This window comes from Sciurus vulgaris, assembly GCF_902686455.1.
Source record: "Sciurus vulgaris genome assembly, chromosome: 3".
Taxonomy (NCBI): domain Eukaryota; kingdom Metazoa; phylum Chordata; class Mammalia; order Rodentia; family Sciuridae; genus Sciurus; species Sciurus vulgaris.
The window spans coordinates 136,472,845-136,603,352 of record NC_136463.1 but is presented as its reverse complement, the minus strand read 5'-3'; the positions used below and the strand labels follow the sequence as shown (position 1 = coordinate 136,603,352).

Here is a 130,508-nt window from a genome sequence, read left to right as displayed (position 1 = left end):
TAGGGATTGAGAAAGAAATTCATCAAAGATAACAGCTCCTAGTTAGGGAAACTTGGACACTGTTATGGGGTGCAACTTAAGAACAGACCAATCACTAAAAAGTCCAAATTTGAGAGTCCTTATTAGCCAGTCAGCTGACTGTCTCACACAATGCCCCAAAAATGACTATTGGGAGAACAGCCCCAACCAAAGGGTTTCAAGGGTTTTTATACTACAAGTTAGTACTTCACTCATAAGTGTCTGTTGCTATGATTCAAAACTATAAACTAACATTATGAGATCTAAAGTCATAAGCAGAAGGGGAAGTGGGTCAAAATGACCTTACTTAGGTACAAATTAAAGAGTGGTTACTAACATCTAGACAATCACTGTTGATATCACTGTTGACATGGTACATCATGTAGAAAAAATAAGAATCAAAGACAGAACAATTTTTCATTATATAAGAATTTGGTGTTGCCAAACATGTCATGCTAAGTAATTGATGATGGGTACAGAGGCAGGGTGTTTTCACGGGAGACGCTAAGCAACTGTTGATGGGTACAGAGGCAGGGTGTTTCCATGGGAGAAGTATTTTCTACTTAACATGGAGTCTGAAGGTAAAATGGAGTCTGTTTAGTTATTGCCCATATAGCCTGGCCTACAACATTTCCATGGAGTCAATATGTCAACCCATCAAAGACACTAGTGTTACAAGAGTTATGAGTTGTATTTTTTTAGGGAGGATCCCTATGTATTTATTGAGTGACTGACATATCGTAAGCATCCAGTGAATATTTCATGGGTGGATGTATGAGTGAGTGAAGCCAGGACATTTAAGATGAGTTGAAGTCATTCATATGGAAGTAGTGGTTGAATGAGAAGACAGGAATTTCTCAAATGAGATAGTGTGGAGAAAGCCCAGCAAAGGAAAACACCCCAGGAGACAAATGTTGGAGACCTGAAAACAGAGAACATGTAAAAATACCACGCTACACAAACCAGTAGAAAATTTGGACCATGTTATCAAAGATAAAATAGAGTGAGCAGAAAAAAGTTGTCCAATGGTAGAAGTTAGAGAAAGGCCACTAAAAGAGAGAACCAAGAAAAGGTAACTTGATAGGATAAAACAAAGTCACCTGATCATTTTTTATAGGATAGCTTAGAAGAGTAGTAGGAATGACTGTCAAATTAGGGAGGTTGAAGGGATTTGATGGATTGGAAGTAGAAACAGATGTAGGCCATGTTCAGATGCACTATATTGTCCACGACAGAAAATCCACTGCCATAGTGTTTTCCTCAAGGAATGTTGACCTTCTCATCTCCAGGAATTTGGCTTTATCTAAACACCTTTAATTCTATTAATTATTTAATAATATTTATATAACATTTTAATTTAAAATAAAAAGCAGAGAATAAATATGCTCAAATTATTTAAAAGAATCAGGAATAATATGGACAAAATGAACAAACGATAAAATCTTTCTTTTTTTTTTTCACGTGGTGCTGGGGCTCAAACCCAGGGCCCTGTGCTTGCAAGGCAAGCACTTTACCAACTGAGCTATCTCCCCAGCCCAAAATGATGAAATCCTATGGTAGGAAAACTACTAGAGAATGTAACTTGAAATTTAAAATTACTTTTAGGTCAACTAAAAGGACATGCAGGTAGTAGGATTAACTGAGTATGTTGTCTTACCTGGTCTGGGCAACAACATATTAATGATCAAGAAGCTTAGGAAATGTTGGGGCCATGCCTAATTGATTCAGTTCAATTAGGAAACCATCCATATTTCTGAATTTTTGACTGCTGAATTAGAAAGCTATAATATGTTCTTTTTGCAGGGAGGGGTACTGGGGATTGAACCCAGGAACATTTCATCACTGAGCAACATCCCCAGCCCTTTTTATTTTTTATTGTGAGACAGGGTCTTGCTAAATTACTAAAGCTGGCCTTCAGTTTGCAATCCTCCTGCCTCAGCCTGTGAAGCCACTGGGATTACTGGCATGTGTGGCCATGGCTATCAACAAATGAGTGCTTAACATGAGAGTTGTAAAACATATAAGATTGACAAATCTGGGCAAAAAATAAAAATTTCACAAAATTTTTAGTGCTAAAATTCTAGAAAACAGTTACAACAGTACTGAAGTGGAAGAGAACAAAGCTTTTTGCTGACATAGTTTTATATTTTGTTGATCTGCTGCTGAGGAGTTTATCCCAGATCTAATACTGCAATGGTGTATCAGTTTGAAAATGGCAGCAAACATTTAAGAACCTAAACAACTTTTTTTTTAAGTGAAAAAGACTGTGAAAGATGTGTTGTTTTATAGTTTTACTTTTTATGTACTCTAACAATTGTAGGGTGTTTGTGTGCTCATCGCATATTAAAATAGCTATCTTTAAAAATATGCAAAAACATAATTGTTTTGTTTATTTGGTGTGCCTTTCTTATGATTCTATAAAATAAGTCAAGTTGCTTGGCTTCCTTTATGTATACTTTCAAATATGTATGCATAAATTAATCTTGCAAAACCATTGGTGTATTAAATTGCTTGCAGTTTGCAGGTATTATTATTATTACTATAGTTTCTAGTTATTATTATTTTACTGAATTTAGTACTTCATGCTGCACCCTATATGCAATGAAGCCTTTAAGTTTTATGAGAGTGTATAAAAAACTCTATAGAGAAAAAATATTTCTTATTGGCTATTGTAATTATTCAAGTGGATATTTACCATGATATTTTCTATTTGATTTAAAATAATGGGAAGGAGAGTTATAAATCAAACAAAATCAGCCCTATGTTGGTAAGTATTCAAGTTAGATGGTGGATACATGGGGAGTTAATTTTACTATCCTTTGTCTTTTTGTTAGAAAATATGAAAATGTCAACTATAAAAAGTAAACAAAAAAGTCAAAATAAATGAATGTAAATCAGCTTTTATCAGAATATTTGCATTTGTGATCTCCTGAAAGTGGCTAGTCTCTTGGAGCGTTATGTATCTTTTTTAAATGATTTATTTTACCAACCATATTCTTCACAGAACTCAAAAAAATAATCCAAGGATTCATATGAAAGAACAAAAGACCCTGGATAGCCAAAAAAAAAAAAAATCTGAGAAAGAACAATTCTGCAAGATATTGCAATACCTGATTTCAAAATATTACAGAGCCGTAGTAACAAAAACAGCATGGTGTGGGCATAAAAACAGACATAGACCAATAGAATATAATAGAGGACACAGAGGCAAACTCATGGAGCTACAGCCAGCCATCTGATTCTTCACAGAGGTGCCAAAAAAATGAAGAAGAAAACAGCCTCTTTAACAAATGGTGCTGGGAAGTCTGGATATCCATATGTGGAAGATTAATACAAGATCTCAATCTTTCATCCTGTATAAAATCAGCTCAAAATGGATCAATGACCTAAATGTAAGACCTGAAACTTTGAAACTGCTAGAAAACATAGGGGAAATATTTCATGACTTGAGCATAGGAAACAACTTCCTGAACAGGACTCCAGTATCTCAGGAAATAAGTCAAGTGTTGACAAATAGGACCATATCAAGTTAAAAAGTTTCTGCACAGTAAAAGAAACTATTAATAGAGTGAAGAGACAGAGTACAGAATAGGGGAAAAGCTTTACCAGCTACTCTTCCAAAAGAGGATTAATATCCAGAATACATAAAGAACTCAAAAAACTTAACACCTAAAAAACCCCAAGTAACCCAATCAAAAATGTTAAAAATTAACAGATACTTCTGAACAGATACTTCTCAAAAGAAGCACGAGAGGCCACTAATTATATGAGAATATTTCACATCTGTAGTCATCAGGGAAAATGCAAATCAAACCATATAACACGCTATTTTACCTGTCAGAATGGCTATCAAAAATCAAAAAAACCATAATGCTGGTTAAGATTTGGGAGAAAAGGAACCATTATACACTATTAGTGGGAATGTAAATTAGTGCAGTACCTATGAAAATCAGTATGGAGTTTTCTCAAATAAATTAAAAATAGAATTATCATATGATCCAGTATACCACTCCTTAATATATAGCTGAAGGAATTACTGTCAGTGTACTATAGGCGTACTTTGTATGTACATGTTTATCATGGCACAATTCCCAATAGCCAAACTATAAAATGCTGCGAACTGTAGGATGTTAATTCAGGTTCCTGGACCTGACCATGAGGGGATGGAGAAAAAGATAAACACACAAAGAGAAAAAGCTGGGTCTCAGTGCTTGACTACAACCCTGGTAGGGAAGTAGTGACACACAGCTCAGTTTGTTTATTATGTACGTATAACATCAAAAGGATTTATTGGGAGGAAGTTTCTTCAAACTAAGCAGAACCAAGGTCATGAGTATGAGCAGCCCAGATGTGATTATCGGTTTGCACCCGTAACTTTCTACTCCTCGATCTGGCATCTGAACCTCAAGGTCAAGAAGTGAATAGCTCTGTGACTTGGACAGAACCTTCTATTGAATAGGGTGTCACCATAGAAACTGGGCAGTCTCAAATTGAAGCTTTCACACTGAGAGAAACCAAGAGAGGCATCACCTCTGTCACAGGGCAGTTTAAGACCTGTAATTCAGTTGCTGCTCCTGACAATGGAATAAGCCTTGGTGCCTGTCAATATCAATGGATGAATGGATAAAGAAATGTGGAGTATACATACAGGTGAATATATTCAGCCATTAAAAAAAAAAAGAAATCTCTTCATTTGCAGTAAAATAGATGGAGCTAGAGATAATTATGTTAAACAAATCAGATTCAGAAAAACAAGTAATACGTGTTTTCCCTCATATGTGGAATCTGTGGGGAAGACAACATGAATATGGAAAGGAGACTACTAGAGAAGAGGAAAAGGAGCTGGACGCAGTGGTACCCGGCTATAATCCAAGCAACTTGGGAGGCTGAAGCAGAAGGATCACAAGTTTGAGGCAAGTCTTAGCAACTTAGTGAAACCCTATATCAAAATAAAACATAAAAATAAAAAGGACTGGGGATGTGCACCCCTAGGTTCAATTCCCCCCCCCCCAAAAGAAAGGAAGATGATGATCAGGGAAAGTAGGAGAGAAGAGTACAGAGTACAGAGGGTAATGGAAGGGTTGGTATGATCTAAGTATATGTATATAAGAATATGCTGCAATGAGGCCTACTATTTTTATAATTAAGATGTTACTACAAAAATTTATTGAAGGAAAATAAAGGCAATGCACAGGAAGGAAATAAAATTACAAAGAAATGAATTAACTGGCTAGATGAATATATGCAGAGAGGGAGAAAAGAGAGAAAGCAAATAGCAGTATTTAATATTATGAATGCTGGGGGAAAATAACTGAAGTTTTAGTAATATTTTTTGAGTTTGTTTTTTGCATCTTATTTTTATATTTGTACTTTAAATAGAAATGATGTCTAAAAGGTATGTTCTCATTTATTTTACATATTAAGTTATCCTTTTAAGTTGATGCAGACTGATGATGTTTTTTAAAAGGGGTTTTGATATCATTGTAAAGTAATATACTTTAAAATGTCTAGAGTTTGCAGGCCCTTCCACCACCAGAGGTCAGCTCTGGATGAAATTTTATTATTATTATTATATTACAAAAAGACAACAAAACTTGAGTGAGCATGTGTGCATGGGACCTTGTGCATCTGGTGCATATATAGTTATTTATGTCTAAGTAGCATAGATGACTCTAACTTGCCAGCTGTAGAGTCACACAACAATGTGCTCATCTCCATGGTAACCATTTCTAAGATAAATGCACTCCTGAACAATGGTCCCAAAATAGTCTAGTACCCATTTTTGTAGATTTCCATTGTGGCAGCAAAGAACTATTGTGAAAAACATTGATCCATTCCTTAATAAATGAAAATAGAGACAATAAACATATCCAAACCTGCAGAGAAACTAAGTTTAAATATAATGACATTTTCTGAAATAAACTCAAAATTTCACGGGTTCTGATTTCATCTTATAGATTATCTAGATCTTTGCAACTTTTTGGCTTCCTACATTTACCTATTTACCTTTCTGTGCTTTCTCATCCATAAATAAAAGGGGAAGAAATTATCACCCAGGCCTCTTTTAGTCTAGATTTGTATTATATTATGATTTCTCCTCTCATGTGAACCATTTTGAGAGGGTGAGCAGGGGAAATAAACATAACTGATAACTTAGGCCAATCTTTCCCTCTTGCTAGGTTGGATATTGAGAGTTTAAACTACTATAACAACTGATAGTGTTCTTATAAGTTCCAAATATTTTAGTTTTTTCCAACTAAAGTTGGTTACATTTCCTTAAAGTTTAGGACATCTTAATTTTCCTAAATGGGGCAACCTGTGCCTGTAGCTTAAAAGATGCTCATTCAACACATACCCTTCCACATCCTTCTTCTGGTGTTTCAATGTCAGACTCCTAGGTGCAGGAAATTCTTTGTGACTCTTAAAGGGCCCTGGCCTGATAAACATCAGTGGAGAGAATGGTGAAAAGCAGGGCTGAATCCACCCAACCCTTTCAGCTCCTAGGAATCAGAAAGCTGACTCCTTGCCTTTGGTTGCTCTACCATTCCCTCTCACACCACGACTTCCAGTACTCTGTGCGCTAAGATTTAGAGAGAGGAGGTAGATCTTTTATTTATATAAAAGTAAACTAGAACAGCCTTTGACATAATCTTGATGTTATCATGTTTTCTTTGAGGGCAATCCTTCCTTCAGGCCCAACTATGAGTAAATTCCTTTTGAGCAGTTTCCAGCCCTGGGAATCAGGTCTCTCATAGCATTCCTGAATGCTGCCAGCTTCTCCCTCTCCTCAGTGGAGGAAAACCTCCCCCATCTCTTCTTAGGGCATAGGGACTCCTTATAGCATACCTTGGCCAGACTAAGACCATCGCTGAATTCTTTTCCCAATTCTGACCCACTCTAAATATATTTACACCCTCTGTATCTTCTTGCTCAGTACAAGGCTGCAACTGACCTCATCTATGCTAACAAAGGAAAAGGAGGCTAAATACCAAGGAGTGGCATGGCTGGGTCATATGGTCTTCTATTTCTAGACTTTCAGGAAGCTCCATACAGAGTTCAATAGTGATTGTATTAACTTACATCCCACCAGCAGTGTAAAAGTGTCCCTTTTTTCTCCACATCTTCTTCAGCATTTATTATTGTTTGTATTCCTTTTTTTCACAGTAATGATTGTAAGTTCAAGGGCAAGGGCTGGTGGCCAAACAAAAGCGGATAGAAACGAACTTTATTGGAATTTGGCTCTTGGTGGAAATTCCTAGGTCCCCAGGGTACAGGTCAGGATGGAGAGCCAAGAAAATCGCAGGTGGCTGGGGCTCCCAGGGTCTTTATAGGTCAGAATAGGCAGGGAGTCCTGCTGAGTGATAGGTGGACAGTGAGGTTTATCTGTCCGTGTTTGATTGGTCACTCTTTGGCACCCTACCTGTTCCCTCAGTCATTTTGCTCCCTCCCACGTAGCCACTCAAGTCCCGACCTAACAATGATAATATAAGTTTTAATCCAAAGATCACATGAAAATGAGTTAGCATGATAGCAAACATGGTACTTTCCCTTATGTCAAAATTCAGTATACAGCACAGAATGATATGCACATTATTCTTCACAATAGTTGATATATTTGCAAATAATAAAATAACATGGAAGGACTTGCTCCTCAGATGTATTATAACTATAAAAGATATAGATATTAAGTGATATTAATGGATCAATGGAAATCACAGGAAAAAATTAAGACAATTAGAAAGTGTACTTGGTTAAGGTTAAAGGAGGAAACTGCAGAGTGGTAGATAAAGAGTGGTCCTTTGAATAAGGTAAACAAATTATCAGAATAATTGTATATTCTTGTAATGGTAAGTTTCTTTCTTTATTTGTTCTTTCTAGATATACATGACAGTAAACTATATTTTGATATATTATACATACATAGAATAAGCATAACTTGTTCCAATTATGATCACATTATTGTGGTTCTATATGATGTGGGGTTACATTGGTCGTGTATTTATATATATGGATAAGAGAGATATATCCAATTCATTCTACTGTCTTTTCTATTCCCCTCTCTTCCCCTTCCCTTCCCTTTGTTCCCCTTTGTCTAGTCTAATGAACTTCTGATCTTCCCTTCCCTTGCTGTGGATTAGGATCTATATATGAGAAAGAACATTCTGCTTTTGATTTTTGGGGGATTGGCTTGTTTCATTTAGCATGATATTATCCAGTTCCATCCATTTACTGGCAAATGCCATAATTTCATTCTTCTTTATGGCTCAGTAATAGTCCATTGCGTATATATTTCTTTATCCATTCATCTGTTGTAGGATACCTAGATTGGTTCCACAGCTTGGCTATTGTCATTTGAGCTGCTATAAACATTGAAGTGGATTAGAGGTCACTTTTCTTGTTGGTCCAAGGTGTGAAACCAAGAATTCAGATGCATAGATTTTCAGCAAGGTGAGAGAGGGAAACTTTAATTGTTTGTATTCTGTGTTTTTTGTTTGTTTGTTTGTTTGTTTGTTTGGTACTGGGGATTGAACCCAGGGGCGCTTAACCACTGAGCCACATCCCAACACTTTGTTATATTTTATTTAGAGACAGGGTCTTTCTGAGTTGCTTAGGGTCTTGCTTAGTTGCTGAAGTTGGCTCTAATTTCATGATCCTCCTGCCTCAGCCTCCCAAGTTGCTGACATTACGGGTGTGTGCCACCATGTCTGGCTATTGTTTGTATTCTAGATGACTGCCATTCTGACTTGTGTGAGATGAAATCTAGTGAAGTTTTGATTTGCTTTTCCCTAATTGCTAATGATGTCGAATGTATTTTTTTTTTTTTTTTTTTTGGCTATTTGTATTTCTTCTTTTTGAGAAGTGTCTGTTTAATTCATTTGCCCATTACTAATTGAGTTGGGGGGGAGGGTTTGGTGTTAAAGGAGGGCCTAGAGAATTCAGATCTACCTTTTAGATACAGCTACATTTAAAAAGCAGCTCCTTGCAGTCAGGTGCCATTACACATTTTGGCTAAAGGATATTGGGGACTTTAAAAGGGTGGAGCAGCCACCATTCAATGCCTATGAAAGAAATGGTTTGGCCCTTAGGATCCATGGTTTCTGTTAAGGTGCCACAGAGGACATAAAGTCATCCAAGTATAAAACTTAATTTTGGTGCCTATTAGTTATTTTAGATTTTGTTGGACCTTTGGCTAGAAACGTTTGTTAGAAATCAGGCTGGATTCAGTTGGACCTTAGAAGTCCAACTGAGTCATTGTCTGTAGGCTAAGTAGAGCTTGAGATAACTGTTTCTGCCTGGTTCTGACCCCTTGACAGACCACCAAGCACAGGCACTCCTCTTGGAAGGACCATTGGTCTGAATTACTGAATCTTTGGTTATGACGTCAGAACCTTTATTAATGAAAATATGTATCAGTTTTTTTGTAAGGCAGGGTATCCATGTTTTCTTTCATCCACATGGAATTGCTTAGAAACGTCTTGGTGTGGGTGTACTATAACTCCTGTAACTATTCCCTACTGTGAGAATTTAGATGTGTCTGTTATTATAAATAGTATAATTTTTTTTTATTTAGGATTTTTTTCTTAGGAACTTTTTCAAAGACTGGAATTATTCAAATGTATAAGTGTATACTTATATTTAGAAGTGATGAATAACTTGAATGCTTTTGATAAGTATGTCCAGATTGACTCCCAAAAGGTTACAATATTGCATAGAAGCTCTGTTTTTACTCAAAAGCAGTTTGTTTTTAAATTTAATTTTTCCTCTTTTCTAGATTGTTGCTGTTCTGAAATTTTAAGACCTCTTTTTTAAACATGCTGTAAACAAATGAAGAAAATAAAATTGGGATATAGAGAAGAAAAGGCAGATGATTTCATGAACAATACAAAATTATGAAGGTTCGTATTTATCTATTTTATAAAGCTCTTACAATGACTCTTAGGCTTATCTTAAAATTCACTATAAAAATTGAATGAGCATATTAACAAAGAAAAACAGAAAAGATATAAGCTTTTAGATAAATAAGTTCCAAGAGATATGGTCAATATTTCCAGCAAAAATGCTGTTTGATGAGTCTTGATGGAGGATGGAGGGGGTGGCGATGTCAAATAAAATGATTTTGCAAAATTTTTTTTGTTACTTGATATAAATAACTAGCACATGTTTAATACTTAGAAAAAATTTTAGTCAATAAAATACTTCCCTATGATTTTGAATATTATCTGAGTTTCCAAAATTGTTTTTGCCTACACCTACATAGCAGCCAGAGAGCTTTTTACATAATCAAATTCCCTGTTCACCAAGTAGTTGCCTAACATCAAAATCAATGGAACAAGCAGTGGGTGAGAATTATTGTAGACAGGACGGGTAGCACAATTTTTGATGGTTTTCATGTCTGTGAGACCCTAGAAGAAAAGAATGTGATTATTTGGGCTGTGGTTTATCTGTCTCTCTTTCAATTCAGTGACTCAGCACAAGCGAAGCACTTCATCTGCTTCTCAAAACAACCAAGATTTAGGAAGCTATTTATCACAAGCCCTTGGGTTCTGTTTGACAGAGAGGTACGTATTTAACTGGTCTTGATGAGTTGTACCCCTTGGTTTTACTGTTGCCAATATTGATATTCATTCTTAGTCTCCTCTTTCAAAAATGTTAAAAATTACCAAATGTGAAAATAAAATTAAGCCCTCGTTGAGAATACTGTATAACTCCAATGCCTTTCTGAGCAAACTAAAAATAGTGGGCTTTGAAAAAATAATTCAGAAATTACTGTCAAGAATTTCTGATAATAACATTACATTATTTATGCTACTATTAGGACAGCATAAATAAAGAATTCTGGGTTTGATTATAGACTAGCTAAAACCCTTTATGTTCAAGTTTGGGAAAAGATCATTAAGATTCAAAGTTGGGTGATAGTTGTCATACTCTTCTTTTGACTTTTTCATGTCTAAAATTTTTGTAATAAAAAATTTTTAAAAACTCACAACCTCACCACGCACAGTGGTGCACACCTGTAATCCCAGCACCTCTGGAGGCTGAGGCAGGAGAATCACAAGTTCAAAGGCAGTCTCAGCAACTTAGTGAGGCCCTAAGTAACTCAGCAAAAGCCTGCCTCTAAATAAAATATAAAAAGAGCTGGAGATGTGGCTTAGGGTTAAGCACTCCTAGGTTCAATCCTCTGTACAAAGCAGTCAATAAATGGGCTAAGGAACAGAACAGGCAATTCACAGAAGAAGAAATACGAATGGTCAAAAAATATATATATATAAAAAGTCCAACCTCTCTAGCAATTAGAGAATGCAAATCAAAACTATACTAGATTCCATCATTCTAGTCAGAATGGCAATTATCAAGAATAGAAGTAATAATAAATGTTAGCAAGGATGTGGGGGAAAAGGTTCATTTATACATTGCCAGTAGGACTGCAAATTGGTGCAACCACTCTGGAAAGGCAGTATGGAGATTCCTTAGAAAACTTGGAATGGAACCATTCCTGGGTATATACCCAAAGGACTTAAAATCAGCACACTACAGTGATGTAGCTGCATCAATGTTTATAGCAACTCAATTCACAATAGTCAAGCTATGGAACCAGTGTAGGTGCCCTACAACAATGAATGGATAAAGAAATGTGGTATATATACACAATAGACTATTACTCAGCCATAAAGAAGAATGAAATTATGGCATATGATGGTAAACTGATGGAACTGGAGAATTTCATGTGAAATGAAATAAGCCAGTCCCAAAAACCAAGGCATAATGTTCTTTCTGATATGTGGATGCTAATCCACCACACGGGAGAGGAAGATTTAGAAGTTCATTAGACTAGACAAAGGGGAGCAAAGGGAAGGGAGGGAGATGGGAATAGAAAAACAGGAGAATGAATCAGAACATAACTTTTCTATGCTCATATATGAATACATGACCAGTGTAGCACCACATCATGTTACAACCACAATAATGAGATCCTAATTGAACAAGTTATACTTATTCTATGTATGTATAATATGTCAAAATATACTCTATTGTCATGTGTATCTAGAAATAACAAATAAAAAATAAATGGATGGGTTTGATATGAGGATTTAAATGACATACACTTAGCATTTAGGTGAACAATATGAAATTACTTTTTCTTGATAGGTTAAAAATGGTAGATCATCAGCAATTTTATGTGTTCAACCTAATACTAAGTCTTTAAAATATTAGTAGTAATAACTATTATTATTCATCCGTATGACCTTGTGGGAATTACTTTATTTCAGAGAGTTTCAGTTTCTCCATTCATGCAGTGAAAACATAAAGATTCTGCCTTCAGGTGTGATACTGTATCACATACCTACAGGCCTGCTCCAGGGAGGCTCGGGAATCACTTGAGTCCATGAAGGAATTTCAGACCAGCCTGGGCAACATAGCAAGACCCCATCTCAAAAAAATAAAATAAAATAAAGATTCTGCTTCTTCATCTAATTGCTGTAAGATTTACATGAAATGATGTTTACGTAATCACTTTGAAGATGACAAAATATGAAGAAATCAGAAAATATTCTTAGAACTGGGCATCTCATGTACTTAAAGATGAATACTTAAAAATCTGGAAAAATTAGAGAGGTATGCCTGCATAGTTTGAAACTTGGGAAGGGAGTTGCAATTCATAGAGTTTTCGGAATTCAGACAGGAAGTCACTTTTTAAGCCTGTTGTTGAGTTCAGTATCACTCAAAATCACAGAAAACAGAAGAGTGAAACCTGTGGACTCCTGCCAGATACAAATTTATGTCATGATTGAGAGGATGGTTTGCACTATCTGCATGGAAGATAATAACTAACACTTGTATAATGCTTGTCACCAGCTGGCCTCTGTTGACATTCCCTACATGTATATTTCTTTCAATCCTCAAAAAAGTTCTATCACAGTTCTAGATTTTCACAGGTGAGGAAACTGAGGGGAGGTTAAATAATGTGTCCACACCCACCAATAAGAGGCATTCAAGAACCAATACCTATGAAAAGGGCTTGTGTTAAATGAGTAGGTTCAAAATTACAGGAAAGTAAAATAAATAACAAAATATTTTACTGAGAAAAACAAAAAAAACAAAAAACCAAAATCCTTACAACCTTTCCATTAAAAGTAGGATACCTCTTGAAATGAGGACATACAAGAAAAAGAATCCTCACATGAATTAAGCTAATATGTCTCCTATGAAGAAAAGAAAAATAATAAACCCTTATTCCTAGTATTTAATGATCTTTCTACATGACCTTGTTCTGCAAGGAATTGAGGTAGCTTACCTAACACTGATAATGATGGTCAAGTCCTATTGTGTCAAGCTTATTTAATGTTAAATGATGATGGGGTGGTGATATTTACTTTTCCCTGCCTGAAAAAGCAATCACAGTATGAGACAAAGAACTGATTGTGTATTGGTAGAGTGGGAGTTTGCCACCTGGCATGGAAATCAAGAGAGGAGGTATTTTGCTAACAAGAAAATAACATCAACATTCTAAACATATGAACATCTAAGTTAAGGTTGAAAACCTAACTGATGGTAAATTTGCTTAGAATTCCTTCTTCCATTTTAGTGATCCTTTCATCTATTTTATGTCTCCCTGGTGTTAAATTTTACTTCTTAGGAATAGGATATGAAGAGAGTGTACCAGCAACAGATTTCCAAATGTGCTGCTTTACACAGAGCAGCTTTGAAAGTTGAAGAGCTGGCTGGGTCTACTTTAGCAGCAGGTTTCTGAGACTACATTTACAATAATTCTGCAATCATTCTGAGGCAGACTAACTATGGCTTATGTAATGTGTAGGAGCCACCGGCTTTCTTTAAAACACTGTAAGTTTCATTAAGGAAGCAGCCAACCCTGTGTTACCTATAACAAAAAGAGAAAGAGACAGGGAAACAAGTGATAATTTGCAGTCCATCCAAATACTTTGTGTTAAACAGCAGTTTCCATTTCTTCCTTTCCACCAAACTGTTTAGACAAGGTGTTCAATTGAGAGCAAAAACAAAACAACTTGAGTTTCATGTTTTCAGTCCTCCTTCAAACCTTCTGTTGGAGGTGCCAAAGGTCTGGCAGCCAGAGAGAGGCACATAAGAGTGAACTTGAGTAACTGAAGTAGGGGTTATTAATCCTGATAAAATGTCAATTTTAGAGGCTAACCTGTTACCATAGGCTAATGCACTGAACTTATCAGGGAAGAGGCACTTTTTACAGCTCTGGATGGTGTTTAAAACAGTTTGTTTTCTAACTTCTATGTCAGTTTAAACCTGGAGACTTGGCGTGTGATTACTTGGGTATAAAATTGTTTCCCATTATGTTTCTTTTGATAGACATTACGATGCAGAACTGCATCTAGCTTTGGAGTTTTATACAGACTTAGTGAACCCAGGAACTCTTTAAAACTGTGCTAAAAATCGTACTTTTGCTGCAGTGTTGGAGATCAAACCCAGAGCCTTGCATGTGGGTAGGCCAGTGCTCTACCACTGAGCTATCCTCTCATCCTTGCTCATTATGGGTAAAATGCATCATTTCATTGAATTTACATAGGGTGGGGGAGGGGTTTATGGTCCATATCTTATCAGAAATCTTAGAACCAAAAATTAATTTGTCCTATAAACCTGTACCAGAATGTTAAAAAAAAAAAAAATGATTACAGTTTTGTTCATTTCTGCTTTGACTTATTGGGAAAAATAAGTAAAGTTGAACTATTCATTTCATTCCCTTCTTCTGATTCAATTCATAAGCTTTAAATCTATCTCACCCTCTCTTTTTTTTTATTGTAAACAAATGGGATACATGTTGTTTCTCTGTACATGGCATAAGGCATACCATTTGTGTAATCATAAATTTACATAGGGTAATGTTGTTTGATTCATTCTGTTATTTTTTCCCTTCCCCCCACCCCTCCCACCCCTCTTTTCCCACTATACAGTCCTTCCTTCCTCCATTCTTGCCCCCCTCCCTAACCCTAACTCTAACCCTAACAGTAACCCCTCCCTCCCCCCCATTATGTGTCATCATCAACTTATTAGAGATGTCATTCGACCTTTGATTTTTTGAGATTGGCTTATCTCACTTAGCATGATATTCTCCAATTTCATCCATTTGCCTGCAAATTGCCATAATTTTATCATTCTTTATGGCTGAGTAATATTCCATTGTATATATATACCACTGTTTCTTTATCCATTCATCAATTGAAGAACATCTAGGTTGGTTCCACAATCTGGCTATAGTGAATTGAGCAACTATGAACATTGATGTGGCTGTAGCCCTGTAGTATGCTTGATTTTAAGTCCTTTGGGTATAGGCCCAGGAGTGGGATAGCTGGGTCAATGGTGGTTCCATTCCAAGTTTACTAAGGAATCTCCATACTGCATTCCAGAGTGGCTGCACTAATTTGCAACCCACCAGCAATGTATGAGTGTACCTTTTTCCCCACATCCTCGCCAACACCTGTTGTTGCTTGTATTCTTGATAATCGCCATTCTAATTGGGGTGAGATGGAATCTTAGGGTGGTTTGATTTGCATTTCTCTTATTACTAGAGATGTTGAACATTTTTCCATATGTTGTTGATTGCTTGTAGATCTTCTTCTATGAAGTGTCTATTCATTTCCTTAGCCATTTGTTGACTGGATTATTTGCATTCTTGGTGTAGAGTTTTTTGAGTTCTTTATAGATTCTGGAGATTAGTGCTCTATCTGAAGTATGATTGGCAAAGATATTCTCCCACTCTGTAGGCTCTTTCTTCGCATTGCTCATAGTTTTCTTTGCTGAGAGAAAGCTTTTTAGTTTTAATCTATCCCAGTTATTGATTCTTGCTTTTATTTCTTGTGCTATGGGAGTCCTGTTGAGGAAGTCTGGTCCTAAGCTGACATGTTGAAGATCTAGAACTACTTTTTTTGCTATAATTTGCAGGGTCTCTGGTCTGATTCCGAGGGTTCTTAATCCATTTTGACTTTAGTTTCGTGCATGGGTGAGAGATATGGGTTTAGTTTCATTCTGTTGCTTATGGATTTCCAATTCTCCCAGCACCATTTGTTGAAGAGGGCTATCTTTTCTCCATTGCATATTTTTGGCACCTTTGTCTAGTATGAGAAAATTGTATTTATTTGGGTTTGTGTCCTTGTCCTCTATTCTGTACCATTGATCTACCTTTCTATTTTGGTATCAATATCATGCCGTTTTTGTTACTATTGCTTTGTAGTATAGTTGAAGATCTGGTGCGATACCCCATGTTTCACTCTTCCTGCTAAGGATTGCTTTAGCTATTCTGAGTTTCTTATTCTTCCAGATGAATTTCATAATTGCTTGCTCTATTTCTGTAAAGTACGTCATTGGGATTTTAATTGGAATTGCATTGAATCTGTATAGCACTTTAGGTAATATGGCCATTTTGACAATATTAATTCTTCCCTATCAAGAACATGGGAGATCTTTCCATCTTCTAAGGTTTTCTCTAATTTCTTTCTTTAGTGTTCTGTAGTTCTCATTGTAGAGGTCTTTCACCTCTTTTGTGAGAATGATTCCCAAGTATTTTATTTTTTTTGAGGCTATTGTGAATGGGGTAGTTTTCCTGATTATTCTTTCCAAAGATTCATCACTTATGTATAAAAATGCATTCGATTTATGTGCATTGATCTTATATCCCGCTACTTTACTGAATGCACTTATGAGTTCCTAAAGTTTTCTGGTGGAATTTCCTGGTTCCTCTAAGTATATAATCATATCATCAGCAAATAGAGATAGTTTGAGTTCTTCTTTTCCTATTCGTATCCCTTTAATTTCTTTGGTCTGTCTAATTGCTCTGGCTAGAGTTTCAAGGACAATATTGAATAGAAGTGGTGAAAGAGGGCATCCCTGCCTTGTTCCAGTTTTTAGGGGGAATGCTTTCAGTTTTTCACCATTTAGAATGATATTGGCCATGGGCTTAGCATAGATGGCCTTTACAATGTTAAGGAATAATCCCACTATCCCTATTTTATCTAGTGTTTTGAGCATGAAGGGATGCTGTATTTTATCAAATGCTTTTTCTGCATCTATTGAAATAATCATGTGATTCTTGACTTTAAGTCTATTGATATGGTGAATTACATTTATTGATTTCCTGATGTTGAACCAACCTTGCATCCCTGGGATGAAACCCACTTGATCATGGTGCACTATCTTTTTAATATGTTTTTGTATGCGATTTGCTAAAATTTTGTTGAGAATTTTTGCGTCGATGTTCATTAAGGATATTGGTCTGAAATTTTCTTTCCTCGATGTGTCTTGTTTGGTTTAGGTATCAGGGTGATATTGGCTTCATAGAATGAGTTTGGCAGGGTTCCCTCCTCTTCTATTTTATGGAATACTTTGAGAAGTATTGGAATGAGCTCTTCTTTAAAGGTTTTATAGAACTGGGCTGAGAACCCATCTGGTCCCGGACTTTTCTTTGTTGGTAGGCTTTTGATGACCTCTTCTATTTCATTAGTTGAAATTGCTCTATTTAAATTGTGTATGTCCTCCTCGTTCAGTTTAGGCAATTCATATGTCTCTAGAAACCTGTTGATGTCTTTGAAATTTTCTATTTTGTTGGAGTATAGATTTTCAAAATAGCTTCCAATTATGTTTTGTATTTCAATTGTGTCTGTTGTGATATTTCCTGTTCATTCCGAATTTTAGTGATTTGGGTTTTCTCTCGTCTTCTCTTTGTTAGTGTGGCTAAAGGTTTATCAATTTTGTTTATTTTTTCAAAGAACCAACTATTTATTTTGTCAATTTTTCGTATTGTTTCTTTTGTTTCAATTTCGTTGATTTCGGCTCTGAGTTATTTCCTGTGTTCTACTACTTTTGGTGCTGGTCTGTTCTTCTTTTTCTAGGGCTTTGAGCTGTAGTGTTAGGTCGTTTATTTGTTGAGTTTTACTTCTTTTATTAAATGCGCTCCATGAAATAAACTTCCCTCTAAGTACTGCTTTCATAGTGTCCCAGAGATTTTGATATGATGTTTCTTTGTTCTCATTTACCTCTAAGAATTTTTTTCATTTCCTTCCTAATATCTTCTGTTATCCATTCATCATATAATAGCATATTGTTTAATCTCCAGGTGTTGGAATAGTTTCTGTTTTTTACTCTTTCATTTATTTCTAACTTCAATCCATTGTTATCTGATAGACTACAAGGTAGTGTCTCTATCCTCTTGTATTTGCTAACATTAGCTTTGTGGCATAATATATGGTCTATTTTAGAGAAGGATTCATGTGCTGCTGAGAAGAAAGTGTATTCGCTCTTGGTTGGATGGTATATTCTATAAATGTCCGTTAAGTCTAAATTATTGATTGTGTTATTGAGATCTATGGTTTCTTTGTTCAATTTTTGTTTGAAAGATCTGTCCATCACCTAGTATTATTGTGTTATGGTCTATTTGGTTTCTGAAATTGAGAAGGATTTGTTTGACATACATGGATGAGCCACTGTTTGGTTCATAGATGTTTATGATTGTTATATCTTGCTGATTTATGCTTCCCTTAAGCAGTATGAAATGCCCTTTCTTTATCCCTTCTGACTAACTTTGGCTTGAAGTCCACACTATCTGAAATGAGGATGGATACTCCAGCTTTTTTGCTGAGTCCATGTGCATGGTATGTTTTTCCCCATCCTTTCACCTTTAGTCTTTGAGTATCTTTTTCTATGAGGTGAGTCTCTTTCAGGCAACATATTGTTGGATCTTTCTTTTTAATCCAATCTGCCAGTCTATGTCTTTTGATTGATGAATTCAGGCCATTAACATTCAGGGTTATTATTGAGATATGATTTGGTTTCCTAGTCATTTGGTTCATTTTTCAAATTTTATTTATTTATTTATTTATTTGACATGACTTGGTTCCTCTTTATTTGACAATTCCTTTAGGATAATTCCTCCCTTTGCTGATTTGCTTCTTTGTTTTTATCTCTTCCTCATGGAATATTTTGCTGAGAATGTTCTGTAATGCTGGATTTCTTTTTGTAAGTTCTTTTGGCTTTTGTTTATCATGGAAGGATTTTATTTCATCGTCAAATTTGAAGGTAAGTTTTTCTGGGTATAAGATTCTTGGTTGGCATCCATTTTCTTTCAGAGCTTGAAAAATGTTGTTCCAGGCCCTTCTAGCTTTTAGGGTCTGGATTGAAAAATCTGCTGATATCCATATTGGTTTCCCCCTGAATGTAATTTGGTTCTTTTCTCTCACAGCCTTTAAAATTCTGTCTTTATTTTGTATGTTAGATATTTTCATTATAATGTGCCTTGGTGTGGGTCTGTTGTAATTTTGTGTATTTGGAGTCCTATAAGTCTCTTATACTTGGTTTTCCATTTCATTCTTCAGATTTGGGAAATTTTCTGATATTATTTCATTGACTAGATTGTTCATTCCTTTGTTTTGTTTCTCTAAGCCTTCCTCAATCCCAATAATTCTTAAATTTGGCCTTTTCATGATATCCCATAGTTCTTGGAGATTCTGTTCATGATTTCTTACCATCTTCTCTGTTTGTTCAACTTTGTTTTCAAGGTTAAATATTTTGTCTTCAATGTCTGAGGTTCTGTCTTCCAGGTGTTCTATCCTACTGGATATGCTTCCTATGGAGTTTTTAATTTGGTTTATTGTTTCCTTCATTTCAAGGATTTCTGTTTGGTTTTTTTTCAATATCTCTAACTCTTTATTGAAATGATCTTTTGCTTCCTGTATTTGCGCTTTTAACTGTCGATTGGTGTGATCATTCATTGCCTACATTTGCTCTTTCATCTCATTGTTTGCTTCCCTGATCATTTTAATTATGTACATTCTGAAGTCCTTTTCTGTCATTTCTTCTGCCATGCTGTCATTGAGTTTTATTGATGTAACATCTAGATTTGTTTGGGGCATATTCTTCCCTTGTTTTCTCATGTCGTTCAGGTATCAGTGGACCACTGAGATATTGCAGATTTCCTCTATTGACTTATAATGTCCCTGAAGATTTCTAGTATATCCCCTCTTAGCCTTCAGTAGGCTGAAGTCTTGGAGGAAGTTGATAGTGCGGTGCTCCTCAAGGAAGCTGCCTCTCTAGGGGTGGTGACCTTCAGGTGGAGTATATTCCCTGCTAGTGGCAGAGATGTCTCCACTTGTTGACCAATGGTCATCCAAAGGGGAACTAGGCTGCGGGCTGAGGCAAGGCCTCTTTGGGCCTGTGTCTCTGGTTTTACCGTCCTTGTGGGAAAACCTCACTCAGCAGGGAAGACTCACCTGGTGGGGAGGTCTTGCTGGTCAGTTCCCCTCCTAGAGGTTCCCCTCAATCTACAACAACTGCCTGGGCTGAGCTGCCTTCCTCTGCAACGTTTCCATTGGCCCGGCCCTACCTCCTGGGCCTGGGAGCCTCACCCTTCGCAGATGAATCTCCTTAGGCTGCCTCTCCTCAGAGAATCTGCCCGCAGTCCTGGAACCTTTGCTCCGCCCCTAAGCGTGTCTCTGTGCGGCTCTTCCACCAAAAAGCCTCCTAGGTCCTGGGACCCTGCTCTGCACCTAATCGCCTGGGTATGCGGCCCCTCCTCTGAGCAGCCACCTGGAGCCCCGTACAATCGCTCCGAGTCCCAGATACCCGCAGCACGCCTCTTCCTCCAGACAGCCGCCCGGTGTTCCGGTGCGGTCACTAGGAGTCCAAGCAACTCACTGCGTGCCTCCTCCTCCCGCCAACCGCCCGTAGCCCTGGGCAGTCACTCTGAGTCCAAGTGACCTGCCCCGTTCCTCCTCCTCCTCCAGGTAGCCCCCTGGGTGTTCAGGAGCGGTCACTGTGAGTCGCTCTGAGTCACTCGGAGTCCACGTGACCTGCTGCACGCCTCCTCTGGGCAGCCGCCCAGAGCTCTGGTGCGGCCACTCGAGACCAAGCAACCCACCACGCTACTCCTCCAGGCAGCCCCCTGGTGTTCAGGAGCGGTCACTTTGAATCCAAACAACTCACCACTTGCCGCCTCCTCTGAGCAGCCGCCTGGAGCTCCAACGCAGTCACTGTGAGTGCAAGAGACCCGCCGCGCTACTCCTCCTCCTCCGGGCAGGCCCTGGTGTTCAGGAACGGTCGCTTTGAGTCCAAACAGCTCACCGAGCAGCTCCTCCTCTGGCAGCCACCTGTAGCTCTGGTGCAGTTCCTCCAAGTCCAGGCGCCTGGCCACGCTGCTCCTCCTCCTCCTCCTCCTCCTCCTCCTCCGGGCAGGCCCCAGTGTTTAGAAGTGGTCGCTCTGAGTCCAAACAGCTCTCCTTCGCAGCCCCTCCTCTGGGCTGCCGCCCGGAGCCCCAGTGGTGGCTCCAAGTCCCATCGCTGTGCTGAGCGGCCTCCTCCACGATGCTCCCAGTTGTCTGAGTTCACTGCTCCAGTGGGGGAAGGGGCGTCTCACCGGGCAGCTCTACTTCACAAAGTTCCCTGTGTTCCGGGACTACCGCCCCATCCGGGACACCTCCCCAACTGGAGAGACCCACCCGGCTGCTTTGAGTTGGTCCCAAGTCTCTCAATATCTCCTTTTTTGAATCCTGAGTCCTGGAGCAACATGAAATGCAGCCACCCTCTAGTCCGCCATCTTGAAACCCCCTCACCCTCTTTTAAAACAAGAAGAGTTAGCTACACTAACTTCGTTATTTCTATTATCAGTTGCATAGTTAAAATTTTCTTCTAATTTTTGGAATTTCTATAGTTTGTAATCTGGTAGTTGCATTTTCAGCTAACAGTAGATAACAAAACTACTAGCTTTTTGAAATCAAATATGCTATTTTCCACTTAAATCGTCTTAACATGTTTACTGCTCAAGTCAAATAATTTTATAATTTAAATCTGACACAAAGTATTTATGCATACATATGTATGCTAAAGTTTGTTTTAATAGTTCCTGATATTTTAATTCTAGAATCAACTGTATGAAATAAACAAATAAATTGAATAGTAGTCGAGGAAATGTTACTTTGCTCTCTTCAAAAGCTAAAAATAAGTTGTTCATGTTTTCATTTCAAATGTAGCACAAATGAAGACCATGAAATAGGATAAATGCATAGAGTAATTGTAGAAAATGTGACTAAATTCTGATTCTAAATGTCCATGAAAGATCAATGAGCTGACACAATTAAAAATAATGGAAGAAATGGTAAAACTTTAATATACAAACAATCTAGGTGGGCATGTAAATGATCATGGAGTTTTAATGGGGAAAGTCATAGTGAGTTTATAATATTTTAGCACAGTATGCATTTTATTTTTAAATTTTTTTTGTAGTTGTAGAAGGACAGCATGCCTTTATCTGTTTATATGTGGTGCTGAGGATCAAACCCAGTGACTGACACATGCTATGCAGACGCTCTGTCACTGAGCTACAGCCCCAGCCCCAGTGTGCTTTTTATAATAAAGAAAAATTTAGTGTTCTTAACAATTGTATGTAATCAACACTTAGAAGTATAATGCTTATGGTGTGTGGCTAACATAAAAGTGAAAATGTCACTTTCAGAAATTATTACTTGGAAGTAGGAGTTTGTCAAGAAAAACAATTTAATACAATCAGGTAGGTTTTAATTTTTTTAATTGAATGTTGGAACACAATGAGCTAACTATCTAAAGGAGGCTACTATTCCATAACCAGTATGCTACTCCTTTTCTGTTCTCTTTCTCCATCGCCCTCACCTAAAGAAAAAAATCTCACAACCTCCTTTTTTTTTTTTTGCTTCTGAAGCAACTGAGCAATATAGGCGATCACAACTGGGCAGCCAGGGGCAACCACCACCACAATAATAATAATAGTAATAGAATAGTAACAACAGGCAACACTTATAGCTCATGTAACTGTATGAGATATAAGTGCTGTAAATGATTTCATGCTTTCCTCACAACAATCTAGTAAGTTACTTTAGGTATAATTATCTCCATTCAAGATTAAAAAATGGAGAGGATTAGAGAACTTTAGCCACATGTCCCAGGTCACACTGCTGTAAGAAGCAAAGCCAGAATTCCAACTCTGAATCTGATCTCAGAGCTTAGGCTTTTTTCTGCTAACCTAAATACATGACATAAAGCTCAAGTGAACATTTTAATATTTTTGACACCAGCTTTCCCTTGTAGGATGATGAAATATTTCTATTTCATTGAGAAATTAGAAAAGATAAGAAAGCTTTCTCATCTCCAAATCAATTCTGTGTGACCTACATCAGTGCACAAAGCAAGTGGTTAAGGGTGGGAGCATCATCCCATACTAATTGTCATGTTAGGGACAACATCCTCGTCTGTTTAATAGGAATGATAAAGTATAGCTATTTTAAGAGTTTGTTTTGAATTTGAAACATTAATACATGTAAAACAGCTGGAATAGGGCATGATACCTTGCAAGTGCTCAATGGGAACTAATATCATCTTGTTTTCCTCTACCCCCATCCTACCTTGAACGCTATAAAAAATTAATCTGGTCCTATACCATTTGCTTCCTCTCCATCTCTCTCTTGTTCTGTCCACACCTCTGCTCCTTTAATTATCTCTTCATTATCTACTTAATCATAGTTTTCTCTCCCTGATAGATAACCTAGGAACTCCTGTTGAAAATAAAACCCTTCCCTTAGCTTTTTAGGAACTGGCACAAACTCACTTAATTTTAGTTTTAACAAACCAAAACCAATCACATACTTAAACTGTTCATTCAATTCAACATTTTCCATGGAGAAAACTGAAGTTCTTTAAATGACTTTAAAAGGAAAGCTGAATCCACTGTTAGTTTTGTGGGGCAGAAGCAAATAAAAATGTGTGAGTTGTATTACCAAAGATCTGTCAGGCTACCATATGAATCTAATTGGATATGAATGCTCAAGATCCAGGCTACATTAATTTTTCATTGTTTTCTTTGTCAGCTTTTTGGATCAGTTCTATTTCTGGCATCTTTTTCTGCTGACTATTGATTACTCTTACATTTCATTTAGGCCTGTCTTGGTTATTCTTCTGCCATACCAAGTTGCAGTCTCTGATTATCTTTATTTCTTCCTTCATTTCCTACAGATACTGGGATACTGTTGCTCCATCTTTTCCCTATTTTCTTTTTCAGTCATTTTTAGTGGATCAAATTTCATACCTTACAGTCCTTGCCATGTAGGAGGATAGAGCTTGAGGTACTGAGTTAGTATATACCTTACTATGTAGCTTTTCTATAACCACTGCTAAACTACAATGAAATCAATCATCCTTTCCCACAGATCTTCACCCAGAGTTAGTTTCTCTATTTACATAACATTCTGACTTCACAGTCTTTTAAATAATTTAAAAATGATCCCTTGAAAAACTCCATTAATTTGTTATTTATTGATACCTGTCTCTTCCCACAATTTGACCCTCCTTTTACTTTCTGCAGTCTATTTTGTCAGAATGTAGGGAGAAAGGGAGGACAGATGAGTCCAATATATGTCCACTCTCCTATTCTTAGACTGTTTTGAAGATAAATTTGTTCATATATTTCTAGTCACAACTAACTACAAATATCTGATTTGAAATCTGATGGGGGCGGAATGTTGCATTTGTCTTGAAGAACACAGGAACATTATCTTTGACAGAGACATCCTAATAATAGGGTTTTAACCTAAGAACCCATGGAAAGGCCCTTCATCAATTTTCCTTTGTTCTTTCCTTACATAGGGGACAGTCAGCTAATTGATTTTCTTAAAAAGCAAACTAGAACATTCCTTACAATTTGCAAAAAGCATTTCAGAAATAATTCTCTTTCTAGTTACTAGAGAAAGCAAAGCTAAAGAAAGCCATTTGAAAGAGCTGGTGAATCATCATTGAAGGAAAATATGGCAGACTTGAGCTGCAAAAGAAAGTGAAGGGATTATTTATGAAGAATTGATCAGGTTTAAGTAATTCTAGAGGAAAGAGTAGAACTAGGCCATGCCAGATGCATAGCAAATGTAGTGCCATCTAACTAGTCATCAGTGGCTTCACAGTAAAGAGCATACATGACCTTTGTAGTCCAACCAATAAGGGATCCAATACCAGCTTTTCCACTTTCTATAGGTGTGTCTGTTGGTAATTTAAGACACCTTTCTGCATTTCAGTTTCCTTATCTGTAAAATGAAAGATAATATCTTGAAGGATTTTTGAGAAAAGTAGATGAGGAAATACAACTCAAATGGGAGCAGCTGACACATTGCAAAAACACTTAATACATATTAATTCCTATTGCTTATTTTATGCCTGATAGAGATAATGTTGGCTTCAGAAACTGTTATCATTTAGAATCCAGTTAGGCTGTAATAGATCTTCCTCTCATCCCCCACCAAAAGGAGCTGAAATAAGTTTATTTCCCTTTCACTTAAAATTCAGATCTAGATGGGCCAGGTTTGATATGGCAGTTCTGGGAAGCACACACATACCTTCCATCTCCAAGTTCTGCTATTCTTATGAAGTGGCTGTTATTCTTATGGTCTAAGAGAGTAGATGATGCATCCTTGACACAGGTGTCCAAATGAAGTGGCCAAAAGGAGAGCAGTCACAATCTCTTAAGGAAGGTTCTTGAAAGCATATTTTCTACTAACCAGAACGTTAGTCATATGGTTACACTAAGCTGCAAGGAAGGTTGGGAGATGTAGTCTTTATTCTGATTTTAAGGAGGAAAGAGACTACATACGCATGTGCCTGATCTTAATATCAAAATTCTTGATGCAAAATGTAGAGAAATGCAAAAATTGTGAATAGTTCATTAATATCTAATCTCCTTTATTCAAAAATGAGATAAAGTACACTGGGGCTAGTATGTCTAAAAGCCAGTTACAATGCAAATTGAATAAAATTAGGATCTACAGCCAGGTGTGTGGAGTACCCTTGGAATTCCAGAGACTCAGGCAGCTGAAGCAGGAGGGTAGCAAGTTTGAGGCCTGTCTGGGCAACTTGGTGGAAACCCTGTTTTAACATAACAATAAATAAATAAAAAGGGATGGGGATATAGCTTAGTGGTAGAGTGCCCCTGGATTCAATTCTCAGTGCCTCAGTAAAATAAAATTAAATTTAAAAAAATAGGATCTACATGGGGGTCCTTCTTTTGGATACTCAGTTTCAAGCATCCACAAATATTCAAGTTCTTGAGTAAGAATTGTGTTCAAATGTATACTATAGTGTCATGTCATTTTCTTGTTCTGGCTATGTAGCAGTTTCTAAAAAGTACAAAAGGAGATAAATTTTCATTGGTAAGATTCTGTAATTTGACCTCTAAAATTGACGTATTTGTGATTTCCACAAAAGAGCACACATTTTCCTTTATGCCCAGCACCTTCAAAGTTTCTTACCTGGGTGCTGCAAACCTTTACCTGGGTGCCTTTCCTTCCCAGGTTCCAGACCCTTTGCCTCCTCTAAATTGAGATGTTAGCCGTCAGCTCGGAAAGTAACTGGATACATTAAATTCCTCAACTAGTTAATGACTAATAGTAAATAAGTAAATAGGTGATTGCATTAAACAAACAAGACTATGTACAAAGTATTCATTGAAGGTAATGCAACTCTTATGCATAAACTTTGAAGAACAATGGCAGTTATGCTTTCGACTGTTTTTTTTTTTTTTTTTTTTTTGCGGTGGGGAGGGAATGGGAACAGGGTTCTTTTTAATATCCCTTGAATTAAATCCATTTAGTCTACTTTTTCTTTCCGGGACACTAAAATGAAGATTTCCGTACAAATCTATATGTTACAATTGCCTTTTCCTAAGTGTTTTTTATCAATACATTGATGGTTTATTTACTCTTGAGAATGTCTCATTGAAGGTGGGCAAGACATTTAGTCATTGACTTAAAATTAATGAATGTAATATGAAAGGTTAACATAGTGAAAGAAGGTAAAGCCCAAAGTTCTCTTGCCTGGAATTTGTCACCCCTATCAATCGCATTAAGTCCTTGATTCATTTACTTTAGAACCATGTCTAATGTATTTGATCAGGGCGGGTAGAGTTGGAGTGTCGACGAGAAGAAATTGATGAAAAGTTTCCAAGAAAAAGTGGGATTCCGGGTGGAGGCTGGAAAAAAAAAAATGGGAGCATTCCCTCATTCACTGAACAAACATTTATTTGTTGACTACCACATGCCTGAGCCTGCTAGTGTCCCCTCCGGATGGCTGCTCCTCGTCGACAAATTTCAGATTCTACTTATCTCAGGAACTTGAGTAGTCTTCACTTCCGACCTCCTTCCTCGCGAACAGGCTTGAGGCGCGGGAGTGAGGATGGGTCGGGAGGCGGGCTGCGGCGATGCCGGTCTTGCTGAGCACAACAGCTGCTGTGTTCCGCGGGGAGCGTCTGTTCAGCCGTGGGAGGAAGAGCGCTCGGATCCACCAGCCCACTCTTCGGCGAAAATCGCCCGCAAAACCTCCCTTCTTCCCAGTGTTGCTGCTGGCTTCTTTAGGGGGGTGGTGAGGAAAAGCAACTTCGGGGAACTAGAAGCAGAAGGTTGCGGGGGGGCAGTGGGAGGCGCAGAGGACGCGACCCCAGTGCGTCCTGCTCGGGGCGTTCGTATCCCGGCAGCGGGTGCAGTGGGCCAGCCCAGCCAGGGCCGGGCAGGCCGGGGCGGGCGAGGGCCAGCGGGCGCAGTTCCCTGATGGGCCTCGCGGGGGCGCCAGCGGGACAGATCAGGTGACCGAGCGCTCGTCCGGGGCTGCGGGAAGCGGCCTCGTTCTCAGCCGCCGGAGACGCCGCCGCCGCCGCTGCCGCCGCCGCCGCCACACCTAGTGGAGGAGCCGGGGAAGGCGGCTCGGTGGGGGCTGGGGCGGAGAGCGCCGGGGGTGGGGACGGAAGGGCGGCGGGCGGAAGGCAGGAGGCTGCCGGGGCGCTGGCTGCTGCCCGGGAAGGGGCCGCGAGGCGTCCGCCGCGGCTTGCTCTGTCACCGGCGCCGGCTTGGGGCGCGAGGGCTATGGGCGCGCTTCCCTGAGGCAGAGGTCGCGGGCGGGAGGGCCGGAGGCCGGAGAGAGGTTGCTGCGGAGGCCGCGGGCCGGTGACTGGGCGCTCGGCGGCCGGCGGCGGCACCACCATGTCGCGCTCCGTGCTGCAGCCCAGTCAGCAGAAGCTGGCAGAGAAGCTCACCATCCTCAACGACCGGGGCGTCGGCATGCTCACCCGCCTCTACAACATCAAGAAGGTGCGCACGGGCCGGCGAGGCCGCGGCGGGGGCGGCGGGCCGGGGCGGGATGGAGGCCCGGGGAGGCCGGGAGGGTGGGGGCGGCGGGCGGCGCAGGGGGCAGAAATCTCGGCCTTGTCGCATCAGGCCCGACCCCGGGTCGCCGGGATGCGCCGCGGCCTATTGCGGAGTCCCCGGCGCCTCCCCCGTTGGCTCGAGGGCCGGCCAGATGCAGGGAGAAGCCATTTCCCGGCTCCCGGCGGCCGATGGGAATCGGCCGGGCCCCGCGCCGGGTGCGGGGCGCCGCGGCCACCGCGTTCGCCCCTGGGCGTCCTCGTCGCCCTAGTCTCGGGACCGCGTCCTCGGGAAGGTGGGGGGGAGGGACTCTAGGAGGCCTGGGAAAACTTGGCGCTCCGGGACTGAGGTCTGGGGCTCCGGCGGAGACGGCGGCAGCGAACAGGCTTAGGGCCCTCTGCATTTCTGGTGTGCGAGTGTGGGAATGAGGGCAGGAATGGCTAATCGGATGGACCCCGCATCCTCTCCACTTGGCACTTTATTGTAGGTTGCTAAGTAAAAGCCCTTTGAGAGAGTGTTGAGGGTTTGAGATTATTTCATTTGGAAGGTGGAGAGGAGGGAGAAGTGAGGGTGGAACCAATTTTCTTCTGAAATACTTCTAGGCTGTGAGTCACTAGAACAGGAATAACAACCTTTTCTCTCCCCCCTTTACTCCTCCTCATTTTAGTTTTTCCAATTCTTATCTGATAATACCAAAACACTGTTTCTTAAAAGTACAGTGTCTCCACAGAGCAAATACTAAATATGTTGGCCTTACTGCTGGTGTATAGCATAGTCCCACAGTTTGAGTAACTATAACAGGTCCATTGAAAATGTACATGTCTAAAGATTGAGAGGAAGGCAGAAAAGTGGATGTAAAGATAGAAAAGAAGTTACATTCATTCATTTAGGGAGAAAACAACCTAAATCTTTATTGCTTTTAGAACAAGGTTAAGAAGTTTTTAAAAATTTGATAAAGAGAAGATTAAAGGGAGATTTTTTTGGGGAGGGTGCAGTTTAGATCTTTGTGAGTTTTCCATGTGTATTTGATGTCATATCTTCATAATTTTTTGTTGGCTTTTTATGATATCATAAATGTTACCTCTTTAGTTTAGTCATAGCAGTAGATTGTAGGTTGTGAGTTAGGCCTGTGGAGATTTTCACATCAAAGGGTTAGTGTATAAAATTGATTATTTCTACAGATGATTTACACACTAATTATAAAGAAGACTGTCCTGAGTAATAATGATACATTTGGGACTGAGGATGTAGTTTAGTGGTAGAGTGAAGGCCCCGGGTTCCATTGCCACCACCGAAAAACAAACAAACAAACAAAAAACACTAACAAACAAAACTTTGAGAAAGGATAGCTATCTTCTGGGACTGCTCACCTACCTAATTGCAAGGATTAATGGACTCTAAACCCAGTGCAATCTGGAAGAGTAACTGCAACATGCCTGTTTAGTTTGTTACATGTTATGTGACTGGAGCTCACTGTCATTACAAAGAAGCCCTCTGCATTTACAAATTTATGTAGTTTAGAAATAGTTTAATTTTAGATAGAATTACTTGTAGTTTACATTGACCTTTTGTGTGAATTTATGCTCTTTTAGAAATTTGGAAATTGGTTCCTATATAAAGTGTGCCCAAAACATGAGCAAGACAAACATTTCAGAAAGTTACTAGATCTGTGGTATTGTGGTTAAAGGAAATGGTTATGATGGTTTTCAGAAGAGGAAGTGAGAGTAACATCAAAAGTGATTTGGGTATTTGGGCAGAATACCTACTTTTAAGTAGTCTTTAAACATTTTATAGTATACATGCAGTCAGATTTTAATATCCACTTTCATAGATAAGATTAAATGATAAGCATTTAAACTCTTATAATTCCAGTTCATTGCCTTTTCTCAAAGTACTATTTTTTTTCACTTCCTGTTTTGAGGAATTTTAGGCTTTTTTATTAACTACTGCAATTTAAAGTAAACTGAATGTAATTATTGTTGTAGTCAAATGTCAGATATTTTGAGTTACTGAAATATTTTAGCACTTGCCATATATTTGTAGTTTCTTGAGAAATATTTTGCCTACCTTGCCTGATGATGAATTCCCTCTAGGCAGTGTAATTTATTTATTTATTTATTTATTTTTTAAGTTTTTTTTTTTTAGTGTAATTTATTTTTGAAGTACTGGTATTTAGGGCATTATTTCGACATGAGGCCATTGATTAGAGCTTGTTGAAATGAATTTTATATATGTATACACAGAAATACATGTTTAATAATAATAGCTTTTGTTTTGTTCCCCTTGTATAATTTTGCATACAAGGCATTAGAGATTTTGGATCTTTCAGCCTATGGAATTGTCTGTAAGACTGTTATATCTTCCCAGCTGGCCAAGGCATTGAAACATTTGTTCAAATATCTTGCCAAAGAAGTGAGTAAGAACTGTTCACCATGTGTTTATAAGGTTTATGCTGTCTGCATTCTTATGGCAACGTAAACCACATAATCTTTTCAATCTCAATCTCATAGAGCCCTCCAAAAAATCTTCCACCTTATAGTTAATGCCTGCCAGCCAATTATCACATTTTTATTAATGTATGTGCACATTAAATCGTCTACCAAATGTGATTTTCTGCTCTATTTCAGTTGAAAGTATAGGCTGAGTATTCTTTATATGAAATGCTTGGGATCAGAAATATGTTGGATTTTTTTTTTTCTCCAGATTTTGGAATATATATAATGAGATATCTTGGGATTGGGACCCAAGACAACATTAATGCTTTGTATGTATCATATGCACATAACCTGAAAGTAATCTTATACAATATTTTTAGGACATCTGCATTTTGACTGTGACATGCCACGTTAGGTCAGGTGTGGAATTTTCCACTTATGGCATCGTGTAGGTATTAAATAAAAATATAAGATTTTGGAGAATTTCACATTTCAGATTTTAGGATTAGAGATGTCCAACCTTTACACAGTGGAAGAGATGTTAGTGAAGATATGCCGATAAAAATACTTTAGTGAGCTAAACAAAATAAGTTACTATAATAATATGCTTAAACATTCATTGGGGAAGTGTAATATGGTTAATGAAAATTTTAAAATTCAGTCAAAATATTTTGAAATCAGTATTCACAGTTTTGAGAATTTCGGAAACTTGTAGTTTAATAGAGGTTGTAGGAACACAAAGGGAAATTGTATGTAAAGACATGAAGGTGATAGGTAACTTTATGTTTAAATTTATTCCTTAATTCCTTAAAGTTTTAATTTTTATTAAAAATATATATCTTCCTTTTCCCAACCTAATAATGCCCTCAGTCACACATGGTGATAACATTTTTGTAGGCTACTTTACTGTCACTTGCTATATAGCATGGCAGATAGTATGGTGGTAGATTTAAGAGCATTGGGCCAAAGGTTAGGAGATCTGCATTCCAGTCTTCATTATGTTGCTGAGAGTTCTTTAACCATGAGGAGGTTACTTGACTTCTTCTACTTCACTTTTCCTGATTGGTGAAATGGAGAAAATTAAGAGGAATACTATTCTATAGTATTCTAATAATACTATTCTCTGATTATGTTTATCTTTATTAGTTCATTAAGAAGTAGTAGAGTACAAGTTATGACTCATTTTAAATAATAACTGAACGAGTCACTTTAGTTTTCTGTAGTTTAGGAATTAAAATGCCTGGTATTTACTTCATAGGACTGTGAAGATAAAGGATGACAATATGTGAAAATAGGTTAATATTTCTTTTTTTTAAATAATTTAAGGTTTTTAATAAATGTTAGGCCATTTGTAAGTCTGATGAACTTTTTTTAGTATTTGTGTTTCTGAAAATTTACTGTTGTGTAACACAACAGACTCCCAAAATCCCAAAAGAAAAGATTTTGCTGAGTTTAAAGTATATTTCTTTTTTTAAATTATTCTTTGTTTTGCTGCACTATCACCAACATAAGATTGATCTCTGTTATCAAAAAGGTCTATTAATACTTGTTCATTTTTCCTATTGTTAAATTATTGCCTCAACTCTGAAGGTTAGAAGAGGAGAAAAAACCCTTGCAGCTATTGGAAATGGTTTCTTTCATGGATTATTTTCAGGGTTTCAAACACCTTATTTTATTTTATTTTATTTTTTTAATTAGATGAATTCCTTGCCCACCTGTCCTTTTCCCATGGTTTTGGATAGTTTTATTTCTTGAGGCAAGATATTATCAGAATAATAGTAAAAATCAAAACTCTTTAGCTGATAATCTGTTTAATGGCAGGGAAAAATAGATGTTTGGAAAAGGAGCAGTGCAGGGTAAGGGGAGGAGAACTGACTTTAGTCTTCCCTTTCAGAATTAGGGCACTCCTTTTTCTGTTGGTCATTCAGGGACAGAGAGATCAGGTTAGTCTTGTTCCAAGATCGACTTGTGACAGTTCTATGCTATTAAATATTGCTAATATCAGTATTTTTTCTTTCCGTTTTGGGCTTCATTATTGAGAGCCTTAAACACTATTAATAAACTGAATTTAATATGTACTTTTTAATAAATCCTGTTATATCTGCTTGTAGGTTTATTTTTTAAGGAAGCTGCGTGTAAATTGAGGACTGATAATTTATTTTTTATGTTGGAGGTAGACTGAGAGGATAAAGATCACTGGATTGGAGTGTAGCTCTGTGGTAAAGCCCTTGCCTCATTGTGGGTTCCATCCCCAGTACTGTAAACAACAACAACAACAAACTGTACTGGATCACTGGATAATACTGAGGAAAAATGTTTATTTTTAGATTTTTAAGTGGTAATGATGGATTATCCATATTGTGTTTCATTGGTGGAATTGTTAAATAACTTAAATATTAAAACAAATTTTAATCATTACAAAAGTAGTGTATGTTTATTATAAGAACTTCAAACAGAACAGAAATGTGTAACTTCAAAAATTCACTGTTCATCTCTTTTAAAAATAGGCTATATATACTCACATCCTTCTCTGTACAAATGCTAACATATGTGCATGCATATTTTATTATTAAATTAGGTAGATTCTTTACAAAAATAAAATTAGAGAGGCAGCATGGTACAATTTTCAAGTAAACGAAATTAGGGTTCTTAATTTTTTGCTTGCATGTTTACATTTAAAGAAAATTAAAGGGATGAACATTTAGCTAACTATAGCCTATATGTTAAAAATGAGGAGGTCAAGGTGAAAAAGTATGTCAGTGTTGAAAGTTCTTGTACTTTCTGGCTAGGATGATTGAAAAGTCTAATTTACAATCTTTGATGATGATGTGCTAACAATGTTATTAGCAGTTAGTTTAGTAAAATTCCAACAGTAATTTGGGCCAAGTGACATTTTATGTTAGTAGAGCTAAGCAGTTTTAGTCCTTCAGGCTTATTGGACCATTTGTCCAATAATAATGGTACAGAATAAAAGTAAGTCTAGCTGCCATTTCCTGAAATTTTACAATATGCTATTTTGCATTTTTCTTTTAGTCTCCTTAGATCTGTAATATAGATCTGTGTTATAAAGAACTTGAATTATTGAGATCTATGTTATAAAGAAAATGAATTATTGAGAAGTTAAATAATTTGCCTAAGATTGCAGAAAAAATTGATTAGTACCTTCTCTTCTTGACCCCTAATTCTGGGTCCTAAATTTAATTATTTTACCATCAGATTTACAGTCATTAGTGAAGTTTTATAGTAGAGATTTCTTTTGAACTCTTTCTGTGGAAAGATATAATTCAGTATTTGAAATGTGATGACCTTTAAAATATGCATTTACGTTACAGAAATTTTCCTTTACTGTGAACTACTTCTGTATGAAAGTTATATGAACTTGTATGAAAAGATCATTTAGCTCATGTTATCAGTGTACCAGAGTGATTTTGGTACTGGGTATTGAACTGAGAACACTTTACCACTGAGCTACATCCCCAGTCCTTTTTGTTTTTAATTTTGAGACAGGGAATTGCTAAGTTGCTTATTAAAGGAGATTTTTACATGACTTTAATGTGTTAAATGAGAAATAATTTAGAATTATATATATAAAAAATCAGTTCAGACTTCTTTGGGGAAGTATATTTTGTGTTGGCTTTACATGTTAAATGAATTTTTTCTTATGATTATTTCTGAGATTTAGTCCCAGATGCTTTTTTTTCTGGGGGGTACCAGGAATTGAACCCAGGAGCAGTTAACCACTGAACTAATCCCCAGCACTTTTTATTTTTTATTTTGAGATAGGGTCTCACTAGGTTGCTCACAGTCTTGCTAAGTTGTTGAGGCTGATTTCAAACCTGAGGTCCTGCTGCCTCAGCCTCCTGAGCCTCTGGGATTACAGGCTTGCACCACCACGCTTGGCTCCAGATGCATTTGAAATATATACAAACTGAAAGGAGTAACCATAGTAGTAATACTAAAGAAAGTAAATAGGAAATTTTGCTTAAACTGGGAGAAGGAATATGTATAAAACAGAATGTTAAGTGTGGAGGAAAAGAAACAACAAGCATTTTTCTTTCATAATTTTAAGAGTACATGCAGTTATTTCCTCACTTGAAGATGTTTAAGTCACATGGTGAAGTTTTTACATGGAATAAACCCTCTAACTTGAAATGTAGGAAATGCAATTAAGAAAGCATGACAAATAAGTCTATTTCTTTCACTGTCTTGGACTTTACAAAATTAATTGTACTTAATTATGTGCCTTAAATGTATTTTTTTTGTCTGCTATTTTAAACATTGCATTTATTTTAAATATAGTAAATCTTAATTTTGATTTAAAAATTTAGCAAGATTGTTAGACTTTGCTAAATTATTTAAGTGATGAGTTAAACACAGTACTGGAGTATTTTACTTGTGTTATCAAACTTTATAAGCTCTTAATGTTAGTTTGTAAATAAATTTGTATATGTTCCATTCAAAGGAATCTCTTGTTTTAATAAAACTGTACTGGAAAATTGTTTCTTACTGCATAGTTGAGTATCTTAGATATTTACCTATGATAAAACTGCATCTTTAAAACTCTTTTATAACTCATAAGAGCTAGTCTTGCAGGTGGTCCCAAATGTTATGGGTTCCTTTTTATTCATTTACTCTTTAATTAATTGACTGTTCTTTGGCATTGGAGAAATAGGTAAATTAAAATAAGGTCTCTAGTGCCAACACATTTGTAACTGAGAGAGAGATATGCCATAGATGTTTAAATAAAATGCAGTGTGTAAATAGGATTGTGGGAATCTTGAAGGAAATTAAGGACTTCAGTCTGAGAGAGATGGGAAGGAGCGATAATGGCACTGGTTTTGAAGTATGAATAGGAACTTCAGCCTGGCATTGATAAAGACTAACCATCATTACTTCAGATTCCAGAACATTTATTTATTCAGTTGAGTAGGTAAAGAAGTAAAATATATAAGATTATAAAATACCCTAGTAATGGGCTTCTTACAGGCATACATACAGTATGTAAACTTTTCTAAACTTCCTTTCTTAACTTTTTCCATACTTGTAGTATATTTCTGTGGATTGACAGCTACATTGTAGAGCTCTGATACTAATGTTTTTTAAAACTTGGACAAATTATCTATCCTTTTTGGGATATAGTTATTTATAAAGTGAGGAGATGAGTAGTTCTTAGCTATAATAGAATTATCTTGGAAGGTTTTTAATTTTTCATATATCTGGATCCTTATCTAAACCTACTGAATCAGAAAAAGCCCTGAAGTACTTCTGATGTTAAGAATCACTGATATAAGTAAAATGTTAATTCTTAATACCTCTGATTTCTTTCCCTGATAATTTTATTCACTGTCATGCTTCAGTTCTGTTAGGTGGCTTATAACTAAATTTCTGAAAGTCTGCCCATAGGCTTCCTATTATAGCAAAACTGGCTTCATAGTACTTAATGTGCTCCCAGGTCCTGTAGGCTCTAAGCTGTTTTTGGACTTTTTAAGTCATGCTAGTCTTAATTGGTTCTAATTCTTATAATTTCAAGTAGGTATTCCAGTTCTTCCACATTTAGGAATTTTTTTTCTTAACCTCATAGTTTAGAATTAAATGACTTAATTCATAGTAGTAGTAGTACAGTGTCTGATTAAGGGTGAGAAGTGAATGAATGTTGGATAAATGTTAAATCTTGTTTTTCTGTTTCTAGCTAGAATGCAAGGGTCTCACATGTTAGGCAAACTTGCTACCACTGAGCTACATTCTCAGCCCTTCATGTTCATTTTTTTCCCTCATTAAATAAAGTTCATGGCCACATTTTGGAAACATTGCTTAACTATACCTTTTTACTACCAGATTTTATAATTTAATATCTACTCAGTGCTGATACAAAATAATCATTTGCATTTCAAAATATGTTCTATAGGAGTCCTTTAAAAACTAATTTTGTTTTTTTTTTTTGGTACTGGGGATTGAACCAAAGGACACTTTATCTCTGAGCTGCATCCCCAGTCCTCTTTTTTTTTTTTAATTTTGAGACAGGATTTCGCCAAGTTGCTTAGGGTCTCACTAGTTTGCTGAGGCAGTACTTGAATCTGTGTTCTTTCCTCAGCCTCCCCAGTTGCCAGAATTAATAGGCATGTACCCGTGCACCTGACTAAAATCTAATTTTTTATTTTTCTTAATGAATTTTTTTTTAGTTGTAGATGAACACTGTACCTTTATTTTATTTATTAATTTTTATGTGGTGCTGAGGATCCCAGTGAGGAACTCAGTGCCTCACACATGCTAGGCAAGCACTGTACCACTGAGCTATAATCCCAGCCCCAAATCTAATTCTTAATGACAAATGTGTGACATTTTATAACACTTAACTAATGTCTTTGTTTCGTCAACTGAAATGTTCTATATATTGGAAGCTGAGAAATGTTTTAGGGCAATAGTAACAGACATCTTCTTGTAAATTGAGTAGCAATTAGTAACTCATTTGAATCACTAAGTTTTTTAATAAAGAATTTTGAAGGATGTAATGGTTCATGATCTTAAGTAATGATCATCCTCAAACTTGTGCCTAGAGAATAATAACCATAATTTCTGTATCTTTGAATCTGCTTTATTGGCTTTTAATTAGGAAGTGTAGTTATTAATAAAATTGCATTAATTTGAAAACATTTCCAGTAATTTCAGTATACTGTCCTTTCAAGCCTCTTAATCTCAGCTGTTATCAGTAAATTGCTTCCTTTTTTCTTTTTCATCTTTCCAAGCTCAAGAGAAGTACTAATTTAAACAGATTGGCCAAAATATAGGTAATATACAATAGAAAAAAAATGGAAAATTAACCACTGATACCATAATTCAAAGTTTGTTTTGCTGTTCTTTTTTAAATACTTACGTACAATTTTCATACTGAGTTGTGTTACTGCTATTATTTTAAAAATTCAACGTAAAAAATAACCAGTAGAGGCAAACGTGGAATTACACACCTGTAATCCCAGCGACGAGGGCAAACTGAGGAGGATTGCAATTTGTAGGCCAGCCTTCACAATTTAGTAAGTTCCTAAACAATCCAGTGAGAGAGACCCTGTCTCAAAATAAGAAATAAAAAGGGCTGGGATGTAACTCAGTGGTTAAGTAGGCTGGATGTAGTAGCGCAGGCCGGTAATCCCAACAACTCAGAAAGTTGAGACAGGAGGGTTATCACAAGTGCAAAACCAACCTGCGCAATTTAAATTCTCAAAATAAAAAGGACTGGATAGCTCAGGGGTAAAATACCCTCTATCCTCATTACCCTGCAAAACAAAACAAAAACAAAAGAATGACGAGTAGACTGCTTTTGTGGTCAATAGTCTATTCTAGGTATTAGTTTTAGTTTGTTAAAAACTAAGGGGTGGGCTAGGGTTGTGGCTCAGTGGCATAGTGCTTGCCTGGCATGTGTGAGGCACTGGGTTTGATTCTCAGCACCACGTATGAATGAATGGAATAAAGGTCCATCAACAACTAAAAAATTATTTAAAAAAAAAAAAACAAGAAGTCAGGGGTGGGGCTGAGGTTGTAGCTCAGTGGTAGAGTGCTTGCCTAGCTCGTGGGAGACACTGGGTTTGATTCTTAGCACCACATTAAATAAATAAGTAAGTAAATAAATGTATTGTGCCTATCCTAAAAAAAAAAATGTAAAAAATAAAAAAACAAAAAAACAAAACTAAGGGGAGAATCTTTGTCAGTCTGTGTCTCCAGTTTTGCAAAACCTACTTTAAAAACTAAGGTGTTTCTTGGTTACTGAGTAAAAATTAGTCCTTTTTCTAGCATGAATTGGTCACATTTTATATTTTTGTCTTCTTCCTGAAAATGATTCAGATGGGGCTGCTTTCTTTTCCAGAACCTTACAAATAGCATTCTTACTCTGACCCCTGAGATTTTATTGAAAAATTTCAGTTAATTTATTGAATTAAAAATAAATCATTCTGTTCTTTAGTATTTTTGGAAAATAATGTATTTTACTGCTGAGTTAGACTAGAATTTTAAACATTAAACTAATCAAATAGATTACATTTTTACCTTGATAGTAATTACTCCATGAATATTTTAAGTAGCTGAGGCATGGAAAGAATGTAGCATGTTTTTTATGTCATTTTTTTGGGGGGGAGCATATAATTATAGATTGAACTTTTCTGTTGGAGTCAAAATATAAATTTATGTTGAGGTCTTGTCAGGTAGTAGATGTAGAACCTTGAGCAAAATCAGTTTCTCTGAAGCCCCATTCTTCTGTTGATTGGTAGGTAGTTTAGGCAATTTCTAAAGCATAGGTGTTTTTGCAAACAAGAGTTGAGTCTTGTTTTTTTGTTTTTTTTTTTTTTTGTTTCTTGATTGTTGCTTAATCTCTTACGAATAGATAGAAGAACTTTATTTAATCTATGCTTGCTATTTAGCATCATGGTAAGTTCTTGAAAGAAAGTGTAGCATTAACCTTGTAAAATTAAGCCAGGGTATATAATCTTATGTGTAACAGTTTGAGAAAAGGACTAAAAAGAAAGGATTTTGGTTGTAGGGTGGCAGACACACTTGATTCAAATTCTACTTTAAAATCCTCTTGTCAGGTTTTGATGTTTCTTGTCAAAGACTTTTATTTTGTGACCTGAATAAAATATTATGTTGTTGGGTGGTATATCTTTGTTTTTTATTTTTGGTAATAACATTGCATTTGTATTTTGTGAGAAAATGAGCATGGGGTTATATAATTGGCAATTAATACTTATTACGGTTGGTTTTATGGAAAATCCTATTTTGATAATGTGTAGATATCCACATATATTGAAAATTTTGTTTTAAAAATAGAAGATAGTTATTTAAAACTTACTTATTAACTACTTATGTGCCAAATACTGAAATAAGCACTTTATTTTTAAAAAATTCTATTTTTAAAAAACTTTAGCAGTCTACCTACGAAGTATGTAGTAATAGTATCCTCAGTTTATTAAATAACTGAGACTTAAGATCACACAGGCTGTGATCCACTTAACTCAGGGTTTTTAATTATATTTAAGTACTTTCTTAAACAGTACTCTAATCTTTCACATTAAGTAGTCCTAACCTTTTTGAACTTGAAGGTTATAATTAGAATATTTGTGGAGAATAAAATTCTATAATTCTGAGAACTAGAAATTTATATATTTAAATTCATTTGAGATATTTTGGAATTTGAAATTGTATTTTATGTATTATGAAAACAAAGTAAGATAAAGTAAAACACAAGGCATTGGAGAGAACACTTTTTAAAAATTCTGTGATTCACATATAGTTTCTATATAGTGAAATAGCCTTTTTATTCTATGACACAGTTTGGTAGGGTTATAAGATTGGGGGATTTAGATATAATTTTGTACTGTATTCACCTTATTATTTTTTTTCCTCTTTTGGAGTGTAGGAGGAAGTAGAAGTGCTCAAAATTAATTGGTAATTTGTTAAAGATTTTGATTCAGTCTTTGTTATAAGCCTTTCCGATAAGTACTAGTATAAAATATATTGGTATACATAGTTTTAAGAATTTTGGTACTTCAGAATGATAATAGTAAAGGATTCATTTTGTATAATATTGTAGCTATAGTGAGATGAGATATGTTTTTAAGTGTACTGATAGACTATATTCTAGAAAATCCTAGTTGTCCTCTTCTAATTTCTTTGTTTTCAAAATGAATTTTTTGTTAGAGTGAGGAAGATTAATCTTTATATATAGACTTCTGGTTAGTTGGAATTTTGTTCTACTGTTATAGTATAGTGCAGCTTAACTGAATTATAGTTGCAACTCTTTGCTGGGATGTATTTTACCTAGATGATAACTACTAGTAACATCATAGTTTACTTTTTCCTTGTATTTTTTTCCTTTTTTTTTTTTTTTACCAAGGATTCATCATACAAGTGTCTCTCTTGTTAACAAATCAAGTAAGTTGATTTCAGAAAAAAATAAAATGGAGCCTAGTATTTCTATATAGTTTCTATGAACCTTGTATTTTTTATCAATGTCTTATGGTATGGCAGGCACTTTAAGTTACATGCAAACACACACATTCTCACGTGATGAGGACAAAATTCTTTAGGAAAAGTTTGTAATTATTATCTCCACTTTAATAGATAAAGACTCTGGCATGGAGAGGTAAAATCTCCTGTTCATAGTTACACAGACTTTTTTTTTTATTCTGGGGATTGAACCCAGGTGTGTTCAACCATTGAGCTACATCCCCAATCTATTTTTTATTTTTTAATTTGAGACAGGGTCTTGCTAAGTTGCTTAGGGCTTTGATAAGTTGTTGAGTCTGCCCTTGAATTTGAGATCCTTCTGCCTCAGCTGCCAGAGCTGCTGGGATTATAGGCATATACCAAGTGGGTAGTTACACAGCTATTAAGTGATAGAGCAGAATTTGAACATGGACAGCCTATCCTAAAAACTCATGTTCTTGGGTCTAGGAATGTAGTTCATTGGTGGAGTAGGTGCTTAGTGTGAATGAGGGTGGTTCACTCCTCAGCACCAGCAAACCAAACCAGTAAAACTCATGTTCTTATCTATAAGGCTAAACTCATTTCTATAAGTAAAACAAATGCAATATGTTTAGGCTTAGGGTAAATGGAGGAAATATGTGATTGAGAGAGGGAATCATGGTCATAAGGAAATTAACACTAAATTGCTAGCTCTATACACTATGATAAAAACTGTTACTATGATTACTATTTATGTTAGACTCTTGGATAATTATTATCATCATCATTATAATTATTATTAATAACAGCTATCATTTTTAGAGCACTTATGTGCCAGTCATGTTGCTAAATTCCTTAAATGTATTGTTCTCTTGAAATCCTTATAATGAACCTATGAGGTAAGTATTAATTCCCCCCATCTTACAAATGGAGAAACTGAGGCTAGGATGTTATATATTCAAGGTCCCCATGGCTGATAAGTGGTGAAAATTGAAATCCTGCTAGTTTTATTCCAGAATCTGTTTTTAATCTCTGTGGTATACTGCCTCCTGATATAGTATGTTTAGATACAATCATTAAACAGTATGGAAAAAGGTAAACGACTTCCAAGGAAAGAGAAATGAAATTTCTTTTTGTTTTTAGTTTAAGAAAGCTGCATACACATCTGTCTACACACACTTCTTTAGTTGATTGAATACAGTAAAATTTGTGATTTTGGGAAATGGGTATTATAATCTACCGTATTTTCATTATTTGATGATCACTAATACTGTTAGAATGGATCACTGAAATTTTAAGTAATTAGAGTATGAAAATGATACATATCAAAAGAAAACTGAACATTATTTGGGTTTGTTTAGGATTCCAAACCACCTTAAGTGTGTTTATAAAACTTGATTTTCATTATGCTATTGATGTAAGGAAATGCTAATTAGTAGATTTTTTTTGACAAATTCTTAGTTATATAATTCTTAGTTATTTTTTAATATCTTGGGAAGAAGATAAATTAGAAGATTAATTTACAAGAAACTATATTTTAAAGGGATAATAGTTTATTCTGAAGAAAAGTCAGATACACACTAGTATTATGATGTTGGAGGTGAATTTATATAATGACCTTGTGTCAATCTGGTTAAAGATTATGAAGTTCTAAATTTTTAAAAAAAATTTGGTTTATCTAATTATATTTAAGAATTAAAGGATTTTTTTTTTTTTACTGCATTCCTATTTCCATTTATAAAATATAGGAATGTTTACATTGATTTTTATACTTTGGCTGAGAAGGAAGTTAGGTGATATTTTAAAAATAGTTTCAATTTTGAGCTGAAGTGCAAAAGTCATCCAATAACAATTTATTTTTATTCTTGGCTACCGTTTCTTTTTAAGGTATGTAAAATTTCACTGATGATTTTACCCCTATTTTTAGAGCTGCATGTAGTCTTTATTTTTCCATTCTTTCTAACATTTTAAGTTGGTTTAGGAAGAGCACCAAGATTCTGACATGGTTATACACTTACACAGTAGTATTTAAATATATATGAGTAGTTTAAACTCTATAAATTTATTGTGTACTAAAACTTGCTACTTATAATACCTTAAAGTTGTAGCACCATATAGTTCTAATTTTGTTTTGTTATTCATAGTCTACAGTGCATAAGTTTTCTACTGAAAAGTATGTCATAGTTTGACAATCATTGTTTACCCATAATTTTCTCTCTTTTTATTACAATGCTTCCCCAGCAAGGACAAGTTTGGAAGGTTTGCAAAGCTTTTCACCTTCCCTCTGCCTGCTTGCCCGCTTTCAGATCAGTTTCATGTTTCATAACTTCTCTTTCTGTAATCCACAACATAGCCATAGTAAATAAATTGCAATACTGTATTTCCTCACACATGGCAGGCAGAAATAACTTTTCATTAGGATACATCCTTTTAAAAATGGAATAAAATTAAATTAAATAGGATGTTATAATTTTAGTAATTCCCTAAGAAACAATGTATCACTTGCAAGTAGTTAATTAAATGTCACATAATGAGACAGTGAACAGTACTCAAGATTATATTCTGTATTGCTAATAGTTCAGGTAAAAGTTCTAATAATACTTTACATTTGTATAGTGCTTTACAGTTCACTACGGAGAATGCTATACTGCTGATGTGGTCAAATGTAAACATTTCCATTTGTTGTGTACTCTTGTAGAAATAGACCAGATGTACATTAATTGTTTGAAGTGCTGATGGTATGATGGAAAACAGTGTTGTAACTCAGATGTTCAGAGGAACAGGCAACACTCTTTAGCACTATAAAGATAATTTTAGCAGCTTCCAGTTCTTTTGAACTAGGGCTTTTGTATTAAAATTTTTAAAATGAACGAGGAAAACATTTTGGAGAAGACATTTAAGCATAAGCTTTTAAAACACTTAGAAAGAAACATGTCCAGTACTCTACTTAATATTTAATTTTGTGATATTTTATTAGCTTCAGATGAATACAATCCTACCTCAAACCAAAATTTTCCTTTATCTTTTCTTTTTTATTTTTTTCCTTTTCTTTTTTTTTTAGGTTTGAGCTTTTTCCTTCACTGCTGTTCTGCGCTGACTGCTTTGAAACTTTCCATGCATTTTTTTTTCAGTAGAAGAACATCTCTGTATTGTCTCCCATTGCATATTTCAGCTGTGACAATCCCTGCACTTTGCCTATTCATTTTATCACCTGCTCACCAAAAACAATAAATATCTCTCTGATTTCTGATTGCAGATTTGCTATTCTTCCTTGATTTTAAAAGGAGGATACATTTCACTTTTCTTTATTACTGGTGTTTTGCAGGCATGTGGAGATCCCAAGGCCAAACCATCTTACCTTATTGATAAAAATCTAGAATCTGCTGTGAAATTCATAGTCAGAAAATTCCCTGCTGTGGAAACCCGCAACAACAATGTAAGTATCTTGATATTTCTATTATGTAATTTTAGCCATCTGTAAGTAGTGCTATTATGTAATTTTAGCCATCTGTAAGTAGTACTTATTTGTTCTTATTTTAATATGCAGATAATATACATTGATTAAGGTTTTTAGAGACTGTTCTTTGAAGATGGAAAAAAATGACAACTACTTTTGCATAGAGCTTTATTGATTTTAATTAACTGTGTTTAGTTTTAAAATACATACTTGTTTTTCTAGAGTTTTTGTCATTGACAAAAGCATTTCTGAAAAGTAATACAATAAAATTATGGTGAATCTTTATTCCTATATTACTTTTCATGTGGGAAAATTTTTTCTTTATATATTAAAATATAGTATTCCTGGCAAGTGAACTTTTGGTAGTTCTTTATAATAATGTTTTAAAATAGCTAATTTTAGAAAATTAGAGTTTCTTCTTACCATAGCGTATTTATATAAATTTTGTTGACTTTGGATGTTTCTTCATGTCTTTTTACTGTTATTTGTTTTCTTTGATTTTCCCATTTATAATCCTTGCTATTTCTTTTGCTTTGGTTCAGGTTTAGTCTAGAAATTCTCTATCATATGACTTCTCTATTTTTGAGAATTTCTGTTTAAAAGATACATTGGTTTTTATTCTTTTTAGATGTACATGACAGTAGAGTGTATTTTGATATATTATACATACATATAGTATAACTTCCCATTGTTGTGATTGTACATAATACGGAGTTATACTGGTCATGTATTCATATATGAACATAGGAAAGTTATGTCTTGATTCATTTTATTGTCTTTCCTATTCCTATTCCCATTCCCCTTCCCTTCCCTAATCCAAGAAACATCTATTCTTCTCTCCCCCCTTTATTGTGTTAGGAAAGATACATTGTTATCTTTTTTGTTTTATTGAATTTCCTGTGTTCATAGAAGATTTTTATTTAACCTATTGATAGTCTTTTATTTAAAACACTTGAATACAGAAGGAAGGGCTAGTCAGAATTTTTAAAAAATTAAAAAGTGTGTTTTAAAGAATTTTTTTATAAGTCTTTTTTTTGGAAGTACAGGTTAGTAGAGATCCTGGTTTAATACATTATGTTTTATAACTAGTATTTTATGCATCACAGTTCCTTCCTGGTTACAAAATGGGTGATTCGAAGCATACTTTTAAAAAAATATGATTATTTATGTGGAGAACTAATCTTTCAGTTACTGACATTAATTGCCTGGCCCAATAGAGATTATACTTGTAAGGGAGAAATTTCATTATGAATATCTTATTTAAATCTCTATATCTCTGTGATGTGAACTCTTTAAGAAAATCTTTTAAATTTAAAATGTGTTCATTTAATTTCAGATTGATAGTATAAATTTTCATTTAGTGTAGTTCCTGAAAATGAGATCTTAGAAAATTACCAAGAGCTGATTAAATATATATTCATTATTTAATAACAGTAGTTTCTTGTTAAATTTTTAAGACTCTCTGCTGTTCTTGATATGCTTGGCAAACTGCTTATGATAACAATACTGTTGCTTTTTGTTCTTTAATAGTATTAATTCCTTTTCAACTTTTGAAGCACAAAATTGATATTTTTACTGACAGCTTTTTTTTGAGATAAATTATCACAAACCATACAATTTACCCATTTGAAGTGTACTATTTATAGGTTTTAATGTTCAACATCCCAGTCAATTATAGAACATTTTATCATCCCAAAAAGAAACTCCACCCATTAGCATTACTCTATATTTCTTGACAAAACTCCAGTCCTAGGAAACCCTGATTTGTGTTCCGTCCATCTCTACCTATTCTGGAGATGTCATAAAAATGTAATTATGTAATATGTGCTAGTGTGACTGGCTTCTGTCATTTAGCTTACAGTTTTCAAGACTTATCTACATCGTAGCATGTACTAGTACTTTGTTTCTTTTTGTTGCAAAATGATAATTCATTATGTGGATATACCACATTTTATTCATGGGTGTTTTTTACTGTTTTTACTGTTTTGAATAAGGGTGCTATGAACATTTGTATAAAAGTTTTTATGGTTTATATATATTTTAATTTCTAGGCATATATACACATATATGTACATATATACATACACACATCTCTCTCTATATATGTGTACATATGTATATACCAGGAGTAAAATTATGGGGTTATGTGGTAATTCTGTGTTTTTAATTCTCAAAATTGGTTATATAGTATTTTCGAATATTGTGACTACTTACAGAATTTTTCTCTTATTGTTTGTGAAGCCTGAGTTTTGTCATATGGACTTTACAAATTTTCCATATAATACTACTGTTTTTTACCTGCTGGATATTTGTAAAGTCTAGCAATTTCATTTTTGACTGGGCCTCTTGAAATATTAGTGACAGATTCCTAGCCAACTTGCCTTAGGAAATAAAGGAAATAAGTGAGGAGTTCAGTTCATTCTGTAGAATTAGTTACCAGAGGTTTAAAGACTTGGAATGACAGGTAGCATCTGGGATTGATGAAAGTATTTGGATTCTGGCTACTTGCTACACAGTCTTTATACATGCTACAGAACATGATTATTTATCTCAGGGATCAAAGTTAGCACCGTTGCTATGCTGATTCATATACTACTTGTCCCCATTTTTTAAAAAAAGCACTCATATAAAGTGTTTTGGTGAATTTAACAAAAGTGCATTTTTTAAAGTTTCTAATATAGAGTCTTACAAAAAGGTTCAATTTTTGCAGCCAAAAAAATGTTGAAATTTGTTTCTTTAGGAACTGCCTTTTTTTAAATTCTAAAAACTATGAGCACATAGGTATCCAGTGTACATCAGAGGAGGGTTTTGCTGACAGCAGGACTGGTATACAGTGTGACTTCAACAGTGGTAATGTTGGAGTCTATTGAGTCATTTTTACTGTCTTTATTTAGGCCCCTTTGTAATCATTTTAATCTTCTGTATCCCCAGTTCTGGATTTGGGGAAAACTCGGTACCAAGGATTGAGGAGTTTTTCTTGGTTATGATGCTCAACTTCAGAGTAGTTTGATGAAATAAAATTCAAAATGAAGTTTAATAATTATAGCAGCCACTTATTATGTGTTGATTATGTGCTGGGTCATGGGCCTTAATAGATTGCCATTTAATTTCAGATTAAGGTAAGAGTTTCTGGGCTGAGAGATTATTTATCTATAATATGATACCTCCCATTATCTTCTGATTTATTTTTATGTATGTCTTATTAATACATAGAGAAATTATTTACATAAGAAATTTTTAAAAGGCCCTTTAAGTAAATCTTAAAGTATGTTAAAACTTTTTGTACTAACTTTTTTCCAGAAATTTTTAAACTTAAAATTTGTTTCTTACTCTGTATTTACTTTATTTTTATTTTAATTTATTTTATTTTGTGGTGCTGGGGATTGAACCTAGGGCCTTGTGCTTTTGAGGCAAGCTCTCTACCAACTGAGCTATATCCCCAGCCCTGTATTTACATTTAAAAGCTAGATTATGCTTTTTAAGACAAAAAATATTATCTGTCATAAAAGTGTCATTATAGAATTTGCCTGTTGTGCATTTTAGTATATAATTGAGTTTGATTCCCAAATTAATGAGAAAATAATGTAAATTACTAACCTATGTATGTAGAATTAGAATGTCTCTAAGTGAAAGGACATTGTTGGTGAGTTCAGTGTTATAAGAATGATATAGGGATTCTATACTCAACATAGTTTCTCCACTTGTCGCCTCCACCAGGAGAAGTAGAACAAAATAGATACAGTATTTCTCTTTGGTACCTCACATTTCTGTCTTCTTGAACCATGCAGTCATCCTTGAATTCCTGTTGACTGGGAGGTGGTAGACCAACAAATAAGAGGTTGTGACTGAGTGGTAGAGCGCTTGCCTGGCATGTGTGAGGCACTGGGTTCAATTCTCAGCACCACATTTAAATAAATGAATAAAATAAAGGTCTATCAATATCTAAAAAATATTTTTAAAAAAGAATTGATTTAAAAGGTATCATTTACTATAGAGTAATGTAACAGCTAGGATAGTGTATTCATTGTGAGTAAATATATATACATATAAAAAGACACTAATGGAAACTTGAAATGTCAGTATTCTTTTTTAAAAGACATTGAGAAATAAGAGCTCAAGGTTTTGAGGTTGAAAAATGTTAAATTTACTAGGGTGAGGAAGCAAATGGAGTAGGTTTGGGGTAGAGGTATAGTATAGGTGATACCCAGCAATTCAGTATTGAATGTTTTAGATTTGAGAGGTCTACTAGAAATCTGAGTGGAGATGTTGAGTAGCCAATTCTATATATGAATCCAGAGCACAGGCTAGGGTTAAACTGAGACTCAAACTGAAGAACTGTTGAGGGTTTTAAGACATAAGAGAAGCAGTGCAGTAATCCTTAAGGAATGCAGGTGAATTGGCAGTGAAAATGGAGTAGTGTTGTCATTAAGTTATGGTTGATGATCATGAAATCAGGTTGAGATTAAGTTAGCATAGGTATCTGCTTTCTTCTGCTGTAGGTTTATAAGCAACTATAAAGGAGATAGTAATTAAAGTGATGGACAATTTAAAATTAAAATGGATAAGAAAGGAAGTAGGACATAAGATGGTGAATGATAGTAAAAAGATAAATGAATAGTTAGGAGGTCCCTCTTAGATTCAGAGAATTGGTGGAAGCAGGGTATTAGAAGTTTTAAGTGGGAATTGATTCTCCCACTGATGCCACCTGACCTTGTCATCCATATCTTGTAAGAATAATAGATTTCCAAAAGGAACTGAGAGAAACCAAGATAGCTTAAAGATAAACTTTGTTCCTGTTTACAGGCTTTCCAATTGAGGAAACAGTATTATGTCATTCAGTCTTTCAGCTTGTACTCATGTACCAAAAATAACCCTTGCGTGCCCTCTAGTTCTAGGTACTCTTATTCCCCTATCTTGCTCACCTTTCTTATTGTTGCCTTTATCATCCCACTATATAGTTTTGTTTTTCTGTTTGTCTGTCTCATTCCTGTTATTACCAGTTGGTGAGGTCCTTTGTCTTGAGGGAATGTGAGAATTGACCATTGTAGTTTTTCTATCTTTGAACTTTGTACCTAGAAGTTAGTTGTGGGGTAAATAACCAACCTCTAAAACTAGATACTTACCTTTAAAAAAAAGTGGGAATTCCTGTATATCTGTCTATCCCTTGCTACACTATAAGCTTATTTAGGGTAGAGTTAGTGCTTTCTTTCTCAGCTTCTTCCTGAGACCTGGCAATATGATTGTAATATTCACAAAAAATTAATAATATATTATTAGAGATCTCTTTTCATTTGCCTGTCTGAGTCATATCTGAGAACTAGGAAAGGAAACTCCTAGGAAATATTCCCGAGAGAAATGAAAATACATCTGTCCAAAACATGTTCATAACAGTATTCATTATTCATAATAGCCCCAAACTGGAAGGAGTTCAAATGTCCATCAACTGAAGAATGAATAGACAAATCATTATATATATTTAACTGAATAATATTCAGCCGTTAAAAGGAACAACTACTGATATAGACTACAATTGAACATCAGAAACATTAGGTTCAGTCAAAGAAACCAGATATAAAAAAGCTCTGCACATTGTGTGATTCTGTTTTATAGGAAATGTCTAGAATAGCAAGTTTTTTGAGACAGAAAACTGATTAGTATTTGCCTAGGGTTGAGGTTGAGAACAGGATTAATTGTAAATGGCTGCAAGAGAACTTTCTGGGCTGATGGAGAAGTTCCAAAGCTAGTTGAGGTTAATGGTTTCACAACTATGTAAAAATTATATAAAAACATGATTTTGAGCAATAAGAAATGGTATTCTTTAATAAATGAAGTTTATTTAGAGAGATTTTTTTGGTTCTCCTGTGACCAAGCCTATTGAATCTACTTAGGTAAAACTGTAACAAGTATATTTTGTAATACACTGTACATTAAAGGGTACTCTCCTTAGGAGTAAATGATAATTGACAGGAAGAGAAATAAAAACTTTGAAAAGTATGTAAGGCAAGGACTGTTTAATGTTGTCATTTTACCTTGCATGTGTCAGTAGCACCTGTTACTGTCAACATAAATAGCTTGATACATTTATTGATCGCAAAAATGGCATCTAGTCAGTTATAAAAGCTGTTTTATATCTGGTACACTCAGGTTATAAAATCAGGGTAATCATATAATCTTTAAAAACTATTACATGTAAAGGAACTAGCTTATTTTTGTTTATATTATCTTTGGAATGGAAAATGTGCCATTAAATAAGTTGTATTATACAGCTTATACAGTGTGATGTTTTTTATGTAAAAATGTTACCTTAACCAACTCCACTATAGTGAGGCATGTAATTAGTGATTTTTCTAGTAGGCATGTAATTAGTGATTTTCTAGTACTTATGATAAAATCAGTTCTACCAGTTTGCTTTAATGTAGTCATTTTGTTATCAGAATCTTAACTTTTAAAAATTTTTAGCTGAGAGAAATTGATGTGCTTAGGTAGTGAAATACAGATCATTTTATTACTGAACTTTATATTTCTCATTATTATGATTACTTTTGCAGACCCCTCCATAACTTATTGGCTGAAAACCAACAACTTTTTATTTCTTAATTCCGTGGGTTGACTGGGAGTTTCTTTGTTGGTCTCCCCTGATCTAGGTTATAGGTATATCCATCTGTCTGTATGTTAGTGAAAGGGCTGAACTGGGTCAGCAGAAATACTGAACTTCTCTCTACCTCTGTGATATTTTTCAGTTTTCCTCATACATGATATTTAAGTGCATTGTTTCAAAAAATCAAAGTCAGAAGATGTCAGATCTAATAATTTAAGCCCTAGCTTTATAAGCAACACAGTGTCACTTCTGCTGTTCTCTTTTGGTCAAAGTAAGTAACAAGTCCAGCTCAAATCGAAAGGTGGGAAAATGTAGTACAACTCCTAATTTTTTTTTTTTTTTTTTTGTAGTGGGCATTGAACTCTGGGGCACTTTACCACTGAGCTACATTCCCAGCCCTTTTAATTTTTATTTTGAGGTAGGTCTTGCTAAGTTGCTTAGGGCTTCCCTAAATTACTGAGGCTGACTTTCAACTTGCAGCCCTCTTGCCTCAGCCTCCCAAGTTGCTGGGATTACTTAAGAGGTAATAAAGTTTCATTTCTATGAGACATGGGCATACCTTTATTTCTGTATTTTATTTTTTGTCTTTTAGTTGTATTTCATCAGTAATTTTCAGAATTAATTTAAACAAAGGTCCAACAATGTAAATTTGGAAAAAAATCACTCATATGTAAAATAAAGGGACTGAATTAGAGGACTTCTTCCAAGTCTCAGTCTGTGTGATTGATTAATTAAATGCCAAGTATTTTCTAAAAAGAAGTCAGAAAGGTTATGGATAAAGCTTAGTGATAGAACTTTTGCCTAGCATGCTCTAGACCCTGGGTTTGAGCCCCACTACTGCAAAACAAAATCATACACTGCGTGCGCACATACATAATAATATATATGTTTATATTTTAAATAAAAGAAAACAGAGCTTTAGGTTTTCCCCTATATTATTTTTGTCTTATTGTATAGCAACTTGAATGTTGATTAGTATTGAAAATTTGTTTAGAGCCTAAATCTGATAGACTTAGACTGTTATCTGACTTTTTGCTAGTTTGTTTCTGTATCTGATAAATTAGGATAAAAATGTATCTTGATTGGGAAGGTGAAAAGAGTTGTAGAGATGAATGGTGGTGATGGTTATTCAGCAGTACAGATGTACTTAATGCTACAGAACTGCACACTTAAAAATGGGTTAAAATGGTAAATTCTTTGCCATGTATATTTTACCACAATAAAAGTAAATAAATATACCTTGAAAAGTAGTTATAAGGACTGAATTTAGTAGCACATCTTAATAAGTGCTTATTAGCAAAGTTAGTCTTAGGATAACTTTCCCTCAAATTTATTTACTTTATGATAGATGAATGGATGCAGGGGGAATCTTGACTGGAAAGATAAGTTAGGACCAGATTATAGAGAGTCTTAAAAGCTTGATTAATTGTTTTGAATTTGTTCATCTAAAAATTGTTCAATAGTAGCTGACGTAGAGCCTAGTAATATGTGGTTTAAGGGAAAATGTAATTGAATGAGAAATTTATAAGGAGATTATATTATTAAAAGGGGAGAGATGATGGGCATATAGAATAGTAGAAAGAAAACTTTTTTAGAAAAAAGGAGATGAGATTTCTAGTAGCTGTTTAGGAGATGCTTTTTAGTAATACTCATTTATTTATTTATTTATTTATTTATTTTGGTACTGAGAGTTGAACCCAGGGTGCTCGACCACTGAACTACATCCCCAGCCCTTTCTTTTTTATTTTGAGACAGGGTCTGTCTAAATCCCTGGCCTTTTTAAATTTTTATTAGGAGATAGGGCCTAACTTGTTCAGATTGACCTTAAACTTGCAGTCCTCCTGCCTCAGCCTCCCAAAGTTGAGTAATACTTTCTTAAGATCTAAAGTGGAGATTGTATAAAAGGTCATTAATTGCTCAGACGAGGACACTGAAGTTGAAAGAGGGAATTATTAATAATTACTGTAGGACAACTGAAATAAATTGGAATTATTAAACCCAGTAGGAAGCTAATTATATTTTTCATGTCATTTTAATGAGTCTGCTCATTAAAATGTTGTATTTTGAAACTCAAATTTAAAGAACTGAAAAGTAGAAAAAAAGAGTAAAATATCAATCCTGTTTAATGTTGTTGAACAAGGTAAAGATATAATCTGAGGAAATGGGATCATTTAGATAAATATTCACTTGAGATTGCTGCAGCAGCAATGGTTAAAGATGTGCATAAAAATATGGATGGAATTGTTTTGAAACATACATTATATAAAATAGACTCAGCTACTTTCATAGATGAAGCTAAAGATAGTTGCTCATCACTACAAGTATATACCTCAGTTCCTCTGGCATTTATGGGGAAAAGTGAGATATTCTATGGATGTTTTAAAGGCATAAATACTTTCAATGTCTTCAGAGACTATATGTAGTATTTATGATATTTTTACCCTGTAGTAATTTGAGTTTACCACACTGCCGTGCTTACTGTTTTAAATTGCCTTTTTCGTAGTTTTTTAAAGAATATTTTCCTTATGTTAGATTCACTATTACATTTCTGACCAGTACAATTATATATGAAGGCATCTCTTCCCCAGTGCTCCCATGTATGTATAAGTTACAATATGAGGGCCTCAAAACCATGTGGGCTTTGTAGCAAGTTTAATGCTTTGAACTACTGTTTCATATATTCTAGTTTTTTTTTTTTTCTTTCATGTTTTAGGTAAATGCTTCTCAGGCATATTGTGTGTATTTAGATCATGTGGGTATATCTTGTTAAAAAGGCAGATTTTTATTCAGTTGGTCTGCATGAGTGAGCGAGTCTCCTTTTCTAAGTAAGTCCAAAATGGTTGGAAGCTGCTGTTTAATAGACTACACCCAGAATATCAAGGTTCTGGATGGTTTATTGAAATTTTGGCAGTTCTGTTTTCCTTAAATATGTCTAGATTATTTCAGAAATTATATTACTAGTTGGTTTTAAAATAATTATTAGGTCTTTAAATTTCATAATATGGGTTGATTAAAATAATATTTGTCTTTCACATTTCCCTCTTCCATGTCTTAACTCTAGTTTTGCTTCTCATTTCTTTTTTGTTGTTGTGGTTTTTGCTTTTGTTTATTATATTATTGTGTTTTGTGGATCTGGTCAGGGAACCGTTACTGTATTTTATGTTTGTATCTACATTTTATTTTGCATGCGTAACGTGGCTTTGCCTGGATGTTCTTTTTGGTAAGTTCCAAATCTCTATAGCACATTGTTTTTTTTGTAGTGTAAGTTGTAATGTTTTACACCTTCTTTTCTCTCACTTCTAGTAAGTCATGTGGTCATGCTCATGATTTATTTTTAATTTTTTTAAAAGAGTTCATTTGATGTTTTTTCCTAACATTTTTCAATTTTTCTTACTAGTAGTAATGCAATTTGGTACTAATCTGCTTTGATTTGTTTTATAGCTTCACACTATCAGTTGCTGATCACTATTAGCAGTTGCTGTCTCAAGTACTTTGGTTTTTTTAAAAAAAGCCTTAATCATTTAGAAATATTCTAAAAGCTTATGCTTCCATGTAGCAATCATAAAAGAAGATAGTTTGTAGTAAAATTAAATACTTCTGTTCTATGTGAAAATACATTCTAATTTTGTTTTCACAGCAACAGCTTGCACAACTGCAGAAAGAAAAATCAGAGATTCTGAAAAATCTGGCATTATATTACTTCACATTTGTAGATGTTATGGAATTTAAGGTATGTATTTTAATATGTAAAATTTAATATTTCGAAAGTAGACTTATAATTGTTTATTTTATAAATTTCTTTGATATTTGTAGATAATGAGATTGGAATTCTTCTGAGACTGAAATCTGGAGTATATTTTGTTTATTTGGAATTTAAAATTATTTTTACAGGGCTGGCAATGAGACTCAGGGAGAGGGCTTGCCTGGTATCTGTGAGACCCTGGGTTCAATCCCTGACACCACAAAAAAAAAGAAAAAGAAAAAGAAAAAATATTAAACAGATATGATTATAACAATCTTTTCTTTTCAGGATCATGTTTGTGAGTTGCTGAATACTATTGATGTTTGCCAAGTCTTCTTTGATATTGTAAGTATCATTTTCAGAAAATTTTTAATCCTTCTGTTTCCAGAACAACTCAGGGGACTAATTGGTTTTCCTTAGAGAAAGTTTGTGTAACTAACTTATAAAGTTTTAATATTGTTAATTTGTCTTGTTCAGTAGCTTTTTTAAGAAATAAAAATTTGTAATGTATTTTGTATTGTCACTAAGTCTAATACATATTGGGAAATAGTTGTTAATTTTAGTATTAGTTAATTTTAGCATGCCCATTTATAAAAAGTAGGCAGTATTTTTCCTATAAAACTCATGTCAATAGAATTTTGCTTAGTGTGACAATTTCTCAATATACTAAGTCAAAACGAGAAATGTCTTCATTGAGTTAGTGATGAAATTTTTAAAAAGTACTTCTTTTTCTTTGGTGAGATTGGTAACAGTGTTTTTTATTATTCTGATATTTGTGGTTTTTAAAACTTACTAATTTGAATGCAGTGAAAACCCTTTTGCTTTCAGCCCTAAATTTACATAACAGACACAAAACTATTATCTGTATTTCCCAAATGTTAGATGTTTTTAGTAAAAGGAATTTGTTAGAATTACAGAAATAGGGGTAAAATAAATAACTATAGAAAATTACTCCCTTTCAGTAGCTCCTACGAATGTTTTGTGTGTGTTTAAGTTTGACAGTATAAAATTGAACTTGTTGATTCCTTTTCTAGACTGTGAACTTTGATTTAACAAAGAACTACTTAGATTTGATTATAACCTATACAACGTTAATGATACTGCTGTCTCGAATTGAAGAAAGGAAGGCAATCATTGGATTATATAACTATGCTCATGAAATGACCCATGGAGCAAGGTAGAACTGCATTATACAAATTTTTCTAAAATTCTCAGTTTGTTGGCTTACAACTCATTGATAATTTGATATGTCTATTTTAAGTGACCGAGAATACCCACGGCTTGGTCAGATGATTGTAGATTATGAAAACCCTTTAAAAAAGATGATGGAAGAATTTGTACCCCACAGCAAGGTAAAAACTATTTTGTTTTATTTTTATACTGTAATAGTCATAAGAGATCATGTAAGCATGGAGAGTTAGATAAAAGGGATAAACTCTGTGGGATATGAAAAATAGCTGTATATTTTTATCCATTTGTGAACCAGAGAATATTTGGTTAAATTCACAATATTGCATAGAGACTCAGGAATATATTGATTCATTATAGTTTTTAGGTTCAGTATAGTATAAATAGATAGCAGAATGTATGTTGTTAAATTGAGAATGACTACTATCATTCCAGTCTCCATAGTTTGTAATCTCAGTTCTGCTAGTACTGATTCTATAGTATTGGATAAGTAACTTAACAAACCACACTGTAACTAAGCTTTTTTTTTTTTTGGTAAATGCAAAGTGATAAAAACACTTAACCTCATATGATTGTTATGAGAATAAAATGAATTACTTTATAAATAGTGTTTAGATATATAGTATTTGATAAATTTTAGCTACATTATAATCTCAGTGAGAAAAATAAATTTTGTGGAAATAATTTGAAATGTATTAAAAATAGCTTTTATTTAAATAATTTTGGTTGTAAGGAGTCTTGCCATTATGGCTTGTCTTCAGTAGAACTAATTCATATACCTATAGTTGTAAGTGTTTCAAGAAAATTTTTAGGTATCTTATCTCCTTTCATCATTTATAGATAAGGATTGAGGGCTAGATAAGTATCATGACAAGGTAAAGCCATTTGGCAGCAATAATGTCAAAATCAGAATTGAAGTCCAGAGTATTAGCATCTTGGTCTGTTATTCTCTTTGAATGATAAGTGTTAAACTTTTTAGTAATATAATATTTGTGTAAATCTGTTTTTTCCTGACATGCAGTTATTACCAAGAATTTTCTTTTTCCCATTAAAATTCTGAAAATATTTTCTCAGTTTAATATTTTTGCAGAGCTATGATATAAAGTTGAACATCCCTAATCCAAATCTGAAATGTTCAAAATCCAACATTTTTTGAGTGCTGATGTTGGGGTGGAATTATTCCACTGTGGTGTGAAAATTCCACTACTGATCTCATATTATGGGTTGTAGTGAAAGTGCAGGCACACTAACAATATTATCCCAAGTTTCTTTTTTCTTTTTTAAAGAAGGCTAGTATAATTCTATTAGCAAACACAAGATTAGCAAAAGAAATGAGATCCAAAGTTACTTTCAAACTGTGTGTGTGAAACATAAATGAATTTTGTGTTTGTACTTGGGTCTATCCTTTATATCTCATTTTATATACACACACACACACACACACACACACACACACACACACACACACACACACACACACACACACATATTACAACCTCCTCTTCCCAAATCTGAGACACTTCTGATTCCAAGCATTTTTGAAAAAGAATAGGGAGCCTGTACTTGCAAATTAATATAAGTTTTATGACTAGGAGTTAGTTGACTGACTAGTTTGAAAGAGGCTAGTGTATGGCATAACTTAAAGTAAAAACCATCAGCATATGGATGGAGGTGTCAAGATACATTGAAATGCTTAGCGTGTCATGGTCATCTCGCACCACTCTGATTTTGGTGATACTTTTTTCTTACCTAAAACTCTTCCTTACCCCTCTCTTTTCTATTTTTGATTTTTTCCTAATCATGTACAGTCTGTTTTTATTTAGTCATTTCAAATTTGATTCCTTCTCTTGCTGGGTGATTCAAATTTCCTTCAGTGTTATTTTGCAGTCTTTTTAAAATTATCTATAGTCACTAAATTATGTTCAGCATGTAGTGTATTATCAATGCTTAAAATGGTTCATTTGAATCAGATCAGTTATTTCATAACTGATTTTCCTGATGTTCCACGATGCTCAGGATTTTTATACAAAGACTATCATACATCTGCCAAGATTTTAAAAAATTAAATTCATGTAAATTCATTTTAAAAACATTCTTAATTGGCTACATCAGAATCGCTGTGTGAAGCTTAGGAAAATGATAGATTTTGGAGTTCTCCTAAAATTTAGTTTGCTGAATTTTAGATGGAGATGTGACTTCTCTGAGAAAATTCACCTTGCATTTTATTTTATGACCAAATTAATGAATCACTGTACAGAAGTTTTAGGAAGTAAAGATGAATAATAGGGATAGTTAAAAGAATAGGCAAGAAACAGATGAGATGAAACATTAAATATTTTGATGATAAAGCTGCAATTAACAAATAAAGTAGACATTAGGTAATTTATTAAGATAGAGTACAGTGGATTATTTTATAAGGTGTTATTTGAAGAAATACAAAACATGTTAAGCTTTCTTTAGGCTTAGAGATACCACCTTAAAGTCTTTTTCTTTTTTAGTGGAAATTATCAGAATAGAAACTTCCATTTTGTGAAAGAATGGCAGTTGATCTCTGTGTCTTGAAATAAAGATCCCAAACTTTATACAGATTTTAACTTCTAAGAGAGTAGCAGTATTTCTTGAGTGAAGCTGTTGCTCATAAATGTAAAATCTATGTAGCTTTTGTAGAAGTAAAAAAAAAAAAAATGTAAAGGAGGGAAGCCCTAATTCACCTCATAGAAAGTGTGACTATAATTATGTTCTATTATTTTATAAAGATACAGTTGGAAAGGCACAGCAAGTAGTAGCTGAAATTCAATTGGAAAAGAAAAAGAATTGTTCTTCAACTTACTTTTTCCTCTTTTAATTAGTCTCTTTCAGATGCACTAATCTCTCTTCAGATGGTGTATCCTCGAAGGAATCTTTCAGCTGATCAGTGGAGAAATGCCCAATTATTAAGTCTCATCAGTGCACCCAGTACAATGCTTAATCCTGCACAGTCTGATACTGTATGGTTCTATTTTTCCCTTTTTGAGTGAAAATTTGTTTTTTTTTTTTAAATTATAGACAATGTTGTTTAAAACTTTGTAAGTTAGAATTAGATTATCAGCAAAGTTTATTACAAAAGGCTCATTAAATCCTACTTTTTTGTTAGATTTCAACAAAACTGATGTTTATATGACTAGTAGTTCAAGTATTTTTTCTTTGAAGTTTGTTTTGTCCTGTCATATCATGGTAGAAGAATTGGAAAATGTAGAAAAGTATACAGAAAAAAAAAAAAATTAGTTCATATTTTACCAATTAGATAAGATCAATATTCTGTTATATTTCTTTTCAATCATTTATCTGTATATATGAATGTAGAGATAGCATCCAGGCACAAATCTCTTTTCAGTTGACTAAAATTTTCTTTTGGAATAATACAAATCTGAAATAGGCTTGAAAATTTGGGACGTTGTTATTTACTAGACTGAAGAAAATTTAGGAACAGTATTTTTAAAAGAGTTGAGAGTGTGCATATGTAAAGGGGGCATATTGCATTGTCTTTTATTAACTGCAAATTTAAATGTAGGTTATATAACTTATTCAACTTTGTTGTGGTATTTGATGCAAGAATTGAGAAGTAAGAATTCTTGGGAGGGAGAGAGGATAGTAACTCAGTATGGAAATTTTTGAAGAATTTCTTTTAACCACAAATGTATATTCTCTTCTTAAGATGCCTTGTGAATATCTTTCTTTGGATGCAATGGAGAAATGGATCATCTGTAAGTAAAACAGTTAGTTCTGAGGATTACCCCCTAGGTTTTAAGTTTTAGAGAAAAGTGGTAACATGTCTTACCTCTGGCTCCCACTATGCTAAATGTCTTATGTGATTTATCTCATTCAGTCCTAATGTTGATCCTGTCATAAAGTAGGTAGTGTATATTATAGATGAGGAACCCAAACCTTAGGCCATGTAGGTAGTGACAAAGACAAAGTAAGAGTCCAGGCTGACACCAAGGCTCATGATCTACTTATGTTGCCTTTTCAATGTAACTTTCAACACTATAAATTTTTGTTTTGCTTTTAGTGAATGTTTTTAGATTGCATCTATTCCGTTAAGGTTTTTGGTTTCAATTTACTTTAGTAAATTTGACTATCACTCATATATTTGACAATTTGATAGATGAATGAGGGGTAAAATTATTAATTTTTGTTATAGGAAGCTTGCAAACTATGGGGGAAATAGGCACGTGTTGTGGTGCAGAATGAGAATTGCTATAATATGGTTGAATTCCTTCTTCCCACTCCTGAGGCTTACTGCGAGAGGGGAATAATTTTGAGCAGTTTTTATTCAGCAGGTTTTGTTGACTTTTTATTTCCTATAGTTTTTTATAGTTTCTATGTATTTTTATGGGTTTTTATTTTCTATAGTTTGTTGTCTTTAATTTTTTTGGATTGATATGTTAATAAAATAATAGATATGAAATCAGTAGTATTTCTAGAAAAATGAAGAAGAAGAGATTATAGTTTTGATTATTAGATTCAGTTTTCTCTGACAATTAGATTAGTAGGTTACTATTTAGAAATCATTGTGAAGTTTTATGAAAAATTTTTAATTCTCACAATTTGTATGCTTATTTTCATAATGTGCTGGTACTTTGAATAGCACTATTTTGAATATGAAAGAGGAAGAATATAACATCTACTACCTGTTCTTAGCCATTTTTATTAAATATATTATTTTTTATGGGTTTGTGATATATTTCTTCTCTAAAGATAATTGAGATTTCCATGTTTTGTCTGTTAGTCAACTTAAAAAGAACAGCTTTTGAAGTATTCCTTTTGCTCAAATGTGTGGTGTTTCTTAGTTGTTGCTCTCTGTTTATAGATATGTGAAGAATTGGGTTGATAAGTAGAATTAGCTGTTATGGGTGACCTTTGGCATGATATAGTGTTATTTCCCCTCATTCTTTGCTTTAAATATGAATGCTTATTATAGGACTTTGTGTAATGAACACGGACGTGGGTCAGGAAGTGGGCAATAACCACAGTCACCAAAGTAAAGAATGTTCACTCTGTGTTTTGCTGTTTTTATATATTTGAACCTTGAGTGGAGCTAATGGAGAGCTTAAGGATTACTTCAAACTTAGTGCAAATACACACAGTACAATTTTCCTTCTGATGCTCTACTTTCTTTTTAGCTTTGTAATAAATTAGTTTAAAGTGTGATCCCTGGACCAGCAGAGTCAGCATTGTCTAGGAATTTCCTGTATGTGCAGAATCTTGATCCCCATCTAAGACCTCCTGAATCAGAAACTCACTGAGTAGGAACCAGCAATATGTGATTTAATAAACTTCTCTAAGTGATTCTGGTATAAGCTGAAGTTTGAGAATCACTATTTTGGATTACAGCCTGGGGCCAAGAGTTATGGAAGATCTCAATTTTAAATATAAAATTGTTCTGATGTTCTTTGCAGAGTCTGCTTTTGCTCTATTGACTAGACTTGGGAAACTCTTTGGGACTGATCTCTTTTTAATCTATAGAGTTTGGTATTACTAATTCCTTTCTCTTTTTATTTAATTGATAATCCAGTTTTGTCTCTTTATCTTCAAAGATTTTCTTCAACTTTCTTGTCTAGTCTTGGTCTTCTGTTTTATTCACATTTTTTATGGCTTAAAAAATACACACACACATACCCATACACATATATATGTATTTTATCCTTTCATTGGGACCTTAGTAGGTAAAGATTAGTATTTGTAATAATCAGCCCTCTCCTTTTAGGCATTCTAATTTAGATTCATTTGCCCTTTTTGATCTTATTTTAAATAAATGAATATACTTAAACTCATTACCCATATCTTTGAAAAAACAAAATTCTGTTACCAATAATATAAGTGTTAAAACTTTCAGATAAATCTTTTTTGTTGTCAATAGCAAATATTTTATAAATCTGAGTATGGCATCCCTCCATGGGTTCCATTTCCACAGATTCAATCAACCCCTGATCCATAGTATTTAAAAAAAAAAAAAAAGTTGCATCTGTACTGAATATGTATAGACTTTTTTTCTTATTGTTCCCTAAAAAATAAAATGTAGTTAACTATTTAGAATTTACATTGCATTAGATAATTGTAAGTGAACTGGAGATGATTTAAAGTATACAAGAGAATGTTTGTAGATATATGCAAATACTATACTGTTTTACATTAGGCACTTAAGTGTCTGGATTTTGGTATTCTGAAGGGATTCTGGAACTACTCCCCTATGTATACTAAGGAATGACTCTATACAAATAGGTATAAGATGCTGGTATGAGGGATTTGGGTAAAAATTCAGTATATAAGGCAAAAATATTTTATGAACAGAATTTTTATTTAGAGTTCTTTTACATTTCAATACATATATTTGGTTTATTTGGTTGTATATCAGACAGAATAATTGGCTTGCTTTTAGGAGCCTAATGTATGAAAATATTTTTTATATTTTAAGAAATTCAGTGGAGGTAAGTATATTTCAGTATTGATAACATCACTATATGTACCTACTTAAATGAGTTAACTTGCTTGTTTAATTGCCCTTTTAAAGGAAGGTTGAGCTTAAAAAAAAATAAGTTGCTAATTAAAAATGGGACTCGTTTGTAACTGGCCTAGCATTAAACCTTGCACATGTATAGTAGGCACTGAGTAAATGTTGAATGACTAAAAGATGAGGTCTTATATCTTAGTATAGAAAGAACATCAGTAATCATATATAGGATTATATGTTTGTGTAGGGTTTCAAGATTAGGTAATAGAAGGTAAATGATACTTCAAATTCAGGTAATAGAGAGTAGCTTAATACATTGAAAGAATATACGTCCCTGAAAACATCTTTTCTTAAAATGACTTCATTCATAACCCAGAAATGACATTTTTCTCTCTTTTGTTAGTGTGGTTCAAAATCTGATTTTGCAAAATACAGAAAATTATAACCAGGAAAGTAAAATATTGTTTCATTCATACACACACACACACACACACACACACACACGCACACGCACACGCACACGCACACACGCACATACACCCTACCCCTCTTTTAAAAGCTTCAAATTAGTGATTGTGGTTATGTTTCAGGGTCTTTAAAAAACTACACTGTAACTGAAAGAAGTTCGGAGTGTTTTACATTTGTATTTGCTTTTCTTTTTATTTAAAGTTGGCTTTATTTTATGTCATGGAATCCTAAATACTGATGCCACAGCACTGAACCTTTGGAAGCTAGCTCTTCAAAGTAGCTCTTGCCTCTCTCTCTTCCGGGATGAAGTTTTCCACATTCACAAAGCTGCAGAAGATTTATTCGTAAACATCCGAGGGTATGGCACTTTCAATTGATTTGTCTTTTTTGGAGAAGGGTTGTGAGCAGATATCTTTCCTGAGTAAGATGTAGCCTGTATCATGTTATCATAATTTTTAAAAACAACTTGCTGAGGGCAGAATAAGATGGTATAGGCTACATCTTACTGCAGGATGTGGTCCTAGTAAGTTGTTTTTTTTTTAAAAAAAAAAAAAAAACTATGCTGACATGGTAGTGATTATATTTTTACAGGTACCACCATAGATTAAAACTTAAAAAAAAAAAAAAAAACTAGCATTCTTGCTGTTTTAAAACTTGTAGTGTAGAGAAAGAAAGAGGTGTCTTCTTATAAATCATTCATGGTATCAGATATAAATATTACTGAAAACATATATTTTTAAAAAATTTGAAATCTTTAGAAGTGTTATTTGAGAATAGAATGTCTTTACAAAAATATTTGAAGCAATACAAAAGTATTTCACTAGATTATAATAATCACAGGTCATTCCACTGTCATGTTTCCTTATAGTAGAAGGTAACCCAAGTGATTTATTTTCACTTATTTCCTGGAGAGTCAATAATTCTCTGAAATTTATTTCATGAAAATTTTTAATACCTTTATTTCTTTCCATTTGCGGTTCTACAGCCAATATATAAAAGAGTTCATAATTGGTAATAATTCTAGAATCTGTTGAACTAAGGAACTTCTGATAAATCCTGGGATGCCCTGTACCTATTTTCAGTAATTGTGTTGGACTTGCTAACTTCAGATTAAAATGAAATTTGCCTACATTTATTTTATATCCAATCCAACAATGTCTCAATGAAATTGAGATAAAATAAAACTTCAAATACTTTAAAATAAAGATGTGTCTAGCTTTGTATAAAACTGGTATAAAGATTCTATTAGTTATTAAAAAGTAAAGATGTGTGTAGTACTAATAGTTTAAGCTGATATATATCTCAAATTTTAGTGTGTAAAAGAATTACCAGGGAATACAAATGAAAATTTAGGTCCTTGGGCATTTTCTCTTACATTTTCTACTTGTATTTTGGAGACCTTAAAGGAATTTGCCCTTTTCCCCTTAGGACTTTATTAAGGTAAAAACTAGAAACAGAAAAATAAGTACATCTTAGGTATATTGCTCAGTGACTTTGCATGTGATTGCGCCTGTGTATCCACCACCTTGACCAGAATGTACAACATTTCTGTCATCCCTAGATAATTATGTGCCTCTGTCTGATCAGATCACGTCTAGTTTTTTCTTCTGCTCCATTCTCAAGTGACCACTTTCTGGTCTTTGTCACCATAAGTGATTCTGAGATTCTTATGAAGTGATCTGTCAGTCATAATGAGAGAAACAGTGCCCTTTATACTTTCTAGCTCTTGTTTTAGATGGTGGAATAGCCTAAATATTCTGTGTTAGATGGGCCTTGTCATTTTCTAATTGATGTAGGTTGAAAATCAGGAAACTTGTATTATGTCTTAGCATATTGACTATCTCTTTGTGGAATCATATTAAATATATTTAACATTTAAAACCAGGTAGTCTGTGTTTATTGAGTGAACTTATGTATGGTACAAGTAATATAATGATACTACAAAACCAAGTGTTTTAATTATCCTTCTGAAATGATAAATTTGTCATTTGAGAATCTCTATTTAAATTCGAGAGGTTTTAATGTTTGATTAAATTGAGTGACCAATTTAAAATGTAAATTATGTATAAAATAAAAGCTTGTTAATAAATATAGAGGCTGAGGATTACATAATTAGTTTGTTTTAGACATTTACTCAAAGAACACATAGGTTGTAGAATAATTGTATGCAGAAGTTGGAGTTCATTTTGATGTAAGTGGTTTTACCAGTTGTCAGGAAGATATTTTTTCTTTAACATTTTAGGGCCTTTGAGTTTTTATCATTAGTTTTCATGAGTATTTGTTTTTCCAACAATATCTTTAAATTGGATGATTAAAAGAGAAAAAGAAAGAAATGAAGTTAGAGATAACATTAAAGGGCTGGAAGATGAAAGGACTGAAAAACTGAAGTAAACACAAAGATTTCTGGAAAAGAATCTATTGTATTATGGTTTGGAAAAGAGAGAGAGAGAGAGAGAGAGAGAGAGAGAGAGAGAGAGAGAGAGAGAGAGAGAGAGTGTGTGTGTGTGTGTGTGTGTGTGTGTGTGTGTGTGTGTGTTTAATGGGGGGTAAAAAATCACCCATAATTCTACCTCTTAAAAATAATTAAAAATAAGCAAGTGATTTCCTTCCTCAGTTTTTTCCACCACAAAATCCCTATGCCCAAAGAGTCATTACTGTTGATCCCTTATTTATGTCTTCTCAGAATTTTTCTGTTTGTGTCATAGACAGACTTTATTCTAGTATCTCTGTTGGGCTTAAGGAAGTAAAAATAGATTTAATAAAATAAAAATCTTCTCTGGGTGTGGTGACATTTCTATAATCACAACTAATCAGGAGGCTGAGGCAGGAGGATCACAAGTTGAAGGCCATTTTGGGCAACTTAATAAGACCCTGTGTCAAAATAAAAAGGGGTGTAGATGTAGTTCGATGGTAGAACACTTGTCTAGCATTTGTGAAGCCCTGGGTTCAATCCCCAGTACTGCAGCAAATGAATAAATAAATAAAATCTGCATTGTAAAGTTTAATTTTATTGTTGGATTTAATGTAATGTGTGAGTTTTTTTTTTCTAGGAAGACTTTCCTGAGACACCTAATATTCTAGGAAAAGGGGTGGATAGACATCTTTGTTTTATTTAAGGAGCAGTTGATAATAAGTAATTTAAAATGACTTTTAATATTTCACTTACTCCTTTTGTCTGTTAATTATCAAATTAAGATTGACATTATTCAATTTTTCTTTTTACACATAGCTACAATAAACGTATTAATGATATAAGAGAATGCAAGGAAGCAGCTGTGTCACATGCGTAAGTAGTTCTCTTTTATTTGCCGTACTTTGAATCAAGAAGAATTTCTTAAAGCATTGTTTTGTTGAAGTGAGTACAGATTAGTAATGTGCACGATGTGGTAGTAGAACGAGAGACTTTTAATCAAGGAAAAATAATAAGTTTGTGTAGACAGATTTTAAACACTTTCTAAACACTGATAAAATGCCCTGAAGTACCATACAAAGGACTTTTGTTTAAGATATCATCTCTTACTGCTGCTGTGGACCACACACCAATAAATTGTGCTCATTTTTGTATTACCTCGTGAAACTAATTCAGTCTCACACTGTCCCAAATAGTGTATGTTTGAAAGTATGTTAATTCTACATTTTGTTTCTTACGTTAGTAAATGTTTAGATATCTTAAATTAGAAATTAGTGTACTTAAGACCTTTGAATGACTTTCATGTTACCTCATGAAATAATTCTACATAATTTGATATTTCACCTTAATTGTTATATTTATGTACAATGTTTTCTCCATTGAGCTTAGATAATGAAAGTATTATCTGCTTCATCAGTATTTCTGTAAGGCAGAGAGAAGACAAGTGCCATTCCATAAATGAAAATATAACACCACAAGAAGTTTTAGAATTTAAATTAGACTGTGGGGTAGATAGTGGGAATTTAAACCATCTTTATTCATTGTATCTGTTCTGTCATTCCTTGCACCTATCATACTCACCTGCATGAGCCATGTTATATAATTTAAAAATGATTCTCTGCTTGGTGCACTGGTGCATGCCTATAATCTCAATGTCTTGGGAGACTGAGGCAGGAGGATTACAAGTTCAAAACCAGCTTCAGCAACTTAGTGAGACCTTGAGGAAATTAGCAAGACCCTGTCTCAAAAAATAAATACATTCATAAAAAGGCCTGGGATGTAAGTCAGCGGTTAAGCACCCCTAGATTTAATCCCCAGTACAAAGAAAAAGAAAAAAGAAAAAAAAAAGGATTCTGTAGTGAAAATAGCATACTTTGTGGAGGTTGTTAGAATTTCTTTCTAGACCTGTAGAAGTACACACGATTTATTGTTTCTTCATGGATAGAAATAGTGTCATAGTTACCTTTTTTGAGCATTTTGGGCACATAAGATATTCTTATTCCTTTTATTCTGTTTTATATAAACAATCATAAATACTAAGCAGTACTAAATCCTCTAACTTATTACCTTGTGCCAGACCCAAGTTTTTTGTAAACATTTTCTCAGGGTTAATATATACTCCTCACAGCAACCCTATGAAGTAAAATAGTCAAAATAACATGTGCCCATTTTCTTCACAGAAGTGACCCTAAATGACTTTAATGTACTACGTTATGTCACAGAAAAATAACTCATATTCTTTATGCTTGGGTTTTAACTCAGATATTCTTTATACATGGTTTTTTTGACATGTTCATTCATATATATGTACCATTTTTTAACTAATTAAAACTTTCTTGAAGCAGTGTACATTTTGTGTAGTATGAGGAGTTGGAAAATGTAAAACATTTTTTTTTCCTTCTGCTAATATGTGAGAATAAGACCTAATTTGCATTTTTATTTTAAAATACCTAGTGTTAAGTGCGGGGGTTGTAGCTCAGTGTGTAGAGCACTTGCCTAGCACTTGTGAGGCCCTTGGTTTGATTCTCAGCACCACATAAAAATAAATAAATAAAATAAAGGTATTGTGTCCAACTACAGCTAAAAAATTTTTTTAAAAATGCCTAGTGTGTGAATATTTTTTTTTTTTGCGGTCCTGGGGATCGAACCCAGGGCCTTGGGCTTACAAGGCAAGCACTCTACCGACTGAGCTATCTCCCCAGCCCTAGTGTGTGAATATTTATGATTATCCCTTTCCATATCTTGTTTTTAACTGACTTTTGTTTAGTCAGTTTTATATATTTAATAGGAGTATACTTAACAAATACAGGTGTCAGTAACCAGCTATTTGTTAAGATATGTTTATTTTTGTCAGTAAGTGATAAAACTGTATATAACAAGACAGGGTTTGTTTTCAAGAATCCCCCAGTTCAATTTATGAAGTGCTGAGCTTATATAGTATTAAAATTGCAGAAATTGTTCAGACGTAGAAGCCAGATACTGGGAAATTTTCTCGAAGTATTGGTTTTGCTGGGTAGGATTTTATTGATGGAGAACAGGAGTATAAAAATTGCTACAAAAGTAAAACAAGAAAGGCAACATAAGGTTAGGAAGTCATTTAATGTTAAACAGATAGAACATTATTTTTGTTGGGCCTTCTGTTTCCTAAAAGAACTTTGGAAGTTGACCCTGACATGTTGGGTTACTTTAAGTTGCTGATGATGATTTTAATAGAAGTAGATAAAATATAATGGTGTCTTTCCCTATAGTGGTTCAATGCACAGGGAGAGACGCAAGTTTTTAAGGTCTGCTCTGAAGGAATTGGCTACTGTCCTCTCTGATCAACCTGGCTTGCTTGGTCCCAAGGTAATTTATTTAATTCTTATTTTAATATGTATACCATATAAAATTTTTAAAAACATTCCTTCTATATGAAATTTTACTGAAGTATGAGTCAGGGACTCCATAAAAGGATTTTTGCATTTGCTCAAGAATGAATTTGCTGACCTGACACTCATACATCAAACTTACCTGCATTTACCTCTCTTATATATAAACATGCTTTTCCTCCTACATACCTATAATTTCTCTTTTGTCCTTTCATGTTAGTGCCTTCTCTTTTGAATTGAATATTGTTTCTTGCCAATTACTTTTCACTTAGAGAAAGATTATGAATATTTTGTTTTTAATCTTTGAATGAGAGCAAATAATGTTGTTGCTGTTTTTAACAGGCACTTTTTGTTTTTATGGCATTATCTTTTGCCCGTGATGAGATTATCTGGCTCCTTCGTCATGCAGATAACATGCCAAAGAAGAGTGCAGATGACTTTATAGATAAGTAAGTTAGTGGCATTAGAAAAACATTATTTTCTGTTTATTTTGATTCATTGGCTATAGAACATGAGGGCTTATATTTGAAGCGAAGTTACTTTGAAAAATATATCAGGGATTTTTGTCGTATTAGGAATATTGATAGCATATCATGAATTAGAAAAATCAACTGATTTGACATTAGGGCTTATACTGTTTTTAATTACTAACAATAAAGTTATTATATGTTATTGTTTATGCCTCTGCTACATCCAGTAATATTTCCTATGGATTTGTTTTTCTAAATTGTTTACTATATAAAACATTTAAATAAGAATTCCTACAGAGTAGAGTTGCAACCCAGTGTGTTGTTTGAAATCTCTCATTTTAATCTATATTCTTTCAACATGAGTTAGATAAATAAAGCAGAGAAATAAGAGCATACAAAAAAATAATAATTTCTTACCCTCTTTCACCTATGATTTTTAAAAAATGACATATTTATGAGATGTCCAAATTTCATTTTCATTTCAATTCTACTATCAGATTTTGGTCTTAGTAGTTTTTTCTTTTTTGTTTCTATAATTTCTTTCTTTATATGAAATAATTTTGATAATAAGTAATTGACATTAAATGTTAGCTCCTTTTCTCAGAAAGAGTTCTTGAAATATCAAAAGCATTTAATATTTTCTTTGATAATGCATTTATTCGTTGATATTTTTCTTGAATTTTTAAAAAGGCACATTGCTGAATTAATATTTTACATGGAAGAACTTAGAGCACATGTAAGGAAATATGGACCTGTAATGCAAAGGTATTATGTGCAGTACCTTTCTGGCTTTGATGCTGTTGTCCTCAATGAACTTGTACAGGTAAAACCTATTTCATATTATTTCCCCTTTTGTTCTTTCCTTCCTGATTTTTTAGTAATTGATTGGTTTGTTCAGCAAATGTTTATAAAATGTAATCATGTGCTCAACAATGGAAATACAGATGTAAATAAGTCATGGTCATGACTTGTTAAAAAGAACATTTTATAAAGGTGAGGAAATATTCGTTGCAGTGTATGTAGTATGGTAGGTGTTACGCATGAGTGTGTGTAGAGCTCAGGATGAACATAATGAAGAGAACAGTTATTTATTCTGGATATGAAAATGTACACTAACCAAACTATAGAGGGCCTTGGGAAAAAGGAGGTTAGTTATAATCAGATTTACTTCTTAGAGAGATCACTCTGGCTCTGTGGGGTGATGATTGCTGAAGGCCAGGCGAAGAGGCAAAAAGAAGAAAACTTAACGGCAGTAGGCTAAATGAGAGCTGATGAGAACCTGAACTTGTACGGTGTCTATGGAGATATAGAAAAGATGATGTAGATAATGTATGGTAATTAAGTACTAAGAAAAAAAAATCTTTTCAAATAGTGTGTTAGAGGATGGCCAGTAAATAAAAATTGCATGTAGAAGTTTGTATTGGAAGTGTCATAATATTATTTTCATTTTGGATTTTCCTCAATTTGTTTTTCTTTTAGCTTTTATAATTTCTATTTAGTTCTTCAATCTTTTTCATCTTATGTAAATTTCCTTTTACTCCAAATAAAGTAACCAGAAGGAAAATTAATATCTTATTTTGCTTTATTTTGGGAAATCACAGATATCTGAAAGTACTGTAAGCTAATAAAACAGTACAGAGAAAGAGCTGTAAACCTCTTTATATAGCCACTGGTCTTCCTGTACTCATATGTTTCTTCTTTTATCCACTAGATGGAGCTCAGATACTTCCTTTCTAGATTGGCCATTAAGAAAAGAACTGAAAATCTAGAGTATTATTGCCTTGTAATTTTATTTGTGAATATATATCACTTACCAGATAAACCAGAGGTTATGTTTACTATTCATTATTTATTCATACTACCATGCAATCTAAAAAGGAAACTAAAATTTTGGTTTCATGTAATTTTGTTTAAGGTACTAACATTTTTAATTTTTGAATCTATGCTGTGGCTATTTGAATACTTGTTAATAAATTTTATAGCTTTTTGATAACAGTGTTAATGTTTAAGTCAATTGAAATATCTTGGTGTCTTTTATATAAAGTGGAATTTACCAATAGTGAGAAAATTAATTCTTAGCATTTCTTTTGGTATTATAGTATTAGTAGTAGTAATAGCAGCTTCAGGAATAATGCTGATATTAAAGTTGCTAGATTTATTGGTAACATTTTATTAAATCTATACAATAATTCTGTGAGGGTACATATAGTTATTATTTACTGAAGAAAAAAGACCTAATGTAACTTGCTTGGTATCACATGGTTCATAAGGAATAGAGCCATTTAGACTTAAATCTAATCTCCAAAGTGTGAGCTTTTTAACCACTCTCTTCTATTGCAAAGTACTTTCATAGTTCTTTTAACCTCTTACTCGGATGCAAATTTGTTTTTTTTATTTTTATTTTTTGCTGTTCTAGGAATTAATACATGCTAGTCAAGCACTCTACCACTGAGCTGTGTCCCTAGTCAGGATGTAAATTTAGAGCAAAGATGGCAAATCTTTTAATATATTTCATTGTAATACTGTTAAATTTTTTATTGTGATAAAGTATATATAAAAAAAAGTATACCATTTAGTTATTTTTAAATGTACAGTTCAGTGGCATGTAGACTTAACATTATTGTGTTGGTCTTTTCATTTTGAGAATGTATTTTATATATATTGTTTGTTAGCTAAGCATTCACTGTTTAAAAAATATATTTACTGGGGCTGGGGTTGTGGCTCAGTGGTAGAGCACTTGCCTGGCACGTGTAAGGCCCTGGGTTTGATTTTCAGCACTGCCTTAAATAAATAAAATAAAAACATTGACAATTTAAAAAATGTTTAAAAAATATATTTTTTTTCTATCATCTACTTTGGATTTCATTTATCAGATATTTGTTCTTTTTTTTGTCTGTTTTTTTTTTTTTTTTTTTTTTTTTTTTTTCAGTGCTGGTGATTGAACCTAAGGCCTTATGTATGCAGGCAAGCACCCTACCATTGAGCTATGCTCCCAGGCCCCAAATATTCATTGTCTCAACCAGTTGAAAGGGGATTTTTTTTAATCCTAATTTTTTTGAAGTATAATTTACATATTAGTAAAAATTATCCATTTTTATTGTATGTTTTGAATTTTGGTAGTTGTATATATCCATTTAACTGCCACCACATTGAAGATGTAGAACATTTCCAACACTTTGAAAGTTTTCTTGTACTACACCTTTATGATAGATTCCCTGACAGATCCCCAACAACAACTGATTTGTTATCAATATAACTTTGCCTGTTACAAAATGATCATACAAGTGGAATCATACACTTTGTAACCTTATTTTTTATTTCTTTCACCTAGCATAATTTGAGATTTTTGTTGGTGTATATCAATATTCATTCCTTTTTATTTCTGAAAAATATTCTGTAGTATGACTGTACCAGTTTATCTACCTGCTATTTGATGGATCTTTGAGTTTCTACCCAACTAGATCTTTTTAACATTACTTTTTGTTCATTTTACAGAATCTTTCTGTTTGCCCTGAGGATGAATCAATCATCATGTCTTCTTTTGTTAACACTATGACTTCCCTAAGTGTGAAACAAGGTAAATCTTTTAAGTAAAAGCATTTTTTCTTTTTTCTTCTAATTAGATTTTAAAGTTTGATTATTAAGGAGAGAATTTAACAGTTAATATTTACAGAATTATCTCATTTTAGATATATGTGACCTTTTTTTTTTTTTTAGTTCTCTCTGAAGCAAAGATTTCCAAAATGGATTTGTGATAATATTTACAGAAATCATAAGAATGGTGTCTTAATATTTCTTATTCAAGGAAAAAGAAGTATTCTGTAATAAAAGTAAAATAAGAAGGGATACTGAGTATTCTAATGAAGTATACATTTGGTCCAAGCATGCATATAACAATACTTACAAACATTTATAAAATGTTTAATCTTCCAGGCACTTTATAATAATTATCTCATTTAATCCTTTAACAAATACTGTTATTTTATTTGACGGATTTGGAAATTCAGGGTTTTAGAGGTAACCTCTAAGTTATTTAACATAATTTACTCAAACTCTAGCAGCTATTATATAAGAATAAGAATTTGAGCTCAGGTACGTCAGTCTCAAAAATTGATAATAACAAGATCACTTTCCATTATTTCAACACTGCATTCCAGTAAATTGACATTAGTCTTTAGCTTTGTAGTCTTCATATAAAAATTATCAGAAACCTTGGAAGTGTCTGAATAATGTTTAAGTATTTATTTTCATTCAGCCAATCTTAGTTACTACTATAACCTACTATAACCACTATAACCTTATGTGGTGATATTTGGTTTAAATGGGGTAATTTTGTGGGGCTTTAGCATGCTGCCAAAGTTTCTATTCATAGGATCTTTCAAATTTTATACGATTTCTTGAAACTGACAGATAAGCACACTAGGTGTCAGAGAGCTTAGGAGAAAGGTTTATTTCTCCTAGTATAACTGCCTCCTTTATAGAATTTAGAAATGTTGCACTAAGCTCTTAAAAGTTTTTATTTTTGTTTTTAATTATAAAATATACATAATGAAATTTTACCATTGGAACCATTTTTGCACATGTAGTTCAGTGGTGTTAGGTATGTTCAGATTCTTGTACAACCAAGCTCCAGAAATTTTTCATTTTGAACAACTGAAACTCTGGCCATTAAACAATATTCTATTTTCTTCTCCTACCAGCCCCTAGCAAAACTACTCTATTTTATATTCCAGTGAGTTTGACTGTTCAGTGTACCTCTTAAAATGAACTATACAGTTTTGACTTTTGAGACAGGCTTCTTTTATGTGTATGAGTATGTGATGATGGAGTCTCAGTGTGTTGCCCAGGCTGACCTTGAACTCCTTGGACTCAGGTGATCCTCCTTAGCCTTCCATGTTGCTGGGATTTCAGGTGCATGCCACTGAACCCAGCTCTATTTTATTTCATTGAGCGTAGTGTCCCTAAGGTTCAGCCATATTGTATCATGTATCAGAAATTAGCTTTCTTTTTAAGAAAAAATAATATTCCATTTTAATTATATGCTATATTTTGTTTATCCATTCATCTGTCAAAGATGTTTAAGTTGCTTCTACTATTGGCTATTGTGAATAGTACTGCTGTGAACATGGGTTTACAAGTATCTTTTTCAGACTCTGGGTTTTAATTCTTTTGGAAATGTTTTAGCTGTTAATTTGTATGATGTGATTATAGATTTGTGGAAATGTTAATTTGCTTTGTAATCTTTCCCCCCCCCCCATTATTGCAGTTGAAGATGGAGAAGTATTTGATTTCAGAGGAATGAGATTAGATTGGTTTAGGTTACAGGTATGAAAAACAATTTTTATTATTTTTCTGTTTTGTTATTGAATACCTTAGTTAACAGAAAAAAATTTTATAGAAGATATATACATATATATAGTTGTATCCCTTTTGGAAAGACTTCCTTTATATAACTAACCATAAAAGAAACACATTGTACTAGTTATTAAACTTGGATAAATGTATTTCTAATTTAAGACAGTATATAAGTACTTTTGAGTAGATATTATTTTATAATTTAAAAGAAATTATAAAAATTTAAAACTTAAATACCAGCCTCTCTTGATTATACTGACTCAGATATTGAAAGTAAAAGCATAAAATGTTTTTTACAAAATACGTATAATCAGTTATTGACTTCTTAAAAATAAAGAACCGGTTAGTAAAAATTTTAGGCTTGTGGACCATGCAGTTCTGCATAGCAACTTGGCTCTGCCATTGTCCTGAGAGCATCTATAAAGAATACATAAATGTAGGGTCATGACTGTGTTCTAGTAAAACTTTATTAATAAAAACAAGTAACTAGGTCAAAGGCCACAGTCTATCATCATCACCTCATCTAGTTCCAAAGGCTTTGATTTTCTGAAATACAGAAATAAACAGTTTTAGATTTTGGCAGTGTTCATTTACGTAGATCGCTCACGTGGTATTAAAGGGCTTTAAGATTCAAGCTATTATTTTCTATGTACTGTAAATTTAACAATAAAATTTAGTTGCTCTTTTAATGATTCTAGTACTTAGGGGAAGAAGAAGAGAGGAATTATCCTCTCCTGTGAGGATTTTATACTGTAGCTATGGAAAGAAGGCATAAAAGATACAAAAATTAAAAGGCAGTTGTAAGCCTAAAAGATTAAGAGATATCAGATAGAATATAATTACTTGTTAAATACAGGCCTTATAGTCTTCTCAAAAGGGGGAAAGCTTTTACGAAGTTGGAGTTGCTAGTAATGACTTTAGAGAGAAAGCCAGATTTTACCTGGAAATTAAAAAAGGGAAAATAACTTGTCCAGGGAAAGGGCGAACAATGAGTAAAGGGCAAATAAAGAAACTTTTGAGTATGAAGTTTTACTATAAGGAGGAGCAGATATTCATGATAAATAAATGATTTTGACTTTTAATGGTTTCAGGTAGAAGAGTTATTAGATAAAGGAAGCTGGCCTAAGAGACATGAAGAGTTCTGTAGACAAATACCAGTAGTTTCTAAGGTAGAACAGGGCCAACAGAAGTCTTTGGGAGATTATTAGTATGCTTTGTGCCTTCACTGGTGTCCCGTCCAGTTTTAATCCTAAGGTTAATGTTCTTCAATAAGTCACTTTAATGTTTTCTCTTTTTTCTATTCTTAAAAGAAGAATTCTAAAGAATTACCTATGTCAACCTTATATTTTTTCCTTTAAAAAAATCCTGCTTAAGGTGTCCCTTGGATGGCATATCTAAATGTTGGGGGATCAGAACTAGTTATCTGGCTTCTAGTTTGTCCATTGCTTAGGTTTGTTCTTGTTGTCAGAACTGTCCCTCCAAAAAAAAAAAAAAAAAAGGTGTGGCACTTGCTTTTGCATAAAATGTTAAATGAGTACATCCTTGTATTTGTATGTGTTTTCAATGTTGCCAAGGTGCTATGGGAAATTAAAGTAACAAAATTAGAAAAAATAATGAAATTATTAAAAAGCAACAAAAAAAGAATTCTTTCTTTATATATGTATTCTTTGTCATTTTTCCCCCCTACTTCCTAAAGGATCTTATTCTTTGTTTTCCATCAGTCCCTTAGGTAACTCTAGTTCCTTTTCAAATTATCTTCTTCCTTTTTGTATTCTAAATTATTTGGTTTGTTCTTATCTTAGACTTTTATTTAAAAGCATTTAGTAGCATATGTTTCTCTTTCCATTGTTGTTAATCCTTTCACATGAGTGCTTTATATCAAGTTGTCTCATTTTGTTACTTTCTTCTGAATCTATTTTCTCAATGTTATTTAAATTCCGAGTTGTTAAAATGAGCATCGGTTAACGGAAGTCTTTATTGAATTCATGGCTACAGTTGATTCTTCTTTATACTATAAAGCTGATTAAAGGTAAATAAATCTAATAAGACTTCATTTGTGATAAATATTCAGAGTATTGTCTTCATTATTCTTCAGTCCCTCCCCTTTCCTGACAGAAAAAAATCAATAAAATGCAAAACTCCGCTTTCTCTATGGTATTGCTATCTTGGTGAATGGTAACATCATCCACCTAATGGACTCTTATCATTTTAGGGTTTGAGATTTGTTTTTTATCTTACTTAGAAGGCAGGTTCTTAATGTTTCATGGATTTCAGAAAAAGACACGGGCCTCCTGGAGACCAAGTACTTCTTTATTCATAGTACAGGAAGCAGTGTTTTAGTGATTCAGTATAATCTAAAATCTCACTAAGTCAACATATACAATACTCAGTTTCATCTGATGTTTGCTATATTCATTTTAAGATTGAAAATTTCTTTTGGTAAGGTTAACATAAAAACTAAATGTTTTATAATTTTGATATTGTTAACTTTAGTTTCTTTGGAATTTAAGATGACCCATGTCTTAGATTCTATTTTATGAACATTGATATTTCAATTTATTTAAAGAAATTTTTGATAGGAATTTCAAGTTAGGATCTCTACAGACAAAATAAAAGAGGTAGAGTGTCACAGTAAACAGTTTAAATATTTCTCAGTAATGCATTTTTCCCCCTATAGAATGACAGGTCGAGTCATTGGTCTCTACCTAAACTACTTTTGTTTTTTGCTGTGCTTTTACAGGCATACACTAGTGTCTCTAAGGCTTCACTTAGCCTTGCTGATCACCGAGAGCTTGGAAAAATGATGAATACAATAATCTTTCATACAAAAATGGTAGATTCCTTGGTGGAAATGTTGGTGGAAACATCAGATCTGTCCATATTTTGGTATGTTGTAATTTTCCTCAATCTGGATTTGAAGTTCTTAGAAATATAAGTTTCTTGATTGTTTCTATGTTTGCCTGGTTTTTAAGATAATTCAGTAAGACTCTTAAGAATAAAGGAAATAGTAGACTTACTTTAAGGCTTATCAACAAAAAGTTTACCAAGTTAGGGTTAATGTCTAGTTTTAATTTTCAATAAGAAAATTATTCTTTTGATGTGAATTTTGTTTCTTAGATTTTGTTTGAGGGCATGAAAATCAGTTCAGATTACCTTAAGTCCCTCCTTTGCATGGTTAGACCAAGGGGCAAAAAGTTGTACATCAGGGTTAGCGTAAATGTTAGAATTTATTAAATACTTGGTAATTTCACTTCTGTTGTGCTAAATTAAATATTAGTATGATGGTTTCTTATATTGTGCTTCATTGTCCTTTGTTCAGTCATAGCCTATTAGTGTTTAGCACTGTAGTTTACTTTTTGCCCCTTTTCTTCCTTCCTAGAAACCTTTGAAAGAAGGTTATGGTTTTGGTACTTATAAATGTTTGAATGAATAAATGAACTTGTTTGTGATCAGACTAATAAATTCAAACTCAAGTATTCTGGCTCATAGCTAAATACTATCAACTGTATTTTCTGATTCTTGGTCCTTTTTTTTCTTCTTTTTTTTCTTTAGGGAGGTGAATTACAGTAACCTAGTCTGTCTCTTTATTTCTAAAATGCTGAGATAATCTGAGTGAATAGTTGTAGTAATTTCTAGCTTGAACAGAGATCATTATGAAAAAATTTTCCTTTTCTTTTGGAAAATAACCTAATCCATGATCATTTGTATAATTTATTTGTTAGCAGTATTACAGAAGCTATCTAAATCACCAGGCAGAAAAGGCCAACTTCTTCAGTACATACATTTTTTAGGTTTAGATACATCACATATCAAATTTACAAGAATTTTAAAGATTATTTGGAGACCTGTATTTCTTTCTGGCCCAAAAGCTATCCTAGAAAGAAAATGGGACATTTTAGGTATTCTGATATTTTTAGCCACAGAAAGGTTTCTATGACAAAAGAAAGATACAACAATTAGACATTCCTCTCCACTTTCTTAAACTAAAAGCCCTTTGAATGTTTAAAATTTGTATTTTTAGTCATATTTCATTAAATTTTATCCATATCTTTTCACAGTTGCATTCTAATTTACATGTAACATCCAGCATAGAGATAATGCTTACTGTTTGTTTTTCTCATTACTCTGAGATGTATTGCACTGTATCCATGTATATTCTTTTACATGTAGATTTAACATCTTAAATTTGGATGTAGTTTCAAATTGATGGCATGTGATTATTTATTAGGCAGTGTTTTCTCATTGGTACTTAAATTTCATGGTGTCTCTTAAAACTGATGTCTCAGTTTTGATGAAATTTAATAATGTAAGACTTGAATATCATAGTCTTATTCCATAGATATGGCTTATTTTCTCTTTAATTTTTCATTTTATGTATTTGTTAATGATATACAAATAACATTTGTATTACCCTGAAATGATTATTGGCATGTAAAAGAAGCTTTTTTGGGAAAATAACTATTCTCTTCTTAAGGAAGTAAATCCCAACAGTTGGCAACTTTCATTTACTTGAATCAAACTAAATTAACTTTGCAGTATTGTATCACAAAATTTTTGTTTTAACTATTAACATATGACTATTTATAACTGTCTAGAAGTATAAAAATTGCAATTCTAATTTTCACTTTGTTTCTTAATATAGTTTTTATAGTCGTGCTTTTGAGAAGATGTTTCAACAGTGTTTGGAGTTACCCTCTCAGTCAAGATACTCAATTGCATTTCCGCTACTTTGCACTCATTTTATGAGTTGCACACATGAACTGTGTCCAGAAGAGGTAATTTCAGTGTAGTACTGTGATTTATCTGGTCTGCAGAGTGAACTAGATCGAATTTGTAGCCAACTAATGTTTACAACGTCCTAATAACTCACTTCCCATTTAGAATATTTTTATGCAGAATAAAAGAATGCTTGCATAGATAATATGATAAAGTTATAAAAGCTAAAATATACATGTGGATGAATAAATATGTGTATGTATAGATTAGAACATATAATAAAGCCACTTATAATTGCCTTTATTAAAATAAATCATGAGATAAGGTCCTGCTAGACATAGCATGGTGATGTATATTCATCTAACCCCTGCTGGAGGATTTATGACACTGTACAAATGGTTCACGTCCCTGCTGCAACTTAAAACAAGCAAAATGCAAAGTTGATAATGTACTAAATTTTCCTCTATCCCTGTACTTTACAAAAAAGTCACATGCAATATTTATGCTTTAAATTTAGTTTACAGAATGGAACCAGAATGTATAAATTTTGTGTTTGCTGACACTTTACCATGTACATTGTGTCTTTGTACATTTTGCCTGATTTACCCTAAATTTAAAGTATTTTTTGCTATATAAACTTTAACAGTTATTAAACAGTGTTTTCTTTTTGGTTACATATTGTTTCTGGATATCAAGATGTTAAATATAGTTCTCACTATTGTGTTAGGATGAGAGACAAGTGCTCCAACTTTCACCTATACACTGGTACATTGGGATTGATATGACACTGCTGAAAACAAGAAACTGAACTAGAATAGCACATTATATTTAATCTGTATTGATCATGAATGCCTGCCTTAATAGCCATATGCAATAAAATAAAATACTTTATGAAAAAGTAGTGGGTCAGGTAATAATATTTATGGTAAAGATATATATAGTACTTGAATTTATGTACTTACTTTTCATCTTAAAGTATTATTTTAATTTAGATGGTGGATTACTGAGTAAACAAAATCAAAGGAATTTCTGACTTATGTTAATAGATACATTTGTGAGGTAGACACATGCACACACATATACACAATTGCTGAGCGATTGAACTAATTAATTTTATTGAACCCAAGTATCAAAGTACAAAGTACCAAAATGTACTCAGTATCAAAAGGGTAGTGATCTGTGGCACTTCATGGAGGCACAGTTAATAATTAGGTGTATTTTTAAATTGCTAGACTACATTTCAAATGTTCTAAATACAAGAGGGAATTGGTGAAGTGATGGATACATTAATTAGCTTGGGTGAATTTTATTTTGTACCAGGGATTGAACCCAGGGATGCTTAACCACTGAGCCACATTCCAAGCCCTTGTTTTTTATTTGTTTATTTTTTTTTAATTTTGAGACAGGGTCTTGCCGAGTTGCTTGGGCCTCACTGAGTTGCTGAGGCTAACTTTTAACTTGTTATCCTCCTGCCTCAGCCTCCTGAGTTGCTGAGATTATAGGTGTACACCACCATGCCTGGTATTGATTGGATGTTTATACAATGCTCATATAGATCAAAACATCAGGATGCTGGATTTGTAGCTCAGCTGTAGAGTACTTGCCTCACATGTGCAAATCCCTGGGTTTGATTCTCGTCACATTCTATCACACACACACACACACACACACACACACACACACACACACTCCATCTCTCTCTCTCTCTTTCTCTGTCTCTCTCATCCTCTCATCATTTGTCAACTGAAGATAAGAAAATAAAAAAAGGGAAAAAGTATATTCAGTGTTTCTTCTAGTCTTTAAAGAAAAAACATCATTTCATAAGTGTGGTAAGAATATATATTAAAAGTAATATATTTCTTTGAGTCTTAGTACTTTGTTCCATAACTTTGATCTGTAGAACTGGTAGAAAAGAAACTTGAGATAAGAGTAACATTGTCAGAATCTTTAAGTCTTTAAGCATTAGGTAACATAACATCTGTTGTACATTGTATGCCAGTATTCCATGGAAAGAGGACTTTGAGACAGATGGCTTGAAGGAAGGTTTTTGGGAAGTACTTTTAGAATTAATACCTGTGAAGGTGTTAACACCAAGAATTTTAATGGATTTATAGATTTTTCTTAGATGGAATGGATTTTTTTTTTTTCATCCCAAGCTTGACACTTAAGATATGCTATTAACTCTATTAACTCTATTAACATCATGCCCTATAGATACCACAATCTGGACATTCTAATATTTACATATAAGCTGTGTACATCCTTTCATATACTTTTAAGTCATCCCTTGATGGCTTATAATTCCTAATACAACATAAGTGCTGTTTCAGTAGTTGTTAAGTATGATAAGTATAGAGAATAATGACAAGGAATAAAGTCTATACTTTTTCAGTACTTTTGCAATTTTTTTTCCTCTCAAATGTTTTCAATCCATGGTTGGTTGAGTCTGTGGTTGTGGTTGGGAACCTGTGAATGTCAAGGGCTGTCTATACACTAAATGGATTCCATCTTTTACTTGGATTTTGTTGTGGTCTCCTCAGCCATTGCCCTCTTAAAGTCTATTTTCAGCACTGCAGTAAGAGGCAGAGGGAGGATAGTAGACTCATGGCATGTTGAATGGCATGTTTTTCACCCTGTAGCAGGTAAACAATATTTAATTGTATCTGGCTGCGGATCCCTTTTGGTTTGGATTTCTGTTATAGTTTTAAAGGGCATTTTAAGTAAAAGTGAAGTGAAGTGAAGTCTCATAATGAATCTAGGAAAGTTAATTTTTATGTCAAGTATTTTTATATTTTCTTATTTCAGCAAAATATACTATATATAATCTCTTATAATTATGGAAGGGAAGGGAAACTTTTAATGAATTTGTTTCTTTCGAAAAGTGTCACAAACGTATTGTGCAAAAATTTATGGCATTATATCTTCAACATCCGAGTTGCCATTGACAAGAAAAAACAAATTGTTATAACTCAGTAGAACTGGAAAGAACACAGGGGTTTGGGTATGGCTTAGTGGTAGACGACAAGTTCCTGCTTTTAATCCCCAGCTCTGCCAAAAATGAAAATACAGGTTCCTATAGAGATGGGTATGTATGAGAGAGAAAGTGTGTATGTCTACACATATTCATATGTAGTATGATAAAACTTAAAATTTTCTGTTTTGTTCAAAGAATGTGTGCTTATTCGGCTCCTCCCCTCCTCTCCCCCTTCCCTTCCTCCTCTTCCCACTCCTCCTCCTTCTTCTCTTCCTAGTCCTCCTCCTCCACTTCCTCCCTCCCCCACCCCTCCTTTCTTTCTTTTTTCTTCTTTTTTTGTATTCTCCCTGGTAAAGGATGACCAATTTTAGAAATTTTGAATGTCTTATGGGTTTACCAAGTTGACTTCTAATGCTTTTATGTAAATAATTGTGTTCTTTTTCTGTTTACATGTATTTTAAAGTGAAATAAGATTGGAAAACAATTTAAATATGTTCTTGCACATATGTTTAATTTTTTAATGTTGCATCGCTGGATTTAGGACTTTGTGGATGTGAAAATTAAATGCATAGTTGTTTATGTTAAGGAAATACTGGTCTTTGGAGATTCTTCCTAATCATATATTTCTTGTATAGTCAACAAGTACTTGTTATTTTGTGTTAACTGTGTGCAAATACAATATAGTGTGTTAACTGTTAAAAGAGGTCCAATAAATCTATAATATCGTTCACTCCTTATTGCAGAATAGAATTTTAACCTAATTTTCCATGTTTACTTAGTGTTTTAATTCAGACTACTTTCTTGTAACCATTATTGTTGTTATTATCATTTTATCTTAACAGAGACATCATATTGGAGATCGCAGTCTCTCCTTATGTAATATGTTCCTGGATGAAATGGCCAAACAAGCTCGAAATCTCATCACTGATATTTGTACAGAACAGTGTACTCTTAGTGACCAGGTAATAATTTGCCAACTTATCCTTTAGTGTATTAGGAAGGACTCATAGGGATCAGTATTTCTTATATTCTTGAATGTTCCTGATAGGTTATGTCCTTTATGGCAGAAAGTCCTTGGCTAAATTTATAAATCTTGTTTCACATTTTCTTTCTGAGTATTTCAGATGTTCATTTTCTTCTGTTACAAAGCTTTCCTTTAAGACTCTAACAATGGTATAATTTTCTTTTCCAAATCAGTTTTTGACTAGATGATTGTAAGATTTATATGAAATTAATTTTCCTGGTCTTAGAAGTAGTAGTTGTTGAGGATAATCTTTCTTATTGCCCAGAACACTTTTTTTTCCCTGTTATTCCATAAAGCATTAGCAAATATCACTGCTTGCTATTTCAAATTTTCTAAGCCTTTTTTCCAGTTCATGCCTACGTCTTCTCTTTCATCTCTGTTGTCCTTACCTTGTCCTAATTTTGATTTCAATTCTAGGAGTATTTTCTCAGCATGGGGCATTCAGAGAGCTCTGACTGATTGTTTTGATGACTAATGAGGACTAAACTCTTAGCCCTATAAAACCTTGGTATAGGCCTCTTGCACTTTTTTGCTTTCAAATGAATTCTAGGCTTTTGTGGATTTTGCCTTTCCTGGTTTCATCAGTTTTCCTTTTGTTTCTCCCTGTTTTCCACACAGACACTATAGAATAACTAAATTCATTTCTCTGGCTCAGCACTGTCCAGTAGAAATATTATGTAGGCCACATATTTTATTTAAAAATTTCTAGTAACCATGTTTAAGTATAAAAAAGAAATAGGATAAGCCAATTTAAAAAGTATGTTTTCTTTAACTCAATGTAGACAATTTTTTTAAGTTTTAGGATGTTATATTACTAATGAAATATTTTACAATTTTTCTATTAAGTCTTTGAAATTTGGTGTATATTTTACACTTAAAGAACAATAAAATTTGGACCAGACATATTTCAGAGGTACAGTAGCCACATATGCCACACATGCCATATTGTATAGTACAGCTCTCCTTCTGTCTATGAATTATGCTTTTATTTCTTGTTGTCTGTCATACTGAATGAATTATTTCCCATTTGTGTAATATAAGATTTCATTTCTATTTAAATTTAGTTGCTGCCTAAGCATTGTGCCAAAACCATCAGTCAAGCAGTAAATAAAAAGTCAAAAAAACAGACTGGTAAGAAAGGGGAACCTGAAAGGGAAAAACCAGGCGTTGAGAGTATGAGGAAAAACAGACTTGTAGTGACCAAGTAAGCCATCTACTTCTGTTGTGTCTTTTTGTTTTGGTAGAGACCTTTTCCCCCTGTGTCATTAGTGCTGAGAAAATGGTAGGAATTGTGTATTCATTATTTTTCATCCTTAAAAAAGAAATCTTTGTGAGCCTGAGTCACCTGTTAGTCTTTATTTCATTCTAAAGTACAGATTTTTGGATTTTAGAAGAAAATACATTTGATAGGTTGTATTTGTCTTAACATATTGGGGCCAAGAATCTATGACTAAAATTTTTCTGAGGTATACTATAAGCAACCTGTACTATTTTGATTTATTTAAAGTCAGGTAACTGAGACTTTAGATATATTAAAATATACCTGATATCATTTTTTTGAAACAAATGTCAGACCAGGTAGCATTCAGGGCTCTTAGTTTACTTGTTTGATTGATTATTAAACAGTGTGCCTTCTCTCATAAGAGATTATAGTAGTAGTTGGAAATGATTGTCTTTGAGTGCAGAGTAAGCTATTACTGTCTTTTAACTCAGTATAATCATTATTAGCTGAATATAGAAATGAGTGATAAATGATGCTGTCTTTCAAAAATTGTTCTTTTAAGTTGGTTGTACCCATAAGGATTTTGAACTTAGTTTAAGAGAGGAAAAGGAAAATCAAATTCTGAAATTAACTCTAAATTTTGATATTTTTATAAAATTAATTTTGTACCACCTATGAGGAAATGTCATAAATTTTATTTAGTGTTTATTAATATTTTTTTCAGCCTTGATAAATTGCACACTGCACTTTCTGAGTTATGTTTCTCTATAAATTATGTACCAAATATGGTGGTATGGGAACATACCTTTACACCACGAGAATATTTGACTTCTCATCTGGAAATCCGCTTTACTAAGTAAGAAAGAATATAAACTATTTTTGCTTGTTGATTTAGTTAATGTGTTGGTTATATTAATTGTTAATATCTGCAGTGTTTTCTTTTATGAGGAAAAGCATTAGTAGAATTGGTATAGTATAAAGAATAATGAATTTGGAAGTGTAAAGAATAGTGATCTGAGAATTACATGAATTTCCCCAAATTTTTGTTCTGTACCTGTTGTTATTAACTGGTAACATTGGGCAGTCCACTTAATCTCTGTGTTTTAGCTTCCATATATGCAAAATGAGATGATTGTAGCAAATGAGTGTATTACACCTTGGAAGTGGCAGCCCACTGAGGTCATGAAATCAGTGTAGGAAGTTGCAGTCAATATTTAAATAAAAAAGAATTGGGAGGGAAGAAGGAAGAAGAAGTAAGAAAAAAACCAAAATGCATTGTATAAAACTTGTCAGTTATATATATGTATATATATTCTGAGTTGTGCTATTAGAGATGTACTTTGTACTAAAGTAGGTCAGAATCATGTTTGAAAACCTCAGGACTAGGCGAACTCAAATCTATTTCGAATTCAAATATATGCTTTTATGTGCATTGAAGTCCACTATCTTGAGGACTTGATTCTAATTAGAATTTTGTAAGTTATGGATATATTTTTGAAATGACACTGCATGTGATAAATCAGACACCCCTTGACTTTATAAACATTGCTGCATTTTTTTTTTTAAAGCTACACATTTATTAAGGAAAATGTCAGGTTTTGACAGGTTTGTTTTTCTTAAAATCCTTGAAACAATTTATAAGACAAAATTTTGCCAAAGGTTTTTCAAGGTTTCTGTGGTCATTAACAAGTAATTGTATTTGCCATTAGCTAAGCATGTATACTGTAAGTAGTAAGAAAATAGTATAAATCTAAGGTAAGACTGTAAGAACAAAATAGATCAGTATATAAATGGGCACTAAATTGAGTGTTAAATCATCAGTTGACTAGAGAAGAGGCTACTATTAGAGACTGTCTTTTGCTCTCTTTAGTTAGGCAGTCATCCTGAGAGTAAAACTTAAAATGCTCTAGTATTTAAACCAAAGGGACATTATGTCTCTGGGATTTGTTATTCTCAACAGAATGGGGTTGGGACTTTGATGGGTGGAAGATAGGATTTAGTTTACAGCTCCCTTATATAAAAAGTCTTGTCTATACTCCATGGGAAAGCAAATGTTCTTTTCACCAAACATACTTTGTGATCAGGGCAGATCATTTACCTGGGAAAGATTTTTATGTGAGGACAAAGATTGCTTGTGAGTATGAGTAGGTTGATTTTTGCTGATCACTTGCACACAGTTTTAATCTTGAGTTGGTTCTTCTGGGTCTTCTTCTAGTGATGGGATTTGTCTTTTTTCTTTTAAGGATCTGTCTTTGTTAACACAGACTAAAATCTTTACAGATCTAATGCCCAAGAGAGATTTTAAAGAAAGTAAAGTGTAGTATAAGATTGGTTAGGGAAGTATTTTCAAATTTATATTTCATTTTACTCTCATACAGTTTCTTGGGACATAAACAAAGCCATATTTTAATATGCTGTAAGTGATTAAAGAATAGTAAAATTGTTTGTTGCCTTGTTTTGACTGTTTATGCATATTGTTGAGAGGTAGCAGTAAGACAGGTTTGTGATCAAATGCTAGACAAACTACTTTCAAAGTGACCTTTTTCAGTTTACGTGAGTTCTGAGCCTTAGTTTTTTGTTTTTTTTTTTTTAACTTTTTTTAGTTGTCAATGGACCTTTATTTTATTTATTTATTTATTTATTTATATGCAGTATGAAGGATTGAACCCTGGGCCTTCCACATGCCAGGCAAGCGCTCTACCACTGAACCACAACCCCAGCCTCATGAGCCTTAATTATTTTTTTCTTCCCCATCCATGAAATGTTGTGATAATTTGTACATAGTATGGCTGTTAAATATGTGGGTTGTAGTTAATTTATGTAAAATCTTTAAAAATTCTGGCAGCAGTGACAAATGAATTCAGACTATGTACTATGTAGCCTGTGGTTCTTGTTATAATCAACATGTTTTAATTTCAAAAACCCTCTTCATGCTTTAATCATTTTTGTAACTAATATTCTTAGAATGTATTTCTTTTTGTATTTTGTATTTCTGTTTCATTGTAGTTTTACATACTCTTTTTGTTAGCTTTTTTTCTTGGGATGATAATGATAGTAATTATACAAATTATTTTTAAACTTATTTTTATTGCTAATTTAATATTACATATTAGTAGGTTGAATGGATTATATGTACAGAAATTGAAGTTATATCTCTTTTATTATTCTCCCCAACCCAGATCAATTGTTGGAATGACTATGTACAATCAAGCTACACAGGAAATTGCAAAACCATCAGAGCTTTTAACAAGTGTAAGAGCATACATGACTGTACTCCAGTCGATAGAAAACTATGTGCAAATTGATATTACAAGAGTATTTAATAATGTTCTTCTTCAACAAACACAACATTTAGACAGTCACGGAGAGCCAACCATTACAAGTCTATACACAAATTGGTAAGGAACACATTTAGAAATTTGGAGTGATAGTTTTTTAGTAATGAACTACTTAGGAAAATTAATTTTTATGGATAAGATATTATCACTAGACTTAAAATTATATGCAGAAGTATACCATAATAAATTTTGAATTAAAGAGTTTTTTTCCAGTTACAAATTAACTTTTCTCTTTAGGTATTTGGAGACTTTGTTGAGACAAGTCAGCAATGGCCATATAGCTTATTTCCCTGCAATGAAAGCATTTGTGAACTTACCTACAGAAAATGAATTAACATTCAATGCAGAGGAATATTCTGACATATCAGGTGAATAATACCATAACATGATTTAGAGAATGAAGAAAATTTGTTTTGCTTGAAAACTTAATTTCTCCTGATTGTTTTGACTTTTCATTGTTTCGTGACTATTTTCATTCAGTTTTATGCATTGTACATTATATCTTAGAATTACTTCTGCATCTTATCTTTTTTATTACAGACTTTTCTTGGGCTATTATATTAGTAATTTGTTCCTATAGTGGATATTCCAAGGTGTTAATGTTCATTTTCTTCATGTATCTGTTCTGTTGAATGTATAAAATTAATTATATTTCCTTTCAGAAATGAGGTCATTATCAGAACTACTAGGCCCATATGGTATGAAGTTCCTCAGTGAAAGCCTTATGTGGCACATTTCATCACAAGTTGCTGAACTTAAGGTAATAAGTCTTTATCAGTTTTACCTTTTAAATATTAATTCCTGAAAAACATTTCTTGAAGAATGTGAACAATAAGCCTAGAATGTTAATTCCTTTAATATGACATGAAAATACTAGCATGTGAAATTAAAGAGCAAGCAGAACCTTTCAGTGTCATCTTAATATAGTAGTTATCTGTTTTATAGGTGAGAAAACAGACAGTCTAAAGAGGGGAATTGATTTGCGACAGGGGACTGAATCTTAGATATCTTATCATTTTCAGTCAGTCCTTTCTTTTGTATCACAGTGCTTTTCTTTGAATGATCAGGTTCAAAATTACAGCCAAAGCTATTTGTTCAGATTTATATTTGAATGTATTGTTTTCCACAGATTGAGATATAAATATGAACATTGTTAGGCTTCATCACTTTTCCTTTTTCTTTTCCTTCTTTCTACTTCTTGATTTTTTGTTTGTTGTGGTGCTGGGCGTTGAACCCAGGGTCTTAACCACCACTGAGCCACACCGCCAGCCATCTCTTTCTTATCATAAACCATTTAAACTTGATGGGAAATGTTTAGAATGCTTAGTGTTTAAATAAAGATATGAAGGGCATCAGCCTCTTAAATAACATTTAGAAATATCTTAATTTTGAGGTGATTTATATTGAAAACGTCTTTCTGCATATTATAACTATAGTTTTTCAGAGAATTTGAGCTTGGGCTACTAAAATTTGGGGGACTTAAAAACAGACTGGAAAAGTATGTTTTAAAATATGCCTTTTTCTTTGTGAAAGATTTCTTGTGGTTATTTGTGCCTTGATTTTTAATTCCTTAAGATAATTTTATATAGTAGTGTTAACTTGCATTTCAGATGTAACAGATTTCTAAATGTGATAATCTGATTTACTTAGAATTGAGCAAATATAAAATTCTCCATATTTCTTAGCTGCTTTGAGAAATTATCCTGGCTTGCCTTCTCACAGTATTGATGTATTTTTATATATGAACTTCACTTCCTAAAATAGTAAATATCACTTTTTATTCTCTCTATCCAGGTGTGTGTATATCTTACTTATGAAGTCTCATTCTGTGTTTATGTCTCTTTAACTGGAAATACATTCAGTTATACACTTTCTTAAAACCTAGCTGCTTAAATAGTATTTAAGATGTAATAGGCATTGTATTTAAGATGTAATAGGCATTTAGTAAATAGTTGTTGGGTACAAAAATATCAATTACTAGTCATTTTGATTCTTTACTTTGTTCCAGGATTTTTCTGAGCTTTTTACATGTATTATTAACTTAAATTCTTAAAACAGATATTTTCCCTCTTTTAAAAATTAGTAAAGACAGGCCAAGAAAGACTAAGTAACTTACTCAGGCTAATATGATTAATAAGTAGAGAAACCAAAATTTGAACCCATGTAGTCTGAATCTAGTTCCAGAGCTTATGCTAGTACATGCTTTATACCTTCTGGCACCAAGAAGGATCTCAGCAGTCATTTGACCCACCCTTATCTGAGTCAGAAATATGCTTTTATGTTTCTAGGTGAATGATCTTTTTGAAAACGAAGCAGTCCCATCAGTTACTACATATTTCTAGTTACGCTTTATCACTGTCTCTTTTCGCTAAAGGTTGCTTTGCCTATTTGGGTGTTTTTTGTTTGTTTTGTTGTGGTTCCATACAAATTTCAGTCCTGTTTCCTCTAGTTCTGTGAAGAATGTCATTGATATTTTGATAGAAGTTGCTCTGTAAAGAGTTTTGGGTAATATGAACTCTTTTTGGGTCCTGGGGGTTAAACCTAGGAACACTTTACCACTGGGCTTCATCCTTAGCTCTTTTTTAATAATCATTTTTGAGGCACGGTTTCACCAAGTTGCTTAGTTCCTCACCAAGTTGCTGAAACTGGCCTGGAACTTGTGATCCTCCTACCTCAGTTTTTGGAGTTGATGGCATTATAGGCATGTGCAACTGAGCCCTGATATTATGGACATTTTAAAGGATATTGATTTTTCCAGTCCATGAACATGGAATGTCTTTCCAGTTTTTGTGTCGTCTTCAATTTCTTTCATCAATGTTTTATATAGTTTTCATTGTAGAGAATTTTCACCTGTTTTACATTTTTAGTGTTCTATAAAGTTACTTTCCTTAGAATTGCCTGATTTTTGAAGTTATAGAAACAAAAGAACTTAAGGTGTTTATTTCCAATATTGGTCAGATGGGCAATTTGGATCACCTCTTCTTCTAAGGATGACTTAAAAAGCTGGCAATAGGTATATAAATGAAGAATCTTCTTTTAAGGAGGTGTTAGAAAGATGGTGAGTTACTTCTAAGTTAATGTCAAGGAGAACCTGGGAACTCCGAGACTTAGACTTAGCATTAGCATTGGAAGTTACTTTTGATCTGAGAACATTTGCTGATCCACAAGTGACACTTACATAATAGAGTTGTAATTTTGGCACCCTTTTTGGGCAGAGTAATCAGTGATAAAATCAAGAGCCTGTGCAAAGAAGGTAATAGGAAGTTTGCTTAAATCCTCCCCACACTTTCTATATAGATACCTCGAAGTGTTATACCTTAAAGTGAAAGTGATTCACCTGCTCTTGGATTTGTAGCCTTGTTTTGTGTTCCTTGCTTTGTTGTAGTAATCTCAAGTCTTGAACCTTAATTAAAGTGGCTGTAGATTAGTAGGCACACAAGGTAAAATTCTCTCTGGAGAAAGGTGTCTTCATCCTGTGCTTCCAGTGTTTCTTCAAATAACTTCAAACACAGTGACCTTCAGCTGGAGAGTAGAAGTCTGTGGGAGACCAGTGGGGAGTGAAGGTAGGAGGTTTCATACATCTGGCTGGCTGCCATGATTCTTAAGTCATTCTCTCCTTCCACCTTGTGTTTTTGAATTTAGAACCCTTCTTGTTGACTCACTTTAAGATGATAAGTTTGGAGTATAACTACTTCCCACAAAGACATGTAGTAACCCTCTAATTTTCATCCTTAAGATTTCCTAGCCTTCTTTCTGTATCGTCCTTCAATTTCAGATCCCTTCCTTCAACATGAGGAATTAACTGTTACTCTGTATGTCTTCTGTAGGAACTAGCTAATCCAATTTCTTAGTTCTTCTTATTCTTCGTTTCAGTTTTTTACTTCCAAACTTTTGACATCTGCATATGACCTTGTTTCCTCTACCATTTTCTTGTTATTATAGGTTTATGCCTTTTTAAATTCTTCCCTCTGATTTTAATGGGCTTCTGAAAGGAGCAGAATTTTAGAAATATGTATAGAATTCCCTGCAATTAACCAACACTTCCACAGAGTGTACATACTTATTTGAGCATTTCTATAGGAAAAATTTCTAAAAGTGGATCAAAAGGTATGAACATTTAAATTTTTTTTATATTGTCAGCTCCCTGAAGAGGTTTTATTTCATAGTCTTCCCCAGTAGAGCATTATGATGCCTCTAAGAGCACTTTTTTTGAAATTGATGCACAAAACGTTTTGGGGGGAATTATATAAGATCATTCTATCATACCTTTGCTTTTTTTTTTCTATTTTATAAAATTATATTTGATCCAAACTGACATAAACTGAATATCATGTGGCTGCATCTTTTTATCCTAAAGGAGACCTTAATTATTTTAGTTCCTATTTTAGATTAGGACCTTTTGTTTGAAAGAGTAAATTTGAGGACAAAAGAGGACTAAGCAGAGCTTCATATTTGATGCTTGTGAATAATTTGTGTGTCAAGCTTATTCAATATTATGTGTATGGACTTGTGGTGAAACATGTTTATTACTTTCTAGAGGAAAAACAACCAGTCTTTTTCATACTAAAGTTCTTCAGTGTTTCATTTGGAGTAGTGTTTATGGAGTTGATTTCTCCTTCCAGTCTTGAGAAAATAATTGTTTTGGCATTTTACTGATTGGTTCCCATTCTTCATAGGATCCAAAAGATAGGAAATTTAAAGTTAAATTATGCCAAGAGATTAATATTTTCTTTTTAACACACTATCAAGTACATTTAAAAATAATTTTAAAAAACCTCTGTTTCCCTCAGGTTGTTCCGAACCTTTTCATTTGTAATTCCTGTTGTTATTCCCAGCTTTCAGTCTACTTGTTATCAGAATTAATTGCTGAATTTAAATGCATATAGAGCCCTATTTCAGGATGCAGTTGAGGAAGAAGTGGAAAAACTAAGAACATAGACTATAGTGTCAAGAGAAAACATTGTTAATTGGTTTTTGTTGGTCCGTCATGTCTTTTCTTTCACAAATACTTTAGGTTAATGGTTCCCTGACCACCAGGCAGCAGCATTCCTTAGAACTTGTGAAAAATGCAAAATTTTAAAGCTGTATCTCATACCTGCTAAGTCAGAAACAGTGGGACTGGGACCTAACAGTGTGTTTTAATAAATCCACCAGGGCATTCTGATACACACTGTGTTAGTCAGCTTTTGGCTGCTGTGACTAAAAGACCTGAGCAGAACAATTGTAGAGGAGGAAAAGTTTATTCAGGAGATCCTGGTTTCAGAGATCTCAGTCCAGAGGAGGCTGGCTCCATTCCTTGGGGCTCAATGTGAGGTTGAACATCATGGTGTAGGAGTGTCGTAGAGGAAAGTGATTTTTGATCAGGAAGAAAAGAAAAAGAGACTGCACTTGCCAGATAAAAAATATATACCCTACAGGCACATCCACAATGACCCACCTCCTCCAGCCACACCCTACCTGCCTTTAGTTACCAGTTACTCAGTTAATCTCATCAGGATATTAATTCACTGATTGAGTTAAGGCTCTTGTAACCCAATTATTTCTCCTCTAAACCTTCTTGCATTGTCTCACACATAAGCTTTTGGGGGTCACCTCACATCCAAACCCTAACACACACTAAAGATTGTGACCATTTCATTAGAGATTAACAACATGGATTTTTAAAAAACAGACATACTTGAATTCAAATTCCAAATTTTCTTATTTATTTTCTTAGTGATTTGGGATTAGTTTTACAACTTCTCTGAGGTTCCTCAGCTGTCAGATCGGAGTATCTACCTTTCATTTGGATTTGAGTAAAAGCCATTGTTTATAAATTGTCTCATATAGAAACTTAACAAATGATTATAATTATTCTCTCCATTAAGTATGCACTATAATTTAATGATTCTAAGGCACATTTATTTTAATTTCCTGAAATTTTATGTATCTTATAGTATTTGTAGTTTTTTTTTTTCCCTTAGTGGAATATATAAAATAAAATACATTTTAAATTTGATGTTTTTGATTTACTAATATATAACATTAAGTTCAAAGTTCACAAGCACTATCTAGGATGGTCTTGGGGACCTTGCACATTCCAGGCAAGCGCTCTGCCACTAATCTATAGCCCCAGCCCAGTGAATGTGTATTTAATAAAGTTTTAGGATGGGACAGTATCAAAGTAGCCCAGAGAAAGCAAGCAATCTTTTCAGAGACTATAGAAGTTGAAAATAACAATTAATGTGATGAGAACAGAGTATCTGATTAGGAGCTTCATAAGAAATAATCTGGAGTAATATCATAAGTAACCTCAATAAAATTTATACTATTGTTTTAGTAAAAAAGATTTTTATGGATTTTTTTCTCTAGTTTCTCATGTTCCCTTTAACTCACTTGTCATCAACCTTTTGTTTGTAGCAAAATCACGAGCCCTATAAAAGTAGATAGATTGCATTTCCATTTTATATGTAATAAAACATGTTAAGTATATAATTGGTGCTGGGAAATGTTGCTGTAATGTGATCTTCATCAAGAGGTACCATATGCTAACAAGTTATTCTTCCTCTTATTATATATATATACCCAGCTATGTACTCATTGTCTAAAGATGTACTTTGACCAACTTTAATTTCAGGAAGTTTCTTTTTTTTAGTTAGAACTTGTTACTTTCTATATCTACTTTAGTGTCTACTTTTTATTATTGATACTGTTCTGTATCTAAGTATAAGATAATCCTTTATCCTACTGCTTATCTTTGCTGCTTTTTCCTGAACTCATCTTGAATTTGCAAACTGAAGAAAAACATTAATCCTATGTAAGTAAGTTTAAGATTCTTTTATTAAAGCAACAAAAATGTATAGTACAGATCATCTAGATTCTGTGAATTGTGTTTTCTACTTGCTGAATTATAATTTGCAAACACACTTTTATCTTATTAGCGCAAAGAGGTCTGTGCCTGACCTAGGATCTTCCTTTCTTTCTTTCTTTTTCTTTTTTTTTTAGAAACTTGTAGTGGAGAATGTTGATGTGCTAACACAAATGAGGACCAGCTTTGACAAACCAGACCAGATGGCTGCACTTTTTAAAAGATTGTCATGTGGGTAACTCATGGTACTTTTTGTAAACATTGAAAAAATCTTTACAGTCAGTATTTAAATTTTGGCCAAAATTTCTAACATAAGCACAAGTGGTAAATTGTGAAAAGTACTCTTTAGTTTATGAAGAGAACTAGAAAACTTTTGTAGTCAAAGGTATATGGCTAATCTCTTTCAGATTTTTTTTAACCATACTTTTTTAATAGGTGTCAGTTATTTAACAGATATTGTCATTAATAATTAGCTCTTAAACCCATTAATATAGTAAGTCTACATTAATTTAGATTAAAGGTATTAATTTCTGAGCCTGTGATTTTCTAAAAATCAATTTTATTGATGTATAATTCACATGTTAAAAAATGCACACAGTTAAGTGAATAATGTGGTAGATATCAACAAGTGTATACGTCTGTGTAAATTTTGCCAGAATCAAGATACAGAACAGTTTCATCACCTCAGAAAGTTGCCTCCTATCTCTTTGTAGTCAGTCTCCTACCTCTGACCCCAAACTCATACAACCAATAATCTTATTTCTTTCACTATAGATTAAATTTGTATCTGGCTTCTTTGACATAGCATTATGTTTTTGAGATTATCCATCTATGTTAAGTGAATGAATAATTTGTTCCTTTTGGTTGCTAACTAGTATTATGTTGCATGAAAACTTGAGCCTGGAGGTACAGTGTGAAATGACAGAGAACGATAAATATTATTGAAGAGTGTTTAGCTGGAGAACTATTTGGATATACTGGAATTAATTTTATTTTATTTTGCTTTTTAGTACTTGAACCTTTAAAGTTATAATTAAAATTGTTTTAAAGTCACACTTCATTATTTTAAAAGTCTTCCCAACACTAAGAAATTAGTGAAATCCTGAATAAAATCCTTATATTAAATAAAACTAGAGAAAGAGGTTACTTTCCCAAATAAAAATAATTCTGGAGGCAGGGGGAAATAATTCACTGAGTACATGCACACAGTTCTGGGTTCAGTCTCCACTGATGATGATGAAGATGATGATGATGATGATGATGATGATGATCTGAAGAAAATTAAAGCCATGCATATATTTTATGTACTTCCTATTGATATTTTTCTTTTAAATGTTTAAAGAATCACTTTAATAGCCCATCTTATCTTGCTTTAAAAAAATAACTTGTTCAATATGAATTAGCACAAAGTTAAAATATACTAATGATTGTCTTATACAACAGATCTGTAGTTTTCAGGACTCTAAAGGGAAAGCATTGAGGGAGTTTTTTTGGGGAAATGGAACTGTTGGTAATAGCAGTGATGGTGGTAACAAATTTATACATGTTAAAATTTATAGGACTGTGTTAAAAGGAAAGAAATAACAGGTTTATTATGGTATGTTTAAAAATAAAATGAAAAGGGAATGATTGACTTGATAGTATCATAGGTAAGAGAAGTATGAATAAATAGGAAAAAATATTTAAATTCTACATATGTGCTTTTTTATTGTTCATTGTTTTACCCCCTTGTTTTTCCTTTATTACTATTGGTTTTCTTTTCCGTATTCCTCTCATTTTTAATACTCAATTGACCACCTTACTAATTTTTACCCTATATAACTTTCCTAATAGTAAACAATCTTTTGACTATACCTTCTGGTTAGAAGCACCTAATGAACTAAATGTTAACTATCTTGTTTACTTAACTTTCCTATTTGTGGAATTAAAACAAATATTCATTAAAGTTCCAAAGAGAATTTGCAAGTTTTCAAAATAGAATCCATGGTGCTTTGTCTAGATTGTTTACTTGCATTTTGTGTATAAATAGCTATGATTCTGTGACTTTTGGATTTGCCCAAACCAAAATCTAAATCATTGAATTTTTATTACACATATTTATTAAATTTGTCTTTACATAAAATTTATTACATATTTTTGTCATCTGGGGGGGAAAAAACTACTTGAGAGTGGCTTATTTAAGAAGACTACTCTGAGTTCAACTGTTTTGAAAACACACTCTTTTGCCTTTGTTGTCCTTCACCCTATTCCAGAAATCTGTGTATTTTTATAGGAATTTTATTTCACAATTAACAAACACATTCTATAATAAAGATAGAACATTATAATTTACAAAAGTAGCTCTGAATCAAGAAGCATTCTTGAATTTGTTTTCATTTTTAGGGCTTCCTGAGTGAATCTCATCATGTCCCTATTCCTGGACTTTTGGTTCTAATACATTTTGTTGGAGCTCCTTAATCCCAGGCCATTATTTTCTAGTTTTCTGCAGCAATTCTTCTTCTTCTTTTTTTTAAGGTACCAGGGATTGTACTCAGGGGCACTTAGCCACTGAGCCACATCCCATCCCTTTTTATTTCTATTTAATTTATTTATTTAAAAATTTAACCTTTATTTTATTTATTTGTTGTTTTTTAATGTGGTGCTTAAGATCAAACCTAGGGCCTCACCCATACTAGGCAAGCGCTTTTCCATGCTACAACTCTAGCTTTCTTCCCCAGTCCCTTTATTTTTTGAGACAGGGTCTCAGTTGCTTAGGGCCTCACTATGTGACTGAAGCTGGCTTTGAATAGGCAATCTTCCAGCCTCAGCCTCCAAAGCCACTGGTATTATAGATGTGCATCACTTCACCAGTGTGATTCTTCATTTTAAAAATCATTACATTGACTTTTGCCCTCTTACCATCTACAAATCTACAAGTTGTTCGAGAGGCCTTTTTATTAGTTTTTTGAAAGTTGTTATTGCCTGTGCATTCTTCACCAGTACAAATGTTGAAACTGTTCTCAGACCACAGTCATGTCTTCCAGGTCTCTACTCCTTTGCTGTTATTAAACTATTTTTGTATAGCTCACTGAAACTTTGATGCCTCTCTGCTTTCTTGATCATTCTCTTCTTGACTTTACTTATATCCTTTATGGACTATAAAATTTGGTTAGCGAAACTGTGTTGTCTTCATTTGCCAAATGTTTATCTCTACATTTTCTTACTTATTTTTGCTGGCTCATCTTTTACATTTTATCAGTGTCTAATATCCTGTTCTTCCATTCTTGCTGTACAATCCTGTTGGGAAAATTTTCTTCAGTTGTATTTACCAGTGACTTAAATATTTATCCTCAGCCTTTCTGTTGAGCTCCAGACATTTAAATAACAAATGATAGTTTGATCAGTGTTTCTCAAAGTCTGATACTTAGGCCATTTAGCAGCGAGTAGCACCACCACCTGGGAACTTATTAACAATCTAAATTATTGAGCCTCAGCCCAAACCTACTGTATTAAAAACTGGGTTGGAACCCAGCAACCTGTATTTTAGTAAGACAATTTGAGAACAGTTGAATTAGACATATTCAGCTGTATGACCCACAGATGCTTTATATCTCTGTAATAGCGCAGTATTTCCCTCTTAAGGGAGGTACAAGTAGGTGGAAAGAAAAAGCCTGTTATTTTTTATTGACCATTTTTTTCCATCTTTGAGTCTTCTTCTCCTCACATTCCACATACAATAGCTATGTATTTTTATTTATTTTTGTACTAGGGATTAAACCCAGGGTTGCTTTACCACTGAACCACATGCTCAGTCCTTTTTAATTTTTTATTTTGAGATGGGGTTTTGCTCAGTTGATGAGGCTGGCCTCTAACTTGAAATCCTACTGCCTCAACCTCCAGAGCCACACCCAGTATCTTATAGATCAGAGTATGTAAAGAAGTGGGTCACATTTGACTCAAATACATGCTTTGGCCCCACGCTACATTAAATTCTTAAAAACATTTTTCTTTGGACATTATTTTTGAAATAGAAAATTTCATATAAAAATCCAGACTCTTGGCTTCTCTCCCCAAAATCTAGGCAGTACTTTTTCACATGGCAAGGCTATAGCTAATTTGTAATTGCTCCCTTTAGAATGCTTAGAATGTTTCTTTCAGTCTTTCACAGCCACTATTCTCTTTCACCCAGTTTACTCTTCACCATTTTATGTTTACTGCCTAAAGGTATTTGAACTTACAACTCTGTTGCACATCCTACCTCTTAAATATAAAGCTCCAAATCTGGTGCTTTCTATTCCTGCAGTTCTCGTTTATGGCTTCTAGTCATAGCTTCCTAGTATGTGCCCAGTTTTCCCATTCTAACCTATCATATTCAGTCATATTTCTAAATATAACTTTTCATATAACATTTTTGTATTTTGATTTGTGCATTATAATTATACATAATAATGGAATCCATTGTTGCATTTCATATATGCTTATAATAAAACAATATAATTTGGTCAGTTTAGTTTTCTAGTACCTTCCAACTCTATTTCAAAAACCCTGAATATCCCCGTCCTCTTTTAAAGAATATTATAAACTCCTTAGGATAGCCATTCAGAAATCATTATTTGGATTATCCTCTATTACTTTGCATTCTTTCCTCTACTCTCTGGGTCTTGCCTGGCTCAGCTCCCAAAGCTGCTGTTCTTGCAGTACTTCCTTGGGAAGTTAATGAAAATTTTGGGAAATAAAGGAGGCAAATAGTCCATTAAACAATAAATTAAAATTTTGTTACTGTGAAGTTTATTGAAACTTTTAATATGGCATTGTACATATTCAAGAGGAGGTTGTAGGATATCTTTTCACAAACTTGTTTGGTAAAATTTTGGAGAACATCCTCTGGAAAGTATTTATGACGTCATCACTTATTTTCTACTTCTTCATTTTATTCTCTTTTTATCCTTTTTATAGATTTGTTATTGTTTTGTGTTTTGATCTGCAGTGTCTTTTTTTTCCTGCTCATCCTTTTTTACCCAACTTTGATGACTTCCCCTGGGTACTCCCCTCCCTCCATTTCTTTTTTTTTCTGGTTAGTGACAGTTTCCTAGTTTTATCTTGTACTACCATCCCCCTCACCCCCACTTTTTTTAAATAAAATTTTTACAGTATTTATTTTTAGTCATAGATGGGCACAATACCTTCATTTTATTTATTAATTTATTTTATGTAATAATGAGGACTGAACCCAATGTCTTACATGTGCTAGGCAAGCACACTACCACTGAGCTTTACAACCCCAGCCCCCCAAACCCTTTTTATTTTATGTTTTGAGACAGGGTCTTGATCCTTTTCCTAGGCTGGCCTTGAACTTGTGGTTGTCCTGCCTCCACCTCTGGAGTCATAGGCATGCAACACTGCCCAGTTTTGTGTCACCATTTCATTGAATATCTATCTGCTAGTCTGGTTATCAGGCACTCTTTCAAGTACTGCAGCTAGCTAAGATTGATGCTTACTTATGGAATTCATAAGGCATTTATGCCTGACATCATCATCACATTTTATCTTATTATGCCTGTTTATGTGGTTTAATAAACTCTGATACTTATGATCAGAGTTTAAAAAAGCTACACAGGAAATAGAAAGTCAAAACAAAATACTTCTTTCCATTCCTGCTCCTCAACTGGTAACTATGGTTAAGTTTTCAATATACTACTTCCAGAAATTTGTTATGTAAATATAAATAAAGGTATGTGTATGTGTCTTTCTTCTCTTACATAAATGTGATCATATTTTGTTAGTCATCTTAGTAATCCATTTAAGTTTTTTGATAGTTAGGTTCTAGATCATTATTCTGTTTTTAATCTCATGCTACAGTGACTTATGCGGGGTGTGTGTGGGGGTATGTGTGTGTGTGTGTGTATTAGTAGATATCTGTTTGGCTTTATAAAATGTAAAGGTATTGACATTTCCAATTCTAATATTCCTTGATTTTGTTAACCTAGCCTGAATATTGAATATATAATAATTCCCTAAAATGTGAATTCATTGTGGTCTTCACCAGTCTGGTCCTGCCCAAACTACTTGTGATCTTTGTTTCTTGACTCAAGACCACAACAGCTTAAGAATTTAGTATTTCATGGTTCCTGTGCCATTTGAGGATTTAACTTCTGTGTACTCTGATCATCATCTTTCTCCCTTAGTCACTGGTTCTTGATTCCTATTTCCACCCTTTTTATATTAGTGGCAACATAAATATTGAGGAACCTTCCAATCAAAAACAAAAGACAAAGTGCTCTATGTATTTTTGAAATAATAAATGAATTAACTTAAAAGTTTACAAAGTTAAATATTAGCTATCATTATCATTACTTTTGCCTATTTAATCATTTATTATACTCAAATTATCATTAATTGTGCCTTTTATCATAGAAAATTTATGACTTTAAGAGTTTTCTCTAAGGTTAAGAAAGAATACAGTTCATACTTTTTTCTTCTCTTCTCCTCCCCATCCCTAAAATTTAGCTGTTGACAGCGTCTTGAAGAGGATGACAATAATTGGTGTGATTTTATCCTTCCGATCATTGGCACAAGAAGCACTTAGAGATGTAAGAACCTATTACAAGTATATACCCTATATCCAAATAATCCCTTTTAGTTTCCCAGAAATTTAAAGTTACTCTTTAAATTCACAGCTGGCAATGATATAATTAATTCCAGTTTTCATAGTTATGGCAAATAAATGATATAGAAAGAGTTATTTAAATTCATTTTTTGTTTTTGTATTAAAATTTGTAGGATATAACTTGTCTGGCTATTATATCACTCTTACAGTTTTGTTATTCATTGAAACATTTTCCATTTTGACTATACCAATTTAATACTGAACGTACTGCATTTCCATGTATCTTGGTACTTCGAACAATCACATGGAAATAAATTTTATGAAGATTAGAATTAATGAAATGGAACTATTTCATAAATTTAGAGATTGCCACTTAAAACTAATTGTGTTCTTATTTGTTATCCTGCCTAGGTGTTGTCCTACCACATTCCTTTTCTTGTAAGTTCAATTGAAGATTTTAAGGATCATATTCCAAGAGAGACTGATATGAAGGTAGTAATATAACTTATGTTTGAATTTTACAGTTTCTAAACTGAAATATTTAAGTTGTATATGAAATAAAATGTAATAAATCCTGAACTACTAAAAAGTTTCTGTTTTAGAGTTAGAACACTTGCCTTTGAAATTGCATCCTCAAGAGCCCAGCAGCAAAACACCACCTAGGCACTTTGAAAGTTAGTCTTTGATCACCCATGGCAATGTTAAATTGGTTAAAAACCTGTCCTTTGTCCTGATGGTAATTTAGGTATAGTCTTAAAGGGAAATGAGAAAGATGACCCAATAAAATGAGTTATTTTAAATAGATTCAGTTGTTAAAATCCCTGGTTAAAAAAATCTTGTCTTATAAAAGGATGTTAATTGTAGGCAGTAATAAAAAATTATTTTAGTTTCTTATTTTTAATTAATAAATATAAGGTAGAAGGTTGGAAGCCTTATGTGAACCCACAGTTTTTGTTTTGAAATTTATTGAGTCATGAAATCCAACCACTGATCTAATCTCAGCAAATTTTCAGTGGTTATACATCTAGTATATGACTTACTAGTACTTTTCATATACGTGTTATCTAAGCTTTTATGTTTCCTGGTGAGGTTATTTTCTGTTTTTTTGTTCTTTTTTTTTTTGTTGTTTTTTTTCCCTGCATATCTTGAAGAACACTGGCTAAAAATAAAAATGTCTAAAGTCTTCTGTATAATACTTGAATCTCAAATTGGTGCTTTTTAACCTTTTTTAAGACTTTCATTTTTTGTTCCTTCTCCCGTTCTCCCTTTCTTTTTTCCCCCCATTTTATTAGTGCATTATAGTTGTATATATATCGATGGCATTTGTATTACACATTCATACATGCACACAGTATAACCATATAATTTGGCAAGTATCATGCCCCAGCTTTCCCCCACTCCCTTCCCACCTCCCACTGATCTCCATTTGATTTTTGGGAGATCTACCCCACCTTTGTTTTCAGCTATCTCTGTAACTTTGCTTTGATTTTTAGGAGATCTACCCCACTTTTGTTTTCAGCTACCTTTCTAGCTTCTGCATATGAAAGAAAACATGACTCTTAACCTTCTAAGTTAGACTTACTTCACTTAACAGGATGGACTTTAGTTCCATCTATTTTCCTGCAAATGTCATAATTTCATTTTTCTTTATGGTTGAATAAAACTCCATTGTGTATATACACCACATTTTCTTTATTCATTCATCCATTGATGGATACCTACTGGTTCCATAGTTTGGCTATAGTGAATTTTGCTGCTGTAAACTTGGGTATGCATATATCACTGTAGTAAGATGACTTTAATTCTTCAGGGTAAATACTGAGAAGTGGTATAGCTGGGTCATATGGTAGTTCTATGCTTATCTTTTGAGGAACCTTCATACTGATTTCCATAGAGGTTGCACTAATTTACAGTCCCACTAGCAGTATAAAAGTGTTCTTTTTCTCCACATCCTCTCAAGCATTTGTTATTATTTGTATTCTTGATGACTGCCATTCTGATTGGTGTGAGATGAAATCTCAGTGTAGTTTGGATTTGTATTTCCCTCATTGCTAAAGATATTGAACATTTTTTCATGTATTTGTTGGTCATTTGTATTTGTTCTTTTGAGAAGTGTCAGTTTAGTTCATTTGCCTATTAATTGGGTTATTTGATTTTTTTTGGTATAAAGTTTGTTGAATTCTTTTTATATTCTAGGTATTAATCTCTGTCAGAAGAATAACTATCAAATGTTTTCTCCCATTCTTTGGCTTCTGTCTTCACATTCCTAATTGTTTCCTTTACTATCCACTTGCCTTTGTTTACTTTTCTCTTAATGTGTATCTTTTGAGTTAAGTAGATTTGTGCACATTCTCTCATGTATCCATTTTATCCTCTTAATGTATTCTATTTGAAAATACTGTCCTTTACTGCCTTTTGAAATCCTGACTGTCTTTTAAGACCTGAGCATTTGCCATTTTCTGGTGAATATTTTTCTTAGCGTCATCAGAGAATGAATGTTTTGTTTAACTACTTCTGTAGTACTCTGCCTTGTTCCTTTTCCGCTTACATTTATGACAGATTGGAAACATCTTAAAGACTAAAATCTTGTTCCTTTTTGGTTTTTCTTATAGTGTTTTATAGAAATAAATATTTGAGATCAATAATTGTCCTAAGATTCTGTGATCAAAAACTATGTATGAATAGTTTAAAACGATTTCTTAAGTGGAAGCTACAGAAAATGTAAAGTTAAGAAAACATGAAAACCTAATCAACACGGTTGTGTACATTATAAGAATGCTAATTAGGATTCTGACCATATCAAATTAACCATCCAGTTCTCTTATCACTTGACACAATTATAATTTCCAGCAAACTTTCAATACAATTTGCTGTTTTGAAAAAAATGGATATTTTAAATTTTTTTTTTTATTTTTTTTATTTTATTTTATTGTAAACAAATGGGATACATGTTGCCTCTCTGTTTGTACATGGCGCAAAGGCATAGCATTTGTGTAATCATAAATCCACATACAGTAATGTTGTTTGATTCATTCTGTTATTTTTTCCCCTTCCCCCCACCCCTCCCACCCCTCTTTACCCTCTATACAGTACTTTCTTCCTCCATACTTGCCCCCCTCCCTAACCCTAACTCTAACCCTAACACTAACCCTTCCCTCCCCCCCATTATGTGTCATCCTCCACTTATTAGCGATATCATTCGTCCCTTGTCTTTTTGAGATCGGCTTATCTCACTTAGCATGATATTCTCCAATTTCATCCATTTGCCTGCAAATGCCATAATTTTGTCATTCTTTATGGCTGAGTAATATTCCATTGTGTATATATACCACAGTTTCTTTATCCACTCGTCAATTGAAGGGCATCTAGGTTGGTTCCATAGTCTGGCTATTGTGAATTGAGCAGCTATGAACATTGATGTGGCTCTATCTCTGTAGTATGCTGATTTTAGATCCTTTGGGTATAGGCCAAGGAGTGGGATAGCTGGGTCAAATGGAGGGTCCATTCCAAGTTTTCTAAGGAATCTCCACACTGCTTTCCAGAGTGGCTGCACTAATTTGCAGCCCCACCAGCAATGTATGAGTGTACTTTTCTCCCCACATCCTCGCCAACACCTGTTGCTTGTATTTTTGATAATCGCCACTCTAATTGGGGTGAGATGGAATCTTAGGGTGGTTTTGATTTGCATTTCTCTTATTACTAGAGATGTTGAACATTTTTTCATATGTTTATTGATTGCTTGTACATCTTCTTCTGTGAAGTGTCTGTTCATTTCCTTAGCCCATTTGTCGATTGGATTATTTGTATTCTTGGTGTAGAGTTTTTTGAGTTCTTTATAGATTCTGGAGATTAGTGCTCTATCTGAAGTATGATTGGCAAAGATATTCTCCCACTCTGTAGGCTCTTTCTTCACATTACTCATAGTTTCCTTTGCTGAGAGAAAGCTTTTTAGTTTGAATCTATCCCAGTTATTGATTCTTGCTTTTATTTCTTGTGCTATGGGAGTCCTGTTGAGGAAGTCTGGTCCTAGGCCGACATGTTGAAGATCGGGACCTACTTTTTCTTCTATAATCTGCAGAGTCTCTGGTCTAATTCCAAGGTCCTTAATCCATTTTGAGTTGAGTTTTGTGCAGGGTGAGAGATATGGGTTTAGTTTCATTCTGTTGCATATGGATTTCCAATTCTCCCAGCACCATTTGTTGAAGAGGCTATCTTTTCTCCATTGCATATTTTTGGCGCCTTTGTCTAGTATTAGAAAGTTGTATTTATTTGGGTTTGTGTCCGTGTCCTCTATTCTGTACCATTGATCTACCTGTCTATTTTGGTACCAGTACCATGCCGTCTTTGTTACTATTGCTTTGTAATAAAGTTGAAGTTCGGGTATTGCGATACCCCCTGCTTCATTTTTCCTGCGAAGGATTGCTTTAGCTATTCTGGGTTTCTTATTCTTCCAGATGAATTTCATGATTGCTTGCTCTATTTCTGTAAGGTACGTCATTGGGATTTTAATTGGGATTGCATTGAATCTGTATAGCACTTTTGGTAGTATGGCCATTTTGACAATATTAATTCGGCCTATCCAAGAACATGGGAGATCTTTCCATCTTCTAAGGTTTTCTTCAATTTCTTTCTTTAGTGTTCTGTAGTTCTCATTGTAGAGGTCTTTTACCTCTTTTGTGAGATTGATTCCCAAGTATTTTATTTTTTTCGATGCTATGGTGAATGGGGTAGTTTTCATAATTTCTCTTTCTGAGGATTCCTCACTTATGTATAAAAATGCATTGGATTTATGAGCATTGATCTTGTAACCTGCCACTTTACTGAATTCACTTATGAGTTCTAACAGTTTTCTGGTGGAATTTCCTGGTTCCTCTAAGTATATAATCATATCATCCGCAAATAGGGATAGTTTGAGTTCTTCTTTTCCTATTCGTATTCCTTTAATTTCCTTGGTCTGTCTAATTGCTCTGGCTAGAGTCTCAAGAACGATATTGAATAGGAGTGGTAAAAGAGGGCATCCCTGTCTTGTTCCAGTTTTTAGGGGGAATGCTTTCAGTTTTTCACCGTTTAGAATGATATTAGCCATGGGCTTAGCATAGATGGCCTTTACAATGTTAAGGAATGTTCCCACTATCCCTATTTTTTCTAGTGTTTTGAGCATGAAGGGGTGTTGTATTTTATCAAATGCTTTTTCTGCATCTATTGAAATAATCATGTGGTTCTTGACTTTAAGTCTATTGATATGGTGAATTACATTTATGAATTTCCGGATGTTGAACCAACCTTGCATCCCTGGGATAAAACCCACTTGATTGTGGTGCACTATCTTTTTAATATATTTTTGTATGCGATTTGCTAAAATTTTATTGAGAATTTTTGCGTCAATGTTCATTAATGATATCGGTCTGAAATTTTCTTTCCTCGATTTATCTCTGTCTGGCTTGGGTATCAGGGTAATATTGGTTTCATAGAATGAGTTTGGGAGGGTACCCTCCTCTTCTATTTCATGGAATACTTTGAGAAGTATTGGAATGAGCTCTTCTTTAAAGATTTTGTAGAACTCAGCTGAGAACCCGTCTGGTCCTGGACTTTTCTTTGTTGGTAGGCTTTTGATGACCTCTTCTACTTCATTACTTGAAATTGATCTATTTAAATTTTGTATGTCCTCCTCGTTCAATTTAGGCAATTCATATGTCTCTAGAAACCTGTTGATGTCTTCGAAATTTTCTATTTTGTTGGAGTATAGATTTTCAAAATAGCTTCTCATTATGTTTTGTATTTCAATCCTGTCTGTTGTGATATTTCCTTGTTCATTCCGAATTTTGGTGATTTGGGTTTTCTCTCGTCTTCTCTTTGTTAGAGTGGCTAAAGGTTTATCAATTTTGTTTATTTTTTCAAAGAACCAACTATTTATTTTGTCAATTTTTTGTATAGTTTCTTTTGTTTCAATTTCGTTGATTTCAGCTCTGAGTTTAACTATTTCCTGTGTTCTACTACTTTTGGTGTTGGTCTGTTCTTCTTTTTCTAGGGCTTTGAGCTGAAGTGTTAGGTTGTTTATTTGTTGATTTTTACTTCTTTTATTGAATGCGCTCCATGAAATAAATTTTCCTCTAAGTACTGATTTCATAGTGTCCCAAAGATTTTGATATGATGTTTCTTTGTTCTCATTTACCTCTAGGAATTTTTTAACTTCCTTCCTAATATCTTCTGTTATCCATTCATCATGTAATAGCATATTGTTTAATCTCCAGGTGTTGGAGTAGCTTCTGTTTTTTACTCTTTCATTTATTTCTAACTTCAAACCATTATGATCTGATAGAATACAAGGTAGTGTGTCTATCTTCTTGTATTTTCTTACATTAGCTTTGTGGCATAATATATGGTCTATTTTAGAGAAGGATCCATGTGCTGCTGAGAAGAAAGTTATTCGCTCTTGGGTGGATGGTATATTCTATAAATGTCCGTTAAGTCTAAATTATTGATTGTGTTATTGAGATCTATGGTTTCTTTGTTCAATTTTTGTTTGGAAGATCTGTCCAGTGGTGAGAGAGGCGTGTTAAAATCACCTAGTATTATTGTGTTATGGTTTATTTGGTTTCTGAAATTGAGAAGGATTTGTTTGACATACATGGATGAGCCACTGTTTGGGGCATAGATGTTTATGATTGTTATGTGTTGCTGATTTATGGTTCCCTTAAGCAGTATGTAATGTCCTTCTTTATCCCTTTTGACTAGTTTTGACTTGAAGTCCACCTTATCTGAAATGAGGATGGATACCCCAGCTTTTTTGCTGAGTCCATGTGCATGATATGTTTTCCCCCATCCTTTCACCTTTAGTCTATGTGTATCTCTTTCTACGAGGTGAGTCTCTTGCAGGCAACATATTGTTGGATCTTTCTTTTTGATTCAATCTGCCAGTCTATGTCTTTTGATTGATGAGTTCAGGCCATTAATATTCAGGGTTATTATTGAGATATGATTTGGTTTCCCGGTCATTTGGTTCATTTTATTTATTTATTTATTTATTTATTTATTTATTTATTTATTTATTTATTTATTTATTTATTTATTTATTTATTTAGAGACGACTTGGTTCTTCCTTTATTTGACAATTCCTTTAGGATGGTTGCTGGTTGCTGATTGCTGATTGCTGTTGTTGGTTGCTGATTTGTTTCTTTGTTTTTCATCTCTTCCTCATGGAATATTTTGCTGAGAATGTTCTGTAATGCTGGCTTTCTTTTTGTAAATTCTTTTAGCTTTTGTTTATCATGGAAGGATTTTATTTCATCGTCAAATTTGAAGGTAAGTTTTGCTGGGTATAAGATTCTTGGTTGGCATCCATTTTCTTTCAGGGCTTGAAAAATGTTGTTCCAGGCCCTTCTAGCTTTTAGGGTCTGGATTGAAAAATCTGCTGATATCCGTATTGGTTTCCCCCTGAATGTAATTTGATTCCTCTCTCTTGCGGCCTTTAAAATTCTGTCTTTATTTTGTATGTTGGGCATTTTCATTATAATGTGCCTTGGTGTGGGTCTGTTGTAATTTTGTATATTTGGAGTCCTATAAGCCTCTTGTACTTGATCTTCCATTTCATTCTTCAGATTTGGGAAATTTTCTGATAGTATTTCATTGAATAGATTGTTCATTCCTTTGGTCTGTTTCTCTAAGCCTTCCTCAATTCCAATAATTCTCAAATTTGGCCTCTTCATGATATCCCATAGTTCTTTGAGATTCTGTTCATGATTTCTTACCATCTTCTCTGTTTGTTCAACTTTGTTTTCAAGGTTAAATATTTTATCTTCAATGTCTGATGTTCTGTCTTCCAGGTGTTCTGTTCTATTGGTTATGCTTTCTATGGAGTTCTTAATTTGGTTTATTGTTTCCTTCATTTCAAGGATTTCTGTTTGGTTTTTTTTTCAATAGCTCTAACTCTTTATTGAAGTGATCTTTTGCTTCCTGTATTTGCTCTTTTAACTGTTGATTGGTGCGATCATTCAGTGCCTGCATTTGCTCTTGCATCTCGTCATTTGCTTCCCTGAGCATTTTAATTATGTACATTCTGAACTCCCTTTCTGTCATTTCTTCTGCCATGCTGTCGTTGGGTTTCATTGATGTAACATCTAGATTTGTTTGCAGCATTTTCTTTCCTTGTTTTCTCATATTGTTCAGGTATCAGTTGACCGCTGTGATATTGCAGATTTCCTCTATTGTCTTATAATATCCCTGAAGATTTCTATTATATCCCCTCTTAGTCTTCAGTAGCCTGAAATCTTGGAGGAAGTTGATAATGCAGTGCTCCACAAGGGAGCTGACTCCCTAAGGGTGGTGGCCTTCTGGTGGGGTATATTCCCTGCTAGTGGGCAGAGGTACCTTCACTTGCTGATGAATGGTCATCCAGAAGGGAAGTAGGTTGTGGGCTGATGCAAGACCAGTTTGGGCCTGTGTCTCTGATTTTACGGTCCTTTTGGGAGAACCTCACCCAACAGGGAGGAGTCACCCGGTGGGGAGGTCTCGCTGGTCGGTTTTCCTCCCAGAGGTTCCGTTCAATTCACAACTACCGCCTGGGCTGGGCAGCCTTCTTCTGCAATGTTCCCAGGGACCCGGACCTACCTCCTGGGCCTGGAAGCCTCACCCTTCGCAAACGAATCTCCTTCGGCTGCCTCTCCTCAGAGAAGCTGCCTGCAGTCCTGGAGCCTTCGCTCCGCCCCTCAGTTTGTCTGTGGGGCCCTTCCACCAAGAAGCCGTCTAGGACCCTGCTCTGCACTTTTCGCCTGGCTATGCGGCCCCTCCTCTGAGCAGCCACCTGGAGCCCCTTACAATCGCTCCGAGTCCCAGTGACCCGCCACACGCCTTTTCCTCCGGCAGCCACCTGTTGTTCCGTGCGGTCGCTCTAAGACCAAGTGACCCACCACGCACCACTTTCTCCACCAGGCAGTCACCCAGAGATCTGGTGCATCACGAGTCCCAAGAACTCACTGTGCACCTTCTTGTCCCGACTGCCTCCCGTAGCCCTGGTGCAGTCACTTCGAGCCCAAGCACCCCGCCGCGCTCCTCCTCCTTCTCCAGACAACCCCCCTATGTTCAGGAGCGGATGCTCTGGGACCAAACCACTCACCACGCTCTTCCACCGGATAGCCGCCCAGAGCCCTGGCGCAGCTGCTCCAATTCCAAGCGACGTGCCGAGCCCGTATTTCTCCTTCTCCTCTGGGCAGCCCCCTGTGTTCAGGGGTGGTCACGTTCAGTCCAAACAGCTCACCAAGCACCTTCTCCTTTGGGCAGCCTCCCAGAGCGCGGGTGGGTTGCGCCGAGTCCAAGCGCTGTGGTGAACAGCCACCTCTCCAATGCTCCCAGCTGGCTGCGATCACTGCTCCGGCGGGGGGAGGGGCGCCTCGCCGGCAGTTCTGCTTTGCAAAGATCCCTGCTTTCGGGGCTACCGCCCTGTCCGGGGGCTACCGCCCCGTCCGGGATGCCTGCCCAGTGGGAAACACTCACCCGGCTGCTTTGAGTTGGTCCCAAGTCTCTCAATATCTCCTTTTCTTGAGTCCTGAGTCCACGCTGCTCCTCCAGATAGCCGCCCGGAGCCCTGGCGCAGCTGATCCAATTCCAAGCGACGTGCCGAGCCCGTATTTCTCCTTCTCCTCTGGGCACCCCCCTCTTTAATGCTCCCAGCTGTCTGCGATCACTGCTCCGGCGGGGGGAGGGGCGCCTCAGCGGCCGTTCTACTTTGCAAAGATCCCTGCTTTTGGGGCTACCGCCCCGTCTAGGACTCCTGCCCCGTCCGGGACGCCTGCCCAGTGGGAGATTCTCGCCCGGCTGCTTTGAGTTGGTCCCAAGGCTCTCTATATCTCCTCTTCTTGAGTCCTGAGTCCTGGAGCAACACGAAACGCAGCCACCGTCTAGTCCGCCATCTTGAATCCCCTAGGATGCATCTTTACCTTCCACCTCCCTTCTCACACACTGCTCAGGTTTGGGGTATATAAGAAAAGAAGTGCTTCATATGACCAGGTTTGATTCTCAACAGATCCAGTGCACCCTTTTATATTGCTTTCAGGTCTTAAAGAGTGTCCTGGTAGCTTCCAATTCAAGACTCAGAAAAAAACAGGAATGGTGGTCTGAATGTTCAAATCAGGAATTTCTCGGCCGCGCTCCCGGCCCCCGGAGGCGCGGGCCAAGCCGGGCTCCAGGACCCTGTGAGCGATGAGGCGGGAGAGTCAGGACCGGCAAGGGAAGGCAGGCCGAGCGCGAGCGTCAGGGCCGCGGAATACTCGCCGCCGCAGCTGCCGGATATTTTAAATTTTATTGGAGTCACCTATCATAAAATTTATTCATTTATAGTGTACAATTCAGTGATTTTTTTTTAGTACAGTAACAAAGTTGCAAAACTATTACAGTGATTATTTTCAAACCTTTTCATTATCCCACAAAGAACCTCAGTACCCACTGACTATTAATCCCTACTTTCCCAGCAAGTCCCCAGCCCTAAGCAACCCCTAATCTGTCTCTAGATTTGCCTCTTTTGAACATTTCTTGTAAATCATACACCATGTAGTCTTTTGACACTGACTGTAATTTAGCATAATCTTTCTAAGATTCATTTATGTTTTATCATATCATATCAGTACTTTATTTTAAAAAAAATTATTATTGATAATATGCCATTTTATCGAAGTACCACAGTTAGTTATTTGATCAACAGTTGATGAATATTTGGTTTATTTTACTTTTTGGGGGGTGGAGTACTGGAGATTGAACTCAGGGGCACACAACCACTGAGCCACATTCCCAGCCCTGTTTTGTGTTTTATTTAGAGACAGGGTCTCACTGAGTTGCTTAGCACCTTGCTAAATTGCTGAGGCTGGCTTTGAACTGAGGATTCTCCTGTCTCATCCTCCCGAGTTGCTGGGATTACAGTCATGCCCCACCATGCCCAGTTTTTCACTTCTTAGCTATTATAAATAATGCTTTTATAAACATCCATGTACAAGTTTTTGTGTGAACATATGCTTTTATTTCTCTTGGGTATAGACCAGGAGTGGAATTGATAGATCATATTGAAACTATATATTTAGCTTTTTGAGGAAAGGCCAAATTATTTTCAAAGTGAGTACCATTTTACATTCCCATCAGCAGCATATGAGGGTTATAAGTTTTCTACATCCTCTTGATTAATCATTCTTGTGACTGTAAAGTGGTATGATACCACTGTTGATTTGTATTTCCCTGATAGCAAATGATGTTGAACATCTTTTCAAGTGTTTATGCGCTATTTGTCCATCTTCTTAGAGGACTGTCTTTCACTATCTTTAAATTAGGTTTCCTTTTTCCTTTTGGAAGATAAGAGTTCCTTATATATCCTGTACAGAGGTCCATTAATAGATACATCATTTGTGAATTTTTTTTACCATTCTGTGAGTTTTTTATTTCTTGGTGGTGTCCTTTGAAGCACAGAAATTTTTAATTTCAGTGAAGTCCAGTTTGTCTACTTTTCTGTCTTTGGTGTAATATATGATAACTAGTGCCTTTTTGGTTATGAAAATTTGTGCCTATATTTTCTTTTAAGAGTTTGTAGTTTTACCTCTTAATATTTAGATGTGTGATGCACATTGAGTTCACTTTTTTATGTGATGTGTGAGTAGAATGTCACAAACATATATTTACCTAGAACTTAATGCATTCATTTATTCTAAGCTGCGTATGATTACTTTTGAGGGTTTGTTTTAATAATTGCAATGTCAGAGATAAAAAAAAACTATGTAGATAGTTTTTAATTATAGTATTGGTCCATCAGAATAGCTTGGAATACTTGAAATCCAAGTGTGATACAGAAAAATTTCTGTAAGTCACTGGAAAGCCTTTATCATATTCTTAAATTAGTACTTGTTTAACATTTATTATAATAAGTAACTATATTTATAGATATTATATGATTAAGTATTTTTTACCTCTGTAATTCTTCATTAAACAACTGAGGACATAAACAGGAAAAGTAATATTGACTCATTTTTGTTCAGTATTAGTTTTGACTTGATATTTTACATCTCTTTTGACTTGGTATTTTATATCCATGCTTCCAAGAAAAATGGTAACTTCAGAATGACTTTGTTGAAATTTGCCACAGAAAGTATAGAAGTTTTGTTTGGCCTAACAGTAGGAGGTGATAACTAGCAGTGAATCACAAAGTACTAAAACAGTTGTTCACTATAGGCTAATTACACTGTAACTGTAGTTTCTGCTTTAGCCAAGTTTTAGAAATTCTTTTTTATTCTTAATAAGCAGACTCTGATTTGAACAGTAAATATTTTTCTTACTAAAGTGAACTCTCAGAAACTTATTATCATATTTCTTACTCTATAATTCTTGTATTTTCATCAGGTTGCAATGAATGTCTATGAGTTATCATCAGCTGCTGGATTACCTTGTGAAATTGATCCTGCCTTGGTTGTAGCTCTTTCTTCACAAAAATCAGGTAAAATGCATTAGTACACATGTAGTCGTAGTCACAGTTAAAATTATCCAGGCCCATAGGTATTTAGGTGTGATAGTTATCCATTTATTCAAATACTTGCTTATGTTCAGACTGTGTTTATAATTTTTGGTCTCAGTACTATAGCAGTACAAAAAAGACAAAAGATCCCTGCCTTCTGGAGCTTATGTATGCAAATGATCTCTTAGCCATAGGACTGGATAAGTTTACTAAAGTGGTCTAGTGTATGTAGGTGCAGCAGTGGAGAGGATCAAAGTCTGAATTTGGTCCCTCCAACTCTGAGAGATCCAGGAAAAGAGGAAGAACCACAAAAAATCAACAGAAAAGAAAGTGCCAATGAATTTGAAGAACACCAGAGAGGAGCATCTTTCAGGAAAGTGGAAAGTGAATGATTAGCTTTGTAAAGGGTTGTACTGACAAGATCAATGTCAATAGAGTTTGAGGGGCAAAAGATAAGCTAGAGAGCACTTAATGGTGAATAGGAGGAAAGGATCTAGAAACAGTAAGTATAAAACAACTCAAATAGCTTTTATTGTAAAGGAAAACAAATCAAATTATAGTTATAGGCAGGAGAAAAATCAAGAGGAGGCTATGTGTGCCTTCACGCTGCTGAGGATCAGACTTGGGGCCTCCCACTTGTTAAACTTGTGCTCTACCTCTGAGCTATACTCTCAGCCCATGAGAAGGATTTTTCTGCAACGCCACCCATGGGAAATATAACAGCATTTGTATGCTGGTGGGACATGATCCATTTGATAGCAAAAAATTGGAATCTAGAAAATGGTGTGCTGTTTTAATTGGATTAGAGTTATTGACTGTAAAGAATTTGTGCATCGTTAAATAATATTGAACATTTCAAAAAATTGTAAGGTAAATTTTTTGATATGTAGTACCCAGAAAACTCTGGATAACTCAGAATTTGTTTACAATTTAAATAACATTTCATTTGTTTCTGATACTGACATGCCCTTCCCTAGCCCCTTGAGGCAATAGTATGGTATTTTATTAAGTTTATCAGTTGTTTTTATCATTTAATGACGTTTTTTGTTTCTTTATTCATAGTATGTTAATTATAGTCATGCAGATAATTACTTGATTTACTACAGCTATTTTTTAAAATAATGAAGGTTTTGCACACATATCGTGGCTTTTTTTCTTGTGTTCAATTTTTAATTATATGTGATGGTAAATAGTAGGGTAACTGGAAGTTTGTAGGTATCAGATAAGAGGTCAAATGTCTATATAACTCACAATTTGAGTATACAATACAATAAATATTTTAGAAAAAGTTACTGTCTTAAAAGATTTAGGGTAGTTACATGACTGGTTCCTTCTGTCTCTTGAAGTATAGAGACTGGAAGTCCAGTTTACTTTCCACATATATGTCTTTTAAATAGTAAATTTTATATCATAGTCTTACCTATTTTGGGAAAAAATTGGATTCTTTTTAGTGATTTTTTTTTTTTTTTTTAGTGATTTCAATAATTTAGGAGATCATTTTCCCAAATTTATAGTATATAGAATTAATTTCTCATCAATTTTCAATTGGGAATTTTAGTTATTCTAATCAAATAAAATTTTAAAAAGTAAAATCTTGCCTAAACTGTTTTATTAAAAACCCTTGAAATATGCCTGAGTAGTTGATAATAGCCAGTGGAAGTAAGTGGTAATAAATATTGTTTCTACTTTGTTCTTTATTTCTTTTTTTTTAGTGTTTTTATTAGTGTACTATAATTATATATGTATATTGGGGTTCATTTTGGCATAGTCATACATTCAGAGAGTATAATGTGTGCCTTTGTTCCTCCTAGTATTTCCTCTTTTTTAATTATTTCAGTTTATTTGTTCTAATTAGTTGTACATTTATGTATTATAGATCATACATAAATGGAGTGTAATCTCTCATTTTTCCATTTCTTTCTCCCTCCCTGTTCCCCTTCTTCTACTTTACTGGTCTTCTTTGTATGTATTCTGTATTTCTTATAACAAAATTGTGACCAGTTCTAAAGAGTTCCATTAAAATACTTTAATTTTGAGTAAAATAGTCAATTTTTAAATAATTATTCTGAATAAATATAAATGTTTATATTTAAAAAGTTTAGTTTGAATGATCAACTATTAACTAATCGTGAAGAAATTGCTTGATTTTATTCTTAATTTTTCTCTTATAGAAAACATTAGTCCAGAAGAAGAATATAAAATTGCCTGCCTCCTCATGGTCTTTGTAGCAGTTTCTTTGCCAACACTAGCTAGTAATGTAATGTCTCAGTACAGCCCTGCTATAGAAGGTAATCATGGTTTAAAAATTGTTTTGGCAATGAAAAAAATAATTTTGGTATAGTAAATAATTTTGGTATAGTAAATGATTTTGGTATAGTAGCTATTTTTCTCTTCAAGTAATTGATGCTCTTTTATATGACTTGAGTTCTGCCACTTAACTAACTGTGTAACCTGGGGTAGTGTATTTTTTGAAGCCCCAATTTTCTGATATCTGAAATGTATATAAGTGAGCCCACTCATTGGTGAATGTGTGCATGTTAGAGTATAGTGAGGGAGTATCTACATCATAGGATTATTTTAAGGATTGAATGATAAAATGGTTGTAAAGAATCTTATGTTTTGATGATAGTATATAACCAGTGCATGATTTCTTTTAGGGATTTTTTGAAGTATTTGCATGTTTAATATAATACAGACCTGACATTGTTTGTTCCCTTGCTGTAGTACTTTAACAAACCCTAGTCATTATGAAAGTAAAAGGAGAACAAGTCAGTTTATGCCCCAGCTATTTTAATCATTATTTATTTATAGAGATTGTGAAGTCATCAAAGACTTGCCTTCTGTTTCTTGATAGTTGATTACACAGATATTTTGGGATAAACATAACCCTGTTTGTACTTTTCCAGGGCACTGCAACAATATACATTGCTTGGCCAAAGCCATCAACCAGATAGCAGCAGCTTTGTTTACAATTCACAAAGGAAGCATTGAAGACCGTCTTAAAGAATTCCTGGCGGTATGTATAATCAGAAAACAACAAAACTCATAGCATTTCATAAAGAAAACTAAAAATTATGACTGTGAGATATAACAGAGTAAATTCTCTCTCTAAACATTTTATTTAGCATCCTCTAATGGCATTTTTGTTTTTAAATTCTTTTCTCAAGTATATAAATTACATTTTCCTTTTAATGTTTATTGGGGGTTTTATTTTGGAGGGAGAAACAGGTGAAAGCAGGGCATTAAAATCAAGGAACAGTCACTCCATATGTTTTTCATAACATTTTCTGGTTTTCATCCATTGCAGCTTTGATGAATGTTACTGCATTAGCAGTAGTGAATGATTTCAAGCACTGTATTATGTCCAGATTAGAATCTGTATCAATTGCTGATTGAATGTGGTCAAATACCAAGTGGGTATATGTGACCTTGACAAATTAAATAATGCCATGAGTAAGGAACTGAAACAGAGGTTGTATTTGGAGGTAAAAATACAATGTGCATTTTCATTTTCAGAGTGCTAGGTACATTTCCTGTTAATAGACTTTAGAATTCCAACCCTTCCTCTTCCATGTATTTTTTTACTTCTGAGATGAAGCATTGGAAGAACCGTTCCATAAACAAGAGAACTGGCACCCATACTTTCTCTGATTATGTTGCCAGAACATGGGCAGAAGATTTTTAGTTTAGTTTTGAGAGTACTTAGGTTCTTCACTTTGTACCTTGTGTGATTGGCTTTATCATATTCCCTGTAGTATTGACACAGAGTATCAGAGTTAATCTGTCCTCTCTGTATTTTATACCTTGATGCCACCTTTGTATTTTTGTTCATATTAAGTTTTATTTGGCATCTTATTCTAGAAGAGCCTGATTTTGTCACAATAGAAGGCTTAGAGAAGGTATCCTTTTTCCTTAATCAACTACTTTGATTCTGCTGAAAATGTAGCAGCAACTTCTTCATTGGCAAATGTAGCCTCTCCAGTAATTATTATAATTTTCAATCCAAACCTGTTTGTGAATCTGTGCAACCATTCCTTACTTGGAATAAATGGTGTGGAGACACTCATTTCAGGGAATCCTTTGCTGAAGTCTTTATATAGTTCAGTTCTTTCTGGCACATGTTGCCATAATTTGTAATACATTTTCTGTTTGTGTCTTCCATTCCCAAATTCACTGCCTTTTTTATCTTAACTAAGCACTTAATATGTACTGTGGCTAGAACCTTCACATTTTGAGGTGTGACAGCAAAACTAGCACAAATTTCTTCTTCCTATGTAATTTCATTGATAGACGATTTGTTCTTACTGTAGATCTTAGCAGTCTTAGCATGTGACTTTATTCTTTCTGTACGTTGACAACTTTGATCTTTTTACTTACAGGAAGCAGTTAATTGCTTTTCTTTGGCCTATCCAAATTGCCGACATCACTGCTGTTGTGCTTTGGGGCCATTACTCAGTAAATTAAAGGTTATTTGAACATAAGCACTGCATTATTGCCATAGTCAATCTGATAAGTAAGATAGTTAACTTAGTGGCTATTGGGTAGGTAGTGTATACAATATGGATATTCTGGACAAAGGGGTGATTCATATCCCTGGCAGCATGGAAGGGTATATGAGATTTCATCACACTACTTAGAATGGCATGCAATTTAAAACTTAGGAATTGTTTATTTCTAGAATTTTCCAGTCAGTATTTTCTGACCATGGGAAGTAAAACCATGGATGGTGGAGAAACCACTGTATAGTTAAGAGAGAAACTAATTAGAATCATTTTAAAGAAACAAACATTTTGAAAAGTATGCTTTAAAGACTCCTAAGAACATTTGATTACATTTATGCCTTAATAGCTCTCTAAATTATTGTTTGAATGTAAGGTGTCTAAGCTCATCATTACTTTATATGTAGTATTGAACGATTGAAATTTGTTGGAAGGTGAAACATACTGAAAATGAGTAACTGATAAACATTTTGTTAAAAACTCAATATGTACATATACTTTTAAGCTTGCATCCTCCAGTCTACTGAAAATTGGCCAGGAAACAGATAAAACTACAACAAGAAACAGAGAATCTGTTTATTTACTGTTAGATATGGTAAGTCTCATTTTAATTTTTATTAATAACAAAATTTCTGAGTGTCTTTTTCTTGATTCTAAATTAGTATCATGTTTTGTTTTTATTGGTGGACTACCGTATGTAATGGTTGGATTCATTTTGACATAATCATGTGTGCATGGAATTTAATTTACCACATTTCTGTCCCCATCTGAATTTCGCCTTTATTTCTTGTATTCACTCAACCCAAGCCATATTACTTTGTAGAAATTGCTGAAAAGACTGGCATCACTCATTTTATCATTAAGCTAATATCAGAAAATAATAAAATCAAAGATTAGCATTAATTGTAGAGGATATTTTTTTATGAAGAGCCTTTTTAACCTGTTGGGAAATACTTGGGCCTTATTTTTTTCCTAGTTTCGGTTCTCTTCCAGTTAACCGATTTTTCTACATTCTGACTCTTGTTTTGCCCATCTATTATAGTTTCCTATAATTCTCTATGCCTTATCAGTTCCTTCTCTGCAGTGCATATATTCCAGCTATGCTTGTTTCTACTGAGTGGTCTTCCTTTACCTAAGAGTCATTTATTTTACCTGCAGAGTTCTGTCTGTCTTAAAGACTTAACACACCCCATAGTTGAAATTTTTTTCCAGATAGTCTTGATTTCTCTGGTGTACATTAATCTTTCTGCTCTTTTGAACTTTAAAATTTATAGCTTCTCACTTAATTATGGTTGGTCTTAGGTTTGATTTTGGTTTCTAATTTAGTCTTGATTCCCTAGTTACACTTAATGGTATGGACCATATTTGAAATATTTTTATATTCTTTTTTTATGTCTAGTATGTTGTTGGAGACAATGAAAATGCTCAATATTTTCCTGTTGATTGATATTGGAAGTTAGCATTTAAAAAACATTTTGATAGAGTGCACTATGACACATTTACATTGTAGATTTTAAAGGGAAAATAATTTGTGTTTTTTTTTCTAATAAGAGCAGTAAATGTTCCCATTGCAAATAACTTGAATTTTGATGCATTTTTGGAATTTTTCAGATTGTACAGGAGTCACCATTCCTGACAATGGATCTTTTGGAATCTTGTTTTCCTTATGTGTTGCTGAGAAATGCATACCATGCTGTCTACAAACAAAGTGTTACATCTTCTGCATAAAATATCTACTTAATTCAAAACAAGCACGCATTTTTGTTGCTTCGGTTTTTTCTGTAAACTGTGGAACTATTTTATCTTAAGGCCTGAAAAACAGTTTTGTGGATTATAAATTGCTTTCATACGGTTGTATTTTCCGATCATTGGTTTCTTAATATAATTGTACTACAGTAGGTTAATTTAGTTTGCACATTACTGAATTCACTGAAATTATTCCTATAATTTTAGAGTATCATTTGTTTGAAAGACATACATTATCTATATGTTTTTGATATTTGATAATGGGAAAAAAACCTTTGCTTGTTTATTTCTGAAAAAATGTATTTAGTGATTATTTTAGATAGTGATATTATAGCATTCATCTGTGTGTAAATTATTTCATATAGGGAAGAGTTCTGATCTGTACCTATGTTCTTATTGAAAACAAATTGGATGTGCATTTCTGTGATGTTATGAATACATTTCTACTTTATTTTGAAACAATTGCCAAACTAAATACTCTAACACTGTATAACATTAAAAATGTTAAAAGAACTGCTTAGTGTTAGAAGCAGGTCATGTCCCAAAATTCTAAAACAGCAGCATATATTGTTGCTTGTATAAAGCCTAGTGATAATTTTAGAATAACTTCCATGGTGCCCTGTTGGCATTAGCACTACCATTGTATCCTGCTGTATAATAAACAATCTTAGACATTTATCAACTATTGATACAAATGTTAGTCCCTAACCACTTTTTATATGTTTTAAATTTTTGAAATTCAAGTGTACCTGCCATAACATAAAATAAACACTAGACTGTATCACAGTTTGAATGATTTCTTTAATTAAGATCTTTGGAAATTTATCGAACAATGTGAAAGTTGCAATTTAAACTTAGTTTAGGAGTATCATAAGTACAACATTTGTTACCAAGTCAGCTATTACAAGTTGCTGTTGTTTTGTTTTGTTTGCAGTGCTATAGGGATTGAACCTAGGGCCTTGCACATGCTAGAAAAGCAGTCTACCTCTGAGCTACATCCCCATCCCCTATTACAAGTTTTGTTTAAATGTTTTGAAAACTATTCCATTGGAAAAGATATTGCAATTGGAAAATAAAATTACATGACATTGTTTAAAAATTAAGAACTAAAAGAAAATTTATGTGCCATTAGCTTGCTAATTATATCTGTTAACAAATGGAGTTATTTAAAAGAGTAGGGGAAAATTGAATGATCATGGAACTAGTGTGAATGTTGTTCAGAACCCAACATCAGTGAGTAATGAATGGGAAATACATAAAGGACCTTTTGCTTGAAGTTGGCACATAAAGCAAAGCAACTCATTTAGTTTGAAAACTAACCAGATGTTTCACTCTTTGATGGGCATTGTAAAGGCTGTTGCTTAACAGCTTTGTGCCAGATGTCATAAAGAGCTGTTGTTCACAGCTTCCTATATATACACTAGTAGTTTGTGTGGAGAGAAAAGAAAGCTGCAGTGAACTCAGTAATGTTTCTCTTTGTTCACATATAGAATGTGGAATGAAGTTAATGTGCCATAAGATTATCATACTGTGATTTTGTGTACAGTTTATTCAATTTATATTTAAGGCAGAGAATGGTTGTCACTGTTGAAAAATTTTAGTAGTTCCCATGGGATTTTTTAAAAGAAGTTTTTAAATAAAATAGTTTCAGACTTAAAATAGTTTCAACTGTTGACTGTGTAGTCAGGCTAAGATTTAATGCAGTTTACTTCAAAATATTAGAGTGGCAATAATATTGTTAGCAATTCTATCTTGAGAGGTAAAAAAAGATAGATATTTGAATATGTGTACTTTGGAATATGTGCAAGAGAATAAGGTTATAAAATAGGCATTTTCTACACTGTTAATAACAAGAAAAGATCATGTTTTCATGATCACCTGAAGTTTCTCTTTTCCAAAAATATTTTTTCTCATATACGCAAACATACATAATGACTTGTATTTTGTTTTATTATTCTTTACACCCCACCCCTGAAAAAAGAAATGGGCTTGGAGGCCCAAAGGCAACTTAAAAGAAAAAGTTAAAAATAAATTGATAACTATGATTTTTCACGTCTTGTTTTAACCTTTGTTATTTTCTTTTAAACTTATACTTTTTCTGTTGTTTTCTCTATAATAATATACCATGACGAATTTAACAATTTTTATTTGGATGGATATGTAGGCAAGTTCTTGTTTTTCATTATTATAAGTATCTTGTATCTATATCTTGGTGAATTTGACCTGTTATTTCCTTAGGAAATTTCTGAGAAGTAAAATTGCTTGCTTTTTACCACTTTCCCATTCATTATTTAGCAAATGATAAATATTTAACAAATATTTCTGGATGCCTGGATATAATGGTGAGCAAAATAGTTTCCTCTTTTCCAGTTGCATTTTAGTGATGGTGGACAGTAAAGGAGCAGCCTTCTGCTGGTGATAGCAAAGTGTCCATGATGATATGCTGGGAGGCAGTGAGGGAGTTTGTGAGGGCACTATTGTAGAAAGTGCTGTCTGGAAAGACCTCTGAAGAGGATATGCCTAAACTAATACATGAAGGATCAGAATGAACCAGAAGTGGGCAGAGGGAGGAGCAGTGAAGGTAAAGGCCCAGGAGGCAAGCACAAACTTGGTATGTATGAGAAGTTAGTGAAAAGTGTACCTATTGATGTCTCTGGCACAAGGAGTGGTCAAGGACCTTTTAGTAGCCTTTCATTTGGTTAACCAACTCTTTTACCTTCCTAATCAGCCTTCTTTCTTTTCTTGCTTATTTAGTCAGTTCACAAATCCAGTCTAAACCAGGTTGGTTAATAAAAAGTAAATGAATTTACTGATATGCTGTAGAATTAATCTGAAAATGGTAAAGTCTGTTGTATACTATCCGATCTTCTAAACCAAGCCCAAATTCTATCAGGTAGTGAACTGTTGCCTACTAATTAATGTAGATTGTAATCATGTCCATTCTATTATAATGATTTGCCTTGGTGAGATTTCAGCTGTTTCTAAGACTTTTGTGAATAATCCTTAAAGTAGTAACTCCTTACTTCGTTCTTTGATCACTTCTTTGCAGCCACTTGAAATAATAGTATAAGCCTTCAATTCATTTGATGGCATTAGCCTGAATTTTCATATGGACAAAATGCCCTCTTTTTTGTGAAGACTAGCCATGATCTCTGCCTTTGGGGAAAAAGATGTGTTTGAAAGTTTGCATGTCTAGTCTTTAATACAAAAATGATTTTTTTTTTTTTGTGATTATGATGCTGTTGAATTGAAAGAAAAACTAAATATTTGTGAAAAGTTGCTTCAATTATCCTAAAATACTTTGACCCATTCTTGTGTGAGCCAGACTTTAATACATATTGCTGTCATTAACAGTCCAGATCAAGCATGTGAAACTCTGGAATATTTCGTTTTCAAGATAAGTTTTCAGCCTGTTGTTCTAGCCAAAAACTAACAAAACAGGATAAATTGGCAGTCTGAAGTCTGGGACCTGGCCACGGAGAGCCATGTCTTATTTCTGGTCTAAATGTGCAACCTACTCCCTTACCTCTTTTCTCTTAACTTGAGGAGTGAGAACATGGACATAATTATTGGTATAGCAGCATCCTGGTCAGTCTCTGACTTAGGCCCGTGAACCTGGCAATGGGGCTGTAGTGAGTATGTGTGTGTATATGACTTTGCCGATTACCATGCCTTGCCTGTGGTATAGGGCTGAATCACATTCATAGCACACTTATATACACATATTGATAAATGCCCAATGAGCCTTGAAGTTAATACTTGGCCAGGGCCCAAAGTGAAGATTGCATCATAGAATAAGCTTTTAGAATGCATGAATAAATATAATTTTTTTTCAGAAATTAACTTTATTAGAACATTAGTCATGTTTTAAAATACATGTACAGAATACATTAAAATAACAGTGCAGAATCAGTAATTTCTCAGCATTGTCAGCAGTTAAATCTCCCAGACTCATTAAATTGCTTATTTCGAATATTAAAGTTATTTTCCAGTATGGAGTAGACAATAGGGAGCAACCCGTGATGAAGGCTGCCTAATTAAGATTTGCTTTTTCTCTATTAGTAACTGACTAGAGTAAAAGCATTTCCCCTTTAATGCTTGAATTTTGAAGATTTTTTTGGTCAGTGGTAGTATAATTTCATTGAGGCATTCTCACAAACAACTTAATGATGTTTTAATTTCTAGTATTTTTTGGCAGGCATTTACTGCATCATATGGTTGAGAAAAAAATATTATCCCTAAACACTGTGTTATGCTCTGAATGTTTGCATCCTCCCAAAATTCACAGATTGAAACCTGATCACCCTATGATGGTATTATGAGATGGGTCTTTGCGAGGTGATTATGTCAGAAAGTGGAACTCTCATAAATGGGACTAGTATCCTTACATAAGAGGCTCCAGAGACCTACCTTCTCCCTTCCTCCATATGAGGCCACAGAAGATGCCATGTCTGCCAAAAAGCAGGCCATTGACAAATACTAAATCTGCCAGCACTTGATCTTGAACTTCCCAGGTTTCGGTACTAAGAAATAACATTACTCTTGTTTATAAGCCATGAGTCTAAAGGCATTTGTTACAGCAGCCCAAATGGACTAACATCTTGGTTCCAGAAATGTGGCAATGGAGTAATGTTGCAAATACAAATCTCAGGATGAAAATATTTGCTTTTGAATTTGTATTTGCATATCAACTTTAGTTATATACACACCATTTCAGTGTCTTGTCTTGAGTAGAAAGATTCTACAGCAAATACATAAGAAGGGCTTGGATTCTGAAGGCACATTCACACTAGCTGATTGGATAGAATTCAACATATAAAACACAGGATTTTCACTCCACATTATATATACAGTTTATATTCATTCAATTATTAATAATAAATCAGAGTGCCATAGTAATTAGGTATAGACATATCTTTTAATCACATGGTTGTTGATTACACACAAGTTCCAGATGCCAGGAAGCACAGTGAAGTAAGAGCTTGGTTTTTAGACTTTGCAAAGGCTGAAGTTGAGGGGTAGATAATCACAGTTTCCCAGATTAAAGCTGAGTATTCTTCATTCCTAATTCTTACTTTTAGTCAAAATGTACAAAAGTCTTTGAGTGCAATCTGATGCAAGGTCTAGTGGGCAGAACTTGAGAATGGTAAGGAGGGAAAATTTTGACCTTGAATGATGATAGGGGTTTTGTCCAAACCAAAAATTCTGACTAGAGTAATAATGAGAGAGTATTAGTTATTGAGAGCTCACAATGTACCAGATTCTGCTGTTTTGTCTAATTTAATCCTCAAAATAGTGTTCATTTAGTCCTAACCCTATGTGATGAGTAGCCCCATTTACTGATGTGGCAACAAGCTATGGAAAGATAAAGTCATTTGTACAAGCTCACATTGCGAGGAAGTTGCAGAGGCCAAGATTTAAATCTAGTTCCAGAACTGAATTCTTTCTACATGACCTCAGATCTCTCACATATGAATGTGGATTTTCCTATCCAATAGCATTTAAAGCTGATTACACTAATTTAACTACGACTGAAGGAATAGAAAATAGCAAGTGCTTACAATATGCCACTCTGAATACTAAACATGTTCATGCCCATTAATTACTTCACTTAATCTCTACAACCATATTGCTCAGTGGGAGTTTCCCCCAACTTTCATAACTGAGGAAACTAACTCAAAATGTTTAATTGCCCAGTGTCACAAAAATTTTGAATGACAGTGCTGAGATTTAAATTTATGACTTTGAAATTTCTAGTCCATATTTTTCCTGCTGTATCATGCTTTCCCAAAGCACTGAAAAAAAATTCCCGGTTAAGTGACGGTGGACATGGGGACACTATGCTCTATTTCTATCCTTCCTGGTTCTAATTTGCTTCTTTGCTTTTCTTTTTCTCTGTGGTCCTCCTCAACTTGATCTACTGAATCAAATTCTTTCCTAGTTAATCTCCATCCCACCGATAGTTATACCATATATTTAACAATTTCAAAAATACTCCTTTTAGGCCAGTTGTGGTGGTACACTCCTATAATCCCAGCAACTGAGAAGGCTAAGGCAGGTGGATTGCAAGTTTCATGCCAACTTCAGCAACATAGTGAGACCCTGTCTAAAAATAAAAAGGACTGGCAATGTAACTCGGTGGTAAAGCATCCCTGGGTTCAATCCCAGTATCAAAAATGGGAAGAAGAAAACAAAGAAAGAAATACACTTTTCATAAAACGTCTTAAAATCATAAAATAGTTTTCTATTTTAACAATAATGTTTTGGCTATTCTGTGAAGCTAATCTACCTATTGAAGTGACAACCCACTTTGGAACATATAACTTTCCTAGTATTTGATTAGTGTAAGGAGCTGTCTGTGATTGATTGAAAGATTGATTGACTTTGACTTTATAAAAGATAGACTTGTTTCAAGATAATAGCTAATCCTTGAATGGGCAAACCATTATGTGGTAATTTCCCCATATACATATTCATTTCCTAACCCTAATCCTAACCCTGTCCCAACCCCAAATTTAATACTAACCCTAACCTTGCCCCTATATCTAAATGTAATTTTACATAAAAGCATATACAATAATATGAATAGCTAGCTACATGTATATTGACACATTCATTCATCAATGGTATATTTGTTTTTATATTATTATTATACTCATTTATATAATTCATCCATGCATCCCCACATTAAAAATGACTTTATATAACAAACCCTACCCTGCTTCAAAACATGTTTTCATACATATTTCACATGTATATTCTTAAGAATATTCATGTTTTTGATATACATTCATTTTTTAACCCTAACCATAACCCAACCCCAAATTTAATACTAATCCTAACCTTACCCATATACCTAAACCTAATTTAACATAATAGCATTTGATAATATGAATATGTATATATTGACTTATGTTCAATTATCAATGGTATATTTGTCTATATTATATTTTCATATATGCAATTTATCATATATAATTTATACATGCATCCCCGAATTTTAAAAAAGTGTATTCATACAACACATTAAACACTTCATATTTCAAAACATGTTTGTTTTCATACATATTTTTATGCATACATTTTTACAAATATGTTTCATGATATATTCATTCCATAACCCTAAACCAACCCAAAACTTACTCTAAGCCTAGCCTAATTCCTATACTTAAACCTAATTTTACACAAAAGCTTATATATTTATTGTATTTTTCCTTATTTGTTCAATCATCAATGGTATATTTGCATATGTATTAGTATATATTCATATATATAATTTATCCATTCATCAACAAATAAGAGTGACTGTGACTCACAAAACATCCTTTCCTATTTCAAAACATGTTTGTTTTCATACATTTTCATGCACACATTCTTTCTTGATATACATATTCACTCCCATAACCTAACCTTAACTTACCCATACACCTAACCTAATTTTACATAAAAGTGTTTATAATAATATGAATATATATATTTTGACTTACATATTCAATCACCAATGGTATATTTGTATATGTATTATGATATATTCACATATATACTTTATCCATGCATCACCAAATTAAAGTGTATTCAGTGACTCACTAAACACTTCCTGATTTCGAAACACATATAAGTTGTCACACATTTTCACATATTCTTATGAATATTCATGTTTCCCAATATACATATTCATTTCAATCCCTAACCTTAACCCAACCCCAAATTTTCCCAATACCTATGTAACATAATTTTACATAAACGCATATATAATATGAATAAGTGTATTTTGACATATTTAACCATCTATGGTATATTGTATATATTATCATATTAATATATATAATTTATCCATGCATCTTCAAATTAATGAAAGTGACTATATAACTCACACTATACCCTTTCATGTTTAAAACATGTTTTACATAATTTAGAGACAGGGTCTTGCTGAGTTACTTAGGGTCTCACTTTGAACACACAATCCTATCTCAGCCTCCTGAGCTACTGGGATTACAGAGGAGTGCCACCATGCTTGGCCCAACCCAAAATTTAATACGAACTCTAAATTTACCACTATGTCTAAATATAATTTTACAGAAAAGCATATATAATAATACACATTATGACATTCAATCATCAATGGTATATTTGCATCTATATTCTGTATTTATACATATAATTTATCCATGTATCTCCAAACTAGAAAAAAGTTACTTCATAGTATTCACATTAAACACCTATTTCAAAGCATGTATTTCCATATATATTTTCAGGTATACATTCCTATGAATATTCATATTTTTATATACATATTCCCTAACCCTAACCCTAAAAAAACCTTAAATTTAATATGAACCCCTACTTTTCTATATACCTAAACCTAATGTTACATAAAAGCATATGCAATTATATTATTATTTATGTCTAATAATTTGACATATTCAATCATCAATTATTACATATTCATATATAATATATCCATGCATCACCAAATTAAAAATAACTGCATTCAAGTGACATTAAACACTGTCCTATTTCAAAACATACATTTTTAAAGATGTTTTCATACATTTTCACACATGTTCTTATAAATATTCATGTTTCCCAAAAAACATATTCTTTCCTTAAGTCTAACCCTAATTCAACCCCAAATTTAATACTAACCCTGTACATACCACATCATAAACCCAATCTTACATAAAAGCATATAAAACAATATGAATATTTATGTGTATTTTGACTTATATTTAATTATCAGTGGTATATTTGTATATATATTATACATTCATATATATAATTTATCCATGCATCACCAGTAAACAAAAAGTGCATTCATATGATTCACATTAAACACTATTTCAAAACATTTTGTTTTTATACCTATTTTCATTCATAAATTCTTATGAATATTCATGTTTCCCCATTATAGTCCTCCCATACCAGTAACCAAAACCCTATCCCCAATTTAATACTAACCCTAAACTTACCTCTATACCTAAACTTTATTTAACATAAAGCATATAAATATAAATAAGTGTATTTTGACATATTCAATGACCAATGGTATAGTTGCATATTCTTTATTATATATATATAATTTATCCATGCGTCCTCATATTAAAAAGTGCATTCATATGATTCACATTAAACCATTTCCTATATTTTTATATGTATTTTCATGTACACATTCTTATAATTCATGTTTCCTCATACATGAATTAATTCCCTAACCCTAAACCTAACCCAACCCCAAATTTCATACTAACCCCAACCTTACCCCACATCTAAATTTAATTTTACATAAAAGCATATATAATGATATATTTATGAGTATTTGGACATATATACAATTATTACTGATATGTTGATATATCTATTATTATATAGTCATACATATAATTTATCCATGCATCCTCAAATTTAAAAAAATCATGTAATCATGACTTACATTAAACCCTTCTTTATTTCAGAATATACACATTTATATGTTTTCATAATATTTTCATGCATACATTCTTTTTTTTTTTTTTTTGCGGTGCTGGGGATCAAACCCAAGGCCTTGGGCTTGAAAGGCAAGCACCCTACCGACTGAGCTATCTCCCCAGCCCCACATTCTCATGAATATTCATGTTTCCCAATATACATATTCATTTCCTAACCCTAACTCTACCTGGACCCAAAATTTAATACTAACCCTAGCATTAACCCTGTACCTAAACCTAATTTTTCATAAAAGCATATATAATAATATGGATATGTATATATTTTTTCTTACATATTCAATCCATAGTATATTTTATATATGTTAATATATATATATAACTTATCCACGCATCCCCAAATTAAAAAAAGCATTGACTTCATACAAATCACAAAAATGCCTTCCCTATTTCAAAACGTGTTTATACATGTTTTCATACATATTTTCATGCATACATTCTTAGGAATATTCATTATTCCCAGCATATATATTTATTCCTTAACCCTAAACCTAAAGCTACCCAATATTTAATACTAACTCTAACATTAAACCTATACCTAGACTAATTTTACGTAAAAGCATATATGATATGAATATTTAAGTGCATTTGACTTATATACTCAAATCATCATGACATTTTTGTACATATCATTATATGTTCATATATGTAATTTATTCAAGCATCCTAATGTTAAAAAAAGTGACTTCATATGATTCACATTAAACCATTCCCTATTTCAAATCATGTATTTTTATGTTTTCATACATATTTTAAAGCACACATTCTTATGAATATTCATATTACTTGATATACATATTCATTATCTAACCTTAACTCTAATCCTACCTAAAATTTGATACTAACACTATTTTTACTCCTTTACCTAAACCTGATTTTATGTAACAACATAAAAAGTAATATGAATATTTATGTGTATTTTGACTTATATTTTCAATTAATGGTATGTTTTATGTATGTTATTATATATTGATATATGTATTTTATCCAGGCATCTTGAAATGTATAAATTGACTTCAGATGACTCAAAATAAACACTTCCTTATTTCAAAATATATATATATTTATATATATTTTCATGCTTATGAATATTTTTTTCCCAATATACATATTCATTTCCAAACCCTAACCCTAAACAAACCCAAAATTTACTACTAAACCTAAACTTACCCCTATACCTAATCCTCATTTTATATAAAAGCATTTATAATATGAAAATTTATGTGTATTTTTACTTATACATATATTCATATATATAATTTATCCATGGATCCCCAAATGAAATGAAATGACTTCCTACAACTTACACTAAAGCCTTAATTACCCTTTTTAAAAATATACATTTATACATGTTTTCATGCATATTTTTATTTATGCATTCCCATGAATATTTGTTTCCTGATATATATATATATATATTCATTCCCTCACCCTAAACCAAACCAACAGAAAATTTAGTTAAATCCTAAACTTA

At 33.8% G+C, this 130,508-nt stretch overlaps 1 protein-coding gene across 4 annotated transcripts; it reads left to right on the top strand.

The window, feature by feature from the left end:
• Positions 1-27,890: 27,890 nt before the first annotated feature.
• Positions 27,891-120,333, top strand: NCKAP1 (NCK associated protein 1). Of its 4 annotated transcripts, none has more exons than XM_079134547.1 (32): positions 27,891-28,136; positions 42,815-42,832; positions 43,899-44,009; positions 54,272-54,358; positions 54,659-54,715; positions 55,405-55,547; positions 55,632-55,722; positions 58,408-58,545; positions 59,253-59,301; positions 62,718-62,874; positions 65,746-65,802; positions 68,175-68,271; positions 68,637-68,743; positions 69,455-69,587; positions 72,260-72,341; positions 74,031-74,089; positions 76,860-77,005; positions 78,762-78,894; positions 82,652-82,771; positions 83,898-84,037; positions 84,780-84,911; positions 87,235-87,453; positions 87,631-87,761; positions 88,056-88,153; positions 94,378-94,471; positions 100,727-100,809; positions 101,238-101,318; positions 113,196-113,289; positions 115,479-115,595; positions 116,214-116,323; positions 118,312-118,401; positions 119,418-120,333. In XM_079134547.1, the coding sequence occupies exons 1-32, from the start codon at positions 28,029-28,031 to the stop codon at positions 119,532-119,534; spliced, it is 3,399 nt and encodes a 1,132-aa protein (XP_078990673.1). In that variant the 5' UTR covers positions 27,891-28,028; the 3' UTR covers positions 119,535-120,333. The 4 variants fall into 4 exon arrangements, with proteins under 4 accessions (XP_078990673.1, XP_078990672.1, XP_078990675.1 ...); XM_079134546.1 differs by having other exon boundaries at positions 27,893-28,136; positions 54,266-54,358; XM_079134549.1 differs by lacking the exon at positions 42,815-42,832 and having other exon boundaries at positions 27,895-28,136.
• Positions 120,334-130,508: the final 10,175 nt, after the last annotated feature.

Coding starts and splice junctions, on each gene's coding strand:
- NCKAP1 (XM_079134546.1), top strand. CDS start 28,029: ATGTCGCGCTCCGTGCTGCAGCCCAGTCAGCAGAAGCTGGCAGAGAAG. Junction 62,875..65,745: donor TTATTCGTAAACATCCGAGG/GTATGGCACTTT, acceptor TTTTACACATAG/CTACAATAAACGTATTAATG. Junction 115,596..116,213: donor GTACAGCCCTGCTATAGAAG/GTAATCATGGTT, acceptor GTACTTTTCCAG/GGCACTGCAACAATATACAT.